The sequence below is a fragment of the Schistocerca gregaria genome, chromosome 3 (genome assembly GCF_023897955.1).
Source record: "Schistocerca gregaria isolate iqSchGreg1 chromosome 3, iqSchGreg1.2, whole genome shotgun sequence".
NCBI lineage: Eukaryota > Metazoa > Arthropoda > Insecta > Orthoptera > Acrididae > Schistocerca > Schistocerca gregaria.
Window position 1 is genome coordinate 695530451 of NC_064922.1, and position 144179 is coordinate 695674629.

General features: G+C 43.0%; 1 protein-coding gene and 1 pseudogene across 2 annotated transcripts; one reads left to right on the plus strand and one right to left on the minus strand.

Moving 5' to 3' along the window:
* Positions 1-16786: 16786 nt before the first annotated feature.
* On the plus strand, positions 16787-102008 carry LOC126355939 (proton-coupled amino acid transporter-like protein pathetic). 2 transcript variants are annotated; one of them, XM_050006515.1, is made up of 10 exons: positions 16787-16990; positions 61508-61572; positions 61726-61815; positions 65536-65686; positions 76370-76494; positions 79364-79448; positions 81173-81454; positions 90781-90959; positions 96081-96250; positions 101198-102008. In XM_050006515.1, the coding sequence occupies exons 2-10, from the start codon at positions 61508-61510 to the stop codon at positions 101440-101442; spliced, it is 1392 nt and encodes a 463-aa protein (XP_049862472.1). In that variant the 5' UTR covers positions 16787-16990; the 3' UTR covers positions 101443-102008. The 2 variants fall into 2 exon arrangements, with proteins under 2 accessions (XP_049862472.1, XP_049862471.1); XM_050006514.1 differs by lacking the exon at positions 16787-16990 and adding an exon at positions 50677-50802.
* LOC126356522 (5S ribosomal RNA) lies at positions 22761-22878 on the minus strand (annotated as a pseudogene).
* Positions 102009-144179: the final 42171 nt, after the last annotated feature.

Here is a 144179-nt window from a genome sequence, read left to right on the forward strand (position 1 = left end):
ATTACCATAATTTATGGGCAAGATGGGTGCCGATTAGGACACTTGCGCTAATGTTTACCCAAGTGTCAGTGAATTGCCAAATGATTTTAGTTTAAAGTGATAACTGCCATGAGAAGTGTGGTAGTCTATGACCAAAAAAATGCTTTCTCTAGACCTTGTTGGTGTCCTTGCCTCCACTGTGCTCCTACTGATTCTATTGGTCACACAGAGTAGTTTTTCCCGAGCGCACCGAAAGTGCTCTGCCTTGAGAACTTCTTGTAGTTTCTCCCAAGCAGCTGGATAGTCCAACAACGCTCGCGATTGTCCTACAGACTATTCACTCAGAAGTATTCCGATACTTAGTAGCAAACATTAATTCGAGAGCCATCTACTGGTAAAATCGCTTATCGTCATGATTAAAAAATGAATAACGATGGTTCTACTACTTTCTTTCCCGTAAGTATTCGAGCAGATCGTATGCGCTAATTTGCATCCCTCCAGGAAGCTTGTATACGCTTAGAGACGTATGTGATACCATTTGTTTTATGGAACTTCACGTTCCGTTAGTTTGTCAACACGTAAGTAGAGTCACATTAACCACATTTAATTTCATAGACGCCTGATCTGTAATATTGAACAGTTTATTCATCAAAAGAAATCTACAATTTCACTTCCCTAAATAAGAGATGGAAGCATAAAGTGTTTTTTCTGAGGCTACAGTACAGTGAAGATCTTTTGTCCCGAAGACTCATTTCTGAATGACACTCATGAAGGAATCTGAATAACCTTACTTAAGGTGCAGAGACATGGCTTGGTTAATCTATTATACACTGAATGAAAATATTCGCACTTGTGTGCCAATGGATGAATAGTCAAAAAAATGGTTCAAATGGCTCTGAGCACTATGGGACTCAACATCTTAGGTCATCAGTCCCCTAGAACGTAGAACCACTTAAACCTAACTAACCTAAGGACATCACACACATCCATGCCCGAGGCAGGATTCGAACCTGCGACCGTAGCAGTCCCGCGGTTCCGGACTGCAGTGCCAGAACCTCACGGCTACCGGGGCCGGCGATGAGTAGTCATTACTGATAACAGTGTCAGTGGCCGTTCATTTACAACGGATATCCAGCGTCACTGAGGCATCTCCTGTCGAATCGTTACTGATAATAGTGTCAGTGGCCGTACATTTACAACGGATATCCAGCGTCAGTGAGGCATCTTCTGTCGTTATCATAAGATCTATAAAACTGAGACTTTTATTATTCTCTAATTCTATGGTGCATATCTTCTTCCTTATGTGCGTAGTGATTGTTATTTTAAAAACATTTTTCTCTCAAGATGGAAGCGAATTATTGTTCAGTAACATGAGGAGTGGAGTTGTCTGGCACACACACACACACACACACACACACACACACACACACACACCACACGTATTTACAGACTGAACATCCACATTTTCGATTAGGGTCTTCAGTTACACGAAATATTAAATCTTTTTTCTAGCGATATAATACGATTCCAGCATTGTTGTAGAGCTGTCCAGCAGATCAGAGCCTTACTTTTCTTTTAAATTTGTCCAATAGGGTTTCACGAGAAATACACTCCTGGAAATGGAAAAAAGAACACATTGACACCGGTGTGTCAGACCCACCATACTTGCTCCGGACACTGCGAGAGGGCTGTACAAGCAATGATCACACGCACGGCACAGCGGACACACCAGGAACCGCGGTGTTGGCCGTCGAATGGCGCTAGCTGCGCAGCATTTGTGCACCGCCGCCGTCAGTGTCAGCCAGTTTGCCGTGGCATACGGAGCTCCATCGCAGTCTTTAACACTGGTAGCATGCCGCGACAGCGTGGACGTGAACCGTATGTGCAGTTGACGGACTTTGAGCGAGGGCGTATAGTGGGCATGCGGGAGGCCGGGTGGACGTACCGCCGAATTGCTCAACACGTGGGGCGTGAGGTCTCCACAGTACATCGATGTTGTCGCCAGTGGTCGGCGGAAGGTGCACGTGCCCGTCGACCTGGGACCGGACCGCAGCGACGCACGGATGCACTCCAAGACCGTAGGATCCTATGCAGTGCCGTAGGGGACCGCACCACCACTTCCCAGCAAATTAGGGACACTGTTGCTCCTGGGGTATCGGCGAGGACCATTTGCAACCGTCTCCATGAAGCTGGGCTACGGTCCCGCACACCGTTAGGCCGTCTTCCGCTCACGCTCCAACATCGTGCAGCCCGCCTCCAGTGGTGTCGCGACAGGCGTGAATGGAGGGACGAATGGAGACGTGTCGTCTTCAGCGATGGGAGTCGCTTCTGCCTTGGTGCCAATGATGGTCGTATGCGTGTTTGGCGCCGTGCAGGTGAGCGCCACAATCAGGACTGCATACGACCGAGGCACACAGGGCCAACACCCGGCATCATGGTGTGGGGAGCGATCTCCTACACTGGCCGTACACCTGGTGATCGTCGAGGGGACACTGAATAGTGCACGGTACATCCAAACCGTCATCGAACCCATCGTTCTACCATTCCTAGACCGGCAAGGGAACTTGCTGTTCCAACAGGACAATGCACGTCCGCATGTATCCCGTGCCACCCAATGTGGTCTATAAGGTGTAAGTCAACTACCCTGGCCAGCAAGATCGCCGGATCTCTCCCCCATTGAGCATGTTTGGGACTGGATGAAGCGTCGTCTCACGCGGTCTGCACGTCCAGCACGAACGCTGGTCCAACTGAGGCGCCAGGCGGAAGTGGCATGGCAAGCCGTTCCACAGGACTACATCCAGCATCTCTACGATCGTCTCCATGGGAGAATAGCAGCGTGCATTGCTGCGAAAGGTGGATATACACTGTACTAGTGCCGACACTGTGCATGCTCTGTTGCCTGTGTCTATGTGTCTGTTGTTCTGTCAGTGTGATCATGTGATGTATCTGACCCCAGGAATGTGTCAATAAAGTTTCCCCTTCCTGGGACAATGAATTCTCGGTGTTCTTATTTCAATTTCCAGGAGTGTATATCGCATTTTTTGTTCATGTAGGGTATGTCTACATAATACGATGCTGATTGTGTCAGAGATTCAGGCACTATACGTCAGATCACATTTACATTGATACAGATTCTTCGCAGGTAAGCCACGGTCACGCACAATTCAGAGATACTGCATGAGGAGGGAAATATTCACTGTTTTAATCAAAGCATTGTTCACAGCACCTCCTCCCCACCTCCACCCCCTCCTCTCACCGCCACCACCACCACCACCACCACCACCACCACCACCACCACCACCACCACCTGCCGTTCGAGAGTGGGCTCACAATGATATCGTATTCCATCTAGAGTGGCATATAACTTTTCCTCCCACATGGCCAGTATGCCTATGTGTAGTGCTATTATTTATTTAGAAACCAACCCAGTACTTACAAGGTGCAAAATATCTGATTAGGTGAACATTCGCAGCTGAGGAAAATATTTATAGGATAAAATCAGCTTTATCTGCTAGTAATTTTCTAAATTCGTTAAACGATGGGTTTCGAAGCTTTAAGCTTCACCTTCACGCGCTGCCAACTGTGAACAAGACGAGGGGCTTCTAACGCTAAAATACTAGGATGCTGGCCCGCCCGGCTAGCCGTGCGGTCTAACGCGCTGCTTCCCCAGCAGGAGGGTGTGCCGGTCCCCAGCACGAGTGCACCCGGCGGATTTGTGTCGAGGTCCGATGTGCCGGCCAGCTTGAGGATGGCTTTTAAGGCGGTTTTCCATCTGCCTCGGTGAATGCGCGTTGGCTCCCCTTACTCCGCCTCAGTTACGTATGCGTACACCATAATTACTCTACCCTGCATTTTTGAGGTTACACTCGTCTGGTATGAGACGTTCCCGGGCCGAGGGTGGTCCGGAGGGGGGGGGGGGGGGGGGTTCTCCACCCGGGGCCCAACCGCACAATAACCCTGGAATCGGTGTGGTGGGGCGGCGATCGGATGGGTGGACCGCTGTGGCCTATTGTGAACCACTGAGGGCTACGAAGCCTCTCCGTCGTTTCTAGGTCCCTTGTTAAATACACGCACAATACAAACATACTATGATGTTGATAAGCTAAAATTATTAGCGAATAGATTGTTTTATCATTGACACTCTCGTGTATGTAATATGAGCTTCGTTTACTTAAACTTATGAACTGACTTCTTTTGAGTTCATAAACATTTTGTTTTTATCTGTTTTACTTTTATATTGTAATTACGTGTACTGACAGGCGTTCCATGACCTTGAAGAGTTCCTCCTCATCTTGGTCCTACTGAACTTGACGTGTAAATAAATAAATGTTATTTTATTTTAATGACTGTCGTCACATTGGTGCTGCTGTACCCGAATTTCAATGTGCTTATCCCGTGTATGTAAACATAGCTTCTTTACTGGCATGCCGCCGGCCGTGATGGCCGAACGGTTCTAGGCGCTTCAGTCCGGAACTGCGCGACTGCTGCGGTCCCAGGTTCGAATCCTGCCTCATGCACGGATGTGTGTGACGCCCTTAGGTTAGTTAGGTTTACCTAATTCTAAGTTCTAGGGGGCTGATTACCTCAGATGTTTAGTCTCATAGTGCTCACATCCATTTGAACCATTATCGGCATGCCATGGTTCTAGCTCAGAGCTCTTTTACCTCTACCTTTTTAAACAGTTGGTGCTATGTGATGCACCGTTCTGTTTTATAGGTCTACGTTGACATTTCTGTTGAGTGTATGAATTGTATCTTGACCAAACGTTTTATACTAAGAACTTGTCTATGGGTTCTAAAGACGAGACCATACAAGATTATCGATCTCAGTGGTTGCAATCTTTTCCACCCTTCAACTATCGTCGTCTTATTGCTCCGTTTTTGGACATACGTTGTGTACACCATCAGTACCCCCGGTTCTTGCTACAGATTTATATTTTGGCTTTTGATTGTCATGCGTTCCATCACGTTGACTTTCATTAACTGCCCCGTGCACTTACGACTATGTATTATTACATTTTGTGTCTTATTGGTGACGTTCCATGTACCTAAAGTGGTTTATGTTATTTCATATCACCGACTCTGTCGTTGCTTTAATTCCATTATACACCAATCACAGGGATCCTATTTACTATATGTAGGCTTACTTTCTTTACTCACTTTTCCCAATCCTAGTGTACAGCCCTTTAGCAACTCGCTTATTTTTGTTACACTTGGTGCTGTGCAGATACGAAGTGCTGTCTTATACACTCCTGGAAATTGAAATAAGAACACCGTGAATTCATTGTCCCAGGAAGGGGAAACTTTATTGACACATTCCTGGGGTCAGATACATCACATGATCACACTAACAGAACCACAGACACATAGACACAGGCATCAGAGCATGCACAATGTCGGCACTAGTACAGTGTATATCCACCTTTCGCAGCAATGCAGGTTGCTATTCTCCCATGGAGACGATCGTAGAGATGCTGGATGTAGTCCTGTAGAATGGCTTGCCATGCCATTTCCACCTGGCGCCTCAGTTGGACCAGCGTTCGTGCTGGACGTGCAGACCGCGTGAGACGACGCTTCATCCAGTCCCAAACATGCTCAATGGGGGACAGATCCGGAGATCTTGCTGGCCAGGGTAGTTGACTTACACCTTCTAGAGCACGTTGGGTGGCACGGGATACATGCGGACGTGCATTGTCCTGTTTATAACAGCAAGTTCCCTTGCTGGTCTAGGAATGGTAGAACGATGGGTTCGATGACGGTTTGGATGTACCGTGCACTATTCAGTGTCCCCTCGTCGATCACCAGAGGTGTACGGCCAGTGTAGGAGATCGCTCCCCACACCATGATGCCGGGTGTTGGCCCTGTGTGCCTCGGTCGTATGCAGTCCTAATTGTGGCGCTCACCTGCACGGCGCCAAACACGCATACGACCATCATTGGCACCAAGGCAGAAGCGACTCTCATCGCTGAAGACGACACATTCGTCCCTCCATTCACGCCTGTCGCGACACCACTGGAGGCGGGCTGCACGATGTTGGGGCGTGAGCGGAAGACGGCCTAACGGTGTGCGGAACCGTAGCCCAGCTTCATGGAGATGGTTGCGAATGGTCTTCGCCGATACCCCAGGAGCAACAGTGTCCCTAATTTGCTGGGAAGTGGTGGTGCGGTCCCCTACGGCACTGCGTAGGATCCTACGGTCTTTGCGTGCATCCGTGCGTCACTGCGGTCCGATCCCAGGTCAACGGGCACGTGCACCTTCCGCCGACCACTGGCGACAACATCGATGTACTGTAGAGACCTCACGCCCCAAGTGTTGAGCAATTCGGCGGTACGTCCACTCGGCCTCCCGCATGCCCACTATTCGCCCTCGCTCAAAGTCTGTCAACTGCACATACGGTTCACGTCCACGCTGTCGCGACATGCTACCAGTGTTAAAGACTGCGATGGAGCTCCGTCTGCCACGGCAAACTGGCTGACACTGACGGCGGCTGTGCACAAATGCTGCGCAGCTAGCGCCATTCGACAGCCGACACCGCGGTTCCTGGTGTGTCCGCTGTGCCGTGCGTGTGATCATTGCTTGTACAGCCCTCTCGCAGTGTACAGAGCAAGTATGGTGGGTCTGACACACCGGTGTCAATGTGTTCTTTTTTCCATATCCGGGAGTGTATGTGTACATTGTTATTCCTGTTGCGTTTATCGTTTTAAACCTGCCTAAGTTTTTTACACTAGGACTTTTCGTTATGTAAGAACGACTCAGTTACAGGGGTACTAGTCTTAACAGTTTGCATCATTCTCCTACCACAACTCACCTCTTGTCGTGTTATTGCTCAGTATTTAGATGTATTTTTATATATCGCTTGTAACTATTTTTTAGTTGCATTTTTATCTTATATCGCTTAATTCTGATGCACTCTGCTACGTTGGCTTTTAGGCAATTTTGCCTATTCCCTATGTTTGTGTGTTATTATTCTTATATTTGTAGTACTAGTTTGTATCGATCTTGTGAACCACACTTGAGTAAGCGGACGGTCCAGTCAACCCCCGTTACCCACTCTTTTGCGGCTGTCTACTGCGATTCCTCACCTCATTGGTTCCTACGTCAGTCGCTACCGCCGCCGCGGTCAGCAGGCTTCTGGGCCGTCTGCACCTCTCACTTCCGTGTCGAGCTGTCCAGGTGGGCCCTGTGGTTATTTACAGTTTTATTGAATTTCGTTTCTGGCTGGAACCCTCCCCAAATTTTGTGAGTGCACCATTTTCCACTACCGTAGGTTTCGTTTTACTACGTCAATTCATTAGTACTTGAACATTAGAAGCTCTTCCTCTTGCTTGCAGTTGGTGAAACCTGAACATGAAGCTTTAAGCTGCGAAACGACTCGTGGAATCAATCTAGAAAATTACTAGTAACAGAAGCGTATTTTTATTGTAAATACTTACAAGTTGACCTCAGTTAATGTGTTGAAGTCCGAAAGTAACATGCGGGTGATATTTGCGACCGTTATATTGTTACACTATTAGTTCTTAGAATAACCACAGACGACGCTAGCGTGTATATCGAAATGCGTCACACTAACATACTACCCTTCTGCCTCGGCGAATGCGGGCTGGTCCCCATTATTCCGCCTCAGTTACACTATGTCGGCGATTGCTGCGCAAACAAGTTCTCCACGTACGCGTACACCACCATTACTCTACCACGCAAACATAGGGGTTACAGCCGTCTGGTGTGAGACGCTCTCTCTAGGGTCCACCGGGGGCAGAACCACACAGTAACCTTGGCTTCGTTGTGAGGCGGCGGAGGGGTGAAGTGGACTGCAGTAGTCGCGTGGGGTTGTGGACCACTGCGGCTGCAGCGGGGACGTAGCCTCTCCGCCATTTCTAGGTCCCCGGTTAACATACAGCATACTACCCTACAGCTGTTGGTGGAAGTACATTGGTCATTTAAACCACTTTCATATTCCATTCACATGGAAAGAATGATTGTCGGTAAAACACTCGTAACTTCGTGAGACTTGTGGGCGAGTAACTAATACATATATCGACCACGACACATTCCTCGGATATCCAGCAGTAAAACACTTTTGCAGTAACCAAGACAGAGCCGTCAGTTTATTATCCTGCTACGACTATAGTACTGCATGCGTGCCGTTCCTCGTTTGATTTGCTATTAATCCAACTTGATAAGGAACACAGGCTGACAACAAACACCTAAAAAGTCATTTCATCTTTTGTGGGTGAATTACCCTTCCACATACAGTCATTCCACGTTAGTTCGGTTTGAAAGACTACCCCGTAGTTATTATATAGTGTTTACTTCCCTACCAAAAGCATAATTGAACTGTAATGACGATTTTAAGCTGTTTATAAGCGACAGCTTCATTTACATGCACCTAGGTCCCTGCATCAAATGCTATTTTGTCAAACCCGTTAACGTACAAATATAGCACTCTGCTGAGGGATAATATGATGTTTTAATTCTGTCGAAGAATGCCTACGTTCAAAAACGGCGGTATAATACGCCAGTTCTATAGCTGACAATTAATGGTTCTTTAATGCAGGCCAGTATTTCTTTTTCCTTTTTCTTCTCCTTCGAATGAGCACTTTGCAATATGTGTTTAATTCCATCAGGTATATTATTGTTATTAAGCTCGTTTGGGAGTAGACGTGACTTAACAGAGCTTAATACATACTCTTTAGTCAGGAAGATGTGTATCAGATTACTAGAGTAGTTTTTTGCTTTGCGAGATATCTTAAATCCCTCCTCCCGTGTCCGATGTATCATCTAAACTACTATATGTATTGTCATGTCACAGTATCACCAGAACACGTAGAACAAGATGTAGGAAACCTGCTAAAGAGAGCCCCGAAACACCACTCTTGCCATTGCATGCATGCCGTCTAACAATCAAGTTGAGTTGATGGTTAGAGTGCTGACACCAAAGTTTTCAGATAGTGTGCATAACCAGTTACGCTGGCCACTGATGCGATATATATATAGGGATCGTGTCAACCCCTTCCGCATCAACTAGAGCCTGAAGAAAGCGCATTATATCGCCGAAACTGGATGCAACAAAATAAATATCAGAAGGACAGCTGTAGGCATTTCGTTTCCTTCGAACAAAATATTTTTGCGTGCGGAGGACAAAGTTGGAGACTGAAATTTCATGAGAAGGTCTTGTGGCACCGAAAAAGCCCTTGTTCTGATGAGTGTCACCCAAATTCCTCTATCTGTCCCTCCCCTGTTACCCGATAATAGAAACCGAGCTGCCCTTCTTCGAACTTTTTCGATCTCTTCCGTTAATCGTATGTGATACGGATTCCATACCACGCAGCAATACTCCAGAAGAGGATGGACAAGTGTAGTTAGTGTATGTAGTCTCTTTAGTTGAGCTGTTGCATGTTATAAGTGTTCTGCCGATAATTCGCACTCTTTGGTTCGCTTTCCAAAAATTTAATCCATGTGATCGTTCCAATTTAACTTACACGTAACTGTAATCACTACGTGTTCAGATCAATTCACAGCATTTAGATTTGTGTGATTTATCAAATGGCTCAAATGGCTCTGAGCACTATGGGACTCAACTGCTGTGGTCATCAGTCCCCTAGAACTTAGAACTACTTAAACCTAACTAACCTAAGGACATCACACACATCCATGCCCGAGGCAGGATTCGAACCTGCGACCGTAGCGGTCTCTCGGTTCCGGACTGCACGCCTAGAACAGTGAGACAACCGCGGCCGGCTGTGTGATTTATCGTATACCAGATATTTAGCTGATTCTTTTCGGTATTCAGTTGATGACTCCGCACTTTTCATTATTTACAGTCAATTGCTACATTTTGCACCATACTGATATCGTGTCTAAATTATTTTGCAGTTTGTTTTGATCACATGATGGTCTTACAAGAGGTTAAATGACAACAGCATCTGGAAACACTATATGAGGAGTGCTCAGATTAAGTCTTAAATGGTTTATGTACGTCAGAAACAGCAGAGCTCCTACAACACGCCTTCAGGGGAATGTCAGATATGACTTCTTACTCGACATGTTTCCTGTGACAGGAAATCACTAATCCAGTCGCACAACTCAGAAAATAGTCCATATGAACGGACTCCAATTAGAAGTCGCTTTTGAGTAAAGATGTCACAAACGTTCAAGAAATCTGAAAGTATGTAATCAATTTGATATTTCCTGTCTAAAAGACTCATTACTTAATGAGACTAAAGAGCTAGTTGTGTTTCACAGAAACGATATTTTTTTTAATCCTCTTTCGCTATCGGTCAATAAATCGTTTTCTTCGAGGTCATTCCTCGTGTTCAAACACACTGTATGACCACAAATCCTGCTGCGAATCAACGTTGGTGATATGGGTCTGTAATTCAGCGGATTATTGCTATTTTCTTTCTCAGGTATTTGTAGTCGTTAGGTACGGATCTTTCGACGAGAGAATGGTTATATATGATTGCTAAGTATGGAGCTATTTATCAGCATACTCGGAAATAAATCTAACTGGTATACCATTTGCACCGGTGGCCTTGGCTGTATAAATAATTTAAGCTTCACCACTACACCTATGACACTTACTTCTAAGTAAATTAAATGTGGCATTAAAGGCCGGGAGGCCCCATCCGGGAAATTTTGGCCTCCGAGTTGCAAGACTCATTTCAGGTGATGCCATTTGATGATGATAACACAACATTCAGTCCACGAACGGAAACAATCTTCAACCCGTCTGGGAATCGAACCCGGGCCCACTGCATGGTAGGAAACCACGTAACCAATCAGATAACTAGGTAGACATTCTAAGGTAGTAAATGTGGAAGGATAGGAACATGTTTTACATCACTGTGTACTGGGTATAGTTTGGCAACAGTTCGGATACGATGTTCGTTTGTATCAGCTTGACGGTGCATCCTGTTATGAAACAGAATGTGTGAAGCAACGATTCTTTTACAGTAATATCCTGAAATGAACTGTCCTCACCACAATGGAAGGACTTTAGGCTGAGTCAGAGCGTCGACTGCACTACTGATACCAGCATCGAACTTCACTACCTATCCTGATTTCGTTTTTTGAGGTAAAATGTCCTCCACTCATTCAGAAACATCACTGAAAATGTCCCCAGCATAGTTCAAGAACTCATAAACGCCAAGTCTGGGAGCACCCCATATTTCTGTCCACTAAGTTTTGGTCATCGTAAATGTGAGGCTCCTACCAGCAGAGCAGGACTATACCACTAGTAGTCTACGAGCGTCTCATGTATCGTGGTGCTCGATTTCTTAAGACGCACCATTAGGACAAAGTTCACTCCATGGGCTACTTTGGATTGTCAAATGGAAATCGTTAGACACAAAAAATAACATAATCGAGTGTTTACTGTAGAAAACTACACTGATAAGAATGCTCTCCAATCCTTAGCGCTTACAATGATCATAGCCAGTAAATCACTGTGGGTTTTCAAAGCAACACTTTTGTCGAGTGAGACTTACTGGTTAGGGCTGCCGCAGCCACAACTTCTCTCATACAGTGTTGTAAGCTCATGAAATTCTGCTTTCTCCCGAATGATAAACATGCTCGGTGAAGCACATAAGTAGCCAGCTCTCTATTCGTGGGCTTCTTTTTCTGGCAGTGTGGGCGCTGTATTGACACTTACATCACTGCAGTGCGTAAGACGCCGAGTGTTCCCCGCTTAACATTGTGGCTGGGCGCCAGCCGGGTAGGAGGAAAGGAACTGACCGGTCGCCGGCAGAGCGGGTTGTCCGGCGCCGTGAGTCAGCGGCCGCGTGGCTCTGTGCCAAAGCGCCGCTTTACAAGGGCAGGCAGCACCAGGCCGCACGTGCGCGCCGCAGTGGGCGGCCCACGGCGGGTCACGTGATGTGGCGGAAGACCGCTTCCGAGACAGTTCGCAACTGTCAGCGCGCTCTCGAGGAAACTGTCTCCTCGTGTAATTAGGGAGTAGCGGGAGAGCAGGCTGCGTACACGCTTGTGTGTCGTCGGGAACCGGACGTCTATTCTTAGAACTCTGGCCCTAATTAGTGTTCAGCAGCCCTCATTTCGACCAGCTGCGGGACCGAGGCCGTCCGAAAGTGACGTTGCTCGACTTGGCAGTAGCCGGCTCGAATCCTGGAATTTCAGGAACTGCTCACCGCCAGCATTAGTCTGCAATGTCTACTAATCACAGCATTTTGGTTCAACTTCCTAAAGGAACTCCGAATCTTTTTACGGTGGTCCATATGAGTGGCTGTCAAATGAAAACTAGACACCCACCACAGCGGGTCCATGGAATGGCTCTGAGCACTATGGGACCTAACATCTGAGGTCATCAGTTCCCTAGAACTTAGAACTACTTTAACTTAACTCCAGTAAGGACATCACACATATCCATGCCTGAGGCAGGATTAGAGCTTGCGACCGTAGCGGTCGCGCGGTTCCAGACTGTAGTGCCTAGAACCTCTTGGCCACCCCGGCCGGCGGTCCATGGGATGATTCCGCTCAAAAGTAATCACCCCACTGGGAGACGAGACGATAAATTCCTGTTTGTAGAACGCTATCGACCTCTGACGGATCGACAACCGCACTCACTCTTGTACTTCCTTGCCCGATTCGAAGTGACGTTCACGCATGTCTTTCTTTAGATCGCCAAAGACTTGGAAGTCACATGAAGTATACAAGCTGTACGGAGGATGCTGCAGTGTTTCCCATCCAAATCGCTGAAGCGTAGCCTTCGTCAGATTGGCAATGTGGAAGCGGGCGTTGTCGTGCAACAGGGCAATTCCTCGGGCTTGGACGTTTTTGATGTCCTTAGGTTAGTTAGGTTTAAGTAGTTCTAAGTTCTAGGGGACTGATTACCTCAGAAGTTACGTCCCATAGTGCTCAGAGCCGTTTGAACCATTTGAACCACATCTCCTCGCCAAGGAAATCCGAAGCTGTTCGCACGAGTCCCGGTAAGGTCGTGATAACCATCTTCTTTGACTGCAGGGACGCTCTGCACGTAGAGTTTCTCGAGCATGAAACCACAATCAACGCTCAGCACTATGAAGAAACGACGTAGAATTCACGACGCCAGGGAATGCAGTCGGATTGAATCATCATGTTGCACTTTACGCCCACCCCTACATTCCAGCGATTTGGTTGGATTATACAGCAACAACATCCGTACAGCTCTAGGCGCTACAGTTTGGAATCGCACGACCGCTACGGTCGCAGGTTCGAATCTGCCTCGGGCATGGATGTGTGTGATGTCCTTAGGTTAGTTAGGTTTAAGTAGTTCTATGTTCTAGGGGAATGATGACCACAGAAGTTAAGTCCAATAGTGCTCAGAGCCATTTGAATTTGACCATCCGTACAGCCGCGATAATTCAACGTGTGATTTTCACATGAAGAAATACATGCGTGGACGTCGGTTCCAGTCGGACGAGGAACTGCAAGAATAGGTGCAGGTGTGGATCCGTTAGCTGCCGACCGCATTCTACGAAACAGGAATTGATCACCTCGTCTCCCAGTCGGGTAAATGTCTGAACAGGTGTGATGATTACTTTTGAATGCAGCCATTCCATGGCCCCACTGAAGCGGATACTAGATTTTCATTTGACTGCCCCTACGTGATGCAGATGCACTATCGGATGATGTGATATTGTCTGAAGGAAGGAAGTTAAGGCTTAAATATTTAACGGACTGAAACGTAAATAAAAAAGAAGACATCTATGTTTGTGATGATCTCTCCCTACCTTCTAAAACAATGCACTACAAACAGGCTGGTATTTATGTTGCTAAGAGATGGGAAGGAGAGGTAAGACGAACTGAAAAGATTAGGCTGTATTGAGGGGATTAATCCTCCATTTGATTCACATGATGTCAGGAAAGCACGGAAAATAAAGACCTGGATGCGAATTTGAGCTCAGATAATACTTGACACGAGTCTAATGGCTCAGCCATTGCTTCAACATGTTTGGTGCCAATGTAAGTTAACGTACCGCTGGTTATAACTAAATTCAGATGTCTGTAGCTCAACCCAGGACTTCATCTCCTTTTTTGTTGTGGAATGCTTATCTAAGGGTGGGACACATTCCTCCCCTGTATTTCCTTTGATTTAGGGCATTCAAACGTAGCGGGCAGCAAAAATAGTCATCAAACAAGGGTACAGTCTACGAGGCGCCTGTTGATGGTGGAAGCGTTGAAAACAGACTGTGTTCGCAACACGCGAAGACGTGGTCCAAGCAATAATTGACCAGATCTGTATTCGCCCTGAGAGAGTGTATGCACTAGAAGTTTAACCACTGTCTGTTGATAACAGATCCAGTCTGTTATCGCTCTTCCCAGGATACAAAGTCCGAAAGCAGACATTGATCGTAGATGATAACGGGTGATACGTCACATCAGTAATTCAGCTGAGTTTACAAACACACACACACACACACACACACACACACACACACACACACACACACAGTTTTTCCTGCTGATCTTCCGTGAACAAGCAATCAAATTACCCAATATTTCTCCCACTCTTTTTCTTAAATACACGAATAACATCACTGAAACTTGGGTGAATTTGTCTGGCGCTCTTAGCTAACAAGATGTGTAATAATGAAGCCTCTTATTTACGTAATTTGTCTTAACATTAAATCATAATACACACGTGGACATCAAATATGCTATTCCTTGTATCAGGTATAAGGGACGTTCTTTCAACATTTTAGCCCTCACTGCTATTACACGCTCTATATTCAGTCAAAACGTTGTGTTTAAACGTAGTTCTTTTTAGTTCACGTAAGTGTACAGAACATGTTCGGTGCTTCCCCGATGCGACAATGTTTTATAAAGCAGTAAATTTTATTCGACGAAATACATGATCCAAAGCTCTTTGATGAAGAGGCCATGCCAATGAAAGCTGTTAGTGGGATATTAGCATAAATGTCTTTCTTAGTAAGTAATTAACTTAAATATGTGTCAAACTTTGCACAGTAACAACCACTCAGGGTGAAACCTTGGTCACGGTAAAGCAACGGTCACTATACTTTCAGACACTGTACGTAAAACTTCTGTACGCACGATCTGAAGCTGACGATCATAAGAAGATTCAAAACCACTGATGAAACTCACGAAATATTTTAAATTATTTTAATATTTGTAGTTATTATTCAGATTCAGACAATCATGAGCAATGGTATAGAGAAAAAAGAAAAAGTACTACAAATACAGTCAGATAGCATAACAAACAACTTGGAACAACGATAGCCGTAGTAAGTACAGTTTCGCCTACTGAATTCTAAAACTTACGAGAAATAGTGACAATCATATTTCATGGACAGATTTGGTAATTAACATTTTACGGTGCTGGTCTCGTAGATAGCTGTCATTAATTGTAAACTGCCTAATATTTATATTTTTTTCTTCTTTAAGCTATAAATCGTGTCTGCAAAGAGGTGGATGGCATTTGAAAACATTGTTGGGTTTATTATACTTTCTACTTTAAAAGCACATACTTTCGTATTGCTGGTGTTACATCTTGAATATGCAGATGAAACTTCAATTTAACAGAAATAATCACAAAAAATTATAAAGCAGTTCTAGCAAACAAATTATCTTTCAGTTCATATTTCTCTTACAGCCAGTCTAAATCTAAAGAAACACTTGAAACACAAGATTCACAATGGAATACAGTGTGATACAAATTGAAACTTGAGTGGTACACAGTTCAACTACACATTCACTAGACTTATGCTCTCGTTCATTTCCTGATATACCTGAAGAAGAATCCTCCATAAAAACGCAACCTGTAAATTAATTCGAAGAATCCTCCATAACAACACAACCTGAAAATTATTACGATAAATGTACACTGAAACTCATAGTCAAAAGAGTCTAGAATTACTATAACATTCAGACGACGTGTAATCTTAAACTTCATCAAATACTTAGTTTTATTCTCTGTACATTTGCCCAGGGCTTTGTAAATCATTTTGTCTAAACGTTTACCCTCTTCACATTTTGAACACGATATCAACCCAAAATCACACGAAACGAACGAAGCAAAGAGACCTCGAATGTCACATAATACCTACCAAGCGAGAGACAATAACAAGGGTTTCAAAACCGATGAAATGTTAATTTGATATCGCTACTTTAATCTATGACGCCTGCAGACTTCACAGATGATCCCGGGAGCCGTAAAAATAGTTTAAACACCTCGGAAAATCATCGTAAGTCGCGTGACGTACTAATATGTGTGCCGCAAATACCCATTTCCCGCAAGCACCCTAATATTACATCAGCATCATTTTTTCTAACAAAATCCAACGGTGAAGCATTTCGAACACAGGCAATGCTTGCAGAGAGAGGACCTTTCAGAAGAGGGAAACAATGAACCGACAGCTTTAATAACGAAAGTACGGTTCCACAATACCTTCCGGGCTACGCTTATCTTCCCGGGAGCGTATCACGCGACTCGCCAGAGACTTTGTTTACGGAAACTCCTGTAACGCAGCGTGAATGGGAGCGCAGCAGAGCGCTGAGCAGCTCCGGGGAATCACCGTGCCCCTGACACCATTGAACTGTCACCTGTCCCCGGCCAATGGCCTGCGAGCGTCGCCTGCTTTCGCTTGTAGCTGTGCGGCGTCACAGCCAGGCGACGCGCCGTGCGTAACCACTCTCCTCCCCGTCCCGCCCCACCCCCCCTTCCCCCACTACAAATTACTGTCCGAAGGCTCCCCACTCCTCCGTGACCTACGTCACAGTCTCGCCTGCAAACCTGCGTGCACGCCGGTGGTGGGAGGAAGTTTGCTATAAAGCGCGGGCTCTGTGAGGTTTTCGTTATTGTTACCACAGACTCAGCAGTGGGTAGGACTGGCGTACTGTGCGACTGGAATTGGTTGATGGGTGACTTGGGCCAACACAACAGAGAATCCGTGCCAATTTCAGCACGCTAAAGTAACACACAGTAGCCGCCGTGCTTCAAGGAGCTTCGCCTGTCCATCTGCTGCTGTAGTCTGTAGAAGAGACCAGCGAAAGCAAAGGTAGGACCTGCCAGCAATACTGCACGAATAGCGTTCGCATAACTTGTTCTTATGTGCTCCAAAATTATGTCTTTCACTGAACGTCCACACTGACTTCATTAACGCATCTTCTTGCCTGTTTCTTTGTAAAAACTTATCCATAGTGTGAGGACAGATTTTGTTGAGGCGTTTTCTATGATAATAATCGTTGGCTCGATAACATGAAATGGCCGAATATGTTAAAATCCTTAGTCTGGATATTACAGTTGAAAGTAAAATCTGAACCAACAAAGTAATAAAATTTCAAAGTTATTGGAATCGAAGAATTACGAAGAACGGATTGTTGCCTTTATGTACACTTCTCTCTATTGTAATGGACCTGGTCTGGCATCTGTTTATTTCATATTTTTTCTCAGTCGCTTGCCTCAGTCATTTTGAGAAAACGGTCTGCAGTAAATAATTTATAATTATGACTGCATAATTTTACATGTAAATTACGCATAAATACTTCGGGTGATAGGGCATCTTATCAGCAGCATAAATTACTTCTCTTGAGTTCAAAATAAAAGCCCATTGATATGAACTATATATCAGAATCTAATCTCCGTCCAGCCACAGGCAACAGGTGTTTTCACGCTGTAGATACCCATTATCAGTTCCCGTGGTGGAAGTATAAACACAATGTTTTCCTCTGTAAAAGCTTCTTTCCTGTCACTGTGCATATATATATATATATATATATATATATGATATCCAACGGCAGTGGCCTCAAAGTTGGGCATCTTACAGGACATTGAGAGCGGCACTTTGATTGTCAAGCCTAATAATCGAATCGGCTCTTGACACAGATGCGACCTTTCTGCTGGATTTTCCAGCAAAGGAAACGTAATATAAGTTCTGCTCTGTCCAATAACAGACAGTGCAGGAAACTGAGATTACTAAATGGTTTAAATGGCTCTGAGCACTATGGGACTTAACATCTGAGGTCATCAGTCCCCTAGACTTAGAACTACGTAAACCTAACTAACCTAAGGACGTCACACACAACCATTCCCGAGGCAGGATTCGAACCTGCGACCGTAGCAGCAGCGCGGTACCGGTCTTAAGCGCCTCTGACATAACTGAAGATATCAATAGCTAGACGTATCACAGTCCCAAAAAGGTATGAATAACTAAAGTGTACCGTAAACAAAAATTATTTTATCCCCTAAGTTGAACCCCGAAAATTTGGTATCAATCATAATATGAAAGCTATAAGAAAATATCCACTAAGTTGTAAGCCTGTGTTTCATTTACGGGACGTGAACGACTGTCAAAATAATAGAGTATTTACAGTCATTTGTCTTGTTTCAAATGAAAAGATCATTCATTAATATTGTCATGTGCCTTTAACGTTGCGCTTGCACTTTACTTACCCGAATTCCTGTAGACATACTTCCACTTAAAACACATTTGTTTGGTGATAGAGGTATCAATTTAAAGGCTACTGGAAATGTTAAAGCTTGATTTCAGGTTCGAGAGATTGGCAGGGATATGCTGTCTTCCAAAAACTGAAATCACCATGTGTTATTAGTTAAGCTTGTAAACTGGTCATATCATCGTTCTAGAAATGCAAAGACAAACTAGAAAAATGCTGAAAATTTCCCTACTGACTGCATTAATACGATATAAAAATGTGAGACGATGTGCAGACAGGCAAATGCCTCAAGTCTTGTCCTTGATGCAAACGTCCAAATTCAAGCATAAAATCTGAGTGGTGACGGCAATAGGGAAAATTTGCCAGATTAAAATTACTTATCCGTTACAGATTTATTGAACGATAAATTACTAGGGCTGCAATACTGCGATTAACTGAACAATATCCTGGTGTTAGCTGACTGTAGTATCGAAGATAAGCTGGCAAACATTCGCGATATTAGTGCAGAATTCCAGCGATAACAAAGCTCGGCAGCCGCTGACAGCCTCGCGATTCCCATGTCGTATCAGTTGGTGTAGTTACACTAATAAATCCAATAAGACTGTGTTGATTAGCAGGCAAAAAAAAAGCCGGCATGGTATTGCATTCATAATTTTGGCACACAGTACGTGGCTCTTGAACAACAGATATGACAGCAGGTGCCCTCCTTAAGAACGAGAGGTAGCACAGTGACGCATGTTCACTCACTCGGTTATTTTGCTTTGTGTTACCTATAGTTACTTTGGCTGCTGTTGAGATATTTTTTTCACATTCGGGGGAAATCAATTTAAACCTAATTCGTCGTTTTATGTTCATCGCAATTTCTTCGCCAAGTTTTGGCGAATGAGTACGTAAAGCCCCCAACAACCGTGTCCTTGCTTCGATCCGCGCAAAACGAGTCAGTAGTTCAGTCCTTAAAAATTAAAAACTAAGTATAAAATAACTAGGAAAATTTACCGGAACAATCTTGGAAGAGATTGGAGCAGGTAAATTAACAGAAAACGAAACAGCGGCTGACATAAACCAATCCACCGGACGCGGTAGTTGGTGCACCGGCTGCACTGTTCAAGGAAGTGGATTTTTAAATCCCTGTCTAGCCTCCACGCATTCGGCTTCCGATTTATCCCCAATTCTCCAAAGATGGTTACTAGGTTGGCTCTCTCCATAAAACCACGAACTTCTTCAACTAAGCTGGTGTTTGTTTCTAAAGATCTCCTTGTCAACGATACATTAAATTCTAACTTTTCTTCATTCCAGTTATATACGCGTGGAATAGTGTAAACTTCTTTTCCTTTTCTCTTATCTCGAATAAAGACACTAATACTTCGCTAAGCTTTGTATTACTCAAAGTCGTCGAAAACTGGGTATTCCGTGAACCTTGTTGCCAACGTAACTACACTGCTGGCCATTAAAATTGCTACACTATGAAGATGACGTGCTACATACGCGAAGTTTAACCTCCAGGAAGAAGATGCTGTGATACGAAAGTGAGTAGCTTTTCAGAACATTCACACAAGGTTGGCGCCGGTGGCGACACCTACTACGTGCTAACATGAGGAAAGTTTACATCCGATTTCTTATACACAAGCAGCAGTTGACCGGCGTTGCCTGGTGAAACATTGTTGTGATGCCTCGTGTAAGGAGGAGAAATGCGTACCTTCACATTTCCGACTTTGATAAAGATCGGATTGTAGCCTATCGCGATTGCGGTTTATCGTATCGCGACTTGCTGCTCGCGTTGGTCGAGATCCAGAATATGGAATCGGTGGGTTCAGGAGGGTAATACGGAACGCCTTGCTGGATCCCAACGACCTTGTATCACTAGCAGTCGAGATGATGGGCATCTTATCCGCATGGCTGTAACGGATCGTGCAGCTACCTCTCGATCCCTGAGTCAACAGATGGGGACGTTTTCAAGACAACAACCATCTGCACCAACAGTTCGATGACGTTTGCAGCAGCATGGACTATCAGCTCGGAGACCATGGCTGCGGTTACCTTTGACGCTGCGTCACAGACAGAAGCGCCTGCGATGGTGTACTCAATGACGAACCTGGGTGCACGAATTGCAATACGTTACTTTTTCGGATGAATCGAGGTTCTGTTTACAGCATCATGATGGTCGCATCCGTGTTTGGCGACAGCGCGGTGAACGCACATTGGAAGGGTGTATTCGTCATCGCCATACTGGCGTATCACCCGGCGTGATGGTATGGGATGCCATTAGTTATACGTCTCGGTCACCTCTTGTTCGCATCGACGGCACTTTGAACAGTGGACCCGTGGCTCTACCCTTCATTCGATCCCTGCGAAACCCTACATTTCAGCAGGATAATGCACGACTGCTTGTTGCAGGTCCTGTACAGGCCTTTCTGGATACAGAAAACATTCGTTTGCTGCCCTGGCCAGCACATTCATCAGATCTCTGACGAATTGAAAACGCCTGGTCAATGGTGGCAGAGCAACTGGCTCGTCACAATACACCGGTCACTACTCTTGATGTACTGTGGTATCGTGTTGAAGCTGCATGGGTAGGTGTACCTGTACGCGCCATTCAAGCTCTGTTTGACTCAAAGCCCAGGCGCATCAAGGCCGTTATTACGGCCAGAGCCTATCAGATACACTGATCGTTTTTAGTATCCTAGTTTCATTTTAATTTATTCATATTCTTATCTTATTCTGGTGCCACATACAAGTGTGCCCCAGTAGACGCCTTTCACCAGAAAGTGTCAGGTAGAAGGCTCTTTTAAGAATCCATGTTTTTGAAACACTTCTAATTCTAGAACAGGATACTTTCACTGGAGTTAGACTTTGCTGTTAATTATGATACATCCTGTAAAAAGTGGAATGAAATGAGCGTGTGGCACTGATGGCCAGGAGGCATCAACCAGGGAGGTTCGAACGGCAGGTCTTATTTCAGGTTACGTCATATTGTCGACTTGCGCGTCAGTGACGATGAGATGATAATGGGGACAACACAATACCTAGTCCACGAGCGGAGAATCGCAGCCGGGCCCGCTGTATGGCAGGCAAATCCGTTACCACTCAGCTAAGCAGACGGACATATAACCTGTGTACCTCGCCAAATGATCATGAGAGCCTAATTAGATTCGAGTTGTCAGATACCGATGTACGTCCAGAAATGCAATAGCAGGGAAAGAAAAAACCCTGGTTCACTGCAGAAACGCTGTCATTCATCGAAGTCTAGTTTGCGAAGTATGAGCGTAGGTGCAGTATACCTGAAGTCTCAGAAAAGATTTCCACTGTTTAAAATAAATCGGTAACAATTGTGGCCACGAGATGAAAGCTCGCCGCGCGTTGATGGACGCTGTCTTTCCACCGGTGCGCTCCCAGTAATTGTCTATCGCAGAACGCCTCCGCCTTCGCGCTGGTGTGCGCGCGCCCGGCGTCGGGTTACCTCGGCGCGCCGCTCTTAAAGATCGGCGCCGCGAATAGTTGGCAGCGGGCGGCGCGCCCAAGTGCCAAGGGCCTGTCCGGCCGGGCGCCGCCGCAGGCTGCCTGCCACGGGCGGCTCTTACGACACGGCGCCGCCGGGCTCAGCGGCCGAGCGCCGGAGTTGCATCAGCCGCGGGGAGGCGGCGGCGCTCGCCGCCACGCCTTGCACCGGTCGCCGGAACTGCTGCCCCCGGAAGCCAGCTTCAGTCGAAGCTTACGGGGGAGCAACGTCAGAATAACATTTGCTTGTCCAGCACATTTCTCCACTGCTATCGAGTTTCGCGACCGGATCGAGTGTTACCGGAGTAAGTTGCGTGAAGATCGGAACTAAAGTTGGCTGAGGGGTGGGGGCATCCCTCGCAGTTGACTCAATAATGACGAGGTAGATATTGTGATCGTGTCGATACAGCCCCAGCACGTAGCGAACTTTCTTCCAAAGTACGAAGGGCGCTTCAATAATTAATGCAACATTTTTTCTCTGCCTATTTCGGTTGAAAAATTCGAAACTTGTTGTGGAACATTGTGGAATATTTTGCGCTTTGGACTCTATACTTTCGTGAAGTGGCGACGCCGTACGTTGCCTACAAAGCGGTGTCTGAGTTGAGTTCCAAGCAGAGAGCGCTAAACCAGCGCATCACAGATATTCATAGGCACTAGCAGAATACCTACGGAGACCTAGCACTCCGTCATCAGGCCACAAGTGTCCCATCGGGACCATCCGACTGCCGTGTCATCCTCACTGAGGTTGCGGATAGGAGGGGCGTGTGGTCAGCACATCGCTCTCCCGGTCGTTATGATGGTTTTCTTTGACCGGAGCCACTACTATTCGGTCGAGTAGCTCCTCAATTGGCATCACGAGGCTGAGTGCACCCCGAAAAATGGCAGCAGCACATGTCGGCCCGGAAGGTCACCCATCCAAGTGCCAGCCATGCCCGACAGCGCTTAACTTCGGTGATCTGACGGGAACCGGTGTATCCACTGCGGCAAGGCCGTTGCCTACGGGGACCTAAGAGTGAACAAATATGGCTCTGAGCACTATCGGACTTAACATCTGAGGTCATCAGTCCCCTAGAACTTACAAGGGAACCTCGACATCGCCCCCCCCCCCCCCTCAGATTTAGTTATATGTTGGCACAGTGGATAGGCCTTGAGAAACTGAACACAGAGCAATCGAGAAAACAGGAAGAAGTTGTGCGGAACTATGAAAAAAAAGCAAAATACACAAACTGAGTAGTCCATGCGAAAGATATGCAACATCAAGGATAATATGAACTCAGGAGCGCCGTGGTCCCTTGGTTAGCGTGAGCAGTTGCGGAACTAGAGGTCCTTGGTTCAAGTCTTCCGTCGAGTGAAAAGTTTAATTGTTTATTTTCAGACAATTATTATCTGTCCGTCCGTCCGTCCGATGTGGGGTAGCTGCACCGTAGTATGGGGATGCTACACCTAAACTGAAAAATTTGAAAACGTCAAAAATATATGTTTTGTCAGAGCACAGGGAAAACTATCCGACTGTGAAACTGTTGCATTCATTTCTTGCAGTTTATGTGACAAACTCTTATGTTTTCATTACTTTTTTGGGAGTGATTATCACATCCACAAGAAAACCTAAATCGGGGTGGGTAGAAGAATCTTTTTACCCATTCGCCAAGTGTACAAGATAGGTGGTCGATAACAAATTCCTGTCAAGTGACGCACATGCCGTCAGCATTGGCGTACAGAATATATCAGACGTGTTTTCCTGTAGAGGAATCGGTTGACCTATGACCTTGCGATCAAATGTTTTCGGTTCCCCTTTGGAGAGGCAGGTCCTTTCGTCTACTAATCTTACGGTTTTGCGGTGCGGTCGCAAAACATAGACACTAAACTTATTGCAGTGAACACAGACGCCAATGAACGAACGGACAGATCATAACTTTGCGAAAATAAAAAAGTTAACATTTCACTCGACGGAAGACTTGAACCAAGGACCTCTCGTTCCGCAACTGGTCAAGCTAACCACGGGACCACGGCGCTCCTGAGCTCATAATATCCTGATGTTGCATGTCTTGCGCATGGACTACTTAGTTTGTATATTTTGCTCATTTTTTTCGTAGTTCCACACAACTTCTTTCTGTTTTCTCGATTGATCTGAGTTCAGTTTTTCAAGGCCTATCCACTGTGCCAACTTATAACTAAATCTGAGGGGGCTGCGATGGGGAGGTTCCCTTGTTAGAACTAATTAAACCTAAGGACATCACACACATCCACGCCTGAGGCAGGATTCGAACCTGCGACCGTTGTGGTCGCGCGGTTCCAGACTGAAGCGCCTAGAACCGCTTGGCCACACCGGCCGGCTGCAGTGAACAAAAAGCACGGTGAGCCGCAGGGCGTTTGTCATTATCACAACAAGCTCGCCCAGAGTTGCCCGATCTCCACTCTCCTGACCTGCGGTACACAGCTGTGACTCCTACAACTTTGGAACGTACACACACTTTCTTTCGAGGTGATCGACGGATCACAAACACCTCGCTGCTCAACTGCACGTCTCTGTTGGCGGTGCTGAGACATTCGTTTACCTGTTGTGGTACTCAAAAGTGTGGGCCTGCTGGACTCTTCGCCGCCTAACAGAAGACTACAACAACGAAGGACCGTCTGCGCGGAATCGCTCGCTCGTTACGAGACTGATTCTGACAATTTTTGTCTAATATCGTCAAAGGCGTTAAAACATGGGTTCATCACTAGAAACCGGAAACAAAACTGTAAGCCATGTAATGGCACCACACCACGTCTCCTCCTAAGAAAAAGTTCAAAGCCTCACCCACACCAAGCAAAGTCATGAGACGGTTTTTGGGATTCTGAAGGGGCTATTCTGTTTGATGTCCTCTCTCATGCTGCAGCGATCATCCCTGAAGTGTGCCGGCCGGTGTGGCTGAGCGGTTCTAGACGCTTCAGTCTGGAGCCGCGCGACCGCTACGCTCGCAGGTTCGAATCCTGCCTCGGGCATGGATATGTGTGATGTCCTTAGGTTTAAGTAGTTCTGAGGTCTAGGCGACTGATGGCGACAGATGTTAAGCCCCATAGTGCTCAGGGCCATTTGAACTATTTGAACCTGAAGTGCAGTGTGTTTCTCTCAGGAACCTGAAGAAACTAATTCAGCATGTTCATTACAGAATTGTAAACTTTTCCTTCTCCATGACAACGCATGGCCTCACACGAGTCTGCCACCGAGAGAGATGGCGCAGTGGTTAACACACCGGATTCGCATTCGGGAGGGCGACGGTTCAATCCCGCTTCCGGTCGTTTTGATTTAGGCTTTCCGTGATTTCCCTAAATCGCTCCAGGAAAATGCCGGGAAGATTCCTTTTAAAGGGCACGGCCGACTTCCTTTCCCATTCTTAACCCGAAGAGACCGATGACCTCGCCGTTTGGTCTCTTCCACCAACAAAGCCCAACAAGTCTGCGCGTCCGAGAGAAGCTCATAAGACTTCGTTACACTGTTTTTCTTCTTCCAACTTAGAACCCGCACACTTCGATTTCTGCCTGTTTAGACCAATGAAGGATGTACTCATTGGCAAGCAGTACGTGGATGATGGGGAGGTTACTGATGCAACAAGACGTTGGCTCCAGCGTAGACTTGTATAATGGTGCAATATGGGCATACAGATCCAGTAAGTTGATATAAGGCAGTCACATAGAACGGAGACAGTGCTGAAAGATAGGGTTTTGTAGCCAAAAGAGTGGGGAATAATATGGTGTACTGGAATCCTTAATAACACAAACCTGATTTCAGAAAAAAAGATGCATTGCATTATTTATGGGAAGCCCCTCGTAGCAGTTAGTCCGGCCTAAAGCTTACAATTAATTGTCAGTAAATGACACACTGGCTGCAAAATCTGTCACGAGATCTTAAGACGAATGACAACAGTCAAGAGTTGTATGAATACACATGCTTCACTTTTAAGTCTAATCGGAAAGAAAAAGGTCTAGTTAATACGTGGATGGAAAATTTTCTCTTGTCGTATCCGTATTAATTACACTTTCTCTGATCATTAATGGTACAAAATCAATTTTATGAATGTCTTCACAGAACATTATGAGCTCTCCGTACCCGAGAACTGAAATGTACCATTAGTACACGTATTCTAGATAAGGTGCATACAGAATCAAAAAGATCGTGTAATTGCTGTGGTAGATAAAGAAACAATGCAATAAGGATACTCTTCAATCTGATTAAAAACCCTAAGCTGTTACACATTTCTAGTAGGTAAACGGGCCCGACCAACCACATAACTCTAGTATTTTTATATGCACTCTGAGAAAAACGACGCACCATGAAGGGATTACCCGAATGTAACGGAAATTGGGAGATGAGTTGTAGATGTACAGTCAAACGAATCATTACAGTTCCAGAAAAATTGGATGCTTCCATCAGGTGAAAGCGCTCCACAACCTGAGGAATCCAGTAATGCGTTGGCCCACCTCTGGTGACTTGGGCTTGGCGTAGCTTGATAGAGTTGCTGGGTGTCTGCCTTAGGGTTACTGTGTCAGATTCTGTACAATCGCCGCGATAAATCGTAAAAACCCCGAACTGGTGGGCGGATCCTGGCCGTAGGACCACAAACTTTCTCAACTGGGGAGAATCTGGAGGCCTTGCTGGCTGCGATAGGGTTCGGCTAACACAAAGTCAAGTAGTTAAAAGTCTGGCAGCGTGTGGGCGGACATTATCTTTGAAACGAAAGCCCGGAATGGCTGGCCACGAAGGGCAATAAAACTGGACCAAGAAAACGACGTACCACTGTGCCGCAAAGGTGTAGCGGATGATAATTAAGAGGGTCCTGCTACGAAATGAAATGACACCCCAGACCATCACTCCAGGTCGTCGGGCTCAATGTTGGACTAGCGCCGTGTCCCAGCTGCCAGACACGTCTTCAGCCTGGAGTCTCATTGACTGGTGTAGAATTGTCTTTAGTAACGAGTTCCGCTTCGAACTAAGTCCCGATGACCAACAAAGACATGTCTAGAGGCGCCCGAACAGCTAACGGATACAAACCTGACTGTACCCCGTCATACGAGTCGACGACCAGCAGTGATGGTCGTCGGTGCCATTTCTTTTCATAGCACCACCCACCCCTTTAGTAGTCATACGCGGCACCTTGCAAGACAATTGAACGTCAACGATATTCTACGCCCAGTTTTGTTGCCATTCGTGGAAAGCCACCCTGCGCTTACATTTCAACAAGGTAATGCCCCACCCGCACACGGAGAGAGTTTTTACTGCTTATCTTCGTGCTTGCCTATGCCATCGGCAACAAGGCTGCCCTATCTCTCGTCAATTAAGAACATAAGGAGCATTATATGCAAGGTCTCCCAGCCAGCTCTGGATTTTCACGCACCAATTGGGCAGAATTTGGCGTGATACCCCTCTGGAGGACACAAAACAACTGTTAGTCATCGCCAAGCCGAATTACTGTTTGCTTAAGGGCCAGAGGTGGACCAACGCAGTATTGACTTGTTCAGTTTGTGTAAACCTTTCTCTTGAATGAATCATCTAGTTTTTCGGAAATATACCGACTTCCGTCCCATTCGGATAATTCCCATGCCGTAAGTATTTTCTTTCGTAATATGAATATATACTTATATCAGCATGAGAAACTCATTCCTGGCAGCGCTCTTCACGTATATAGTATAGGCTATTACAGTACATAGTAATAAGAAAGTCGCAGCATCTTTAGCAAACGCGACGAGTTCTAAAGAATACAGCATGACACGAACATTCTCCTTCATAGTGGCCCAGATCTATCCAGTACATTACAGTGTTCTCGTGGAACTTTCGATTTTCTTCTTTGATCTTACACTCTAATCTTAGGATCTCCTAATACTTTTACCACCAATGTGTCATTAACTACCATTTAATTATAACAAATCGTGACAAGAGTAACGTTTTAGAGGCAGCACGTATTCATAGGACGTAAACGAAAATGATGAAATTGAATAAGACGTCTCCAAAGTTCTTCATTTATGGACTGGTATAGAGTTTCGCGGTCACGTCGAATGTTGCGGAGGACACGTCATTTTGACTGCGTCCTTCAGCGAAAATGCCTCTCACGATTTTTCTGCTGTCTGTGTATATGCTAGTAGCAGCGGAATCTGCAAACACCGTAATGGGATTTCCAGGGACAAGAAACCATTGCAGTTGCAAAATACTGGTTACCGACGTCATCACTGCGATTGATGGCACATGTGCAGATGTCCGGCTAAAGGCAGCACATTCTGTCTTCCTGTGAAGTTTTGCACTAGTTCCAGCTAAGTCTTGCTCTGATAACGTATTTACCGGCTGAGTCAGGAGGAAAGGGGAATGTTTTGAAGGGTGACAGTGTTGCTGAGCAAAAACTTTATATGAAAGTATGTCCAGTTCTTAACAATTTCCGATGAAACTAATGAAAACAATGGGGAACCGGACAAATGCAGTCGATAGTAAATAAAACCTTGCGACATTATGTTTTGTTTAATTGTATACACTTCATCAAAAAAGATTTTCTGGAAGTCTACCATCAACTTCAGTGCATTTTGCGCAGTTTGTGTGCATCTGCTGTTTTGCTGATCTGAGCTAATTCGTACGGTCTATTACCTGAGCACTCGCTTGTAAATTACGGGCGGGAAGTTGCTCCATTGTGTCCACCTTGCGCTTGTAGACTTCGCTCTTAAGCTAACTGCACGAACAGTAATCTAATGAAGTAAGATCAAGTTACTTCGGTGACAAAGAAATTACTGCACGGCGACCGATCCCACACCCAGGATACGTTTCAGTGAGGTAGTGTGTCACTGGCCATACTGAATGCGCTGGAGCTCCGTCGTGCTGAATGTACATAAGACATTCGTTGCCAAAGGAATATCCTCAAAGTATTCTAATAAAACATTTTGAAGGAAATCAAGATACCGTACTCCATTAAGACGGTTATGTAAAACAACTGAACCTATGAGTTGGTCATCAGTAATACCGAACCACACGTTCGCTGAGAAACGTCGTTGAAAATTTGTGTCCAAAGTAGCGCATAGTTTTTCGTGTCAACACACTTCAGAGCTGAGCGTGTTATTGATGCGGATGCGGGTAAATGTTGACTCATCAGTGAACAGAACACGTGGAATACAGTGTTCATTGGCAATGACTCAATGATAGAATTCCTTTCCTTTGCCATCATCTCCTATATGGAGATGTTGCACACCCTGCCGACGATAGGGGTGCAGACCCTGCTCTGTACCTGAGCATCACTCGTGTTTGTGGAATACCAAGCTGTGCTGCAGTTTTTCTAGAGATGTTTAATTGGGTTGCATTTTACTGTTTCAGGAATGTTCTCAACTTCACTAAGGTCTTTACTGGACGGAACATTCAGATACAACATATGCACTGTGAAGCGCATCGCCCCCACGCAATCTGTCAAACACTTTCTAGGTACCGCATTATCAGGAACTCTGCGATTAGGAAATCGTCGTTCTCGAATAGCGGCTCCGGTATTCCCACTGCAAAACCCGTAGACGAGGATCAGGTCAACCCCATTCCACCTATACGAAGGCCTCACTGTAGTAATGAGACGTGAGATAGACAAAGAGTACAGTTGCAGGTGCCGTCACCCCACCAAGCTCAAGTGTGCACTGAAATTGTCAGCTAAGACAACACTAGAAAGCCTAACGTCGCTTTGTTTTCGGATGTGAGTGCTGGTGAAGGAGGACATGAAGTCGCACTCAAGATTTTCAGATAGCTCTTTATTGAATACTGTTAAGAAAGGGACATGTGTTCATTTGGAGGTTTTTTCTTCAGAATCGCCAATGTTATCACCCCTCAAAGCATGTTCCTCTCTTCCTGAATTACCATGTACAGGACATTAACTAAGCTGCAAATCTTCATGTTATACAACCTTGGTACCCTTACCCGGTTGAATTAACGAAAGAAGATCCAATGGAAAAGCCTGTGGTTCGTTGTGAGCTCGTTCAGTAAGTGCGAGAGCATTACTGAGAGCCGGCCGCGATGGTCTCGCGGTTCTAGGCGCTCAGTCCGGAATCGCGCGACTGCTACGGTCGCAGGTTCGAATCCTGCCTCGGGCATGGATGTGTGTGATGTCCTTAGGTAGTTAGGTTTAAGTAGTTCTAAGTTCTAGGGGACTGATGACCACAGATGTTAAGTCCCATAGTGCTCAGAGCCATTTGAACCATTTGAACATTACGGAGACGCTGAACGAAACCGAACCGCAGACGCTGCAAGAGAGTCATTGCGCATCACGGAGAGGTGTACTGCTGAAATGAGAGAGCTCACGTTTCAAGAAGAGAGAAATAACATTTTACTTGCTCCCACATAAGTCAAGTAAAATTATTACGACGATGAGTTCAAATAGACTAGTACTGGCACGCAGGTATTGACATTCATTGTCCTAGTAGACCATTCGTGACTGCATCAGTGAAGGGGGTATTATCATAGTTATAGTCAGAAGTACCCTCTGCCACACACCTTGTGATCGCTAGCGAAATGAGGATTTTGGTGGAGGTTAGATCTATTTGTCGGACCAGGACTCTAACAAATATCTTTGTACTCCGCGCCGATCGCTTTTGTTATTAAGAGCTAATCGAGCACGCATCATTGTCCGAGTCGATCATACAGCCTGTACGTACCTCTCTCCCACTTTTACGACACTAAACAAAACCTACCTTGTGCATGTTTGTGGACTAGCCCTTTTGGAAGACAAAGTGTGACAGATAAATGCTTACCTACAGCGTAGATTTTAGCTTATATCCTCTGTCTGAGTCAGTTAATAATGCTTGTGACTGTATCATTTGCTCCTCTGGGAGAGGGAATGCAGAGGAGAGCGCGTTAGCCCTTCCCTGTTCTCGGAACGTGACAGTCTGCAGCCCTATGGGCTACAATGTACAATGCTCTCATTGTACTTTTTTTGTACATAGCTTCCGAAGAAGGATGACACAGTAAAATGAAATATGCCGCTGCTTCCAGTGTATTCTTGTAGTTGTTCTCCACAACAGAAGAACCGAAGAAACGTGATTTCTTTTGTTCTTTCCTTTCTTGAATTAAACAATGAAGATTTTTTTCTGAGAAACTCATTCAGAGTTTCCAGACTCGTGTCAGAAGTGACGACCAGGAAAGCCATAGCAACCAACCACATGTAAGAATGAAATGTATCAATTTAATCATTTAATTTTAATTTTAATTATCAAGTACTGTTAGTATTAAATTGGCTACTTGCATTGTGCTGTTTGAGGCTTTCCCGGCGCTGCATCTGCTTGATAGGTTCACGGGAATTACGCCGGATAATATTGTAGAAACCGCACAATATTTAAGCGAGACAACTGCCCGCCATCTTCAGGTGCTACTGTCGCGTCGCTGAGAAGCTCGCCAATTTATATGCTGGCTTTCTACTTGCATTTGTTGTCATTATCATCATTATTGCGCTTAAAAGCCACACCGATTACATTATGACAATAAATCTGCACCAGACGACCAGTATCAAGTCATTCTTTCACTAGTATACTTCCCCGCTATAAAACCAACTGAAAACGAACACAGTGTGAAGATACATTAGGAAATCAACGAAGCGATTCCCAAGTAATTTCCACGTTTGAAGTCGCATACGTTGTATTGAAATCAGCTAAATGCCTCATCGGATGGTTCGAATAAGACGTGCAATCATATTATCGCTACTTTGGCATCTCTAATGCATAATTGCCATTTAATTGTGAACCTTGTGCATTACCTCCGTTGGAAAACCACAAAATCCCCATAAGATTGTAGGCAACTGGTCATCATAGTGAACTACAAAAGCGTGGGAGAAACGGGTTTCTGAAGTGTTGCTATCGCACGCGGTATCTTACGAGCGTAACAGACGTCAACTCGTCGTAGCAAACGGTATTAATATGTCAATCCGACAGTTCCGACGTAAACTTATCGAAGTCGGTTTAGAGTATTAAAACGCACAACAAAGAGAGATATTTTCCTCTAATCACGGTGTTCATTAGTAAGGCAGCAAATTGTTAGTAATGAGGAATTTCAATCACAAGTGGATTTTCCGAGGTTCTGAAGGATCTAATGACTCCAAGACGGTTGACCAGTTGTCATTAGTTTTGTTGTGACCCCAGATGAATAGTGCTATTGACAGCGACTGGTCTGTTCACTGCTTCTCGAGAAGCATCGACTTTCAGAATACTGGAGTTTTTCTTTATTGACTGAGTCTGATGCGAGACTTTACTGCATTAGACGTTTCGAACTATGCAAGGTATAATTAATAGTAAACCAACTTTACTGTTCATACCACAGTTTGAAACTGAGGTGACAATCAAGAAAACTTCTTGTTAGCTACGATCATAAATTTGTATTGATGTTCCTGTATACAGATGCGACGGGCAGAGTGAAACTTTATAGGATTAACTGAAAATCACTCTTTGAATTCTGTAAACTGCGTTAGTGTTAGAAACGCTAAACCATGTTTAGGCACAGAAGAGAACTCGGGCTATTTCTCCATTACGTATGTATGTTGACACTCTAACGTCACTGCACTAATTTCTCAATTTATCGGTTTAACTCTAGTGGTGTGTTCACGTCTAGAAGGATTCATTTTGTATTAAAATCTTAGAACACGGATTGGAGTCTCCATTCGTTTACATGGGTTTACGGAATGTTATTTTATTTGTTCGTAGTATTTTTCACATTCCCTCGCGATCCACTGAGTGATGTTCTACCGATGTCGGTCTCCGCCTTACAGAAATGAGCTTTCTTGTTTCCCCCTGAGTTCTTTGCTGATTGACAGTACTCAGACTGCAGTTCTTCCATTCTTCTCGTTTTGACGATATCAATACCTGCTCTGAGCTAGAAATCCTTTCCAAACCACTGAATTTTTTAAACGTAACTGCTCACCAAGTGTCTCTGTGCATTTTAAGCTGACCCTAGCAACAGTGTCGTCTTTAAAGTCCTGCAAAAACATATTTTTTCCTTAGAGTATTGTACAAGCATTTATATAAGGAACGGAGGCTAATGCTCGTTGAAAAAAAAGGAAGAAGAAGAAAAAAATAACCTGGGAATTTCAGAATTCAGACAGAGAGAGAGAAGTCATCTGATGGTAACCATAATACTTCTCCATTCACATTCAGACACCTGTTTGCTATGCGAGCCGGCGCACAGCCCTCACGGGCCGTGTGCCAGCCTTCTTTCGTAAGGTGTATCGACGATAAGTAAGGTTACTTCACATGCGAAACCCGTATTTCGCGGAGCGGCCTTGTCACAGTGACCGCCTCAAAACTACTGCTGCAGTCTCGTTCACCTTAGCTAAATGGCCGTAAACTGCAGAATGACAAATAAATAAATATAATTAACTCGTTTTCTACCAACGTGTAAACAGACTTAAGCCAAAAGAGGTTGCGCTTCTCCTTGTCGATGACTTTCAGACTGTTCAGAGATACTGAAGACCGAAGAAGTCGGAGATAACTGATAACCTCAACTCTTTGATTTCCCTTTTTTGAACAAAATATTCACTTTCAGAAATTTATGTAGGACAAGAGCCGCTCGGCGCCAGCTATCGTAATGAACTAACAGGTGATGTAACGAGGGCCACTCCTTCTGAAGAAGATGTTTTTAGAAATATCAACACCTAGGTCAAGCGCTAGAAAACCTGTGTTTTGCAACTGTTTTTTCAACCCTCTTTCAGAAACGAATTATCTTGTGTATAAATTACAAAGCAGGCTAGGGTCATAGCTAAGCGACCAGAAACAGCGTGTTGTCCTTAAATTATGATCGCAGGTAGCATTGGAAAACGTCGTTTCCCATCAACGTAACATAACTGTACCTACCTTCCTGTTTGTAAGACTCTAGTAGCTATTCGCCTGGATATATTGCACAACCTTTAACAATCTGGTTAGTAAGATATGCTTTAGTAGATTATTGAAGACTAAAAGCTTCTGTATTTCAGCAATCATTACAACAAATGCCATTAATGATTTGAAGAGGTAAACAATCTTGGCTGAAAAGCTGACTTAATTATTTTATATTTTGCCAATAACGCTTTTCGTATCTTCAGATCGACTTCTACAACAGATGTTAAACGCATAGGCTGCCGTACAAGTGAATGCCTTAGCAGGCAGGGGCAGACATGTACAACGACACTTCTTGCATGTTTACATTTTACATTTTGTGATGCACTTGTGCAGGGCTGATTCCGTTTTTGGTGTCTTTTCGACTACGCTATATACTCTACAAGGGCACTGCTCGAAGTCTCTTAAGACTTGCTAAGGGCAGCTATCTACTGAGGTCTTTTGTGTATTCGATACGTGACTTCCGGTGTACTCAACACCATTTTACACCAGGGCACCACGGAATGTACTTAAAGTATTGATAGCGGTGTTTGCGTGCTAAGACATTTGCATAGACTGTAGCCTATGTGTTGAATAACTGTTGTGCGAGCCAATCTGAAGATACTTTAAACAAGGTGAAAAGTGATATTGATATGTAATTAAGGTTTACAACAGGATGTTAAACCTGGTGAGTCACAGACAACATTCTCCGTATGACCTGTGGCTATCGCACAAATTCTGAAAATTGTTACGCTTTTAAAACGGTGAAAGAACTCTGTGTAGTTCCTTGGGTCACTGGGTAAGTGATGGACTACCAAGTTCAACGTCCAGATTCGAGCCCCAGTCAATCCTAGGACTTTGTCATTTGGTGCCTATTTCACTTCTAGTAATTATCCGTAAACATGGAAACATCAAGTTCAGGCGTGGTTCGGAGTGCACGTTAATTTGTAGGTCCCCATACAATTGGCTGCAAAAACTTGGAGGAAGCCAATGGCCTAATTCCGCCTCAAGATAATACTAACTAATCCTGTGGTATTCTAATCAAGCGTCAGATTGATGACGGCTTTTTCGTTACTAACAGAATACAAACTAGAGCCCTACTTGCGTCTAGCTGTCAGAAACAGTATGCCACACAAAAAAATACTCGATTCTCTGAAATGACATGGGAGAAAACCGGATGATTTCTTCATTAAGATAATAGATGTTTTCTTTCCCTACCTCTTCCAAGACTGGATTAATTCTAAATAGCTAACGAAGTCGCTGTTGATTATCTCTACATGTAACGAAAATTCGCTGAGTCAGTTTAGACATTATGTAGGCGAAGATAAATGGATTTTTCTTCGTAACAACGAAGATAGGATTGTTCCGCTCAAGAAGTGAATGTGTTATTGACATTGTTTGAAAAAGGAAACTGACCTGCTCGAATCAGTGCAGTAATGAAAGCGTTTCGCAGTGCTGGAGAATACTCGCCCTAACACTGAAACCGAAAGGATGCAGTGTGTGTGAGTGCGTCACGCGTGATTACCGCACAAGACCACTTAGCCAATACACACGAAGTGACAAAGGTATTTCGGGCCGGCTTCTGGCATAACGGAAGCTGCCAAGCGTTCCAAACTAACACGCCGCGGGGCAAATTCCTGAGAGCCACGTGCAACAGCTCCACAGTTCACGCGCAGCGAACTGTTGCCGTACCGGTTGTGCGCGCTGCTGACTCATTCGTGGAAGTGCAGTGGTGACGCTGCTATGTGTACTTTAAGGCGATAGGGGGAGCTTGTTGTTACCTGAGCGCAGAGCGCAGAACTTCGTTGTGAAATATAGGTAAAAGTCACTACAGTCACATCATTTTAAATGTCTCTTGCGGGAAGAATCAATATCATTACAATTTCTCTTGAGTAAGGAAACAAGAGTAATTCTGTGATAAAGTCATTCACTTTTCTTAAAATGGTTATTCCAACAGTAGATGTCAGGTCGTGACTCGTTGAAAACTTCAAACAGCCCTTCAGATCCCCTAAGATGGATCACTTATTAAAATGTGGCTAGCGTAATGCACTATGGCAGTCCTGTGAGTGACAGAAGTCTTGTCCAACAAGAAAATTGAATTTGACAAGTAAGGAATTTTTGCTAGTTCATGTGGTCTTAGTAGAAATTTATTTCGAACTCAAATTAGTAATGTAACTGAATATTTGTGGCAAGTAACTGAATAATGGGTCAAGCAAAAAAATACGGATTTAGAGATAATAAACAAAATGTGTATAGCACTTCAACAAAAGCAGTATAAAATTTGGGGATCACTATGCAAACATAAAAACTACCCAGGTTTATTGTCACATACATGTTTGTATTGTATGTTAATGGATTTAAGAACAAAATGATAAAAAATTAGAAAAAACTAAATGTTCTTATTGCAATGGGTTTACAATAAATAACGATACAAGTGCCATCATGTCCATTTCCACTCATTTCACAAGTTTCTCGTAAAGTCACTTATTCTTCTCTTTTACAAATGGTATCACTTAGAGAAATCCCGTCTCTTTTCTTCAGACAGCCTATATTCACGGTGTAGTGTTTCCAGCTGCTCGTGTTGAAGATCAGAAGGCTTCACGTTTCTCTTCAAGATGTAATATTCCTTAAACTCTTCAATTTCACTAAGAGTTGACCGAACTTGCAGTACCCCAGGGTATTCAGTAGTCAGTCTGATCCACTGTGCTTTTGAAATATGCATACTGGTGAGATTTGTGTATTTTTCAGCAGCTGAGTTAAAATCGTAAAAATCTGTTTCTTGCAAAATAGTGACTACGAATGGCGGTCGCAGGTCCGAATCCTGCCTCGGGCATGGATGTGTGTGATGTCCTTAGCTTAGTTAGGTTTAAGTAGTTCTAAGTTCAAGGCGACTGATGACCTCTGAAGTTAAGTCGCATAGTGCTCAGAGCCATTTGAACCATTTGACTACGAATGGTGTAGCTTAAGTGATGCGGCGAATTAAATCTTTTGGAACTTCACACACAGCTAGCCTCTTTCGTTTCTCAGTGTGAGGAAAATCACGATCGTACGACATAAAAGGGTGTCCTTTCACCCAAAACTTGTGTTCTGTTTCGGTAAAGTAACCCTTTGCTGTAAGGTTAACCCACAGAAACATCATCATCTTGTTTTAGTTCTGCCCGCAGCAGTTGTCACACCAGATGCTGTAAGGCTAACCCACAGAAACATCATCATCTTGTTTTAGTTCTGCCCACAGCAGTTGTCACACCAGATGCTCTAAGGTGAACCCACAGAAACATCATCATCTTGTTTTAGTTCTGCCCACAGCAGTTGTCACACCAGATGGTGTAAGGTGAACCCACAGAAACATCATCATTTTGTTTTAGTTCTGCCCACAGCAGTTGTCACACCAGATGCTCTAAGGTGAACCCACAGAAACATCATCATCTTGTTTTAGTTCTGCCCACAGCAGTTGTCACACCAGATGCTCTATGGTGAACCCACAGAAACATCATCATCTTGTTTTAGTTCTGCCCGCAGCAGTTGTCACACCAGATGCTGTAAGGCTAACCCACAGAAACATCATCATCTTGTTTTAGTTCTGCCCACAGCAGTTGTCACACCAGAGGGTGTAAGGTGAACCCACAGAAACATCATCATCTTGTTTTAGTTCTGCCCACAGCAGTTGTCACACCAGATGCTCTAAGGTGAACCCACAGAAACATCATCATCTTGTTTTAGTTCTGCCCACAGCAGTTGTCACACCAGATGGTGTAAGGTGAACCCACAGAAACATCATCATTTTGTTTTAGTTCTGCCCACAGCAGTTGTCACACCAGATGCTCTAAGGTGAACCCACAGAAACATCATCATCTTGTTTTAGTTCTGCCCACAGCAGTTGTCACACCAGATGCTCTATGGTGAACCCACAGAAACATCATCATCTTGTTTTAGTTCTGCCCGCAGCAGTTGTCACACCAGATGCTGTAAGGCTAACCCACAGAAACATCATCATCTTGTTTTAGTTCTGCCCACAGCAGTTGTCACACCAGAGGGTGTAAGGTGAACCCACAGAAACATCATCATCTTGTTTTAGTTCTGCCCACAGCAGTTCTCGCACCAGATCATTAGTTTCTTTTTACAAGTGTGGTAGTAAAAGCTTTGTGCACACAGGACGCAGTTTCATTGCCACCCCTGCCACATACGCTCTCATGCCAGAGAAGCATGTGACCGGTTTGATTATCACAAACATGAATGCAAAAGTTGTAATTTGAGAGCTGTCCTAAGTAATAACGTTCACTGTGCCTTAATGGACGAGGAGTAATCACTTTTTGCAAATCCATTGCAGCTGTACATAGTTACGAGCTCGGCCCTTGACTCTTGATCGTGTCAGCTTTCATGGAATCCATATCGTTCTTTGCTTTTCGGTGATGTCTTTCTAGCTGCAATTTAATGCCTTTATTATTGGGATCACACGTCAATTTGGCTTTAAGCAGGTGACGTGTAGAACGAGTGTCACTTGACAAACGATGAAATTTCAGCTTGGAGAATTTGTCTGTAAAGACTTTTGCATAGAAGCCGTATGTAATGTTAGTGTCTTCCTGTTGCCTTAGAAATTCCTTAAATAAACGATAAACAGTCATGTATTGACTTAAGTATTGTTTGTCACCCGATTTTCCAACCCTTGAATAGTGGCTTTCTTGTCTTAGTATGGCGTTAATATGAGCAACAAACCGCTTTTCATCTCCTTCTATATGTTTCAGGTGTTTTGTCATTTTTCCTCGCTTTTCTTCATGTAAATCTCATCACTCTGCTAATGCTTGAACTCTTCTTTTGGTCAAGGCGAGATAAAATGTTCCTTTACATATCTCCGCCTTATCATCAGGAAATGTGTAAAATATAGTTACGTTTTTCGTCTTCGGTATGACCAGTTGTCCTCCACCTTCCTCAGTAGACAGATAAACAATTTAACAATTTCGTTACTATAGTCATATACTTTTGACCTTCGCCTCTTCACTTTGCAAACGTGAGAGACACTGCAAAGTTATTTTGCTTCGCTGTATCGTTTAGTGAGTAGAATTCCTTAAACAACTCAAGTTTGTGGTCACATGACCGGTGCCTGCATTTAAACTGACATTCACAGGATACCTGAAAGAGTGAAGCAGTATATATATGAAACTTCCTGGCAGATTAAAACTGTGTGCCCGACCGAGACTCGAACTCGGGACCTATGCCTTTCGCGGGCAAGTGCTCTACCATCTGAGCTACCGAAGCACGATTCACGCCCGGTACTCACAGCTTTACTTCTGCCAGTATCTCGTCTCCTACCTTCCAAACTTTACAGAAGCTCTCCTGCGAACCTTGCAGAACTAGCACTCCTGAAAGAAAGGAAGGTAGGAGACGAGATACTGGCAGAAGTAAAGCTGTGAGTACCAGGCTTGAGTCGTGCTTCGGTAGCTCAGATGTTAGAGCACTTGCCCGCGAAAGGCAAAGGTCCCGAGTTCGAGTTTCGGTCGGGCACACAGTTTTAATCTGCCAGGAAGTTTCATATCAGCGCACACTCCGCTGCAGAGTGAAAATCTCAATCTGGCAGTAAATCAACATGCCTAGGTATTTGCAGGTAAGTAAATGATTACATTCAAGTAGTTAACTAGAACCTCATAATCAGAACAATGATTTTTGTCGACAAGAAATTCGTTTGAATGACAAATTTAACGCATTAAACTATTAAAACATAACTTATGCAGATTCTAGCCCTTTTAATAAAAATTAAAACTGCAATCAAGGCCTACCTGGTGAGTGGGAGCCTCTTTAGCTGGAACCATAGTGCTGTCTTTTCGGGTATATTCCTATCCTTCGCTGTGTAATTTCTTTCTTTCACTTTGAGCGCTACCTTAACCTCTTCCTCCATTTTGGTGCATTTTTCCTTTCCATTTTTCAATATCCTGTATTATGTATCTGTAATAATTACTTCAGTAGTGTCGTATTGTTGCAAACAAACCATAGAGCTACTTAACTGTCAACAATTCAGACAAGTGCGCGCCAAGACAATAAGAAAAAACAGAGCGGCATGGCTCGTTTTTGAACATCGATGTCGTAATTTGAGAGTGACAGCTGCAAATACTGTTTCGCGCTGTTTTGGCACTAGTGTAGTTATATATGTTAGCGTTGGCCGTTACAGCGGAATTTCACCTGTAACTCATATTCTCATTTTTTGGTGCTTGGCCAGTTATGTACTTACGTGCCTCATTTATTATATCGCACTACTGAAAATGTATTCTCCCAGACATGTAGCCAATAGTTCAACATCAACTTGAGGCGCTTCATGCTTCAAGGAGCGATCAAAAAGTTTCCGTCTGAGGGCGTTGCTGCGGCGTGTATGCAACGTAGCGCGATTCCGATTCACCACATGTAGGCAAAAAATTAGTGTAGTGTCCATGTGCTTGTCTCCCATTTAGTGGGCTCGGGTTCGATTCCCGGCCGGTTCGGAGGTTCTCTCCGCTCGTGGACTGGGTGTTGTGTTGTCCTTATCATCATTTCGTCCTGATCACCGGCACGCAGGTCGCTGAATGTGGCGTCGACTGAAATAATTCTTGCACTCGGCGGCCGAACTTCCTCAGATGGGGCCTCCCGGCCAACAATGCTACACGCTAAATTCATTGTCATTCGTGTCTTTCCGACGCGCGTGCGGTAAATACGGAAATGTCAGTATCGCAACGTTATACCAAAAACGTCCAGACAGGACCACTGCGCTTCAATTCGTTTGTTGGCTGCCGAAGGACAAACACCGGACAATGAAGAATGTGTATGGGGCTCCCTGTCCGTCGAAAACCATGATTGTGGAATGGTGCGCACAGGGGTTGCTGCTGCTTCATGATAGCACACGTACCCATATCGCAAACATCCTTAACGCAGAAGTTACCCCAACTCGAGTGAGATGCACTCACCCTTTAGTCCTGATCGCTCCCCGTCCGTTTATTACGCCTACGGTCCCTTAAAAAAGGCTTGTCGGACGAGAAAGCGCAGGGCAGTTACGGAATTCTTCACGCAGCAGAACACGGTGCCTTACCAAGCGGGTATCTTGAACGTGATGTGCCAGTGGGATGACTGCCTCAATGCTCTTGGCCATTTTGCCTGATTGGCATACTAATTCTCGACTGCACGCGCCTCGAACGGAAACTTTTTGATCGCTCACTATACAAGAAATTTTACCCAACCATTACTTCTTACTACAGCACCTCGTTAATTATATAAAAATTAAATCTTCAGTCTCATTCCGTGGGTTTAGAAGAAGCATAACATGGTACACCGAACAGTAGGATCAAAAATACGAGTAAACTCACGGTAGAATATCGTTAAATGACGTTTTGGGCTCAGAAACCAGTAGCTGGAAATGAATGTTTCATCGATGCGAGACACTGATTGCTCGTGTTCGTTGACATATAACTGACTGCTGCATCGAAAACAGTGGCGCTATTTTGAATAGAAGTACACAGTCGTCTATGGTGTCTCAGGGTGGAGTTTTTAATTATTCCTGGTTCGTCCCTGGATATCGAAAATGGAGTACTGTTTGTTACAGGAACTTCCAGACACTCATTCAATGTATGTAGTAGGGTGTAGTGGCCAGAACACCGAAGTAATGTCCAGAACACAGTTTCACGTTAGGAGTCACTACATTTACAAGAATTTCATTACTTTGGAAATAAATAGGATCATTCTAAGGCAAAGAGCTGGCCGAGGTTCTAAACAAAGTATAGATCGCACAAAAGAATTTCACAAGATGGTGTCCAAGCGAGTGGACGAAATTCACCTTAAAAAAGTGGAGATGAGTGTAAAATTTTTCGATGCCAGGTAACTGAAAGATTAAAACCAGAACAAGATCTTGATTAGACGTTAGTGCTTGGCAAATTATATGTTTACGTGAAGTTAAATGTTACGCAACAGAGGACTAGAATATCTTTCTTGTCTCGAAGAGTAAACGATATCGTATTAATCCCATTTATCCATCAGAGATGGATATGAAGAAGGTGATTGTGCACTTGCCGAGTGATAGTGACGTTAGAAGACGTATACAGGCGGATACACGACAGTAAGTGGGGAGACGTATCTTCCACAGTGAAAGAGGATCGGTGCGTGAGAAGCAACAGTGTTTTCACAGCGAACAGCTGGCATCGAGTAACAGAGTGTAGAGCGGGGAAGGGGCAGCGGCAGGATCGGCGCGTAACTCGTGAAGTAGGCCGCTTTCACTCCGTGTGGGACACAGCACTGTCACCGTGGCTGCTCACACAATCGCGAAAGGACCTAACAGGACGGGTCGTAACCATCTAATGTTTGCTAGTTCCCTACCAATAACAGGCCGAGTGATAGAACTATTTTCTTTATGGTAGCCCGAGTCCCCGTGGATCTGTCGACTTTCAGATATCTTACTGCTTGCTATTCATCTGGCAGAGGGTCTTTCTACCCGCGTTGAACTTCTTTCCGATACGTGTGATAGCTTATTTGCTTTTACTTTCCATTTATATTTTATTGTAATTGATTTCTTAATTGTAACAATGCGGTGTCTGGCAGCGGTAACAATAAATAAAACATTCTTGGTTTTCGAGCTTCGTCATCTGATCACAATTACTCGAGCTTTCTGTCAGGCACTCCTCGGCCTTTGTCAAATTGCATGGCTTCCTGTGGACTGCCGGTACGCCCTTATATATGCTAGCTGCCGACTGTGACATCACTAGTGCTCGCCTCCTATTGTGATTCTCTATTGAAATCACTTCATTAATTTGATGAACGTTATACCTGTTTTTCCAGAAAAGACAATGCATTGCCCTTCCTCGACGTCTTCATCCGCGGCAAACGAAGTTGATGTCTTAGCCACAGCGTCTATAGAAAACGTACCCACACCAATCTGTACTTGCACGTAATCGGCCATCATCAGCGCCATAATAGCGTACTGTGTTAAACACACTGGTGGATCGTGCAAGAATGATATCAGACGCTGCAATCTGGTCCTTGAGACAAGCTACCGAAGCAAGGTCTTCAGGAACAACGGCAATAACGTTCATCAAAAAAGTGAAGAGATTTCAAGCAAGAACCACAGCAAGACCATCGACGAGCAGCAGTAAAAGAAAATCGCCTTCTTGTCGCTCTGTGGCTCCGTGTCGGGCAAGATAGCCGCCTGCTGAAAAGGCAGAAGATCATATTGGTCTTCAGGCCTTCGACAAAAATCCGTCAACTGCTGAGACCAGCTAACGACGCAGCAGGGCCTCAGGACACCTGCGATCTACAAAGCACTTTGAGAAATGTGGCAGGTGTTAACGCTGGACGAACAGTTCTCACTGTGGAACCACGCAAGAATGAGCATGAGAGGTTGTGTCGCATATTCCACCCTGAGAATCCGCTTTGGCTTGGTGTGCTTTAGAAAACAGTAGCCAGTTAAATTTTGACGAAACGTGAGTCGGGGTTCGCAGTAACGACTTCTGGGACTGTGTAACATAAAAAAAAGCCATTGAAATGAAAACAACAGATAACACTGTTAATGGAGACGGCGGCTTGCATCTCAGTTCGGAATGGGATCTAGCGATCGCTAACTTAAAGCAGGTATTTCGTACGCAAGGTCATCATATACGGCGACGCCACGGGCATCAGTGAAGCCACAGCCGGCAGCTAGTTTGCATAAGGGGCGTATCAGCAGCCCACTGACAGTCATACCACTTCATAATGTCCAAGGTGTGTTTAGCCGAAACATCGTGTAATTATAGTCATTTGATGCGGCTGAAAACCCGACGACATTTTATTCACTCATTTCTTAATTGATTTTAAAAATATGAGCCTCTTTGACGTCTTCAAGGAAGGAAAGTACCGCGAATGAGATTAACGGACATACGGACAGTATATTAATTTGTTAGTAAAATAGGGATACAAAAAAGTTGGAAACATAGCGGGATTTTTCACAATACCACATGAAAACAGTAGATAGGCCGACCAGAAGTAAAATACGTTCAGCGATTCTAAATGCATGATTTTACAGATCCGCCTAGGTCATGTTCTACAACAATAATTTATCCATAACATTAGCCGCAAGCACAACTTGTGAAGAGGATACTCTACTTGTATCTGTTTACTTTCATAAATTACCGTGAAAATTCTCAGGCTGAATGGCAGTTACATTTTTAATATGATGCAGCTAATGCTCTGGTTTGCTACCTACACCAAGCTGCAGTCGTACTCTGATGTTCGTTCACTTCCGAAAATCAGCTACTAAGTATATAAATCATTTAAGAAAAACTGGGATTTAGCTTGGGAAGTCATAGCAGTACCTTTTGACTGCATGATTGCTATTGAATTCAACAACAACTTAGAAATTTCTAGAAAAAAACCATGCACCCAAATCAAATTAATAGTAAAAGATATTGAAATTTATGCATATGCCGATGAAGGTAGTTTTGGATCCTGGTTTACCTGTCAGAAACATGAAAACACTTCTTCCTCTGTGACGGAAGTATTTAAAGAACGCTTCTGGGGCGCTTGCTGAACTCTTTCGTCCTACACTAACGACTTAGCCTAAAATATTTAACTGGCCCAGAAAAGGATGCTTCTACTGCCCCTCTTGTCTTCCGTGCGCCTCACAAGTCTAGTCGCCATTTTACCTCACGACTCTATCACACTAGGTAGCACTGTGTATTTACCATGAGACAAATGAGGAATAGAAAACAAATTATCTTACTATGACTTCCGAGCCACACAATATTTGAACTTAAGCTTCGTAATTTAGTCAAGAAAATGTGCCGCACCTTTAAATAGTCAGTGCCCACAGAGAGTGAGGAGCGCGGTGATCGTAGAATAATTAGTGGAAAGCTCCTAGGTGTCATGAAAAACTTTAGATTACGAATTTCAACGAGGTAAATAAGCTCGCTCATAAAGCTAGATGAGCCAGTACTGTAACATAGTGGAATATTCTTGAGAGATTTGGTCATATTACAGTAATATATTAGCATTTTGTGCCGGAGGAACTCTCTTGTCCAAAGTTACCTATTTACTGTAGGATGACGAATTACGATTAGAATTTACTTTTGAAGAAGTCATACAGCCACGTAGCTTTCAGGACTTCATTTGACTAAGCAGATAACAGGAATGTGGAGCATGTAGGTATTCCTTTACCGAGGATGCTAGAGCTTTAATTTAAGTGACGGATGTGTATTCTTCCTGATTTATTTCTGTGGTGCTACACCCATATTCATGAACGATGTCAAGCCAGCCGTTTTATGGAAAACAAATTAAAACTCTAGTAGTTTCCAAGAGTTCACAATAGTATCTAAAGAAATCCTGCAGTATGCCTCTGCATTAAATCATGACGGATAACCCCACAGCTCCTGGTGCCTGACTGTACGACGGTGAGCTTCGTATCAGAGCCTATTGTCTGCAGACTAGCCTCTGATGCACATGTAAACATTCTCACATTATTATCCCTGCAGGTCTCGCATTTTTCGTCGGCTTTCGGCAGAAAAAAAGCGCGTGTGCACAGACGTCTGACAATGGCTTTGTGTCATAAATTTTCTACACGATAATGAATGTTTGCAAGAGAGTGCACTGTTTTCAGTGACGTAGAGCGTGTGTACCTTTAATACAGGATAATTTGTCTACCACCTATTCAGCTGTTTATCAGAGGTTAACGGGAACACTTCTCCATATTTGGAAGAATTATTTTCTCTTTTAATAAGCATCTGAAATTAAAATAACCCTGATTAACCGTAGTTAATGCTAATAACATACTTTTATTTTGCTCTGTGACTCTTTTTGAACAGTCTACATACACTTTAGTAACTGTCTTTAAACAAAAACCGAAGGTTTGTAAGACAGGTTGATACATCCTTGTTTTTATCACACTTTGTTCCCTTACTTTGAAGACTTGCCATATTATGTAACATTTCTCACCTTTCTTCAGCTTTTGATCCTGTTACTGTTATTTCTGCAAGTATTCGATAAATTGTCAGCTGCAATCACTTCTATTTAGCAAACTGAAATAACAGCTTATTGTTATTGCCGCTCATTTCTACCTCAGTTATTTTGACCTTTGCTATAATGAGCAAATCATATTAAGATTTATGAAACCACAGCACTTCATTTTACAACCCTTATACATCTCCATTGTTTTTGACCAGAAGACAAATGCATTGCTATGTCACAACAATTACATTTTTATGTGGCTCTATGCCTAACAGACTAGTAACACTTAAGCTTGTGGCTTTGGAAGAATGAGATGTATAATGTTTTTATTGTGGTGCTAACGGACACTAGCAACTCAAATGTTCCTCCGTTTTATAAGTACATTAATAACACAGTAAAGAGTCTTAAGATGAAACTCATTCGCACCAATGGCTGTCGTCTATGAATATCTTTTGTAAAATTATTGTAATCAAATATTCATATCAAAGCATATTAATCCTCTTGAAATTATTACGATGACAACTGCTGGGTACTTCAAAAGCAGAGGTAACGTAAAACATACTATCGGTGTAAAATACAACAAAAATCTTCCCGAGGATTTATTATAAAGTGCGTTCTGTAAGACAACATAGACTGCACTGACTGATTGCACTTGAAAAATAATATTACCGCTCACAACTATGTGTATAATATAATACTTACTGTCACGAGACTCCTGGTGTTTTTTTGTAGTATACTGCGATAACAACGCTCCAAGCGGATATAAAGCTACTTTTCTGAATACGACATTAATAACACAGTAAAAAGTCTTAAGATGAAACTCATTTGCACCAATGGCTGTCGTCTATGAATATCTTTTGTAAAATTATTGTAATCAAATATTCATATCAAAGCATATTAATCCTCTTGAAATTATTACGATGACAACTGCTGGGTACTTCAAAAGCAGAGGTAACGTAAAACATACTATCGGTGTAAAATACAACAAAAATCTTCCCGAGGATTTATTATAAAGTGCGTTCTGTAAGACAACATAGACTGCACTGACTGATTGCACTTGAAAAATAATATTACCGCTCACAACTATGTGTATAATATAATACTTACTGTCACGAGACTCCTGGTGTTTTTTTGTAGTATACTGCGATAACAACGCTCCAAGCGGATATAAAGCTACTTTTCTGAATACGACATCGGATGGGCGCGAGTAGTATCGTCTATGTTGATTTTTATCACACCGACCAAAATAATGACACCACATTTCTCTCTCTTTAGTTTCCTAGGAATTTATTTACGATTCTCTTGTAACCTACAGAAATTTGCTGAAGAATGTCGTTTCCTTTTAAGAACAAAAAAAGCTAGTAAACAGCAGAAAACCTGACCAGTTGCAGGAAGATCTCGTATAGCTGCTCAACAACGTGAAGTGAATGTGGTGCGTAGGAAACTTTTGTGGGACGCAGAACCTACATCTTTAAAGTAACAAACAAGCCACTACAAGTGCAGCTTAAGGGAAAACCACATCGAGGTCAGCAAAACTATTTTCCAACACAGAAGAAATCAGTTACACAATTGCCCCTACATTGGAGCCGGAAACGGTAAGACTCTTAACACACTCGCTTTTGTAGCAAAGTCATTACATTTACAAAAATAGTAGTGTATTGGGAAGTCGAATGAAGCGTAAGAATGAGGGAACCATTAGACTCCACACAATTCGTTACATGTCAAGGAAACTGCATATCGCAATAAGAACAGACAACAATGGAACTAAATGCTTCTCTTGCATGAAATATGTGTTTACATGCTCTTGCCATCAGCGAAATACTCTGCAGTTATACACTTATTCGGAAGTATATCCTAATGAATAAGCTGTAGCTTATGTCACTGAATCAGGGAGACATGGCTGTTTTTATACACATATCAAAAGAAGTTTTCGATCACCTCGGTTCCGAGAGTTCCGGAACTCGTACAGAAAACTGGAATAGGTATCAATATAAACATCATTTACGCAATTTTTATTGCTCTTGAAAACCACGCATTGCCTGTGGTCCACACTGATATAGACACTGGTACCTCTAAAACTCAGTAGCAGTCCTCTTGAATGCATACTATCCACAAGTTCATCAGGGCACTGTTGATCCAGTTTGTTCCACTCCTCAATGGCGATTCAGCGTAGATCCCTCAGAGTGGCTTGTGGGTCACGTCGTCCGTAGATAGCCCTTTTAAATCTTTCCCAGGCATGTGGTTCTCCAGTTTCTCCTGGCGTATTTCTTGTTCGAACAGTCCACTGATGTACTGCCGATCCATAGTGTCCAATGGGCACAATATTTCGGCGATCAGACATGTCGCCATCGTCAGATGCGCTGACGAACCGAGCTCCTGAGGGCGGGCTGCCATCTTAAATCCCGCCTGCGGTCGCGCGCCGACTGTCGCTGAGACGCTTCTCACTTGGCACTATCATACCCGCTTGTTCAGAGAAGCTGTAGAAATACAAGAACACGCGAACATCTTCAACAAGAAAGAGGAAAGCATTAAGGAAAACGGATCCTGGCTTCCCGTACTGCAGAGAACGACCGTCGCAGGTAGCAACAGGAGAACCGCACCGTAAATGACCGCGGAGAAGCCCTCGGACGTTGGCGCGCCAGGTACATACCGTCTGCCTTCCGCAAGCTCGGCTCCAGTTCACCACCGGCAATGGAGGGTGAAGCTTTGACAATGCCAGCTGGCGAAACGTCAGTAAAATCATCAGATGAACGTCGGCGAAAGAACCCGAGACAGAAGCCATTAGGCAGATTGTCAACAAGTGGCCACGAAAACCTTAACTTTTTTGAACTGCTTGTTTTTACGAGTGTAGTAAATGGAATGAAAAGACAAAGGAAACGAGATACAAACAAAATGCCTTTATTCACCCCCCAAAGTACTCTACATTTCTGACTATATACTTTTGGAAAACCTATAAATTCGCTGTAAACTGTCAGCAGTGACTTATTTTACTACTCATAGTGTCACTGATACCGCACGTCCATGAACACACATTTGATACATCTTTTCACTTCTTCTTTATTTTGGTTTCTTTGTCCTACTGGGGATCGACATGGAAGCACCAGCCGTCATTCCCTAACGTCACGGTTTGCAGGAAAGGTGGATTTCGGTGCCATATACCAATTAACTTATTTCCAGCGTCATTAATTATCATCTGCTATCTATCGCTGTGTGACACAAATCGAGAACTGAACTATATTATATCAAATTAGGTCTACGTTTAAATGATTGCGTCAGCAATATCCTTCACAGTCATCAATCCCTTCTATAACAAAAACAGGGACACACTCCGATTTTAAATCAATGTCTGTTGCACTTATCTCGATATCGCTGATCTTTATAAATCATTTCCTTGAGGAAATCTCTTGGACTCATCATAAACATATTTTTACACTCATGTGCTGTGTTCCATGCGCTTACACTTAAAACCCGTACGTCTGTCACCGTTAACAGTACGACAGAAACCTTCACACCTAGTACGTACCAAATGTGGTTCAGTGCTACGTGTTTGAAGTTTCTCTACCATTTCTACATCTACATCTACATCCACACTCCGCAAGCCACCTGACGGTGTGTGGCGGAGGGTACCCTGAGTACCTCTATCGGTTCTCCCTTCTATTCCAGTCTCGTATTGTTCGTGGAAAGAAGGATTGTCGGTATGATTCTGTGTGGGCTCTAATCTCTCTGATTTTATCCTCATGGTCTCTTCGCGAGATGTACGTAGGAGGGAGCAATATACTGACTCTTCTGTGAAGGTATGTACTTGAAACTTTAACAAAAGCCCGTACCGAGCCACTGAGCGTCTCTCCTGCAGAGTCTTCCACTGGAGTTTATCTATCATCTCCGTAACGCTTTCGCGATTACTAAATGATCCTGTAACGAAGCGCGCTGCTCTCCATTGGATCTTCTCTATCTCTTCTATCAACCCTATCTGGTACGGATCCCACACTGCTGAGCAGTATTCAAGCAGTGGGCGAACAAGCGTACTGTAACCTACTTCCTTTGTTTTCGGATTGCATTTCCTTAGGATTCTTCCAATGAATCTGTCTGGCATCTGCTTTACCGACGATCAACTTTATATGATCATTCGATTTTAAATCACTCCTAATGCCTACTCCCAGATAATTTATGGAATTAACTGCTTCCAGTTGCTGACCAGCTATTTTGTAGCTAAATGATAAGGGATCTATCTTTCTATGTATTCGTAGCACATTACACTTGTCTACATTGAGATTCAATTGCCATTCCCTGCACCATGCGTCAATTCACTGCAGATCCTCCAGCATTTCAGTAAAATTTTCCATTGTTACAAACTCTCCATATACCACAGCATCATCTGCAAAAAGCTTCAGTGAACTTCCGATGTCAACCACCAGATCATTTATGTATATTGTGAGTAGCAACGGTCCTATGACACTCCCCTGCGGCACACCCGAAATCACTCTTACTTCGGAAGACTTCTCTCCATTGAGAATGACATGCTGCGTTCTGTTATCTAGGAACTCCTCAATCCAATCACACAACTGGTCTGATAGTCCATATGCTCTTACTTTGTTCATTAGACGACTGTGGGGAACTGTATCGAACGCCTTGCGGAAGTCGAGAAACACGGCATCTACCTGTGAACCCGTGTCTAAGGCCCTCTGAGTCTCGTGGACGAATAGCGTGAGCTGGGTTTCACACGACCGTCTTTTTCGAAACCCATGCTGATTCCTACAGAGTAGATTTCGAGTCTCCAGAAAAGTCATTATACTCGGACATGTGATTTACGATCGAACCATTCATAGAATCTCTTAGAGGCACCTTGCAGGTCGGAAATGTGTTCACTTTGGGGTTTTTCCATCCGAGAACAGATGCTTCGCTAAGCAATCCACTGAATTCCGTAGAATTAATAATAACGGACGGAGTGCGTCAGCGATGACGCGGCGGGGAGAGGGAGGAGGATGCGCGCAGAACCGGCTGTGGGACTGGTCGTCCTCCGGTAATAACCCGCCAGTGACTTTCACCGCCCGGCAGTCAGTCCCCAGGCATCGCGAGCGACGGTTCTTCTGCACACCTGCTGGCGCCTGCAAGAGACAACGTCCGCATGTCGCCCTCCACTCACTCGCCGTCCCGGCACGCCGATAGTCCCTTACCTCTGGAGGTAGGAACGGCTCAGCAGAGCTAAACGTCACTGTCGAAAGAGAATTTAGAGCCACTCTCTCTCATTTGTCTTTAATACACAGCCGAAGTGGATTTAAGAGTCGTAGAACTCTAGCAGTACCTAAATCCAGCACTGCAATAGAAATTTCAGTTAAAGTACTGGGTGTTTCATAAAGAGTATTTCGAACACATACATTTAATAAACTCTAGGACATAAAACTACGCAACTTGGAGAACATATTTAGAAATATCTCAAGTTTAGATTACAGATATTCAATATATCCTCCACCAGCGAGATGAGCCATTCGATAATCGAATTCCTACCACACTCGGGTACGCATGTCCACCGTTACTGGCGTTATGACAGTAGATCCGCTATTTCATATCTTGTAGTTTCCATGGTTGTGTTGGTGAATAAATGTTATCCTTAATAACACCTCACAAGAAGAGATCACATACGTCAGGGGTGGCCGAGCGGTTCTAGGTGCTACAGTCTGGAACTGCTGGACTGCTACGGTCGCAGGTTCGAATCCTGCCTCGTGCATGGATGTGTGTCATGTCCTTAGGTTAGTTAGGTTTAAGTAGTTCTAATTGCCAGGGGACTGATGACTTGAGAGGTTAAGTCCCATAGTGCTCAGAGCCATTTGAACCATCACAGACGTCAAATCCGAGGACCTTGACGACCAGCTGAGAAGTGCCAAATCGCTGGCTGTTTGGCGACCAGCCCAACGGTTGGGTAGAGTTTCAATCATATATTCAAGCACTCGGCGACTCTGGCGAGGGAGTGCCCCATATTGTTGAAAAATGAAGTCGTCCCCGTTTAGCCTCGTGAACAACCACTTTTCTAACACAGCAAAATGCTACTGGCGGTTAACTGTGTTTCCATCAAAGAAGAGCCGTCCCTAAATATATGAGTGGGATATTACAAAAAAATTGACCTTTGGGTTTATCTCGTGCACCTTCAGTGTGTGCATGTGGGTTCCCTACGCCCCAAAATCCGAACTTTGTGTTTGTTTACTTACCCACTCATGTTGAAAGTCGCTTCATCACTGAACACGATGTGTTGTGCGAAAGGGTTGTCAATAATTTTCTGAAGCACGTCAAAAAATGCCACACATTTGCGTTTGTCGTCATGCCGTAGAGTCTGTAGCAGCTCTGACTTGTACGGCTTCATAACCGACCAATGTTCCAAAACAAGCCAAACCGTTGTTGCAGACAGTTGTAACTCCAGATTGGCACGACGAGTTGATTACGTGGGAGTACCCGGAAAGTGGTTAGAATTCTGCTACATTTTCGTCGGAAACATGAGTGAGGTCAGGACTCCTTGTTTCACATACATATAGTATATTTACAAGCTGTCGATACCATCTGCGAATGTTCCAACCATTCGGAGACTCAGTTTGGACCTCAGTCTGAAACGTCTTTGCACTGTCATCAGGAAATTACACTTCACAAACTCGAGAACACAAAATGATTTTGGCTGTGGAGTAGCCACTTTGCGATATGTGATGCTAACCAAGCAAACAGAAGGCAACCACCATCCAGCGGTAGTGAGTATAAACTACAGTATGTATCCATTCCTTTAATAATCGAGCCGGTAGCTAGGCAACGTAATACTTTATAATACGCACCTTCTTTCTGAAACACTGTGTGCTTCTACTATTGTTGTATAATTGTAATCATTTAACAATAAGGAAACATGTAAGTACCTCTTCATTTGTGACATGTTACTAGACAGCATACATTCAGTACTTAAGTGTTTACTTTAAACGAAGATATTGTGCTTTTAGGGCCAAAGAGCTTATCCACAAATGGCTGTGTGTGAATAGTGTTACTGCACCGATTTTGTTGCAGTCATCGAAAATAAGGAAATTAATTATTTAACAACCCATCGACGACGAGATCAGTAGAGCGAAATGAATTAATCCAGCACACGGTCACTGATGAAATTGTAATATGAATGCCAGTTGTTTTGAATAAATGTACATTTTAAAGCATGACGTAATACATGTGTTACATTGCCAAACGACTATGAGCCTTCCAGCGTCACTACAGACAGCCACGATGCTCCTCTGACAATCAACGGATATGTTGAGTAACGCAGTATGAAGCAGCATGAGGATAGGGTAATATCAACAGCAGCAGAAAATGGTATAATGGCAATAGGATTCGTTAGTAATAAGAAGGTAGGGCAGAGAGTGTGTTACTGTGAACAGTTGAGTAACAGGCTGCTCTTATCAGAGTCGGCAGTAAACCAACACCGACGACGATAGTTCAGGTATACATGCCGACGTCGCAAGCAGAACATGAAAAGATAGGGAAAGTGTGTGTGGATACTGAAAGGGTAATTCAGTATGTAACGGAAAATGAAAATCTAAATCATGGGGGACTGCGATGTGGTTGTAGGGCAAGGAGCGGAAGAAACGATCACAGGAGAATATCACCTTGGTACTAGTAATGAGTTCTGGAATAAACTTCAGCTAGTAACAGAGAATACTCTTTTTATGATTCATAAAAGGAGGGGTTGTATTTGGAGTAGGCCGGGAGATACGACAAGATTTCAGTTAGATTACACCGTAGGCAGAGATACCAAAATCAGATGTTTGATTGTAAGGCGTACCCAGGAGCAGATATAGACTCAGATCACAATGTGGAAGTGACAAAGAGTAGGTTGAAGTTTAAGAGACTAGTCAGGAAGAATGAATACGCAAAAAGTGGAATGCGGAAGTACTACGGAATGAAGAAATATGCTTAAAGTTCTGCAAAACTATGGAGTCTGCGATAATGAGTTGCTCACTAGGGAGTTCAGTTGAAGAGGAATTGACATCTCAAAACAGAGAAATCACGAATCTTGGAAAGAAATAAATAGGTACAAAGAAGGTACTCCAAAGAAGACATGGGTAACGGAAGAAATAGTTCAGCTGATCGATGAAAGAAAGAAGTACAGAAATGTTCATAGAAATTCAGGAATTCACAAATAGAAGTCGCTCAGGAACGAAATAAATATGAAGTGCGGAGAAGGTAAGGAGAAATGGCTGCAATGAAAATATGAAGAAATCGAAAAGGAAATTACTGTCGGAAGGTCTGACTCAGCATATAGAAAAGTCAAAACAACCTTCGCTGAAATTAGAAACAAGGTTGGTAACATTAACAGTGCAACGGGAATTCCGCTATTAAATGCAGAGGAGAGAGCGGATAGGTAGAAAGAGTACACTGAAGGTCTCTGTGAGGGGGAAGATTCGTCTGTTTCGTGCGATAGAAGAAGAAACAGGAGTCGATATAAAAGAGATAGGGGATCCAGTATTAGAACCAGAAATTAAGAGAGCTTTGGAGGACTTAACGCAGAAGGGACAGATAACATTCCATCAGAATTTCTAAAATCATTAGGGGGAACTGGCAACATCACAACTGTTCACGATGGTGTGTAGAATGTATGAGTATGGCGGTATACCATCTGATTTTCGGAAAAATATCATCACGATTTCGAAGACTGCAAGAGCTGATAAGTGCGACAATTATCGTACAATCAGCTTAACAGCTCATGCATCTAATTTGCTGGCAAGAATAATGTACAGGAGAATGGAAAGGAAAATTGAAGATGTGTTAGATGCGATCAGTTTGGCTTTAGGATAGGTAAAGACAACAGAGAGGCAGTTCTGACGCTGATAATGGAGGCAAGACTAAAGAAAAATCCCAATGAACGGTAGCCACGCGGTCTAGGGCGCCTTGCCACCGTTCGCACGGCTGCCTCCGTCGGAGGTGGGCGTCGGCGTGTGTGTTGTCCTTAACTTAAATTAGTTTATGCTAGATTAAGTAGTGTGTAAGCCTAGCGACCGATGACTTCAGCAATTTGGTCCCCTAGAAACGTACGACGAATTTACAAATTTTGCCGCTAAAGAAAAATCAAAACGCCTTGATAGGATTTGCCGACCTGGGAAAAGCATTCGACAATGTCAAATGGGGCAAGTTGTTCGAAATTCTGAGAAAAATATTGGTAAGCTGTAGGGAGAGACGGGTGATATAGAACTTGTACAAGAAACAGGAAAGAATAGTAAGATTGGGAGACAAAGACCGAAGTGCTCGGATTAAAAAAGGTGTAAGGCACTATTGTTCAATTTACACAGCGAAGAAGTAATGACGGAAATAAAAGAAAGGTTAAAGTGGGGAATTAAAATACGCGGTGAAAGGATATCAGTGATAAGATTAGCTAATGACATTGCTATTCTCAGAGAAAGAAGAAGAATTACAAAATCTGGTGAATGGAGTGAACAGTCTAATGAGTACAGAATATGGCTTGAGACTAAACAGAAGAAGAGGCAACTATTGAGAAGTAGAAGAAATAAAAACTATGAGAAATTTGACATCAAGATTGATGGTCACGAAGTAGATGAAGTTCAGGAATTCTGCTACTTAGGCCGCAAAATAACGCATGACTGGTGGAGCAAAGAAACTTCAAAAGGAAAATATCACTGGCAAGAATGGCATTCCAGGCCAAGAGATGTCTGCTGTTATCTGACATTTGTCTTAATTTAAGAAAGAAATTTTTGAGAATATGAATTTGGAGCACACAATTATATGATAATAAAACACGGACTGTGGGAAAACTGGAGCAGAAGATAATCGAAACAACTGAGATGTGATGCTACTGATGAATGTTCAAAATTAGGTGAACTGATGAAGCACGGAATGAGGAGGTTCTGCGCAGAATCGTCGAGGAAAGGAATACACGGAAAACAAAACTGGCAAGAAGAAGATACTGGATTATGTTACTTTGTTAAAACATGAGGGAATAACTTCCGAGGTACTAGTATAAACTGTAGAGGAAGACATATTGGATTGCATCCAGCGAATAATTGAGGACGTCTGCTGTAATTGCTACTCTGAGATGAAAAAGTTGGCACGGGAGAGGAATTCGTGGCGGGCGTATGGAACCAGTCAGAAGACTGGTGACTCAGTTAATAATAAAAGAAACAGTGTTTGGTACTGCAATATAATTTATTGATGTTTAATCTCCGGCTATAATGAACAGAGTACCACCACGACTCAGAGATGATGAGATTTACTGGTGATCTCGCCTGAGGGACCACCCCGTTTGCATACAGAGAACCTGTGATAATGAAGATAAACGAAACAAAATATGAAGCTCCCTCCTTAACAATGGGTATCTGGAATGTTAGTCATTAGTCGAATAGGCTGTCGTTAAAGAAGTACTCTATTAACAACTAGAAAACGATGTGCTGTCTGAATGAAAGCACTGACGAAACATTACAAAGGGTGAAACAGCTGCCAACTTTGTTTCACTGAAATCTAATATGCACTGTCATTAAGTGCTTACAAACCAACTTACCAGAGATCTGTGCTAATCCGAATAGTTGCCTACAGAGCAGACACTTACCAGAAATGCCCATCTAGAAACTACAATTCTAGTTTTCTGTGGGTTCCCTACATCACGCCAACCAGATGGGTGGATGGTTTCTTAAAAATTTCACGTTCAGTTTTTTGTCCCTTTCTCGTTCAGTTAAGTTGTAACTACGTCCTTAACTAAGTGACGCAGTGGCAGGAGGCGGTTTGTAAGAACCTGGACTCGCATTCGGGAAAAGGCCAGTTCAGATCCCCGTCCAGCCATTCAGATTTAGCTCTCTCCTCGTTTCTCTGAATCACTCGAGGCAAATGCAGAGATTCCTCTGAAAGCGACACGGTCAATTTCCTCCCCGACTCTGAGCGCCTTCTCCTTTTTAATACATAATCTTCCTGCCCTCCTCATAGAGAAAGCCAGCGTTGATGAAAAACAGCTCCAATCGGCTTCCTACATAAATTTATGGAGTCTGGGGATGCGACCAGGTTCTGTTTCATAGAACGATCATTCGGTTCATAGGTCTCGTACTTTTAGCAAGTAGTATGTTTTCCGGTTAAAAGGAAGGACTGTGGAAGTGGCAGATTTTGCCTACCTCTCTTTCCTATTGCAGTAACTACTACTTGATACAGCACATATCCAGTAGTATAAACAATGCAAAGTTACACTATCACTGAAATGCACAAACGAGAGAGAGAGAGAGAATAAGAGAGAGAGTTGTAATACTTTGATAGTACCATAAACTTTCCTCTTACCATTCTAACAGCAGCTACTGCCTCCACGCTGTAGGTACGTTGTAATATTGTCTCCACATAATTTGGTACACGTGGGCAACACGTTCCCGCTTTGCAAAATTCACCAGTCACCTGAAAGGATCTCTCCTCTTACCCAGTTATCAGCATCCTGCTTCATTTCTTGTGTCTATAATTTTATCTGCTCCTATTTTGCTACTGATCCTTACAGGTCTCGAAAAAAAGAAAACCAAGTGCAGGTCTTATAAATCAAAAATAAATTTCAGACAGATGTCGTGTTTCTTCATGCACTGGCATTAGTGTTTTGTCTTCAGTATTACAACAGAGCGCTGAGATCATTAACAACAAGAAACTGGTGCCGATATGTAGCGTATGTCGATCATGTGTCGACTGTTATGAAGCGAGCACCGCATTGAGCGTCGGACAAGTTCAGTGGCATCCGGCTGTCGGAACAGGTTTTCGCAGTGACGCAACGCGGAAGAGCTGATGACTTCTTGTAGCTGTACGCGGTTAGAAGTGTTCTGATGAGTTTCCTCTACAATTGTGGTCGCACACTAATCTCTTTCAAGCACAGTGTCTTTATGTCCATTTAGGCAGTGTGCGCAACGGAGTCGTAAGCTGGTGTGACAGTTACGTCTCTACGCGAAGCAAATAAATAGGCATATAGATCCTTGAGTGGAAATACGCAAAATTTCTTCGGCGAAAATGGTAAACGTAAATTTCTTCTGTTAATGCTAGGATACGCCATTCCGTCCTTGCTTTCCATGAATTGTAGGTGGCCCACTACCAGCTGCTTAATCGCTGGCGACAGAGTAAGTACGTCACAACTATATAGCTATTTGTTTATGCCATCGACGTGCCTTCCGTTGCGACAGTTTGAGCTAGATCTAATAGCCCTGAACCCATATAAGCGCGATCTTGGAAGTTCAAGTACGGAAAAATTGGACATCAATGTTCCGTCAATACCGAGGTTATTACAGACGGGGCGTGAGTTTAGGAATGTAGAGATTTGGAATGGGAACGGTTATGGGGTTGCTGGCGTACCAATATTTGAAGTATTTTGAAGAAACAACAGAACAGAATGCGTCATTAGCTGTTACCTTAAACACTTATTGTACAGAAGTAAATACCCCGGAAGACGATGCAAACGTGTACAGATGGGGAAGTTGGTCATGTTAACGAAACTTGACGATCATGTACAGGAGAGAGCACCTGCAAATGATAAGGGAAAAAAACAAAGAGAAAAAATATTTTACTCATGTTCCTAAGAAGCTGTCTGTTATGGTGAAAGATACGAACAATTATACCAAACTAAGATGGAGTGCGATGCGATAATACCCTCATTGTATCAGCAAAATCATGGTACATTGAATATCTGATAATTAAATCAACACTGACAGTAGATACTTTATTATGCATTCCACAATATTAGAGAATGTTGCCTCCACTGCTCGAATTCCATAATTAACAAGTCATTTCCTTAGAAGCTCTACGCAAACCAAATGAGAAGGTGATGTCACTTCCATATTCGACTTCTGTCTGATTTCGTTATTTACTTTTCTCTACACCTCATTGAAAGCCAGTGCTTTATATGTTTTCCAAAATACATCGTTCATAGATAGGCAGCTAACACGCATTACCTAGATTTCCAACCACCGTCGCACGCTCTGGCCTGTTTTTCTGGTTTTCACAAGACCACCCCCAGGTAATTATCATTATATTCGCTTACAAAGTTCTCGCACGATATAGCTTCCTCCATTCTAATCAGTGTTTACCTCTGGTCTTATAAAGGTCGGAAAACAATGGTATTATAGGCTAGAGGCGCTCATGACTTAACACGTTAAACGTGTCAGAAGAAATAAATGGTTTGATTTTTCAGTGCAATCTGCTTGTAATTTTCATTTCTTGTTCGATGGGTACCACGAGACTGTTAAACAATGTATACCTAGTCACGCTAAATGACAATGTGTATGGATAGAGAACTTATTTTTGTGCCTGCAGCCAGAAGAAAGTAAATTGCTGGAAATGATCAGCGGATGCAGACGTATTGTCACAAAATGTTCATGACTTAGTGCAACGAAACTATATTCATTTAACGTATTTTTGTTACTAAAGAAGGTTTCTTGTGGTTTCATTAAAACATGGGAGTTAACCTCCGAAAAATAGCTCATCGCGTGTGTGGTCTGGTTAAAATTTTATCATGAATTTTCTTCCAGCAACTCTTAAACGTCGTCTCCGTCGAGAATATTCGGAAATAGTTAAAAATCTGGCTGTATAGTTCCCTCAATCTCTGTCAGTTCATATTTACTACTGTGTGGAAAGGACTGCTGTCAAAGAACCCAACAGAACTCGTAGAATGCTGCTGATAAAGTCCAGAGTGTTGACCAAACAAGGCAGATAACGTACACTTCGACAATTGTGCACACAGCTGTGATCGACGCGTGAAATGTGGGGGGCAATGGAGGGAGACGAACAACATCGGGACGTTGATAATGCAATTAAAGTATGAATGCTGAGTAACGTAGAGAGTTTGTCACCAGATTTCCTTGTAGCTAATACACACTCCACTGACAGCAAAGTAAGTATCCTACTTCTACAACCTGAGCCGATTGTCACACAGTTGCGGTTACGCAACAAATCAAAAATTTTGCAATTGTTTTTTATTTCTGCAGATCACATTACACCTTTGACGGAACTACACTTTCACAAGACCATCGAGAAAAGAAGCAGGACGAAATGGTCAAAGCCAAAACTTGCGAGACCCGGAAGTGAGCTCTAGCTATGTAATTCGTTCTCTCGATTAGCAGACGCATTCTGGCATTCTGGACAGGCTGTCAGTGATTGCGAGATTCTCTCCCTTACCTCCCTGAGTGGATGAAAAGGAACAAGGGGAAGCAATATGTTATGTATAGGAAAAATTCGTAGAAAAAATACAGACGTATTTGTTTTCCTACAGTTCTAGAAGCTCAAACTAAATGCTTTCGTCTCAAATCACAGGAATTTCTAACAAATGGATGTAGATACGTATTCTGTTATTTCAAGGTAAATTAAACTTCCCTTTTCAGTTTACTTTCTTTCTCCCTTCTTTATTGCACGTTGCCAGCCAGGAAACGTATGAAGCGAGGGAGGTTGAAGAGTGTGTGTCATTCTACGGATGATCTCCATTCAGTGTCCCACTTATTGACTCCAAGCACAACGAAAATTTCGGATTAATAATTACACTGTTTGGGAAACAACTTCTATAACAGGGCACTCCCCCATTCATCTGGCAATGGATTGACACAGAGTTTCTACAAAACTTCCTGACAGTTTCTGTAACTAACGAAGTTACAAATTGAGAGTCACTAGTAGGGTGAATCCAGAAAGATGAAGAAATTTCCATCATCTGAGGTTCTCCGACAGAGAGAGACACTACTAACATACAAGTCCAGATTACTACATTGTTAGTGTGTACCAATGGAAAAAATGGAATGAGGCTAATGACATTGCTGATAATGATTCTTACTCTTGATGACATTGTAAAACTCGGATGGCGTTTTGGCGCTATTATAGGGGAGTCAACTGTCTGTGTGAACAGGGTGCTAACCCTTACCAATCTTTCGTTCGGCAGTACGTCAGTAATAATGACGGCAACACAACACAGGACAGGCACTCATTGTGCTATTACTCAAGGCAGACTATTGTTCAGGAGAGAAGAAGGATACCAGCCTCACAATGTCAAATATTAAGAACACCCATAAAAGTCGGCCCAAAAGAAATATGTTCTCGGATATGACGCTGTCCTGTCTTAGTGGGAAGGTGTGAACTCCTTTCTAAGACGTAGCAAGGCGTTGGTATGCCCTTTTACCGTGGGAAATATGCTGTTTACTATAAGCCAGAAAAGTATCTCCAAACTTAAGACCTTACTTTTTTTGTTATTTTACTTGTTCTGTGCGTTGCAGGATTCGTCCATGATGGACATTCAGTCATTCTCGATTTGGACATTTATGCACAAGGCGCGCTCATATACTTTGCGATTCAGGATCTTAACCGGAAATATCTTAAATGTCTATTCTCAGTTTACATGTTCGGGAAATAAGGTAAACCACAGAACGAATCCATTTATTGCTAGTCTGGCCAGAGAACCAACAAGACGGGTGTCAGTCCAACTCGCAGACTGGAATGGTACCTAATTTTGTTCCATTCGTCAGAAGCAAACGGCGTATGTGCTGTGCTGCATTATCTGATAAAGATAGTCAAGCTGTACCGAAACGTTAACAATCTAATTATTGTAACATATGACTAGACCAAGATAATTCGGTGATGCCGAGAGATGGTGACACAAAAACCCCACACTCTACACGATTATGCGATCAAAGAGGTACCGTTTTGGCATTTTCAGGTGTACTTGGACCAGAAGACCGCGTTAGAGATGGTGTGAATATGTAACCTTCCGTTATGGATTTTGCACGATTTACTGTAATCATGTTTTGGATTGCTGCAATATTGCGCGAGGCTCAGATTTTAATGACTAATGAAATAAGCCTTTCGGTCGCTACATTTGTTCTACTTTCACAATTATCCTTTAGAATTACTTACCAAATTATGTTTTATTTTTGCAGATGACAGTGGAAAGGAAAATACCCCTGGGTGATTCCATTATCACAATCAGCACCGTTTCTTCTACGTAAGCTACAATCTTTTTCGTTTCCACTGCGGTCTAATAATTTAGATTAAGCATAGCTGTTCTAGGAAGTGAAATATATGTATTCACTGAATGTAGTTACTTGCCATTTCAAGCGTTGAACCAAATTACTCAAGTAGCATTTCCATTTTTCAGAGCCAAACTCGCAGAAGACAAGAAGAAGGAAAAGAGCACCGGCGACGAGTACGATCCTTTCGCCGAAAGAAATCTCGACAATGCCTACTCGTAAGTAGACAGTCTTTTCATCTGTTTGTAAGACGTTAGGCCGTTCGAGGATATACAACACAAACTACTTTTTGAACAAAAAATTGCCAGGTCTACATATTACCTATAATAAATGGATAGAACCCTAACTGGGACAGGCAGAGCAGTTATAATAACAAAATTGATTTCGGCAAATCGCTTTCAGGTTTGCTGCTCATGTTCATTACCTTACATTTTTAGTTTTATAGGGGACTATCAAAGAGTTCCGACGCCACCACAGACGCCTACCCCAGCCTCTCAGAGACCGCCGACGCGCGGCCGCGGGTGCGGACCGCAGAGAGAACGCCTCGCGGGAGAAGGAGATTTAGGACGGCCGCCCGCCCTCAGGAGTTCAGTACGTCAGCGCACCTGACGGTGGCAACATGTTTGGTCGCTGAAATATTGTGCCCGTTAGACACTATGGACCGGCAGTACACCCGTGGACTGTTCGAGAAAGAGTTCCTGTTCGAGGGTGTTTCTGCAGCGTACATGGAACACAGCGCGGCTCCGCTGCGCGTATACAAGTACCGACGTCTAGGCAAGGGATTAGTATGGCATTAGTGTCTTTTCGAGGCGCGTGTTATAAATGCGGGAACGTGAACCATGCCGAAGTTATTGCCAACGAGCTGATATTCTTTTCTTGGCTGCCGAAAGATAGACACTGGTAGACATCCATCGGAGAATGAAGCATGTGTGTTGGGCAGCATATCTGTAAGAATCAGCCGTTGCGGAATGGTGTGCCAAGGGGTGCTGTTGCTTCTTGATGGCGTACGCTCCCTTATCGCAAATGTCGTAATGCAGAGGTTATGCCAACTAAACTGGGAGACACTCTTAGCAAGCGCTCTATAATCCTCTCCCCATGCGACTATCACGCCATCTGTCCCTTAACGAAGGCCTTGAAGGGCTGTTGGACGAGGATGTGCAGCAGCACACGGTTTTTTACCAAACGGGTATTGGTGCGTCGGTGGCATGATTGCCTCAATGCTTACGGCGATTTTGCCTGATTGGCCTACCAATTCTGGACTGTACGGCCTTCGAACGGAAATATTTTGATCGCACCCTTTATACTAGACATGTCAGACCCTTGTCGTACGTTTAACATTTTTCACAAATGTAAAAATGGGAAAAAGGGAAAGGAAAACTTTGTAAGTGCATGAAGATCGGCTGCAAAGGTTTGGCGACATCAAATCGCTAATAATAATTTTGTATGGCTCAAGGTCCTTGTGTAAATCTCTCAGCTGGACTCCGGTGACTCGCATTCCCTGAGCCAAACGGCGCCCAATGTTCGCAGGCGGTCCCCTTTCCTTGTCGACTAATTACTGGTTTCTGTCACCATAAAATGACAAACATAGGCCTCTTTAAAATACCAGTTAATATCCTCATCAATTTTTAAGACTGATGGAAAGCTCTCCGGTCTCCAATCGAGTGGAAGTGCTTAACGGTCTCGAAATTTCAGTGATAACCGTACTCGTCGTATCATGGCGAAGTCACTAGAAGATAATAGTATGACCATCGTTGAATCGTCGCTACTTGCCACACGGCAGGAGACACGAGAATTTTTCACGCCGGGAAGATGCACTAACAAAAATTCTAGTTGCTAATACCGAGCAAGGTGGTGCAGTGGTTAGCACAAGGAATTCGATTCGGGTGGACGATGGTTTGCATCCGACCATCCTGATCTAGATTTTCTGCAATTACCGCAAATCTCTCCGGGAAAATGCTTGGATGGCCGTTTTCCTTCCCCATCCTTGAAACAATTAAAGTTTATTCTCCGTCTATAAGGACCTCTATGTGGACGTGACGTTAACCTCTCATTCTCCTCCTTTTCCATGTTGCGGTATCGCATTACTTCACCGCATGACATCCTCGTTTTCCTTAAAACTTATCTCATCATCCCATAACCTTTCAACATATACGTAAGATACTTGATCACGTACCTCACAACTAAATTGCTGAAATAGTACTGTAGATTCTAAAGGACGTTAAATATGGAGACTTGGTAAATAAACTCCCAGGGCTTCTTTTGCGGGATGTTATTCTGTTCCCCGAGAAGTCTGAATGGTCATTCTGAGTATATTTAAGGGGAGCCGGAGGTGGTCAAATCCAAAAAATACGATTTTTTTGCTACCGAAAATTAATTGGAACATTCCTCTTTAATGTAAACTTTGAATTATTGTGCTACTCGCCCTAGAAGTGGAGTTATTACCATATGTCCCCACGCCTGCAGAGGAAATGGGCGGCCGCATCTAACACGCTCTCGTGACTTCCTGGTGAACTGCTTGGAATTTTCTCGGCCTGTTACGCATACAGCGCCTTATGTTACGCATACAGCGAGTGTGCAAGGGTTGTAGTTGAAAAGTTGGAATGCATTGGGCATGTGTAAAAGCGTATGGGTGCACGGCTTCGATGGCTCAAACAAACTTTGGGTTCAAGTAAGCTCAGTGATGGAAAGACAATAGGAGGTGATTGAACGTCTACAGAGATTCTGTAGGTATGCTATAAGGCAAAATACTAGTAATGTTAGTGACATGCGAAAAGCAGTGTGGGCATTGTTCTTTAATACTGCCTCTTCCAATGAATGCCCTAAACACAGCCTGTTCCCAAAAGATTCCTGGTGCAAATATATACAAAAAAGGACTATGATCACAAACATGGTTTGCCAGCAGCTGTCATAAATGCAATAAAACCAATTTTTCATGACTTAGCATAGCCAGAATTGTTACACAAATGTCAACACGGAAAGACGCAGATTCCTAATGAGAGCGTGAACAATTTGATTTGGAAAGTGATTCCTAAATGGGTGTTTGTAAGCATAAAAACATTGCACTTTGGCATTTATGATGCAATAGCAACCTACAACCAAGGGAACAGTGTGAAGTGTGAAGTTCTGAAGGCATTAGGATTTACAGCTGGGGTGAACACTGTACGAGCACTAAGAAATATTGACAGAGAAAGGATAAGAGGAGCAGGAAAAACTGAAAGGCATATGAAGTATGATGGAACAACAGGCCAGAAAAGAAGACAGAAGAGGAAGCTTTTGGAGGTTGAAGAAGAATACCCTGATAATCCATCCTGTAGTGCAGGAATGTATTGAGAAACTTTGATAGCCATTTCCCGTAAATTAGAATTTTTCGAATATAAGGAATATTTTCTCAAAATCCACTCAAGCTAGAAAGATGAAATTTTTATACAGCACTCCTAGTGGTCAAACTTACATTGTAACACAGCCATTTGGCAATATGTTCAGTAGTTTCATTTCAGTTTAATTATAAAGCAATTATTTGTAAAAAAATGGGGTCATTAATGAAAAAATTTGGAAGGAAACTAGAAAAGATACTCCAAAATCCCTCTGTCATAACTGTAATTCTAAACCAGTCTATATGTAAAAAAAATTCAAATTTTTCTATTTGGTAGTTTATTCATAAGTGTTCCTCAAACTTAATGATTTTTAACATGGGCAGCATAAGCACCTCCGGCTCCCCTTAACTAACTCAGCAATGTTTGCGCAAAAGCTTCTCTTACAGCACGGAATAAGAGCGCTACAGAGGTGAAGTAGTAATGAAACGTCAAAGCGGTGAATTTTTGCCAGAGCCGTCATAAAACCGGTTCTAAGGGATTCTCCGAAGCAGCTCTCGCGCGGGGCACATGACGAAACGCGAGTTGTCCAGCTGACGCCATCGTCCTTGTCTTCCTGTGTTGCAGCGACGTGGGCGCGCTGGCGCACCTGCTCAAGAGCAGCCTGGGCAGCGGCATCCTGGCCATGCCGAACGCCTTCCGCAACGCGGGGCTCGCCTTCGGGATGGTCGCGACCCTCTTCGTCGGGCTCATCTGCACGCACACCGTCCAGATACTGGTAAGCCTTTCAGACGCGGCGTCACAGCAGACGTCCATGCGTCGTCTGGATGTCGGTGGCACCAAATGTGGAGTTATTGCGCTTTTCTGATAGGTCTAGTCTCTGGAACACTTGTTTTGGCAAATTTTTAGGCTACGTTACTTCTCGTTAATGCTGGACTGGCTCCCTACGCAAGACCACTGCAACTGGTTCCTGAGCTTTGCCTTCGCTGCACTGAGTACACGCGCCGTTTTGCCTTTTGGTCATTTGTTCATCGGGAGCTGGGTCCGCCCATCGTGTGATGCTCCTGAATTGTTCAGGCGAAGGCTGGGGAGCTCCTTCAATTAGGCCACAGCCGGTACATACCGCAGCCTTCTTCACTGTGGCCGCTCGGTTCTAAAGTTCCTTTCGAAGTGATGCTCAGTCACTATTCATCCCTCCATCCAACTGCTGCTTAGCAGCCTAAAATTTATGAATTAAGGGAATAACTGAAAACATTGAGCTCTGCTTGTTGGAACTGCTTGTTGGAATAGTAGCGAGACAAATGGCCATAGTAACGTAACATTACACGGTATGTGCATGATCATCCTTTTCAAGCCGTATAAGCGTAGTTTAAACTTCCTTCCAACGAAAATCACTTCCAAAATACGTACGACCATTACGTAATTGCCAACAGTCCTTTGATGCTCTTCTCTGCTCTCAGGCTTAGTATGCGCCTCCATTTCAGTGTCTGGCAAACAGCTCGAATCCATCAAATTCTTGCACCCTCCATATAATAGTTCGTCTTTTGGCTATGCTGTCTTTGATTTACTACGTACGACTTTTCTGCTACTATATCAAACTATCTTACCATTCCTAAGTGGCGGCCTTGAATTCTTTACAAGATTTTTCTCAGCCATTTTAGTTGGCAGTACACGCATTTTACCTTTATTCCTATTTCTTTTCTGCCATACAATGCGAAGTTCAAAAATGGTTCAAATGGCTCTGAGGACTATGGGACTTAACTACTCTGGTCATCAGTCCCCTAGAACTTAGAACTACTTAAACCTAACTAACCTAAGGACATCACACACGTCCATGCCCGAGGCAGGATTCGAACCTGCGACCGTAGCAGTCGCGCGGTTCCGGACTGCGCGCCTAGAACCGCTAGACCACCGAGGCCGGCTACAATGCGAAGTGGCGGGATTTTTAAGAGGAAACATTTGAGAAGAGTGTGATTCAGATCTACGTCCAACATTTTGGTTGGTTTTCATGGTTTTTCTAACTGAGTAAGGCTAATCCTGGAATTATCCTAGGCCACAGCCGATTTCCTTCTGCACCGAAGTCCATCTGACCTCCACACTCTGGAATGTTAAACTCGAACTTTTCTTTCTCTTATTACCTACTTTATTGATAAAGATTTTGTTGAGTTGTTTACGACAGCTCAGTCGCGATTAGCTTTCATTTGGAGTCTCGTTCGTATATTAGCTTTTAACACATCACATAAATAAAACAGTGCTGTCTGTCATAAAGTCATATTGATGAGTTTGGCTTAAACATTACAGTGCATTCTTAAGGAGTTACAAGACAAACAACTCCTCCAGTAAGGAAACATCTGCAACAAGTTATGATTCTGAATTAAGGTGTGACTAACTATTTTTTTGGTACATTATTGTTGCCTTAAGTTCCGTAAAATACGAGAGGACCAACAAAGGTCGATCACTTGCTTGAAGCTGCTGATCTGGTGTTACTAATCTTAGCATTTTGCATAGTCTTATTATCATTTATGAAGTCATAACGCTCTTATTTAGTTACACACACTTCCACAACCGTAATAGTTTTTTAACGGAATGAAGAGGGCATTCTTTCCATTACACCTGCGTTCATATTGACTGCCGAATGTAGAACAGGTTCTTACACTGAGCGCAACAGAGGATTCCTGTTAAGTCATGCAGCGAAATACCATCTGTACAACCTTGTGCTCATAGCCAGGTGATGTTGCCCTAAAATTAGAGCTACCTGCAGAAATTTGGACTATAACGAATACAAGGCTGCACACGTAATTTTCTTCAAAACTGTACTTAATTAGAGTATAAAAGAACACTTAACAGTCTGCATTTATCACTCAAAACATTAAACATTATGCATTCCCAAGGAAATAGTCCTGTAAGGAATATTTCACACAATACATCCAAATCATTTCAGCACACAACGAAATCGATCATTAACAAAGAGAAGCCCAAGAAACAGTCAAAGAGTTGAAAATGACTGTTCGAACTCTATGAGAAATAATGCTGCTAGTGAAACAAACCTTCGTAATTATGAAATTTTTCTTAAATTCGACATTAATTAACGATTATTGTTCTAGCTTCATTACTCTGAAAATTCGGAAGTTTGCTTTTAAACGCCCCATAACTGACATTTTGGAGAATGATGATAAGAAAAGAAAAAAATCTGTACTGTCAAAATAACCGACGAAGCAGTAAACTTCGGTGCCAGGCAAATGGAGTATTGGTAGATACTTACCAGTTCTTTTTGTGTTTTTTTTTTACCCAGACGATATAGACAGCTGCATTTCTTCAGACACAGGTCTGAATATAAACGCTAACTGCAAGATTTCAGAGATTATCAGGTGATTTATGTTTAGTGCTTTGGTATGAGACGACTCTGTAGCACTCGCGTTAAGTAACCAGGGGATTTGTGGGGCATGTTATGTCTCTAGGAGTGTGGTAAACATATTTCGATATACCACATGAAATCAACCAAACCTCTTTAAGTTTTAACGATACAATGGGCACAAGTGTGTGTGTGTGTGTGTGTGTGTGTGTGTGTGTGTGTGTGTGTGTGTGTGTGTGTGTGGTGGGTAGGGGGATGCCGGGGAGCGTGTTTTGCAGTGAGCAGGGTTGGCGAGGAAGTGGACTGGGTGGTGGTGGTAGAAGGGGGCGGTGTTAGGGACGCTCGACAACTAATAGCGCCATTACTAAGGTTAGTAAAGACGAATGAGGTAACAGAAATCAAAAGCGATCTGAGGTAAAATCGCACTCTCTCCCAACCTCACTAGTTCACATCGTGTAAGATAGCGTTAAAAATGGTCAAATGTTCTAAAACTGTCAATTAAAAGCAAATAAGACAAGAGGGAAATAAAATGGATTCAGGAGATTATATGGCTGGCTGTTCACTTAAAAAGAAACGGTTGAGCCAGCCATCCTGATAACACATTAAGAGTGTAGCCCTAAGTTTTAGGAAGCAAGTCGGATATTGCACAAAAATTCGAAATACGTACCACATTTATGTCAGTGTCATTTAAATAGAGGACAAAGTGGTGGACAAAAGAGCTGATGCCCTCTTGCCTGAAAACAAAGTACAGTCTACTAGAATGCGGCGTACCGTGTTACAAGTAAGACGGAGCAAGAAGACATGTTATGCGAAGGAGAGTGAGGACATCTCCCCCCTTGCGTGGCTGGAAAAAGGTAAGCGACAGCCACGTTCTGGACTTCACTAAACGCAGCTTATTGTCTGACACTTCCCGCCACTCCTCTTTCAACATACGCATTAATCTGAACCTCAATAGCAATAGATTGCAGCGGGATGGCACACTCTAGTATCAGAGTATCCCTGCATGCCTCCTAGGCTGCTACATCCGCACTTTGTTCACCTTAATGCCCACGCACTCTGGCTTCCAGCGAAAGGACAACTCCTTCCCCTACGTTTGTAGGTAGAGGAAGGCGTCCTGGATCTTATGGATTTATCTGCTCGGTACAAGCGTTGGAGAGAATGATGGGCACTCAGCGAATCGGAAAAGACGAGGAATTTAGCACTCGCAACACTTCCGTTCTAGTGCTCGCACGACTGCGCTTAATTCTGCGTCTAAAATAGTTACGTCTTGAGATAGTTGGATCTTGACGACACGATAAGGGAAAACAACAGAGAAATTCCTGTTTAGATCGAGCTGTAAACACAGCGCCTGAAAACAGATTAAGAAGTGCAGCATCTCCCGTACTACGCTACACGTGAAGTCTCTCGGCGCCTCTGCAGTATCCAGTGTCGTTCTGTGTTAAAACCCTGGATTTGGGCTTGTACTCGCTCCACACAACAGGAGATTAGACGAATACTGCAACAGTTCTTAGGCGTAAAGGTGCAAACTCGTGAGCAGTTGGATCAGAGATCACAGCTGTTATGGGAAAAGAGGGATCCTTTCGATACGACATGAGCAATAGTTCGTTGAGCCACGTAACAAACAATGTACTGGCTGTCAGTGTGACAGTTGACCACAAAATGGACAGTATACATGGTATATTCCCATTTAATCGTAGTCAGATTGTGGATGCCCGGTGCATGGTACAGTTCATCTCCAAAACAGTGCAGGTACTGGTTTCCTCACTAGCACACTGTCAAGTGTGCAGAGCGATTATATCGGTTCGTGAAACACCGCCAAACGCTTTAGCTACTTCTATAACTGTACAAGATCCACTGCCCCACACGTGAACCTATACTCACTACACTTCAGTCTGTACAGATTTTAGCACGGGCAAAGCAACACCAGTACATGCCCGAAACATGAACAGAAGAACCGTCGATAGAGATGCGTCGCAATACTGCACACCAATGGCTGGGCACGAACACCTGAAAAACGGAGTAGTGCTATATGTTCCGCCAAATAAAGTAGCAACTTTCCGGCAGATGGCTAAACTACTTTCATTTGGAGGATGTTTACATCGGACAGAAATCGGACTTCTAGTACATCTAGTAATGCCCAACATCGGTGAATGACATATGAATCTACCGCTTGTTCGCTGTGGTCCTGCTTGCCAACGGAACATCTTTCATACAACAGATAGAGGTATTCTAGTGTGTGGAGTATTTATATGGGATGAAGCCCACAAGCATCTTGTACCTTCGGTAAGATAACACACTTCGTTTTGTTTCCCAGTTGTGTCAGGACGGCTTGGGGAAAATGATATTTGTGTGGCCCCCAGGTCCCCTTACACCATCAATCACACACAGTACGTCTGAGTCGCCACCGCCATATGGGGATACATGCGCACTACGTACGCGATTCAGGCATCCGAGTTCCGGGCAAGAGCCATGACATCATGGCTCATACCCAGTCTGTTTAGTGCGTAATGGGGTTCGTGGCATGACGCGGCTCTACCATCGTCATGCGAAAACGCTGTGCTACTCGCTACTAGGAAAGAATTCAGTTTGTTTCAGTACCGATACCGTTGTGTATCCTCTTATCAATGTAAAAAGCTGATTCATTAGCTTTCATGTTAAAACTGTTGCTATTATAGTCATCGACAACAGCACACTCTCTCATACTATAGTCAGCGTCGGTCGCAGTGATCAAAGACGATATCGAAGTAGAACCACCATTGCCGAATATCTAGATCCAGGTGGAATGTAACAAGCTTAACAGTGACGTTTATATTTCAAGCAGAATCACGCTCCACATAAAAATAAAGACAGGTCGGCAACAAAGTTAAGGATATAATTAGGGAAAGGCGGGGCAAGATGGGGAAGCTAACTTTAAACACTTACAAAAGGGACATAATTAAACAAATTCAACTAGGTTCGATTATCATTTGTTTACTTAACTATCGAATTACAATAGCATGCAAAGAAACCTGCGTGATGACTGCGTGTTGTGTGACGTCCTTAGGTTAGTTAGGTTTAAGTAGTTCTAAGTTCAAGGGGACTGATGGCCATAGATGTTAAGTCCCATAGTGCTCAGAGCCCAAAGAAACCTGCACACTTGCTACATTTAGTTAGAAATTTCTCGATTTGAAACATAAACTACCAATTCCCTGTCTTGCCCCATATGCGGGGTAAGATGGGGAACTAGCATAAATTCATCTCTAAAGCTTGAATAAGGACTGAAATAATGAAATCATGTGACGATACGGTTTTGAAACATGGTTCTGCGAATTTTAGAATCAGGTATTACGTTTTATTTAGGCCTCTTACTTTCACATAGTACACAAGTGTGGACAGCCTCGTCATCATCACTTTCTATCCCGGCACAAGTGTCGTGGGTCCAGCGTCTGCAGCTAATACACCGTATCCAGCCTTCTTCAGCGGCTATTTACAATTATATTCAACGTATAATGTACGTTATGAAAACCCGCAGCGAGGTATACACATGGGACGATAAGAACGTAAAGGTTGGTCAAATAGTAGGGGCAAGACGTGGAAGCTCCCCATCTTGCCCCACCTCGTCTTGTCCCCTAATATGCTGTCAGGTTATGTTACGCCTACATGAACACTATTTAGTGAACATTGACTATTGACACAGTAGTTTACTGTTAATAAGACGTACTATTCAGTGCTATATATACAGTCTGGACAAATGTTCACGAAGCACATGTTTTAGGTGTAAAAGATTGCAAATCAGTCTAACAGTTGTACGTACCTTGCAAAGCTCACAGAAACCGCTCGAAACTAAGGGACCTGTGTATTGATGAGGTTGACGTAGCTACCCACAGATGGCAGCACCCTAACTGTAGCTTATAGCTCTTCCTGCTCTTGCCCCGCCTTCCCCTACTGGTTGAGGCACCGCTGGACACGACGTGTTCTTTTCGCTACACTGCAAACATTCAAGAACAGGCGATGGAAATTTCGTGGTATTGTTAGTGCCCGTCAGATATTAGTGGCTACTGTATGTGGCGTTTTAGTTTCGGTTGGCATATTTTTGGTGACGACGTTAGGAAGGTGAGGATGACGTCTGCAAAAGAATTCCAATCCAATCGTTTAAAGTTTCGAAATTGCCTCATCCATTTTTAATGCCACTTTCATGTAACAGCTGTCAAAGAATCTCCTGTCACGATTCAGTTGTCGTAGTCCAATGACACGTGTACAGGTAGTAGTAGGTAATCTTAAGAGACTTTTAGATGAGTGCGCGGAGAAAGTTCATAGAGAAAAAGAAATAGTTCCCGAAGGAAATGGACAGACGGTTTGCTATGAATGTTTTAAAATGATTTGTAGATCGTGAAGTGCCTTTTGCCAGAAGGAGGAACTGACGTTGCTGCGGATATCCTCCACATTTCCTGGAAAAGAACGCGGTTGGAGGCCCGCGGCCGAGGTGTGTGACGGCGTTCTGCGCTCTGCGCGCTGAGCACAGACAAAGGACGCACCTCGGCGTCTTCTCGCGGGCGGCAGCCTTGGCATTCAGTCCTCGCCTGCGCCGTCTTCGCTTAACGTTCTCTTACCTGCCATGACGTCATAAGTCACGGCTCATTAAAAAAGGATGACCAGCAGCGGTATAATGGTGGGGCAGTATGCATAGGTCATGTAAGGTACAGTGCATTGCCAAAAGAACTGATACGTGTTTCCCTTATGAACGTACCGTCGGTGGACGATAGTAAATAAATGCAGAAACGCTTGGATAAAATTTCCGCTTTGTGTAATGAATGGCAGCTCTCTATAAAAGAGGATACACTTAAGATAATACGGTGGTGGTTGTTGTGGTCTTCAGTCCGAAGACTGATCTCATGCAGCTCTCCACGCCTTCTAAACCGTTTCATCTCTGCATTAGCATTGCTCCTTACATTCATTTAATCTTGCTTACTGTAGTCAGTTTTTGGTCAGCCTGTGCAGTTGCTCTGTTATCAAATTGGCGATTTCTTGACTGCTAGCTTTGTTTTACTACAGTGCTGAATAAGCTTGTTCGGCATGCCAGAGACGTACATAGGCCTATGGTGCTTAATGAGACCTGTCGCATTATCATGGGTTGTTCAAGACCTACATCCGTAGATAAATTGCATTGTTTTGCTTGTATAGCCCTTCCTGAAATCCACCCTTTATATGGCCGTCCGCCAGCACATCCTTGGCTGAAATCAAGGAAAAGCTCCTTGCCAGTTACTGAAGTTCTTACAGGAAGACCACAGCGAACAAGGATCTCAAAGTGGCCGGGGAAATGACACCATTTGGTGAACTGCATGCTTCCGGAGGAAGAGCTCCTTCCTGGTCATTCAGAGAAGTGGAGCGACATGGTAGGCCCTCAACGGACCACTCTCAAAAATAGTAACACGAGATCGGCCTACAGAAAAGGCGTCTTCCTTGTTTTTTGCAAGTGTGGTGCTGTGCACACTAACAACCATCTAGTGCAGTGTTCTTCATCTACAGCCGTATGCACCATGAGAGACCAGATGAATGTGATAACGAATACACTCGACGTGGCCAGTTTTTCATCAACAAATGTATAAAATGATGCCAGCGATCGATTTCCTTTAGTTGATTATGTTTTTGTGCTTATGACACAGAAATAAAATAAATGTATCTTACAATGCCTGCAAGGAAGAGAAAGAATCGCAGTTACGAACTTAGTAGTGAACATCTTAAGCTTGACACATCGTATTTAGGTGTAATACTGAAAAGCGATGAGAAGTTAGTATTAAGGAAAGTCGAAACGTAGATTATTTGGAAGGTTTCTGTAAACCAAAATGCATACAAGATGCCAGTGTGACCAATTCTCGAATGCAGTTTCAGTGTTTGGAGTCCTTATCGAGCGAGCATAATAACACATCAAATTTAGGTGCGCAATGGTAGGACCGTAAGAGATCGATATGACCCATTCGAAAGTAAAAAAATATTACTCCGACGAATTTAAAAGGGCCTCCTCGGAAGAAAAGGTGACGTGTTCTAGTGAATCCCGTTAGATAAATTTAGAACACAATTGCCTGGGAAGTATGTTTGTAGATGTACATGTAGGTAAAACATTCTAAGCTTGTCTGCAAAAGACTGTATCATTTCCAGGTAAATACATCTAATTTTTGATATAGATCTCAGTTGTCCTTTCTCCAGTCGTAAGTTTGTATCCCTCGGATACGATTCTAGAAGATCCGCCGTATTGGTCGTTCGGTGGAAGTTAAAAAATACGAAATCTGTTGAAAGAGGTGGATTTGCCAACAATTCGTTCTTAAAATACGTTTACTTTCCCATGTGAAAGCACTTTTAATTGTATAAGATTATAGTTTTCGTTTAGCTATCCAGGTCTCTTCTTGCGCATTATTTAGTACTGTTGTTCCAGAAGACTTGCATATTATGCTCCAGTTATTGTTGTAAAGTTTGCAAGGTGATAATTAAGGGCATTACCTTTGGTGGAAAACAGCGGAAGTCGCGATATGCCTCTTAAGCGACTTCACACCAGCAGCAAAATACGACAGAAGTGTGTACATAAATCATTTTCTGTATCAGGAACCCGACTTTGTAACACTCTTCCTCAAAATATCAAAGAAATTAAATTCGTCCAAACTGAAAAAGGCGGCTAATGGTCCACCTTCCGTCGCAACAGCCATCTCTCCCACATTCTGTGGAGCTCGCTTCCGTCTGTCTCCCTCCCAAACCTTTTCCCTACTCGTTGCGTATTTATAGTCTGTTCTAACAGCCACTGTCATTGTAATTTCAATACTTTCCTTTATCCATTTTGCTTCAAAAGAGCTAAGCTAATCTATATCATTATAAATTCCCTTTACTGTCACTATTATTATGATCGTTATTAAAGCCAGTTACTATTATTATTATTATTATTATTATTATTATTATTATTATTATTATTATTATTATTATCGTTATTATTATTTCCATCGGTATTATTATTACTAGGAAGATGTTACAAATGGTTCAAATGGCTCTGAGCACTATGGAACTCAGCATCTGACGTCATAAGTCCCCTACAACTTAGAACTACTTAAACCTAACTAACCTAAGGACATTACACACATCCATGCCCGAGGCAGGATTCGAACCTGCGACCGTAGCGGTTCCGCGGTTCCAAACTGAAGCGCCTAGAACCGCTCGGCCACACATGCCGGCCGAAAGTGTTACAATACCTTGGCATATCTTGGTCAGGTATAAGAGAGGGCCTTAAGGTAGTAATAAGTAAATTAGGCAGACGTCTGTCATAGTTTTGCCAACATCAGCAGAGCATAGTCAATATATAGGTGCCGGTGTAAACCAGCGGGTATTTAAGTAATCCAAATGACATACATTGATATACCGAAATTTAAAAAAAATGAAACATAATAAACCATTGTTAAGAGGTAGATCACTCTTATTTTTATGTATGTTTGTGCTTCTTATAATCATTAACGATTATAGGTAAGAGTACGTGTTTTTAAATATTTATTTTATGTATTTATTGTGTGACAAATTAATTATTACGTTAATCTGAGCTGTATATTTGCAACTCTGGGCACTTCCTATCACATTTTCCATGCATTAAATATCAGAGAAGATACCATCATCTCGGTCAAATATGATCAGTACCAGATGACTCATAATTAATGTACAATAAGATTGAGAATTGGCGTAGTGTCGAACCAAATAGCATGGTGGTAATTCTTCCTCCACAGCTGGACACTGATTCCTTACTCGAACTGATTACTAGGTTAATACTATTTCAGTTTCGAGAGACTCAGAATAGCCGGCCGCGGAGGCCGAGCGGTTCTAGGCGCTGCAGTCTGGAACCGCGCGACTGCTACGGTCGCAGGTTCTAATCCTGCCTCGGGCATGGATATGTGTGATGTCCTTAGGTTAGTTAGGTTTAAGTAGTTCTAAGTTCTGGGACTTAGCATCTAAGTCCCATAGTGCTCAGAGCTATTTGAATCATTTAGACTCACAATATCGCCCCCTATATAGAATCTAGAAGTCATTAACGTCTCCTATTTTTTACCTACAGTATTTACCTAGCACAGTGTATGGAGGCTTACGTCATCACTCTGCTTGCAGGTGAAGTGCTCGCAGGAGTTGTGCCGGAGGACCAAAGTGCCCTTCTTAGGCTTTGGGGAGACTGCCGAGGCTGCGTTCAAGACGTCCTGCTTCGAGCGGCTTCGCTCTTACTCCAAGTTCGCCAGGTGAGTTTCCATAACACATATGGTACCTGCTAATTGGTGTTAGATTTTTGATGCAGGAAGAAAATTCCAACACAACAGTTTTATTTGCAAGGCTATTGGCGGTAACTATAACGAAACAGGTCTTGTATAGGATACTAAACTACTATTATGTACACTTAAATGTCGTTTATAATAGCCGTAGATATTACTGTCCTTGATATTTTAATCTCCTAGGATTACATTATGTTCATTTTATACTATCGCGTATTAATAAAGGAAAATAATCCATAAGTAAAAATTACGTTGATTCTGGAATGGTGTCTCATGTTTGGTACGGAAAAATTCAGAAGGGAGTATCTTGTCAGGTGTCTTATGCAAGAGATTTGTTTGCAGTTTCAAACCGCACCAAATAAAAAATAAATATTACGGAAACTGACGGCCTTTCTCAGTTTGTTTCTAGTGATTTCACAAAATCTCTTTTATTAAACTACTGCTTCGAATCTGGAGATATTACCTGCAGATTTTAGACTTCAATGACATCAACGAGAACAATGCTAAATTTATTATGCTCTCTACTTTTCTTGGGCGTAAAGGAATCTTGTTGTGGTGAACGCACAGCAGGCGTGAAAATTTCACCGACGTTTCGAGGAGAGGTCACATAACTCACAATTAACATTCGCCTGGCTGTGAACGCATGCCCTGGGCAATTTCCAAGCCGCTATGCACGGAGCTACGTGATACCATTGATGATGATCACGGATTTTGAAGTTAAATTCGACGATTATTACACACCACACTACATAAACACTCACAGTGGTACATGTGGTGTAGATATAGGAATGATATTTCACCAGTGGTCGGAGTAAGACAATGGAAAATCGCCTTCACTAGATGCTTGTCAACGACAGCAGTGCTCATTTCCTAATATTTAACGTAGATTGTAGGATTGACCTTCGGTTTCGTACCCAGAACCACCCATGCGTTCCTCATTTCTAACTTCTCAGGGTTTTGTTTCCAGCTGAGACCTGACTTTGCTGAAATATATTGCGCAATACTCTGTCGCTAACCCGTTAGACAAAGTAAAACAGAAACTAATAAACCATTTTATTGGCCTCATCGTTCCTCCTCCATCTTCGTTTACTCACATTGACCAATAGTTGTGCTGATCTCACACTTCCGTTTCCACTACCGTGAGTCAGGTCACAACATCACAATGTGCCATTTCTGAAGAACAGATTTCCGCTCATAGTTCCCAGAAGAGACCTACGCCCTGCCGTCCTTCACTCTCCCGTAAGTGACTCATGCGTCGTGTTTTCCCGTTGTGGTAAACATCACAAGATTTACATTCCGAGATTGACGTCATCAGTTAACCGCAAGCGTCGAACGGTTTCAGATCAGTCAAATGCTTTAAACAAACACATCTTGTACAATCTCTCTGCCTATTTTCATTGTGTCAGACAGCCTTCTTTTTCTTTTTAAAAATAATTGATTATATAGACAACTGCCGTTAAAAGATTGAATCTAGGGCACGTACTATGTCCAACATTGGTGTATTTCCTATAGCTCATCAGATTATCACATCAATACACCAACATATGTCGGGGTAAAAGCCGTGTGCACCACGAATTTGCGGATTACATAAGCACTATTATTCTATTTAATCAATTGGTTTGTTGCCTATATGAGACGTAAAAGGAATCCAGCTTAGAATTTGCACATGTGTACAGAACGCACAACAACCATCAGTAGCTTTATTGGCGTGTATGCTAGTGTATTGATATTAATCTATGCCTGGTACATCTTGAAATATCGAAATAGAAAGGAGGACTTCAATAGAAAAAAAAAAAAAAAACATCACACGTATAGATGTCGATATCATTACAGATGGAGTTGCAGCTCGAATTGAACAAAGATGGCGGGAAGATATCGGTTACGTCCTCGTTGAAGAATAGATGCATTTTTTCACGAAATGAGCAAGAGATCCAACTGGAAACGGTACTCGCTCGGAGCTGCCGCATGGCTTTTTGTAATGTACTATTAGACTGTCTACCTGTGCAATATCTCATAGACTGAAAACTTGTACAAAAGGAACCACACACCTCCACATCTCCTGAATGGGAGAATAGTCACCTATCTGCCGTCTGTATGCAAAAGCTACTTTTTCTTCACTTATTGAGCTAGACACCTAATTGTAAAAGGACTTGTTAGTTTGAAAATAATTTCTAGTTTACCTGTAGAGTAAAAAACATTTTCGTTTTCCCATACATGTTTCGATACTTTTGTGCCCATGTCATCGGTTTCTTTTAGTCTTATAACACGTGCATTAATACATGTACATACAGGCTTGAAAACAGAATATTTACAATTTTTTGCCTTACTTCACCATTTCGTTGTATGATTTTATCTTTTTCTGACGCATTCTAAAATGTCGTAGAAAAGCATTTTTTATGCGATCGGACCTTAATAAGTCATAGAAAACAGATTTTCTAGTTTCTAACGTAGACTGCCATAACACGTCAACATGCATTCAGAGACTGATAGAAGGATTTACCTTTCGTCTACTTGGGTTCTCAAATTTCATATAAAGTTTCATACGTGTTCCAAAAAGGGAGACCAGTATTTGAGTTCGTAAGGGCTACAATTAACAGCTGACAATGCATCTTCAGTTCTTGTTGGATTGTTTTCCTGGTTTCTTTACCGTTTCGCAGATTTTTTTATCAGAGTATATAAATGCCATAAATATTATGAGTCAAAGTTTTAGAACATCACGTTCACTTTCATACGTTCTTCAGCCAGAGGACGCTCAATGATAACTGTACTGAATAATAATCGTATTACGAAATTTCTTTTATAGTCCAAAGACTTACGATATTCTTGCCCTCTATTACAGGAATTTTGTCGTGCTAGCCATCCTGTCCACCTACTATGGATCATGCTGTGTCTACGTCGTATTCATTGGGGAATCTCTTCACAAGGTAAGAACATTTAATCTGGTACGTAGAAGCGATTCTTTGATGTTTTGATCCAGTGCACAGTCACGTATCGAAAGACAGATCTTGGTTACATTAACTGCGAGTTGTACAAAGATTACAGGAAACATTTTAGCCCCGAACTGCAGTTTATTAATAGCCCTAACGTCCGTGTTTATTATTCCTTCCTGAAAGTCATAGAGTTCTGGACTTGGCGTATGAGATTCGTTCTTTGCAATACGATTGAATGGTACAACATCAGTACTTTCAGGATTCCATGCAGGCAACTAAGTGTAGGTAGCCTCGAGGATGTGGGTAACAAAAAGGGGACGTAAATTACTTAAACGTGATGAAACACAGAAACCCTGCTTGAGGAAAAATTGAGCCTCTTCCGCTGTGTGTGTGTGTGTGTGTGTGTGTGTGTGTGTGTGTGTGTGTGTCTTTCTCACCTGTGATCTGATTGGTCAGTTACCCTCTATGTATATCTCTTATAAATAAATGCTATGTTTTGCAATTGAATATTGTACAATTAATGTGCGCAAACGTTGTCGCTTGGTAATACCCCGCGCATTCAGTGACTGCCTCTGTTCATTGCAATACACCCATTCCACTAGAAACGTTCCACATCTGCGTGTAGTTGAGAGTCTGTCATAACCTTTTCTGGTGCTGTGGAATCAGTATCGAAAACTGAAGCTATCTTTAACCCAAATTTGGTTTGAACACCACATAAGCATTTTAACATGGTTATGTTAAACGTCGTTACGTTCTTGCCCTTCACTGATCAGTAACTGGCATAGCTAACTAGCTATATGGGGATGTAAAGTTTAACGTGGACTCCAAACCTGCACGGGCAGTACCTTCCCAATTATTGGTGGATAAAGAGGCAGCAGGGCTCAGTATTTCTGCAGGTGACATCCTAGGACTTGTTGAGTCTATGCCACGTCGAGGCGCTGCATTACGCTGGGGAAAAGGAGGTCCGACATGATGGTAGGAGGTACACCATGACCTTTGTCACCTCAGGTTAAGGTTTAATGTGAACTGCGAACCATACTGAGAATTTTCTTTTCTCACATATAGAAAACATTCACAGTGACACAAAAAGAGTTATTGGTCCTACTGAGAATTGAACCGCAAACTTTTTCAGTGCTACACTATTCGTCTTAGTCCCTGAGACACACAAGAGTTATGTACAGAAGTTACCAGTTTATTTATCTACGGTTGCTGATAAGAAGTAACATTTCACGTAACGCGTTGCAGATCTCATACATAATTGAAGAAGTAACAGAACAGCCAAAAAATTGGAGGAAGTGAAATGTGCTTGATTCGAAACAAGATAGTTTCCACAGGCTGCAGTTTCATCTTTTGGCTGCAGTGAGTCACACCTTTCTATATTTTTGCCTTCATAGATCGTCACAGATTACTGGAGCAACTCAGTCACTGGACGAAACATCAGTCACGTAACTATTACACACGGGACCCACTGGTGGAGCCGGCCGGTGTGGCCGGGCGGTTCTGGGCGCTTCAGTCTGGAGCTGCGCGAATGCTACGGTCGCAGGTTCGAGTCCTGCCTCGGGCGTGAATGTGTGTGATGTCATTAGGTTGGTTAGGTTTAAGTAGTTGTAAGTTCTAGGGGACTGATGACCTCAGATGTTAAGTCCCATAGTGATCAGAGCCATTTGAACCATTTTTGAACCATTGGTAGAGAGTGAGTTTGTACACGTGGTTGCCAGGTGTGCGGCTACTACGTGCCGTGGATGAACGACCTGGACGTGCGAGTGTACATGGTGGTGATGCTGCCGGTGTTCCTGGGCCTGGTGCTGGTGCGCCAGCTGAAGCACATGGTGCCGGTGTCGGTGGCGGCCGACGTGGCGCTGCTGGTGAGCCTGGTGATCACGCTCTACTACACGCTGTCCGGCGTGCCCAGCGCCAGCGAGCGAGACCTCATCGCGCCCGTCTCGCAGCTGCCGCTCTTCTTCAGCACCGTCATCTTCGCCATGGAGGGCATCGGCGTGGTGAGTCTCGATATTACGTAGCAGTTGACTGATACTTGGACCGTGATATACTTTTAACATCTCCGCCACCTTCCACATAGTCATTGTAACTATAAGTTCAACAGATAAAATACGCTCCGCCCCACCACAAAAAAGACACACTATGAAGGAATTGTCAGAATGGGAAATAAAGCAGTAGCTGTGATGTCCATGTACAAACAAATAACTTATAATAATTTCAGAAAGAATTGGGTGATTTGTTCAAGAGAAAGTGTTTCACAAAGTGGGCAAGCAATAACGGTAGGTCCACCTCTGGCCCTTATGCAAGCAGTTATTCGGCTTGGCATTTATTGATGGAACTGTTGGATGTCCTCCTGAAGGAAGTGCCAAATTCTGTCCAATTGGCGCGGTAGATCATCCACATCCCAAGCTAGTTGGAGGGCCCTGCCCCTAACGCTCCAAACGTTCTCGGTTGGGGAGAGATTGAGTGACCTTGCTGGTCAAGGCAGGGTTTGGCAAGCGCTAAGACGAACAGTAGAAACTTTTGCCATGCCGTGAATAGCAACAAAACGGGACGTAAAACGTCGTTAACGTAACGTCGTGTTGTAAACGTGCCGCAGGGACAACCAAACTTGTCTGGCTATGAAAAGAAATGGTACTCAAACCATCACTCATGATTGAAGGGCCATATGATGGGTGAATGTCCGGATGGTACGCTATTGCTGACCGGGGTGTATTCAGATACGTCTTCACTAGTCATTGGGGCTCAGTTCGAAAGCAGACTCGTCATTGAAGACAATTCCACTCCAGTCAATGAGATTCCATTCCGTATAATTCCTTCGTGGTGCCCTTTTTTGTCTTAGTGTATTAGACACCCATTAAAAGGGCATAGTTGTGCTTTGAAGTGCTCTACATGGTGCAGAACTAGTGTCAGGAGGTCACATCCACCCAAATGTGATTTAAGTCATGGCAGTGAAGTGGTGTATATACGCCAGCCTGTTGTTTGGAAATGGCGCCGTAGGATGGGTCGATGTGAAAAAGTGACACGATGGCAGAAGGAGCTATTGGCTCTATTATCAAATTGCATATGAATTTGCTCGATTTTTTGGTGTATCAACGAGGACTCGCTCGCCTACGAAGCCTGGCGCACCACTCACAGCCATGCAACAGGGCGGAAGGTTTCGAATAAAGTAATTTTGGGTATTGGGCCGTATCAGTATAAACTAAGCAACTAAATTCCCAACCTTTCGACAGTCTTACTGCGGTTCTCTTCAGGGCGGTTCACTGCTGGATACTGATGAATGCCTTCCCTTATAGAAGGCCATGAGCGAACTGCCACGCAGCTTCAACGTTTCGCTGCAGGAAAACACTACCGCCTGGAAATAGCTGCCGATTTACTACCGCTTCCCATTCACAATGAGGCAACACATATCATCTGCCAGGGCTGCTCTCCAGTTAGCCAATAGGGTTGCACACGTAATAGAGTCTCACACTGCCACCCCCTCCATAACAACCTCTCTTCATATTGTCCAGTGACATCTCAGATACATGATGTCGGTAGCCACCAGACAACCGAAACAGATAGTACCTTTAGACAAGACATTCACCAGTATCCAGCTGTGAACCACCCTGAAGATAACCGCAGAGAGTTGGTCGAAACGCCGGCAATTTAATTCTTTCAGTTGTTTCTATTATCGAAAATTACTTTGTTTAAAATGACACCGGCTCTGCAAGCCTATGAACCTGTAATAGTTAAAAGTGTTTACTCTATGTGAAACGTCCCCTTAGAAAAATTGTACAGGGCTGTGCTTAAACTGACACACAATATTTTTAGCGCAACGCAATCTGACTTTAAAAAATCCGTACAAAAGAATGGCCCTGAATAACATTAACCTATACGTTTCACAAATCACTTACCTCACAAAAATCTTGGTTACTCGAACTACTGCAATACAGCGAGCACCACCACTGCCAGCTAAATAAAAGATTCAAACTACGGAAGGCACTAACTACTGGTAGGTATAGTTAGCAAATGAAAGATTTTAATAGAGAACAAACAATGTATTTACCATAATAGTCATATATATATATATATATATATATATATATATATATATATATATATATATATATATATATCAGTTCATGACATCCATTCTTACAAATTTCAAAACTCCGCCATCTCTCTCCCCACTGCTGGCGGCTCACCTCCAACTGCGCAACGCCACGCGCTGTTAACGTCCAGCTGCCCAACACTACAATGGCGAGTATTACAACAATGCCAACCAGCCACTGACTGCACACAGCACAGCCAGTGATTTTCATGCGGAGCGCTACGTGGCGTTACCAATAAGAAAACCGAAACAGCCTACTTACATATGACCCTTAGTATCTTGTGTGCTTGAGTCTGACTTTCCTTCGGAAATGTCACCAGCAGTTTCCATGGGTCACCTTTGTGTCCTTTTTCATTTGCTGTTTCAGTATTCCTTATTAACAGCATATGTCTTTATTCATCAATGGATCCCTTCTTGCGCAACCATTCACTCTTCTCAATACTCTCATATCTCCTATTTATATTTTGCTGCCGTCTTTGCATCCCTTCGTCGAGCTCTTACAGCCACAATAGAAACGGTGCCGCCACAGCCTTATAAAATATTTTTTTTTAAAGTTAAGTGTGCTGATTAGGTCACATTACTCGAAATATGTGCAGCTTTTAGTTTGTATCATGACAGCAATTATAGCTTTTGCCATAATCGAAATACGAGGGTTATTCCGAAAGTAGGGAACGATCGGTAGAGAAATGGAAAATACAGTGAAACTCTGATGAAGCTTTGCACAGATGCGTTGGGCGCTGTGTCTAGTACGCCCGTAGATCGCATAATGTCTGTCTTTTCAGTTCTGAGCTCACAGTGAGAACGTAAAGATGGCTAGAAATTAGCGTCTCCCGCCAATTGTGAGGGCCTGGAGAAATATTTCGCTTGAAGCTATGCATTCCACATAACATAACTGTCAAGCGTTTCGTTCTACACGACAATTCCCGGCCGCATTCAGCAGGGGCAATGAAGATTCTCCTGCACCTCTGCTCAAATGAACCGCTGGCTATGAAGACAATATTTTGTCACAGACAACGAGCTGCAATCCAGAGTAGAAAATTGCCGAAAAGCGCTGGCGGCTGTCTTCTGCAACGAGGGAATTGAAAAGTTGGTACAACGCTACGACAGATGTCTACTGAGAGCGGTGACTGTGTACAAAAGTAGCTGGAAGGTGTAGCTAGCTGTTGCAAATAAAACAGTTTTGATTTTCACTGTGGTTTCCATTTCGCGACCTATAGTTCGTTACTTTCCGAGTAGCACTCGTATGTAAACTGACACCTTTTTGACTAATTTGTCATTAATTACAATCTCGACCGAACCTCAGTTTCTTCATCGAAATATTCATCTTTCCCAATATCATTTCGTTAGCACGCCTAATCCACTGATCCTTCGAAATACTTGTAGTTATGTGCACAGTACTGCAACTGTTTCTTCTTAGGCATAATTTGTGCTAAATATCGCTTCACAACTCCTACCCAGAGCGGTACAACTGGGTCTACAGATTCAACGGCAGTTGCTTGCCGCAGACACATCGTACATCGTAGTGAATACCAGGTTCACCGATTTCATAGTGAAACAAATTGCAATGCCAATTTCTGTTCGGACGACGTGTAAATGCTTAGTCATTCACATTGTCCTTTGCTCCCAGACATGAAAGAAAAAGCGGTACATCTCAAAAATAAGCGGTGGGTGTGTGATGTGAAGAAAATTTCTTTGTACTGTCGAACTTTTATCACAGTTTTACAGCGACAGGCTGCAAATAGCTGACACAAGCTAATAAAGTGCGTTGCTCATTCAAGTGAAATGAAACTAAAAGTGGAACTTTTGACCAGAAGCAGACATGTGGTGCCAAAATATTGGTGTGGTATCCTTTGCTAGGGCGATATTGGACGTCAAGATGAAGAGGTACGTGGTTAATACAGAATTGTTCAGCCATTAACTTCGGCTCTAACTGGTGCCGCAACTTACCCAAGTGCCCCTTCTTAGTTCTCTACACTAGGCTGTTATACCTGCTTCAGTCACCGCAGCAAGAAAAACCCGAAGCAGTTCTGCAAAGTACTCTGCATCAGTCAGAAAAGCTGACCGCTTTGCTACGAAGTTGAACACAAAAATTCTAAAAACCATCATGTAACACCCAACATCCTCCAATCATTTGGATCTCACGATGTCTCTGACACTAACCATTTAGTGGTGCTGCCTATATTTACTGATGCACATTCTCATCTGATCTCACGAGTGGACCTTCGTGTTGGAGATGGACGTTGGAAGACGAATCTGGGGTACTTTATCCTTTTGTTTTAGCATTGATCTCGCTTAAACAGATATACCGTTATATAGCTCAGAATCTGTGGAGAAAGAAAACGAAATTACTTTTCGTTACACACAGGTACACACATTCAGTTTTTCTAACTGCTACGGTATTGGATCACAACGTATGTATCATGGGCATTAGATCTTCTTTCCCAGTCAGAAACATTTGGTAAGTTTGAAGAGAGAATATTTTCCTACTTATCCCCAACTGGGACTACCACTGACCTAATGTTGGCCCTCTTAGAGGACCGTGGGTGAATCAGACACGAACTTCATCAACTGCTCGTTCTGCTTAGCTGAAGTATGGAGTGCAACGTGCCAAAAACAAATTCATTCTTTCCCCTATTCATAACTGGGAGCTGTAAGTTAATTGCCTTAGGTAGCTTCACCAAACCGAAAGACACCGGCCAGTCTGTCTGTACTGTTGGAGTAACGTACAACGTAGCATAGCATTTCCTTTTGCACATCTGTTGTCATATACAGGGTATCCCTGGAGGAATTATTAATATTCACGAGTATAGCATGAACGAACCTCCGAAGCAAAAATGTCTAGTAAATATTGGATCTGAAATCCATACCTGATGAGTTATGAGCGCTTCTTCATCTTCGATATTGTGAAATAAATCTCGTCTACTGCAAGCTCCTTGCCTTCTGTATTTTGGGAGGAGGTAGTAAGTACCAAAATAAGAAAAATTGTCCAGTAAATATGGCATCTAAAATGCACATCTCACTGGCTACGAGCAGTTGTTCAGTAGAAGAGATGTTTTTCGCAGTAGCTGAGATGAAAAAGTACTCCTAGTTTCTAAGGTACGCACTTTAGAGCCCATATTTACCGGACTTTTTCGACTCGAAAGATAGTTTCTGTGAGATCCCTGAATATTGACCATTTCTCCTGGTGCATTCTGTATACAGTGACAACCCTATAATCAATGGTAGAGTATTTGTCACTCTCACCTGAGAACTGATTAGAAAATATACTGGGGTAGTACAGTGTATTAAAGGAAACACTGAAGCAAGAGTAACTAGACATATTTTGGGGACTATTCTGAAGGCACTTCTACATCTACATCTACATCCATACTCCGCAAGCCACCTGACGGTGTGTGGCGGAGGATACCCTGAGTACCTCTATCGGTTCTCCCTTCTATTCCAGTCTCGTATTGTACGTGGAAAGAAGGATTGTCGGTATGCTTCTGTGTGGGCTCTAATCTCTCTGATTTTATCCTCATGGTCTCTTCGCGAGATATACGTAGCAGGGAGCAATATACTGCTTGACTCTTTGGTGAAGGTATGTTCTCGAAACTTTAACAAAAGCACGTACCGAGCCACTGAGCGTCTCTCCTGCAGAGTCTTCCACTGGAGTTTATCTATCATCTCCGTAACGCATTCGCGATTACTAAATGATCCTGTAACGAAGCGCGCTGCTCTCCATTGGATCTTCTCTATCTCTTCTATCAACCCTATCTGGTACGGATCCCACACTGCTGAGCAGTATTCAAGCATTGGCCGAACAAGCGTACTGTAACCTACTTCCTTTGTTGTAGGATTGCATTTCCTTAGGATTCTTCCAATGAATCTCAGTCTAGCATCTGCTTTACCGACGATCAACTTTATATGATCATTCCATTTTAAATCACTCCTAATGCCTACTCCCAGATAATTTATGGAATTAACTGCTTCCAGTTGCTGACCTGCTATTTTGTAGCTAAATGATAAGGGACCTATCTTTCTATGTATTCGCATCACATTACACTTGTCTACATTGAGATTCAATTGCCATTCCGTGCACCATGCGTCAATTCGCTGCAGATCCTCCTGCATTTCAGTACAATTTTCCATTGTTGCAACCTCTCGATACACCACAGCATCATCTGCAAAAAACCTCAGTGAACTTCCGATGTCATCCACCAGGTCATTTATGTATAATGTGAATAGCAACGGTCCTATGACACTCCCCTGCGGCACACCTGAAATCACTCTTACTTCGGAAGACTTCTCTCCATTGAGAATGACATGCTGCGTTCTGTTATCTAGGAACTCCTCAATCCAATCACACAATTGATCTGATAGTCCGTATGCTCTTACTTTGTTCATTAAACGACTGTGGGGAACTGTGTCAAACGCCTTGCGGAAGTCAAGAAACACGGCATCTACCTGTGAACCCGTGTCTAAGGCCCTCTGAGTCTCGTGGACGAATAGCGCGAGCTGGGTTTCACACAACCGTCTTTTTCGAAACCCATGCTGATTCCTACAGAGTAGATTTCTAGTCTCCAGAAAAGACATTATACTCGAACATAATACGTGTTCCAAAATTCTACAACTTATCGACGTTAGAGATATAGGTCTATAGTTCTGCACATCTGTTCGACGTCCCTTCTTGAAAACGGAGATGACCTGTGCCCTTTTCCAATCCTTTGGAACGCTTCGCTCTTCTAGAGACCTACGGTGCACCGCTGCAAGAAGGGGGGCAAGTTCCTTCGCGTACTCTGTGTAAAATCGAACTGGTATTCCACCAGGACCAGCGGCCTTTCCTCTTTTGAGCGATTTTAATTGTTTCTCTATCGCTCTGTCGTCTACTTCGATATCTACCATTTTGTCAACTGTGCGACAATCTAGAGAAGGAAGCACAGTGCAGTCTTCCTCTGTGAAACAGCTTTGGAAGAAGACATTTAGTAATTCGGCCTTTAGTCTGTCATCCTCTGTTTCAGTACCATTTTGGTCACAGAGTGTCTGGACATTTTGTTTTGATCCACCTACCGCTTTGACATAGGACCAAAATTTCTTAGGATTTTCTGCCAAGTCAGTACATAGAACTTGAAAGCCTCTCGCATAGCCCTCCTCACACTGCATTTCGCTTCGCGTAATTTTTGTTTGTCTGCAAGGCTTTGGCTATGTTTATGTTTGCTGTGAAGTTCCCTTTGCTTCCGCAGCAGTTTTCTAACTCGGTTGTTGTACCACGGTGGCTCTTTCCCATCTCTTATGATCTTGCTTGGCACATACTCATCTAACGCATATTGTACCATGGTTTTGAACTTTGTCCACTGATCCTCAACACTATCTGCACTTGAGACAAAACTTTTGTGTTGAGCCGTCAGGTACTCTGTAATCTGCTTTTTGTCACTTTTGCTAAACAAAAAAATCTTCCTATCTTTTTTAATATTTCTATTTACGGCTGAAATCATCGATGCAGTAACCGCTTTATGATCGCTGATTCCCTGTTCTGCATTAACTGATTCAAATAGTTCGGGTCTGTTTGTCACCAGAAGGTCTAATATGTTATCGCCACTAGTCGGTTTTCTGTTTAACTGCTCAAGGTAGTTTTCAGATAAAGCACTTAAAAATATTTCACTGGATTCTTTGTCCCTGCCACCCGTTATGAACATTTGAGTCTCCCAGTCTATATCCGTCAAATTAAAATCTCCACCCAGAACTATAACATGGTGGGGAAATCTACTCGAAATATTTTCCAAATTATTCTTCAGGTGCTGAGCCACAACAGCTGCTGAGCCCGGGGGCCTATAGAGACATCCAGTTACCATGTCTGAGCCTGCTTTAACCGTGACCTTCACCCAAATCATTTCACAGTTCGAATCTCCGTCAATTTCCTTCGATACTATTGCACTTCTTATCGCTATAAACACGCCTCCCCCTTCACTGTCCAGCCTATCTCTGCGGTATACATTCCAATCCGAGTTTAGGATTTCATTACTGTTTACGTCTGGTTTCAGCCAACTTTCTGTTCCTAGTACTATATGGGCGTTGTGACCGTTTATTAATGAGAGAAGTTCTGGGACCTTTCTATAGACGCTCCTGCAGTTTACTATTAGCACATTAATATTGTTATTCCTTGTTGCATTTTGCCTACTCCTGCCTTGCCGCGTCTCAGGAGGCGTCTTGTCGGGTCTAGGGAGGGAATTCTCTAACCTAAAAGAACCCCATGTGCACTCCACACGTACTCCGCTACCCTCGTAGCCGCTTCCGGCGTGTAGTGCACGCCTGACCTATTCACGGGGACCCTACATTTCTCCACCCGATAGCGGAGGTCGAGAAATTTGCACCCCAGCTCTCCGCAGAATCGTCTGAGCCTCTGGTTTAAGCCTTCCAGTCGGCTCCAAACCAGAGGACCGCGATCGGTTCTGGGAACGATACTACAAATAGTTAGCTCTGATTCCACCCCACGAGCGAGGCTTTCCGCCTTCACCAATTCCGCCAACCGCCTGTACGAACTGAGGTTGACCTCTGAACCCAGACGGCAGGAGTCATTGGTGCCGACATGAGCAACAATTTGCAGTCGGGTGCACCCAGTGCTCTCTATCGCCGCCGGTAGGGCCTCCTCCACTTCTCGGATGAGACCCCCCGGCAAGCAGACAGAGTGAACACTGGCCTTATTCCCCGACCTTTCAACTATATTCAACTATATTTCAACCTGCTCGGACCTTGCTGAAGGAGCAGCCACATGTCCACTCACAGGCAGAGCGGGCGATGCCACTCGGCCAGCCTCCACATTGACCCTCCGCCTCGTGCGCCGCGAACGCCGCTGAACCCGCCACTCCCCTTGGGGAGAGGGTGGCCCAACCGCGCCCGGTACCCGCGAAGATGTCTCGACAACAGGGACAGTGGGTGAAGCATGTAACACCTGGGGTGTACCTTGCGACGCACCAGACTCCCCACTGCCGCTACACTCCGAGGCAGCAGCCTGAAGACGGCTGACCGCGGCCATCAACACGCTCAGCTGTTCGCGAAGAGTGGCCAGCTCCTCCTGCGTCCGTACACAGTAGCCACACATCCTATCCATCCTAAGAAATCAATTTACTATAGAGTGTTAATCAACTTCAGAAGAAAGTTCTACTATCTCGCTCTTACTCGTATGTGCGATCATCGTTTTTACTTTGTGTTAGGGAAGGCCTGAGTTGATCGTTATTATGACAACGGTTTTATTTACAGGTGATGCCTGTGGAGAACAGCATGAAGAACCCGCAGCGCTTTCTGGGCTGCCCAGGTGTGCTCAACATCACCATGTCCATTGTCGTGGGCCTGTACGCCATCATTGGATTTTGTGGTTACTTGAAGTACGGACCAGACACCGAAGGCAGCGTGACACTCAACCTGCCAAGCGACGAGCCGTAAGTTGACATTTAATGTTCTTTTATTAGGTTGTAAGAATAAATATCACGAACATAAACTATGTTTTTCTTCGTAAAAGTGACGGTAGACGTATGAATAAATCATACATCCAAACCAGATTCCTCATTGTGATAGTGAATATCTGTATTTCGTTTCCTAACAGTGTTTCTTAACCCCACATTTAAGAGCGACTCTTGCTTCTACCCTTCACTTCTTTTTTTCTGTTATCTTCAGCGATTGGGCGAATAAACAAAACCAGAAGTGTGTTTAAGAACAATATTCTCCTTGAATCGAACATTGACACTAGCAGCTGGGGCGCGTGTTACATCGGCAACCCAAGAGGAACGCAGAAAAGGAATTCCTGTTGTAGTTGAATGGTGTGTGAAACTGAGACCAGATATGCACCTGAGCACCTATTGTGAACACAGTCTTCCTCTAATGAAACCATGCCAGCATTCGCCTTGTTCTGTATAGGGAACCCACGTTGAACACTAATCTCTATGACAGAACGGAAGACTTGTCCTTCCTGCCACGAGTGACATTCAAGACCAATGACTAACAGTGTCAGTCCTGTGCATCTGGAAGGGGACGGCCGAATTTCGATGAGATGTTGCTCAGATGTTCTTCATTCAGAAAAAAGTCTACACCTATATCGGTTTGTCGTTGAATAATCCGTAGTTTCCGATAAATTGGACGTCGACTAAGTCTGAGCATTTCAAGTGACTCGTAAGACAGCGTGCGAGATGAATGATGAGGTTCCTCTTAATCGGAATGCCGACAAGAACATGAGTCCGCAAATCCGTCTTTTATCACATATCGACCACACTGGGTAGACACATAAGCGCTAGTCCCTAGGAGTAATGCTACGAAGAGAACATTTATGGAATTTTTCAAAAATTGTGACCGTCGGACTAGCGAAAGAAGTAGGTCACTTTGTTTTTTTTGTAGACTCTATGTGATGATTTACACCAAACTGTCGATCTCCCCTAGCGAGACCGAGAGTAAAATGTTTGCCGCCACACTAGCTCTTCAGATTACGTTTAGCTTCTGGTCCTACTTAGAATAATTGGAATGGATTAGGTCTGTGTCCTGTGACACAAAGGTGGTTTAAAAGCTGTTATAAGGCTTACATTTGTGCTTTGGCTTATCCGAGTTTAATAAACCGCGCCACTGATGGCATTGCCAGAAAACCACTGAGTACTGCAACTGCTACAGCATTTAGCTGTTGCATCAAGAGCAAAATTTCGGACTGTAGCTCTTACTGAAAATGTAATGAACTGCAATTTCCTGTGTGTGAAGGAACGTATCTCCAACAGCAGCTGTCTCAGTTTGGGATAAATATATGAGATTTTTGTTTGGGTGTAGACTTCACACTGATTTTAGTAAGTTAAAAGCAAGTAGCTTTTTAATGCGTCATGTGGCAAAAGGCCTAAGAAGTACAAGCGGAAGCGGGTGTGTCGTGTAGATGTACGACTACCTCTTCCATCTGGTCGGTCCTCACAGAGGACTGCGAGAACCAAGTCTGGGTTGTAAATCGTTCCCACTCCCACAAACAAATAATTAACTAAATAAAATAAAACAACAAAAAATTAAGAACTCCGTTTCCCCGTCGTTGACAGGCACCCAACGAGGTGAAAGCCAAACGCGATTCCTTTCCCAACCACTAACAGATAACTATCTAATCCTTAACAAAGTCCAGCTCACCATCCGCCTCGTTCCGCTTCCATTTCTGGCCCCGAAGGACCACTTACGAGAGTCTTCGTCCCAACTGCATATTTTATAAACTAAAAGGATTTCCATTTTAGTCTCTTCTTATTAAAAAAAAGCTAACACGAAGCCATTCAGTAGCACATGTCCACCACACAGAATCATTAGAAGAGATGTGGAAGATCCAACGAAGAATCGCGTGTTTCGTTAGGATCGTTTACTCGGATAATGTTTTACAATCTACAGTGCCAGACGCTACAGGAGAGGCGTTGTGCATCCCGTAGAGTTTTACTACTGAAAATCCGACAGCTTAAGTACCAAAAAGAGTGGGACAACATATTGTGTCCTGCCACGCATGCCTGGCAAAAGGACGCTACGAGAAAATTAGAGAAATTATATGCACAGGGAGCTTTACCGATACTCATTTTTTCCAGGCGCCATTCGTGAATGGAATAGGGAATGGGGTAACGATAGTGATTCCAGAAGTACTCTCCCCCAAACACGGCAAGATTCCTCACGTAGTATAGATGTAGATGTAAGGACCTATTTCTTTTGTACGTTATGCTATGTGGTATGCACTATGCAGTGCTACTTTTTTCCTCGGTGTTATAGATTTCATAATGAAATACGGTCGCCTCTGATAGTAACAATTTAACATGACTGCGACACCGAGCAAAATATTACCTGTCTGAAAGAAGTCTGTACCACACAGGCTACTGTATGAAAAACCTGAAGATGGTAGGGCGCAGTTGTTGCCGTTTTCGACATAGTCAAGTTACCATCAGACAATTTGTTTAGAAAGGAAGAAGAATGGGGATTACTAACTACTAGGAAATTAAATTACAAATCAAAATAACTCCCCTACGAAACTCTTGAATAGATCATCTGATGACGTCTTCGTAATAAGTCGAATAATGATACTTGGTGGTTATAATTAATGTACAGCTACTCAAAGAGGTTCAGAGTGGGCTATAGTTTTCGTATGGCAGCGAAACGTGACAGATTTTCTAATGCGTTGATGTGGAACCGATTTAGGCAGGAAAACGTTTTTTCCTGTTTTCACAATCAGGTGTAAATCTGGCGCTGTGAATGTAAGAAAGATGTATAGAAATGTTTCCACTTGTAATGGATTAGGAATGAGACGTTGGCAAAAGAGATGAAACCAGCGAAATCGGCATAATTTTGTTTTTATTAGCAAACGTCACTTACACAATTTGTTCAATATGAGTATTAGAGACGCCGACGAAATGTTGTACAGCGCCAGATTTACACCTGGTGGCCATAACTGGAACTAACTTTTTCCCAGCGTGAATCAGTTCCACATTAGCGCATTAGCATATCTATCAAGTTTCGCTGCCACATGATAATTACAACCCATGCTAGATCTCCGTGAGCAGCTGCTCTTTGACTATAACCAGCTGCTACTTAGACATGAACCTAAAATATGCAGGGTGTAACGCGTATACAGGAGGCGACACTTAAATCTGGACAAATAAAACCTTTTTTAAAAGCAAATTTATTAAAACGAAATACACATGAAAATGAAAATCTCGTTACGTATAAATGGTTCAAATGGCTCTGAGCACTATGGGACTTAACATCTGTGGTCATCAGTCCCTTAGAACTTAGAACTACTTAAACCTAACTAACCTAAGGATGTCACACACATCCATGCCCGAGGCAGGATTCGCGCGGTTCCGGACTGAGCGCCTGAACCGCTAGACCACCACGGCCGGCCGTTACACATAAATACTGATATCTTACAAGAGTAACATTACTCGATGTAACCTCTTCAGCCGCAATGAGTGCCTCCAATCTTCTCTTGAAGCGATCGCACGCACTCTTTAAAACAGCACTGTCCATATTCACGAAAGCGTCTTCGATAGAGGTATGCATAGATGCAACATTAGGGTGTCTCGTCTTATTGGTAACACTTTCGACTACGCTCCAAATATAATGGCCGAGGTGGTTCAAGTCCGTGGGCCAGAACTCCTTTGACCAGAACATGTTAACATTATCTGAAAGCCAGGTTTGGACTAAATGGCTCGTATGAGGTCCTCCTCAGCCATCCGACGCATTGTTCGCTCTCTGACATTCAATATTGACGCCAATTTCCTCGGGGATTGCCCCGGGTTCTCCGAAATTAGCGCTAAGCCTGTCGCAGTTCGTGACACGCGCTTCCATGAATGACATTTCCTCGCCCGTTTAGCGGAATCTTCCCCAGACTTCTCCGAAGCATTATACTTCTTCGAAGCCTCAACATTGTAAACAGTTGATATCGTGTATCCGAAGAATCGAACTATTTCAGTGGACGAACGCCCAGAGCGAAGACCTCTGATAATTGCGACACTTCGGTTGTGCTCCGCACTAATTCGGAACATTTCGGCCGTTTTGAGGTTCTGACGGTTACGAGATGCCTGTGGCTTTCAAGAACGCCAGTTGCGACCTCTGGCGGAAGTACGATATGTCGGGAAATTCTAATTGAAATTTGTCCGGATTTAAGTGCCGCTCACTGTAAGCACAGATGGATTTGTGACCAGTACCTTAATATGAATGCACATCACAGCGTTCATTATTTTTTCTCTGTGTCTGACAATTTTCCCGCAAACATATCACATAATTTATGGTGATGTTTTCTGCACGCTCGTAATCCACCGCTAAATGGACTACACGTGCTGGTACAGAAAAGCCGTGCTGTGTCCACAATTCACATTTCAATACCTGACCTGCTGCCCATGAGAAATTAAGCATTAATGGCTTGTTATTGCACTTAGCTGCAGAGCTGCATCAAACCAGTCTCAGGACTGAAGACCACAACAACAACAACAACAACAACAACAACATTGCACTTAGAGGTACTAGCCAATCTAAAAACATTATAATCCCAATAGCTATAATTATTAATCTGAAAATGACTTAAACGGTGATGTAATGTTGTTCACTACACCGTCCTCAATCACCAGTAGAAATACCTGCACTTACAGCCATTACACCTTACATTTTTTTTAATACGGTCATTGTGTTTCCCATAAGGCACTATGTATAGTCTGTGTATTAAAGTGTGTTACGATTACTGAATTTTATAATAACATAAAGCTATCCTGATGAAAGAAGTGATTATTTAATGATAATTGACATCACAGAGACAGTTTCCTGCGAAGTACCAGCAAGGTAGATTAGAAAAGAAATGAAAGGACTCCTTGATCACTGGCAACCGGTTTTACACAGGAAAATTAGCAGTCGGCGCCGTCGTATGTCTACAGCATATTTTGTCTCTCTGTGGAATATTCGTTTTATTCTTTTTTAAATAAGGTCTGTTCGGCCTTCATAACTTGCTAGAGTGCTGCTATTGACCACCCGTGTATTTCACAATATTTTCCTGTAGTCCTGAGGATCGCGACGTTTTCTTGTAGACTGGCGCAGTCCGTGAATATCCTGATCGCCTTGGCCATAGTGCTGACTTACGGACTGCAGATGTTCGTGCCTAACGACATCAGCCTGGCGCTGGTCATGGAGAAGGTGCCGCCACACCGCGCAGAGCTGGTCCAGTACTGCTACCGCATCGGGACCTGCCTCGCTACCGGTGAGTTGACGCTTTCTGCGCCTAGCTGCAGCTCCTGGGCTCTCAGTGACTGGTTCCATTGTGGAATTATATGTTTCAGAATACTGTGGATTCCAATTCACTTAGGCTGTAACCTTTCGATTCATCTCGGTTTTTAAGCTCTAATAATAGTAGTAGTAGTAGTAGTAGCTGTCGTGTTCGCAGACCAAATCAGAAGTCCACCTATTATCAGGACCAATGCTCTTGCAGCATAGGTAACAACGGTTCCTTTCAGATCACAAAATTTAAGCGCTGTCGCGATGGCTTGCACTTGGACGGGTGACAGCCCAGTCTGCCGAACGCTGTTGGCGAGCGGGGGGCACTCAGCCCTTGTGAGGGCAATTAAGGAGCTCCTTGACTGTGAAGTAACGCCTCCTGTCGCAAAAACTGACAACGGTCGGGAGAGCCGTGTGCTGGCCACATGCCCCTCCATATCTTTCTTTTTGCTGATGATACAAGTGTAGTAATAACATCCAAAAACCAAGAACTAAGTGATGTAATTGTAAATGATGTTTTTCACAAAATTATTAAGTGGTTCTCAGCAAACGGACTCTCTTTAAATTTTGATAAAACACAGTATATACAGTTCCGTACAGTAAATGGCACAACTTCAGTAATAAATATAGACTTTGAACAGAAGTCTGTAGCTAAGGCAGAATTTTCAAAATTTTTAAGTGTGTCCATTGATGAGAGGTTAAACTGGAAGCAACACATTGATGGTCTGCTGAAACGTCTGAGTTCGGCTACGTATGCTATTAGGGTTATCGCAAATTTTGGTGATAAGAATCTCAGTAAATTAGCTTACTATGCCTACTTTCATTCACTGCTTTCGTATGGTATCATATTCTGGGGTAATTCATCGTTGAGTAGAAAAGTATTCATTGCTCAAAAACGTGTAATCAGAATAATTGCTGGAGTCCACCCACGGTCATCCTGCAGACATCTATTTAAGGATCTAGGGATCCTCACAGTAACCTCACAGTATATATATTCACTTATGAAATTTGTTGTTAATAATCCAGCCCAGTTCAAGAGTAATAGCAGTGTGCACAGCTATAACACCAGGAGAAAGGAGGATCTTCACTATGCAGGGTTAAATCTGACTTTGGCACACAAGGGGGTAAATTTTTCTGCCACAAAAGTCTTTGGTCACCTACCGAACAGCATCAAAAGCCTGACAGATAATCAACCAACATTTAAAAATAAATTAAAAGATTTTCTAGATGACAACTCCTTCTACTCATTGGCTGAATTTTTAGATATAAATTAAGGGAGGGAAAAAAAACTAACTTAAGCATTAGTGTCATGCAATATTTTGTGTAATGTAATAACTTGTACAGACATCTTTCTGTAACCTGACACGTTCCACATCATTACGAAGTGTCGTATTCATGATCTATGGAACAAGTATTAATCTAATCTAATCTAATCTAATCTAATCTAATCTAATCTATCCGCATCCAACGACGCTTACCAGCTGAGGATGAGATGGCGGTCGGTCGGACCTACAGAGGCCTGTTCGGACGGCGTTTCTATTACACATACGATTGTTATTCATAAACGTCGAGACATGTTTCAGCATTTTTGTGCCGCCATCAGGTGTTTCTCTTATTCAGTAACGTAGAAAATAAGAACTGCATAGAAGTAACCACTGACAATGGCACAAAGGTGCTAAAATATGTCCGAACGTTTATAAACAAAAGTTTTTCGCGTAATACGTGGGCCTGAATTCCTGGATGTAATACAATTCAACAGTATTTTAGCGTAACAGTAATATGCTGGACATTGCAGCCCAGTAGGAACAAAGGACAGTCAGCCAGTTGCAAAAATGGTTTTCAAATAACTTTGACCCCGGTTTCGAGGGATTTAAACCCCTCTTCGGTAGGAGAGACTAAACATCACATTATATATTCACTTGGTAAAAGCTGTCTCCACACGATATTAATCCTCAACGGCGTGTATGTCCACATACCGGCATGTAGCTATTAGCAAGGTCCGTCATTCTAAGTGATTGTTTTTACTGATGCGACAGGCCCTTGATTCTAGGGTCCTTAATTTTTACTTATTTGTTAGTTATTTGAAAATCACCATTTTGGCAACTGGTTGGCTATTCCTGCTGTTCTTTAACAACTGCTGTAGTGCAACCAAGCTCAAAATATTGCAGCCCATCTTGATATCCATGCTTGATAAAGAAAATTAGACAGAATTCCTGCCTTACGCTATTTCTTCATTTTTATTTCATTAGGACATCAATAAGCATTTTGTGCCAGTTTCATTGTCATTTTTCTTACCATTCTGCTTATGAACAAACATGACTGTATCGAAGAACTGAACATAACGAAGCGAACAGCACTGAAATATGGACGTGATACTTACGAAATTCATAAAATAAACAACAGACCACCCATAAATATTAAAAAATGTGCGTGCGCGCGCGCGCATGTGTGTGTGTATGTGTGTGTGTTTGATATCTCCCCCTAAACCAAACGCTCTAAACACAAAAGAAACCAGATCAACACTTGGTAAGCAACAGGTGGCGCACAGTCACATACAAAAGCAAAACTATACGCAGACACTCAACTTACTGGACTTATAAGGCAGAAGATAAACAACTAGCACTGCTAAATATAGCCAGTTCCGTTTCTACCAATTTATTTCCAGCTGCCATGAAACAGTATATTGGACCGAGACTGTAAGAGCTTTTAGAACCTTATATGCAGAAACTCTTAGAGAACTGAAGGGTAATAGCTCCAACTCATCATTTCCTGAACACCCAACAGCTCAGTTAGCAATAGCTCTAGCCAGTAATTAGAAATACAAGCGTATTACTACACACAAAAATTGAACGGCGCCGGATGAAACACATTATTTTACGACACATCACTCTGTAATAAAACACTATAGTGAGAACAAAAGCACAGTACAAATAAACTTAAGCGCAAAAATTAACTCATCGATCTGTTTCTGTACTCTCAATCAACTCCAGTCTCCGTTCCCAAATATCGCACGCACACAGCATTAACAGTCGAAATGTAAAAAAAAAAAAACTTTCGGAAGTCGAGCGCTACTGTCAAATAAAAATGCAAGCAAACATCTAAACATCAAATAGCTAAAATAACACATGATATGACAGGAAAAACTTCATATTTTCGTGGCGAAATAAAAATAAAATGAAATGCATGTATAATGGTTAAAACAGTAAAAGTGAACATAATAAGGGTCTTAACCAGTCCGATCCATACAGGAACAAAATACTTCCAATCTTCTGTAGGCATAGCGTTTTCTGTACTTAACATTAATTAATATATTTTTCACTTCACCCCCTGCCCTTTCTGTTTTTTCAGCTCATTTCTTCACTCAGGTTTTTTGTTATTTTTAGTTTCTTCTGGCTTCTACTCACATGGATCTGAGATATCACAGAAAACGTATATAATAATGCAAGCATGCACAGCGCCCCAGCTCACGAAAACAAAAGAACTACGTGATGTACTGGGACCCTCACATGTTTACATAATTATATATCATCTTATTACTAAATTTCGTTCAAAATGGTGGTATAACTATAGTTTAAGTTATATTCCTCATACAGAAACTTCGAATAAAATTAGAAATGAAGTGGAATGCACAGTCGGTAATTTCACATTGAACCTCCCCTCAGAAACTCTCCATAAGAGGAGCAAGGGAAAAATTAACATAATGTTTTTGCTGCACTATATCTTTTACTTACGGTAAGTGGATTACTTATTTGTGGAAATAGGATGCCGATTACACTTGTGGAACGATAATATGTTCACGCTAAGGTGCTGAGGTGAATTGACGCTCGTATAATCAGCTGCTGGACTGCTTGGCTAGTCAAAGTATGTCATAGCTCCCTAAATTACATTCCTTGCCAGTTTCCCAGCACAGTGCTATCGCAATGGAACGTGTACAAACGATGGCGTGGGTTTTTGTTTTACGTCCTTACGAAAAGTAGAAAACACTATAGAATTTATTTACGTAACTTAAAAAGAAGCAAATGCGTGGCGCGTTATTCCTGTTTCAAGGGTTTTGAGTTTTTCCTAGAAAACTCGCAAATCTTCTACTAAAGAAGTGAGTGGCTCAATGTGAAATTCCTAAGCTATGTGCAGAACAATGGCAAGAAATTAAAATCACCAAGAGAAATACAATATTAAATGGATCAGACGGAACTACACTCTGTGTTTGTCTCGAGAACTGTCACCAAATGAGGTGGGGGGCTAGTGAGACATTGGACTCGCATTCGCAGTCCCCACCTTACTGCCCAGATTTAGCTTGTCCATTGTTACTCTAAATCGGTTATAGAAAGTGGTGGAAATTTGTGGTAAGTTCCCACGGAAACAAACTGCTGAAGTCATCGGTCCCTAGGCTTACACACTACGTTAAAGATAACACACACAGCCACGCCCGAGGAAGGACTCGAACGTCAGACTGTTGATGGGGGGAGGGGGGGGGGGAGCTGCGCGAACCGTGGCAAGGCGCCCTACACCGCGCGGCTACACGGCGCTCCTGAAAGAAAAAGTGACAGGTCAGTTTAAGTACATGACTTACCCCAATATGTGCTTGTACCTTCTCTAATGACGTCGTCGTCGACGTTAAGCCACAATCTTTTATTTTTGTTAAAAACTGCTTTTCCGTACCTCAAAAATGAAATGACGCCAGTATTTACTAAGCTCGTACTATCACACACTGCACTGTGTCAACGACTCGGCAGCCGTCCATGGCAGCTTCACGGCTCCCATGGGCAATTTGGACGGTGTCGATCCATGGTGGGCAGAAGTTTAAGCCGCCGTATTGCTTTTCGTACTCCGGTTATGTACACGTAGCTTAGCAATGAAGTGTAAAGTGAGTGTAATGTCACAGTTTATCTCACTGTTTTTCTGAAGCTGATATCCAAATTGTTTGATGTTGCAGTTGCGGTGGCAGTAGCGATCCCCAAACTGGAGCCGATTATTTCGCTTGTGGGCTCGGTGTTCGTATCGACCCTGGGCCTCTTCTGCCCGGCTGTGCTGGAGACGGTCGTCTTCTGGGAAGATGGCATGGGGCGCCTGAACTGGCGGCTCTGGAAGAACATCTTCATCGCTGCCTTCTCTATCTTCGGACTCGTCACCGGCTCCTACGTCGCGGTACTGGAGATAATCCGTACCTACTCAGGGTAGATCGTCGGTTGGTCAGTGAAAGGCACTACGTGAAAGCTGAGACTACATCGGTGATGTGCGTTCTGACGGGAGACTGTCGGTGATATCGGGGTCTCCGGAACACTGTGTGCTTAGCAAGTGCGTCGGAACGTCAGTACCGTGTGATTAGCAAGTGTGAAATTGATGTTCACACTTTTATTTATTTCGGCACGTTGATCTTAGCGTGTTGGACACTATGCCCGTTCTATGGGCTCTCTAAAGAACTTTTGTCTTTCTGTATACTTTGTTGTTATCTAAAATAAGATTGACACAGGGCACAAATGTTCGTAGCTTCTTGTTTATTATGAAGGTAATTCCGTGTGATGAAACTTTCTTGTCTAGTCAGATACCTATGTAATAAGCGTAATAAGCACGTACAAAACGGAGAGAATCTCGCATTACTCCGTCATCAGATTAACTGACATTACACTATTTGCTCCACTGGTGTATGTCTGTTCAGTGCCACATTGCCATTTTAAGAACTTGTAAAAAGTGATGATAAGTATTTAATTATTTTTCATATTCTCAAATAAATTTTGTTTCGTTAACATATATGTTATTATTTACAAAACAGAAAGCTCATCTTTTGGGATAAAGATTTATCCTCATATCACACATGTGAAAGACACTACGATGTTTGCAGAATTGTAAGTACAAAAAACCTTTTTGCTAGGAATGGAACGAAAATTAATTTATATTTATTTGTAATTGTGGATACCTAAAATACGCCATAATATCCACATTTTAATGTACAGCCATGCTCAAAAATATCCGAACGACCTGAATTGCATTTTGCCTACTTCCCATGCAACCCACATAACGCAGCTCTTTAGCAGGTCCTCTAATCGCTCCTCGGTACAGTCGTTTGACTATTGAAAATGGTTCCAACAAGTCACTACTAGAAAACACTGCTCTCTGTTGCAATATCTCAAGATGTAAAGTAATACCACGATACTACTAATATCAATGAACATCTTACCACAGGTAAGACTGTCCTTAAGGCTTCTAAGCTCACATTTATTACGAAAAATGACTTACCTGAAATGCTACCACTCTCATTATTACGTCAGATGGGTAATGCACGTAGTAAGTTCGTCGTTTTCATGATTTCTTCTTCAAAGTAACGTATCGTACTTATTATTTAACACAAAATGAGATTAAAAATTTGAGTTATTCACTAGCAGCTAGTTGAAAATTTGTATGAACTTCAAATGACACGACAAACCGTTTCGTTCTGCATATGGATTCAAGCCCAGGTCATGCAGACTAAGCAAAGATTTCGTGACTGACGGAAACTAATAGTCATTCCCGACTAGGCTTAGAGAGAGTGATATACTTCGATTTTAGATAGTATCAGTTAGCAAATATCAACTTTAAATTACATAACGTAAACATTTTTAACGGACGCGAATTCCTTCCCAGCATCATTGTCCCTGTTAACGAATTACGAGAGATGTTAAATATTGGTTCTTCACAAGTAACTTACTTGAAATGCCATGAGGTGAAGCTATGCGTTGGACAGGGATTCGAACCCAGAACCTAATCGAATTGCTATCGAAGCACAATCATCTGTGACATATCGGATGTTCTCTCCAGTAGCTAGATGTTTTAACTGAAATGACAAGGCGAAACATTAATTTTTTCCTTTCCAGGACTCCTACCCGGCACCTATCGCTGTTATATTCTATAAAAAACGAACGATAATTTGGGTTTTTTACACATGTGAGCATGTTTGAACTAGAAATAATATGACGAGGATTTCAGTGCTGACTGGGATTCGAACCCCCACAAATATCGTTGTAGACTACACACAAAGAGGCATCAGCTACCGAAATTTTCTCCACCAACAGCTCGGAACAACATCCTTGAACTTAAAGTAATCTCGCAAATAGTTCTGTGTCCCATTGGGAGTCAAAAACGTCAGATATCGTTAGTCTTGACAACGAAAGAAAATACATTAAAAATCAAAATTAATATCCACCAGCAGATAGGTGTTCTCATGTTAGAGCCTGATAATAGATAATGAAAACTTTAGTGCCGGGCCAGGAATCGAGCCTAGCCACGGTCGATATGTGCAGATGTTGAGGAATCTGCAGTTTTGAACGAACAACAAATTGTAGTTGAGCTGTGTTGTCACGAAGAGATCAAATTCCGCTTTAATGACGGTCTGAGTCGCATTCCCAGTTGAGAACCAATTTTCTCGACATACAGAAGCTCAAATAACAGATGTAATAAGTGTTCTGTGACCCTACATAGCGTTTGTTTCGTCACTAGAAATAAGTAGGTAGTATAAGAAAGGTTAGTAGTGATAGAGTTTCTACATGTCGCCACTCCTGACTATATTGTGGTTCAATATAACGTCTACTTGGTAGAGAAGAAATATCATGTTTAATGTGAATATCAGACCACAATGTCATTATACCTTCTTCACTTGGCGTAGCCAGAAGAGAATAGAATCTGTCTCACCCTATCAAAAAATCAATGGCGGAAGCTAAAATCGAAACCAGACCATATGCATATGAACCTATCATCAATCCAACATTTTTTTTTTATTTTTTGTCAGAAAGGGAAAATAAATATTTGCTCCAAATTGTCATGAGAATAGAATGAACAAAGTATATATCATTTCTAGGCTGCCGTTGCGCAAAATAAGAAATGAAATGTTTTCTTGAGGTTTTTATGGTGCACAAAAGACTATCACTTCATTGTTGAAGCAAAGTTGCTCCGCTGCTCTGCGAGAGCAGGAAAACGTTAAAACGGAAATGGGAAAGAAAAAATGCCTTCTGCATTGGTGAGCGTCTGGATAGTATTTTAAAATTCCGACAAGAACTAAAATCCCAGGAAGCAAATAGGATTCATACATACAGATCACTGCCAACCTCTGCTATCTGGAATATTGTATTTGAAGCAGTTAACCGTTAATTATGATTTTCAGCATATTTCCAAATATCCTCCTGTAGTCACAATGTTGGCTCATTTTAAAGTGTTCAGTTTCTATGTAAGAATAATAGTCTTGGAAAGTAAAATGCCTATTCTGCATAATAAACGATGCTGTGTGTCCCATGATCCACGTTGCAGTTTTTTACTCGTGGATATCTCAGTTTTTGTGGCTGAATGATCTCTAAAAGGGCTACACCACTAAGCGTCGTACGGTCTGTCAACGACAATCGTTGACGAAGAAATGTTGTAATTTCTTCTGCACGTCCGCACGTGAGCCTATGAATAAGCGTATCGACTCTTCCGCACGATTCACAGTTGGGCGTTGGATGAAGGCCTATTTTATATAGCTTTTAATTCGTTGCTACTTTATCATTGACTGTCAGATACCAGTCGGTTATGGCGCGTGATGGTAACATGTCGCTGTGCACACTCCGCCATACTATACTCCAATGTGTATGTGGATGTTTTCCTTCGAGACGATTCCTGTGGTTTGTTGTCATAAGAAGGTCATAAAGCTTCCTGTTCGTCAGGCTTCCAGTATCTACGATGTTGTGACGAATGTAGCTCATTTCCATGTTGTACAGTCGCACATGTCGGTAGGAAAGTGGAATGCCGGCGATATTAACGGGTGGGTCAAAGCTATGAGGCTTCCACCGCTGAATGAGGTTTCTGATGATACTGGTCCTCCGGGTACAAAACTCCTTCCTCGTGCGTTTTTGAGCAGGGTGACACATTTTTTGTGTACCTTAATGAGGTTAAGGCCACCTTTGGACGAAGGTAAGGTAAGGTATCGAACTGAACTTTGAAAATATGCTCCCTAAAAAGAAACCAACATAACCCTTTTGTATACTCTTGGCTAGGTGGTCGGAGATTGGAAGAGTTTCCGCCAAATAATTTATCTTGCTCGTAATGGTGATCTCGATGGTCTTTCTGTAGTATGTTCAAGTCACGGTCGGAGTGAAGTATCAAAGTAGCACGTAATTTATTAAGCATGTGTGACCAGTTCATCGTCAGGAATTTATCTGGTTTGGCCTCAATGGTAACACCAAGGGTTGTGTGATAATCCTTGACCTTGCACCAGGTAACATGGGATATGTCTCCGATACCGCCTCCAATCTCCAAATCTGTGGTTTTAGTTCTGTTTAGTATTGCTCCTGAAAGAAACGTGAATGTTTATAAAAGAGTTTCCGCTGACAGAAGTTGTTGCGATGATGAAACAGTTACGCATATATCGTCAGCATGCGCAATGCATGGGATAGTGACAGATTCGACGCTAAGACCGATCCCGCTGTGCGCTAAGTTGTTCAGTAGCTGCTCTACTGCAATAGCGTACAAAATCATTGACAGAGTACATCCTTGGCAGATGGATTGCCCAATGGAAACTTCTTTTGTAAAATGGCCATTAATGAGAATCCGTGAAGAGGCGTTTGTAGTAAGTTTGCGAATTAATTCTAAGAGATGAGATCCAAATCATAGTTTCTTCATGCTTTTAAAGAGGAAGTCATGACGTACACGGTCATGAACCTTCTCAAAATCTAAAAAGATCAGAGCGCCCTGTCTTTTGGTTTCAGCATATGAACAGATGATGCCCCTCAAATCGCAGGCAGCTCAGATTGCACTTCGGCCTTGCACTGCACTGTACTGGTAACTGCGTAAAACCTTGTACATGACGGTTTGCATCTGTACCTTCATCGATCTGGTGATGATTTTGAAATCGGCATTCAGGAGTGTGATGGGTCACATGTTTTCGACCTTCCTGCTGTTCCCCTTTTTTCGGTAAGGGAGAGATGATACCTTCCGTAAATGCCTTGGGTATTACTTCCAGGTGCCAGAGTTCATTCGCTGTCTCGAGGAGTGTCGGACCGAGGAGGTTCCAGTATCGCTGGTAAAACTCAGCGCTGACACCGTCGGGTCCTGGTGATTTCCCTTTCTTTGCACTGTGGACCGCCAGTTGGATTTTGTCCCCTGTGAAAACAGATTCCAGATTTGCATTATCGTGTTGGGACAAGCGACAGCTCAAGGTCCCAAGAAAATCGTCGCACGAGTGTTCATCAACGGATTGCTTCTTGTAAGGTTGACTATAATAGTCGTAGACGTGCGAGATGATGTCACGTTGCTTCGTTATGACATTCTCAGCGTCATTAATGACGGCTTCAATCAACATGGCTTTACACCGTTTCGTCGTTCTCAGGATGTGGTACAGAGAGGTCCGTTCTTCGGCGGCAGCGTCCTTGGGGTGGGCTCGCACGATGATGCCTTGCATTCGTTGGCGTTGTATCGCCGTGATTTTCGCTTTATATCGTTTCATCTTTACGTCGATGCCGCGAGAAGGATTGTTAGTGCGACTGTACAGTTCTCTCAAACAGCGATAATAAAATTCAATAGCCTGTTTCTGCCAAAAGCTCTTTGTCGGGCGTAGCTCATGAACGTGAGGCGTAATCTAGGCTTGCCACTCTGAATCCACCACTGTAGAACGCTAGCGTAGCGAGGTCGGTGCCGCTGGAGCTGTTGCCAAGTTATGTTCACCTCCTCTTCAAGTTGCGCATCCTGCAGAAGGCTAACATTCAATTTCCAGTAGCCTTTCCCGCGGTAGATTTGCTGGCGTTGTAGGTTCAGGTAACACTGATATGCACAATGGTCGGATATGTTGACAGGAGCTATGTCACAGTTCACAGTGTGTCGCTGGAGGGCATCGGACACATAGATCCTATCCAGCCGACTGGCAGAATGACTAGTTACGAAGGAGTACGCTACCCGTTGACTGTGCAGTTGTTCCCATGTATCGTGAAGACGGATGCCATGAATTAAATGTTCAAGTTCGATACATCTGTTAGTGTTAGGAGTTTGGTCTCTGTCGTTGAGCACACAATTGAAGTCACCACCGAGGATGAGATGTTCACGATAAGCGCTAAGAAGAATGGGAACCTCGTTTTTATAAAAAATTGAACGATCTCTCTTATGAGTGCTACCTGAGTGGACGTACACGTTAACAATCTGCACACCATTCACTCGAAGAGAAATGCCACGACCACTAGGCAGCCGCTGCACGTCCGTAAAGGGTATACCGTCGCGCAGAAGGATGGCAGTGCTTACAGCATCCTGGAGATTGATGTTATCAATGAGAACGTAACCGAGCACTTCTAAGGCTGTGACTACCTCCTGTATGAGGGCAATGTCAACGTTGGTACCATACAAGAAATCAGTTAGCGAACGGAGTTTCACCGCACTTTGAATCCTATTCACGTTAAGTGTGGTAATGTTGTAGGTTTGGCTGTCGCACATGATGGCTCAGAGGACAATGAGCTCTGAGTGTGGGATCGTCCTTCTGGACGGATTTGAACCAAGCTCGTTGGTAACGTCTGCAGTACGAGGTGAAATGCCAAAACCAATAACGGGTCAGGGAATGGAAATGTCGCAGCGCGATGGTAATGCGCGAGAGCAGCTACTGCTGCATCTCCTCGTTCTGCTGCCACCACGGCTCATTGCTGTCGGGGTGCTGCGCGGTGCGCGCGCCGCCCTGCCCGCCACCGCCGGCTGAGTCTGTCAACGTGGTCGCATCCGCCTGGCCACCACGCGGGGCTGCGACTGACGTCATCGAGTTCCTGCGGGAGCGCTGCTGCAGCTGCTCGCTACTCTGTTCGCTCTTCCTCTTAGCCGTTACGGTGCACTGTTCCTTCTCAGCGCTCAGTAGTGCCTTCCGGTGTTTGGTTTGTTCACGAATGCGTTCTTGCCTCGCAGTGTACTCGCAGCGCACGGAGCAAGAAGATTGAGGTTCAGTCTCGCTGCCACTTTCTGACATGTGTACGGGTTTCAAATCATCCGACTTTTCCTCTTTGCTACTATTCCCTTTGCTTCTCCTTCGGCGGCCTTCCTTCGTTTCTGCTGCAGTCTCTACGGGTGGTTTAGGCAAACTGATCTGCACCCGCTCCTGTATCTCACACGGCTTCGTTTCATAGGTGGCTGGCGCATCGTTGTTTTCCAGCGGTAAATGTCCCGGCGAGGATGACGTGGCCGAATCGACGTCCGTCCTACCGCGAATGTCTTTGGCACTGCATCCCACCTAAACTGTCATCTCCGCCTCGCTAACATGTTTCGGCTAACATGTTCCGGGTGGTACAGTCCCCGCGACTACGCCGGCCGCGGTGCTCTCGCGGTTCTAGGCGCGCAGTCCGGAACCGTGCGAGTGCTACGGTCGCAGGTTCGAATCCTGCCTCGGGCATGGATGTGTGTGATGTCCTTAGGTTAGTTAGGTTTAAGTAGTTCTAAGTTCTAGGGGACTAATGACCACAGCAGTTGGGTCCCATAGTGCTCAGAGCCATTTGAACCATTTGAACCCGCGACTACCTCCCTCAATAGCGGAACAAACCATTCACTACCGTCTGCAGGACGTTCCCGTGGAAGTTGAAATGGGCGTCGACGTGTGCAGTTCATCTGCAGATGTTCTGTTGAATTTCAGATCGAACAGGTAGGCGGTTGTCCAATGTAAGTTACCTGTGCACGACAGCCGCCAATGACAAGATATGAAGGTATATGCTTTTTTAAGTCTACATGTAAACTTCGCACCCCGCTGTTAACTTGGTAGCGATATGCACTCGACCATTTCTCATTTGTAACTGGCAGAACAGCGCCGTACAGTGACAGAACGTGCAATCAGATCATTAGGGCACTCAGGTGGCACATTAAATATCCTGATGGTTCTCACTCCGTATCCCGAAGGCACGATTTGGACATTACTAATACTGCCATCATTATGACGGAATGGTCTCACACCAACATGCTCCTCAACGAATTTCTCATAAGTGTCACTCTAAATAAATTTGACAAATAACGAGTACTGCACAAAGTTTAACTGGAACGTGTCGACTATATCTTCAGGCAATTTCAAATCCTCAAGATCCACTCACGAATTTCAAACGCCGTCGGTCGCAAGGCAGCGCGATCGAAAACACACTGAATGCTGTTCGCTCTGATAATTGTCTACATCGTAATTAACAACAGTTACACAGAAATAAACGTTAACAGCGCTCGCACACGCTGCTCAGCCCGCATCTCGTGGTCGTGCGGTAGCGTTCTCGCTTCCCACGCCCGGGTTCCCGGGTTCGATTCCCGGCGGGGTCAGGGATTTTATCTGCCTCGTGATGGCTGGGTGTTGCGTGATGTCCTTAGGTTAGTTAGGTTTAAGTAGTTCTAAGTTCTAGGGGACTGATGACCATAGATGTTGAGTCCCATAGTGCTCAGAGCCACGCGCTGCTCAGCTCTCCACCGTAGCACTGCTCGCGACGTAAACATTGGCCCGCGCTACCGCTCGTCCCCGCGCCGTGTGCACTGGCCGAGAGTTCTGACACACCGTCTCCCTGTAGTTGTTTTCATCATGTACCGTACGTTCATTTACTTGGTTGACCGAATCGCCATGAACTCGCTGCCTCGGCTATCCAGTGCACACATTCGACTGTATTTTGAAATCACTGAAATAAAATTATGTAAATCCCAACCACACAGAACTGCCAACAGTGTAGGATGCAGAAATTTAAATAGGAAGTGTTCCTTTCCACTTGAGCTACTCTGTTGCGCTATCTGTCTGTTTAAAAGGTCGTGCAGTGCAAAAGAAAAGCTGGAACTGCCTGTCTCTCAGAAATCTAGACCCGGCCATATGCATCATCTGACAGCACTGTGGAATGCGGAAGTTCTGGAAAAATTGTTCTTGACTTCTGCAGGTGTTGTAGCTACGTGGCAGCTAGTAGCCTAACAGCAAGCATTCTGCACCTAAGATAAGATGTCCCGATTTCGAGTGCATTCACTGCTACATTTTTTAAAAAGCAATTCTGCTGCCTGCTGAAGTTACCTATCTAATGGGACTTTGAACATAATTCCCTTCACTTCTCAACCCAAAATAGCCACATGTGGAGAAAGGGCTAATTCTAGCGACATTTGGTTCTTTTCAGGTTTAATAGACGGCCAGGCAGTAGATGCATCTCGAAACTTTTCTATTATGTATGGGGAGAGCGGATCGTGACAAAATACGTCAGAAAAGTATTTTCTATATTAGCTGTCGTGTGGTAGTAGCATTTTATTCTTCTTCAAACCTTGTTTGACAGCTTTAACGTAGAACAAGTTTTCTACATACATGTAATCAATAAACTGCATGTGTATTGTCAGACTGTTACAGATAATCTCAGAGAAATCGCATATATCGTTGATGATTAATTTCTCTCTCATGTTTACTATAGCTTTAAGAACACTAAAAGAAATCTTACGAAAATTGTGTCCCGTATTATAAGAAGTGAAATGGCTCAAATGGTTCAAATGGCTCAAATGGCTCTGAGCACTATGGGACTCAACTGCTGTGGTCATTAGACCCCTAGAACTTAGAACTACTTAAACCTAACTAACGTAAGGACATCACACACATCCATGCCCGAGGCAGGTTTCGAACCTGCGACCGTAGCAGTCGCACGGTTCCGGGCTGCGCGCCTAGAACCACGAGACCACCGCGGCTGGCAAGAAGTGAAATAAAACTACACATGATAACCTTACGATGAAAGTCATTATTAATAAAACTGAGTATCTCTACACAAGCGAGCCTCTACCGGCACGAATTAGGAAAATACTACTCACTTAGATTTCGAAAGGGTCTGTGTTTAATTGGTATGCTGTGTTATACTCAAGAGGTATGCAAATGTGGCATTTCATAAATAAAGTCATGTATTCTTAGAAACCCAAAATTTGCTTGTCAGCAACGGAAAGAGAGGTTACCTGTTGTGCAGCCTTGTAAGTTTTTCACCATTGCACTATGACCCGAAAATATTTTCTAGTGACTTCCTTATCGATCTTTGATCTGACTGCTTGTAACTCTTTCACAGGATGGATCAAAATGTTGCACTCGGCGTGAGTGGAACCACGAACCGTAACAAACAGTTTTTCGCTGGTCTGTACGCTATCGCACAGCTGGAGAAGACCCATGTCTCTACGTTTCCTTTTACGATCTCAAGAGTAGATAGAACTCTTTAAATGCTATTTAAAGGACGAGATTAGTTCCGATTTCCACGTGCGACGACTTTCTTAGGCTTAAAACCGTAAATTTATAATCTTTTTTGACACCTCAAGCGGTAATAACTCAGATTATTCAATGAAAATGGCTGGAAAAGTAAAGTGAATTTTCAGGCTAAATTCCGTGCACACCAGGAAGTAATTCATTGAACACAGAGTTACCATACCTTGCCTTGTTGCCAAATCCCAGTTACAGTACCAGTAGGAAGAAGAAGGAACCGATGTGATCCTACATGAGGCTATGAAGTAACCATAGTTGGCGTCTCAAAGACGCGGCTGCACCGCCTGGAATACGCAATGCATCTCATTCGCATTTCTGTAACTAGGTTTAGGCACTGGAGAGTAGTTACTAATAATACTTAGTACTGACTGCAAACTAAGTATCGTAACTCAGTAACTCTCATAGTTGTTTTTATATTTCTTTAGTAAGTGTAATCGAAACTATGAAACTCATTCACGGACGTTTTCGTGCCTCACCGTAGTCCAGCAGAACCAACAAATAAAAAAAAAAGAATGTGTGTGTGAGTGAGTGAGAGAGAGAGACAGATAGAGAGAGAAATAAAAATAAAAATGAATGAGACAGGGAGTACATAATTTTTGTAAAGAAACTAAATCATGTTATGTAAAGAAATGTTTCATTATAATGACTCGTTCCACATCATTACGAAATGTCGTATTCATGATCTATGGAACAAGTAATAATCTAATCAAATCTAATCAGACCTAATCAAATCATGTTGCTGACTAGCCACAAAGAGTAATGAATTACCGAAATTTTCGCCAGTATCAGAAACAGAATCTAAGCTTGAAAATAAAAAAATGGTTCAAATGGCTCTGAGCACTATGGGACTCAACTGCTGTGGTCATTAGTCCCCTAGAACTTAGAACTACTTAAACCTAACTAACCTAAGGACATCACACACAGCCATGCCCGAGGCAGGATTCGAACCTGCGACCGTAGCAGTCGCACGGTTCCGGACTGCGCGCCTAGAACCGCGAGACCACCGCGGCCGGCGCTTGAAAATAAAATACGACAGTTTTGTAATAAACCGGGACTCCTATCAAGACATTTTCGTCCCCGTTAACTAACCACGAAAGATGTCTGATGTACCTCCATTCAGAAGTAACAAAGTGTGCATTCATTTAAAGATGAAGCGCATGATGTGAAGTTCTGTGACGGAGATACGAATCCAACACTTAATCGGACTGTTAACTAAGTAAAGTCGATTGTTACGTATTGTTTTTTTCCATCTGATAGGGGTTTGAATCTAATATAAGGATACAAATTTTTGTGCCTGACCGACAATCGAACCCACACCTACCGTCCTTCTTTATTATCCACAAATACACACTCCTGGAAATGGAAAAAAGAACACATTGACACCGGTGTGTCAGACCCACCATACTTGCTCCGGACACTGCGAGAGGGCTGTACAAGCAATGATCACACGCACGGCACAGCGGACACACCAGGAATCGCGGTGTTGGCCGTCGAATGGCACTAGCTGCGCAGCATTTGTGCACCGCCGCCGTCAGTGTCAGCCAGTTTGCCGTGGAATACGGAGCTCCATCGCAGTCTTTAACACTGGTAGCATGCCGCGACAGCGTGGACGTGAACCGTATGTGCAGTTGACGGACTTTGAGCGAGAGCGTATAGTGGGCATGCGGGAGGCCGGGTGGACGTACCGCCGAATTGCTCAACACGTGGGGCGTGAGGTCTCCACAGTACATCGATGTTGTCGCCAGTGGTCGGCGGAAGGCGCACGTGCCCGTCGACCTGGGACCGGACCGCAGCGACGCACGGATGCACGCCAAGACTGTAGGATCCTACGAAGTGCTGTAGGGGACCGCACCGCCACTTCCCAGCAAATTAGGGACACTGTTGCTCCTGGGGTATCGGCGAGGACCATTCGCAACCGTCTCCATGAAGCTGGGCTACGGTCCCGCACATCGTTAGGCTGTCTTCCGCTCACGCCCCAACATCGTGCAGCCCGCCTCCAGTGGTGTCGCGAAAGGCGTGAATGGAGGGACGAATGGAGACGTGTCGTCTTCAGCGATGGGAGTCGCTTCTGCCTTGGTGCCAATGATGGTCGTATGCGTGTTTGGCGCCGTGCAGGTGGGCGCCACAATCAGGACTGCATTCGTCCGAGGCACACAGGGCCAACACCCGGCATCATGGTGTTGGGAGCGATCTCCTACACTGGCCGTACACCTCTGGTGATCGTCGAGGGGACACTGAATAGTGCACGGTACATCCAAACCGTCATCGAACCCATCGTTCTACCATTCCTAGACTGGCAAGGGAACTTGCTGTTCCAACAGGACAATGCACGTCCGCATGTATCCCGTGCCACCCAACGTGCTCTAGAAGGTGTAAGTCAACTACCCTGGCCAGCAAGTTCTCCGGATCTATCCCCCATTGAGCATGTTTGGGACTGGATGAAGCGTCGTCTCACGCGTTCTGCACGTCCAGCACGAACGCTGGTCCAACTGAGGCGCCAGGTGGAAATGGCATGGCAAGCCGTTCCACAGGACTACATCCAGCATCTCTACAATCGTCTCCATGGGAGAATAGCAGCCTGCATTGCTGCCAAAGGTGGATATACACTGTACTAGTGCCGACATTGTGCATGCTCTGTTGCCTGTGTCTATGTGCCTGTGGTTCTGTCAGTGTGATCATGTGATGTATCTGACCCCAGGAATGTGTCAATAAAGTTTCCCCTTCCTGGGACAATGAATTCACGGTGTTCTTATTTCAATTTCCAGGAGTGTAGCTTAAATATCAGTTGCTTACTCACCAACAGTAAGATGTGTGCGTGTTTGACCAGAAATAACACCTACTGCGATTGTTGGCAACTCGTGAACAGACATTAAAAATGCACGTTAATTTTCGCTTGCAGGCTGATGCCCACGTGATTGAGCTTAGAAATATAATTTTGAATATATTTGTAATGGATCAGCATTCGGACCCACGTAGTTACCTTTGGAGCAGAGCTATAAGACCTAGAGAAGATTGCAGTCTTGGGAAAAGGACGAAGTGATTGAACTATACTATTCCGAGAGATTCAGATCGTCGAAAGAGGAGGTACGAATTCGAATCACAGTCCAGCACCAAATTTTTCTGCATCTCTAGTTCAGTCAGGTACAAGTAAAATAAGAGCCCTGTTCCTTTAAATTGCTATCGGTTCATCAAATAAAATAATATTTTCTAATGTAAATAATTTTATTGGTGACAGTATTTCTGTTTATCATGACTTCCTCCTACGTCATTTCCCAACGTAAACCGGCTCTGCCCAGTTGGTAACGATGGAACATGATGTTTAATGCTGGAGCTGGATATAACGTCTTTCTCTTGAGGTTACCAGAGGTAAAGTAAATATGTTTGTGCCTCTTAAAAGTTAATGCCTGAACCCAAACATTGCTCCTGTTATAGTTCGTTCCACTAGCCCATTGTGGCCACATTTCCTCCAGAAGTGTGCTGTAACGATGATGTGCTTAGCTTACAAAATTAGTCAAGGTGAAAAAATGCGAGTCTATTAAATGGGAAAGTAGAAGCAAGCTTCTGACGCGGAGATTATGCTGTTCTCATGTCAGCAGGATTTAAAGACTCTTCCTGGCATCATGGCCTCGATATGAAGCCATTTTGAAATTTCACTAATTAAGCAAGTTTCTTGTTTCGAGAAAATCCACTGTGAAGTGTGAAGTTACCGGATAATTCGATTATAACCGACATTATTACTATCATTTTCTTCATACCGCTGCTGGAACACATGTGTTTGAAGTTCGTTTAATGGTTTTAGGTCATTATGGAAGTAGCTGCCCAAGAACAGGCTCTTTTCCCGTCTACGGATCCTTTTCATGTTAATATCAGACATCAGAAATTACTCGTACATTACATCAAAACTAAAGTAATTGATGAAGGGTTACTTGATAACAAAAACGAGCTGCCTTTCTTCATTTACGCCAAACCAAAAGCCAAGCGATGTTACTGCCTTCCATTATCCGTCACTGTTGGTTCTTCCATATGATTTGGTTGACGGGACTTGTTTCAAGTTGTATCTGACAGAGAACATTTTAGAAATTCTAGTGTGTGACCGAGCGGTTCTAGGCGCTACAGTCTGGAACCGCGCAACCGCTACGGTCGCAGGTTCGAATCCAGCCTCGGGCAAGGATGTGTATGATGTTCTTAGGTTAGTTAGGTTTAAGTAGTTCTAAGTTCTAGGGGACCGATGACCACAGCAGCTACGTCCCATAGTGCTCAGAGCCATTTGAAGCATTTGAACCATTTAGCCAACCAAATTCAATTGTTGTCTTTTGCAGATTTTCAATCTAAGCTATCCAAGTTCAAAATTTTAGCAGTATTAGTCAAAATTTAATCTTCACTTCTATAACGTAGGAACGTATTTCACAGTTGCAAAAGCCGCACCGGCTCATTGACCTTACACTTAGTTGCTGACCATAAATTCTAGCTCAGAGTGACACCATTTTAAGTAACCTAATGTAGCGAAGACTCTTTGCCTGTACTACTTCTCACCGAAAATATGCAATTCAATCCTTGGGCTCCATAAGTGCCTGTAACAGTAATTTCTGTGTGTATGCAATGCATACGGATTGTAGGATAATGCTCTCTCTTCCACTTCTGTATACAATATACCTAACCTAAACGGGCCCTTTATCATTACAGGCCCTGGACAGTGCAACATTATACTGACAACAGTAATGTGCTTATACTGACAACCTCATTGTTCGTTTTACCTGATTTTGTAATCATTTAAATAAAACAACATGACCTACCAGTGGGAGACATTTCGACCCCCTTTCCCTTCTGTGAAATTTGTCAGTAAGTTTTTTGCCATCCAACCAGCGAAATACTGTAGAGTACCGCCGGTTAACGATTCACAAACCACGATTTAGTGCCGTTAAGACGATTTGTTTAAACACTGTCGTAACTGAAGGAATTTTGTCTTATGCAGCAACGTTCACAGATATCTCAAATAGTAAAAGCTCTTTATCCAGATACGAAGGTTGTAAAACAAACTTCCCACAGTTTGTGTCAGGTTGATTTTTTTCGTCTGATAGCACTGCGCAAGTATTTTGTCTAAGAGGTATCACAAGTAGTGTTCCTATAGCTGTTGGAATCATTGGGTGAGAACGAGTTTAACACCAATGGGTACAGTACTGCTAAATATGTGTTCATCCACAAACTGAGGCTTATTTATAATATTGAAGCTAGACTGTGTATCCTTGTCTTCCCTGAGTGGGCGTTGGAAGGCGTTTACACACACGTATACATTACTATGAATACTTTGAACGCTATATTTAACGTTGTTCTCATAAACTAATTTTGCTTTTTTTTATTTTTATGGGTGTTCAGCGATTAGTATGTGTTGTAGAGACAGTCTCAAATTAAAGAAAATGACCGCTGAGTCGTTCGCCTAAGGTGGAAAATACAGTCGTGCTCCCCTCAGAATTCTATGTCCGACTATATGCTCTATCTGGCCATGTTGTAGACTGCAGAACTTCCAGGAGGAAGTCTTGACTGCAGTCTGAGTTCATCATTCTTGACTATGACCGTAGTCTTGAGGTAAAACGCGATACTGGCTAATACGACGTCGGGCAACCGAAAGCACACGTGAACAAATTTTTTGTCGCCCCTGTCCTCTCGGTGCTGACGCTATGATTGTAATTCAAGAAAATCTACTTCATATTTCGCTTTCTGTCACATTGGTAATAACAGTTTGGTTCAACAATTTTTATTGGGAGATTTGTTGGCCGACCATCTGCCTCTGAACACCGTATGCGTCTCTGGGACCCGTTTGCTGCCTATCGGCTGGGACTGAGGCACTGCGCTGAATCCCCTTCTGCCGAAAGCGCCTGCTTCACTCCTCTCTCTCGACGGTGTAAAATGCTTTAATGTTGTCGTGTGGTGACCCGTAAAATCTGACTACGATTTGTGTTTTACACTCGATAGCAACGGAGGCACAAAACCGTTTTTATTTGATGAATAATTTATTACACTAGCATGCAGTACATCGACGTGGCGCAGAATTAAGTTCCTTGTTTCTGATCCAGTGTGCTATAATTAAAGCGTCACATCCTGTTCTTTTTCCTTTCGCAGTAGATTTTTCGAATAATTTATTTTTGTCATGGATTCATATGAGTTAGTCAAGGCACAGAGAGTAGATGCAGTGTAATGTGTTTGGTTTCTTTCTTTGATTCCCTATGGAAAATCGATGCGAAACATTGTGTCAATACCTTTCAGATCCAGCTCTATAGCTACTCAAGCAAATTGCTTGTTTTGAGGTCCATAAATTAATTAAAGGAGTAGTGAACGCTGTTCAAAAGGGATATTTAAAATATTAAATTGGATTTAAGGCGACAAAATTGGCCATATTTGTAGCTACCCAGAGAAAAAGCAAGTTGCTAGAGCCACTGTTAGCAAATGTCTGCAGAGAGTTCCTAATTGCTACTTTGGAAATTTAGCAAAGAGGCCCTATAGTAATCATGAGGTTCTTTTCCTTCATACATATCACCTTGGCATGTGAGTCATAAGTTCAAATGGTCCAAATGGCTCTGAGCACTATGGGACTTAACATCTATGGTCACCATTCCCCTAGAATTTAGAACTACTTAAACCTAACTAACCTAAGGACTGCACACAACACCCAGCCATTACTAGGCAGAGAAAATCCCTGACCCTGCCGGAAATCGAACCCGGGAACCCGGGAGTGGGAAGTGAGAACGCTACCGCACGAGAGTCTTAAGTGAAGAACAAAATTGAAATTCGTATCGTTAACCGTCGATTCGAATCACTTCAGAGTGGCTTGTACTGTAAAACAGCTTGTCAATCAGAAGGCCGAGATCTGTGACCATTAACACAACTTACTGAGTCAAGCTACCAAGAGGACTTGATGTGTAAAGGTTTTCTTCTGATTTTGTTACCGAACTTTTACTGGAAATTATGAGCTCCGTAAAATAAATCAGAAAAAAAACTCGCACACGCTGGACCCTACCACGGTTAGTACTGATGTCTCATTCAGCTGTTGCGACACGAGAGGTACCACGGAGCTACGAATATGTTTATGCCAGCACGCCGCTGTGAACGTGGTTCGTCGCTCAGCCTCATATCGATCGTTAAAGATAGTAAAAGTTCTCACTTATATGAAGAATATCATTTCTTTAGCCAAAAAGTGGAATTTTCTGTTTCGGTGTCTTAGTTCACATGAGGATTATATAGGACGAGTCATTCAAATGGAAAGGGAATATCAAGTGAATAGCGAGTCAATTCAGTACCATACGCGGAAGTGATTGCACTGTCACAGTGTTGCCAAATGTTTGTGACGATGTTGCCAGTACTCAGCTGTGCTAGGAACAGCTCTGTAGCGGTATGCGAGGAGAATTGCGTGCTTGTGTCATAGGAGGATACGGAGAGGAGACACAGGGTTTGGTTAATATGCAGCGTTTTCTCCTACCAGTTGTCTCAAACATTCAGGTGTATATCTTCCATCGCGATTACAATTTTCCACAAAATATATACGAATAAAACACTTAACTTGTTACTTTGTGACAAAAGATTATTTCAGTACAATAAAAAGTCTTTGAAAATCAACTTCCCCCCCCCCCCCCTCCTCCTCTCACGAAACGTAAGATATCAAACACCTTGCACCCCGACATCGATTGCATCTATGTGCAGTCTTGTGATCATACAAGTAGAATTTCATGAATTGCACGAGAATGTAGAAAAATGTTGATGTGAATGGAAGCTATAAGAAACACAGCTAACTAATTATTCTGTGCCACATAATAATCAATTAATTGAAAATTCAGGAGAGAAGAAACTAAAAACTATGCCCATTAAGGCAGAAACTAAAGTGCAGATGCGGGCACTGTGCAGATCTGCGCTTTTTCATCTTCAGATCTATACAAATAATGTATACTAACCAGCATATTCATTGCTTTCGTAATGTTTCCCTCTTGCTTAGTCTTCTAATGATAAACGGATCCACACCCATGAGTCTGATTATTTCTTTGTATCCTTCCATCTACTATCTTTGTGTGTTATTGCTTGGTGTTCAAAAAGCAAAATATTATGCCTGCTCTCGCGAGATATTAGATCGAGGTCGCAAGAAGGCTAACGAATTATAATCAAAATACACTGAGACCCTAATTTGTCTGTCGTCATGGTGTTACGTCTACAGAATTTTTAAAGGTTCAAATGGCTCGGAGCACTATGGGACTCAACGTCTGAGGTCATCAGTCCCCTAGAACTTAGAACTACTTAAACATAACTAACCTACGGACATCACACACATCTATGCCCGAGGCAGGATTCGAATCTGCGACCGTAGCGGTAGCGCGGTTCCAGACTGTGGCGCCTAGAACCGTTCGGCCACCCCGGCCGGCACGTCGACAGAAATAGTTGGGTATTATTGCCTGCATCACCGGTATCCTGTTGTCGTCTTCTCTTACTGAGATTTTCATATTACCCTGAACACAATGAGCCGAGATAAATGTGTATATTCTCCGTGACGAAACATCCCACTTTCCAATCATCCTGATCCTTTCACTACATGCTTAGGCAGCAATGAGTTCAAATGTTTAAATGTCTGTGAAATCTTATGGGGCTTAACTGCTAAGGTCATCAGTCCCTAAGCTTACACACTCGTTAACCTAAATTATCCTAAGGACAAACACACACACCCATGCCCGAGGGAGGACTCGAACCTCAGCCGGGACCAGCAGTACAGCCGCTGACTGCAGCGCCCCATACCGCTCGGCTAATCCCGCGCGGTAGCAGCAATGAGTGATAGGAAAGCTGTTGTGAGGTGACGAATAACAACAACAATGGTAGTAACAACAAATCAGTAATCATGGACGTTTACTGCATTACAGACACTTGTTCACGATTAACAAAATAATCAAGAAAGGCTGAATGTTTAATTGGCGCACTGCATAGGTGTTCTTACCACTTTGTTACTAAATTATGTTCTAGTTGTTTGTAGAGAGAAAAGAAAGAACCCCGTAGCCATACATATCGATAGTACAACTAGCCTTGCTTTACATCACGAGACGAACAAGGTGTCACCGAGCTGATATTTGAAATACATTTCTTTTTTCTATCTCTGTATCTCTCTCTCTCTATTTTTCTTTTTATTTGTTGAGGAAAGCATCGAAAAGCGCGGGTAATAAGCAAGTAGGCATTTAGTCTATTTATAGTTACTTTCATCTGGATACATAATGCAAAAATACACCTTTAAAGTGTATTATTGCGTAATTCCAATTATTGACAGTCTATTCGTGAGGTTGCTCGCATTCAGTGGCGTAAAACCTATCACAGAAGCAATAAAAACACAAATCTTTCTTGCACCATGCGCAACACACAAACGATGTCTCGCTGCACTGACGTGTTGCCCGATATATTGCTCGGAAAACAAATCTGTTTCATGTCGCTAAATACAGCTCTTTCATATATCAATTTGGATGCGTACCAAGTGTATAAAAGTATATCTTGAAATACACAGAAAGGCAACTGGTTCAAATGGCTCTGAGCAATATGGGACTAAACTGCTGAGGTCCTCAGTCCCCTAGAACTAAGAACTACTTAAACCTAACTAACCTAAGGACATCAGACACATCCATGCCCGAGGCAGGATTCGAACCTGCGACCGTAGCGGTCGCGCGGTTCCAGATGTAGCGCCTAGAACCGCTCGGCCACCCCGGCCGGCGATTGTAACTGGAGTCGATAGCATCGTCGTCTACCACCTTGACAACTACAACGGTAACAGTACTCGGTTGGTTACTTACGTTTACTGGTATCAAAGCTACGGCATCAAAACACAAAAATGTTAATAACCCGAAGATCATTAACTTTGGAACCCAAAGTAAAATAAAGCAGTCATCAGTCGGAAGATTGGTTTGAATACTGCAGTGCTTTAATAGGCACGGTGTTGTTGGAGGTGGCATGCCGTTGCTTTCCCCCGACCTTTGAGTTAACTTACCCAGCCAGTTAATAGAGGAATCTACAGCTTAACGTGGCTTTCGGACCACAGTGTACCTCGGCATTTTTCACATGAACAAACACCGCCCGAGGGGAAATAAGTAGTGGGACTAAACAGGGATCGAACCCGAGACATTCGTTTTCGCAGTTTTGCTCTTTACAACTTTGCTATCATATAGCCACCATGGCATTAAAATTAAGGATCTCTCGTTTGTGCCTGCATTGGCACTTGCGTGTCTTTGCGCCAAAGTAAAGAGATCTGAATTGAATGTAATGCATTCAAGTTGACGTAAACAGAAAAGGAGAAAATTAAACGACATGAATGGCCTCTCTTTGATGCCTCAGTCTTCACTGCCATTATGCGTTTTATGAGAAAATGCGTACTCTTCATTAAAATAAACGTCTTCATCTTGTTAAGCAAATACTTGCGATGTATTTTACATTAAAATTTTACTAACAAAATTAAAATAGGAGAATTTTTCTTTTGTTCGCAGCATCTTAATCGCTGAAGAGTAGTTAAGCTGAAATTAAACAATATGCGCTTCAAACAAAGTCTTCTTCCTATTAACACCGTCGACTCAGTACCGCTTGCAGTTCCCGTCCTCTTCTACAACTGCATTTAATCGCCGTGGAACAGAGGCAACAAGCTTTCTGAGAATCTCTCACTCTATTACATCTCTTCCTACGTAGCGTGAACTGCTTCCGACGATTCCTTGGATGTTCGTGCAGGTCTTTTGCTCCTAATAATTTTTTCCATCTCTTGCCACACGTGCTCTATGGGATTGAGGTCAGCAGCATTTGGAGGCCAGTCCAACAGCTCAGTGCCTTCTTTCATCTGAGACCAGTGTCTTACACGATTGGCTGTATGGGCTGGGGAACGGTCATGATGGAAGATGACCTCCAGGAAATCGCTGACGAACACAAGGAAACATGATTTCTTCCAGTATTTCGCATTAATAAGCACTAAAAAGCGGACGCTCAAGTTCCCACAGCAACCATTTGCTGATATTCAGCCCCAAACTGTGACAGACGTCTGGCCACACCTTTGCCTCTGCTGTACATTTTTACGGTCGTATGTCGTACCACTTGGTCGATACACGTGGATAGAGTTATTTCGAGGGGTTGAAAATACCTTCTCGTCGGTTAACACAACTCGATCCCAGTGAGAAAGCGGCTTCCTTCGGTACGCCAGTGCGAAATTTAATCTGGCAGCCTCATGTTGCTCTTTCAGCATTTCGGTAACAGCCGACTTCCGTCCAAACCTTCCTTCCTCGTTGAGCCGACGACGTATGTTCGACCTACTCCTGTTACCTGCATGATGTTTTTAGTTTCTCTGCTGCTCCTGAAAGGGTCCTCAACACTGCAGCGGAGTATACTCTTGTCTTCAACTCGCTCAAGAAAGACAAGGATACACATGTTGTATACTATAAATACGCCTCAGTTTGTGAATGAACTCAGGTTGATAATCATTTTGAATATTTATCAGTACTGCACCGATTGGTGTTAAAGTCGTTTTCAACCAATGATTCCCACAGCTACAGGGGCACTACTTGTGATAGCTCTTAGACAAAATACTTACGCAGTGCTATTAGACGAAAATATCAACCTGACACAAACTGAGGGAAATTTGTTTCAAAACCTTCGTATCTGGATAAAGAGCTTTTCCTATTTGAGATATCTGTGAACGTTGCTGCATAAGACGATTTGAGAAGAATCGAAATTCCTTCAGTTACGATAGTGTTTAAAGAAATCGTCTTAACGGCACTAAATCGTGATTTGTGAATCGTCTACCGTCCGTACTCTGCCGAATTTCGCTGTTTGAACGGCAAACAGCTTACTGACAAATTTCACAGAACGAAAAGGATGACGAAATGTCTCCCACTGAAAAGTTATGTTGTTTTATTTAAATGATTACAAAATCAGGTAAAATGAACAGTGAGGATGTCAGTATTAGCACATTACTGTTGTCAGTATGATGTGGCACTGCCCAGGGCTTGTAATGATGAAGGGCCCCTTTAGGTTAGGTATATTGTATACAGATTCGGCGTGCATTGCATACACACATAAATTACTGTTACAGTGTACTTAAGGAGCCCAATGAGTGAAATGCGTATTTTCCGATGAGAAATAGCACAGGCAAACAGTCTTCGCTACATTAGGTTACTTAAACTGGCGTCACTCTGAGCTAGAATTTATGGTCAGCGACTAAGTGTAAGGTCAACGAGTTGGATGCGGATTTTGCAACTGTGAAATACGTTCCTACATTATAGAAGCGAATATTAAATTTTAACTAATATTGCAAAAATTTTGAACTTGGATAGCTTAGATTGAAAATCTATGTGTTTATTGCAGAGGAAAACAATTGATTTTCTAAATCATTCTCTGTCATACACAACTTGAAACAGTCACGTCTGCCAAATCATATGGAACAACTGACAGCGACGTATATCGGAAGGCAGTAACATCGCTTGGCTTTTGGTTTGGTAGCGCGTTTCTGTTATCAAGTAACGTCTTCATCAGTTACTTTAGTTTTAATGTAATCTACGAGTAATTGCTGATGTTTGATATTAACATGAAAAGGATTCCGTAGACAGGGAAAGAACCTGTTCTTGGGCAACTACTTCTATAATGACCTAAAGCCATTAAATGAACATCAAGCACATGTGGTCCAGCAGCGCTATGAAGAAAATGATACTAATAATTACGGTTATAATCGAATTATCCGGTATCTTCACACTTCACAGTGGATTTTTTCGAACTAAGAAATATGTTGAATTAGTGAAAATTTCAAAATGGCTTCACGTCGGGGCCACGATGCTTCGAAGAGACTTTACATCCTGCTGACATGACAACATCATAATCTCCGTGTCAGAAGCTTGCTTTTACTTAACCATTTAATAGACTGGCATTTTTTCCACCGTGACGAATTTTGTAAGCTAAGCACATCATCCGTTAGAGCACACTCCTGGTGCTGGGAAATGTGGCCACAATGGTCTGGTGGAACGAACTATTGCAGGAGCAATGCGTGGGTTCAGGCATTTACTTTTAAGGTGCACAAACTGATTTACTTTACCTCTGGCAACCTCAAGAGAAAGACGTTATAATCCAGAATTCGCATTAAGCATCACGTTCCTTCATTACCAACTGGGCAGAGTCGGTTTACGTAGGGAAATGACATATACGAAAGTGGTTCAAATGGCTCTGAGCAATATGGGACTTAACATCTGTGGTCATCAGTCCCATAGAACTTAGAACTACTTAAACCTAACTAACCTAAGGACATCACACACATCCATTCCCGAGGCAGGATTCGAATCTGCGATCCTAGCGGTCACGCGGTTACAAACTGAAGCGCCTAGAAACGCAAGGCCACACCGGCCTCCGGAAGTCATGGTAGAACGAAATACTGTCGCCAGTACACTTACTTACATTAGAAATTTTATTTTATTTCATGAATCGATAGCCATTTAAAGGAACAGGGCCCTTATTTTATTTGTACTTGACTGAACTAGAGACGTTAAAAATTTGGTGCAGCAATGTGATTTGAATTCGTATCTCCTCTTTCGGGGGTCTGAATCTCCCGGATTGCAATCTTCTCTAGGTCTCCTCCAAAGGTGGGTCCGAATCCCGATCCAGTACAAAATATTCATAATTTCATTTCTAGCCCTATCGCTTGGACACCAGCCTGATAGAAAAGATTAACGTGCATTTTTAACGTCTTTTCTTGTGTTGCTAACAATCGCAATAGGTGTCGTTACTGTTGGTGAGTGAGCGATTGATATTTAAACTACACTCCTGGAAATTGAAATAAGAACACCGTGAGTTCATTGTCCCAGGAAGGGGAAACTTTATTGACACATTCCTGGGGTCAGATACATCACATGATCACACTGACAGAACCACAGGCACATAGACACAGGCAACAGAGCATGCACAATGTCGGCACTAGTACAGTGTATATCCACTTTTCGCAGCAATGTAGGCTGCTATTCTCCCATGGAGACGATCGTAGAGATGCTGGATGTAGTCCTGTGGAACGGCTTGCCATGCCATTTCCACCTGGCGCCTCAGTTGGACCAGCGTTCGTGCTGGACGGGCAGACCGCGTGAGGCGACGCTTCATCCAGTCCCAAACATGCTCAGTGGGGGACAGATCCGGAGATCTTGCTGGCCAGGGTAGCTGACTTACACCTTCTAGAGCACGTTGGGTGGCACGGGATACATGCGGACGTGCATTGTCCTGTTGGAACAGCAAGTTCCCTTGCCGGTCTAGGAATGGTAGAACGATGGGTTCGATGACGGTTAGGTTGTACCGTGCAATATTCAGTGTCCCCTCGACGATCACCAGAGGTGTACGGCCAGTGTAGGAGATCGCTTCCCACACCATGATGCCGGGTGTTGGTCCTGTGTGCCTCGGTCATATGCAGTCCTGATTGTGGCGCTCACCTGCATGGCGCCAAACACGCATACGACCATCATTGGCACCAAGGCAGAAGCGACTCTCATCGCTGAAGACGACACGTCTCCATTCGTCCCTCCATTCACGCCTGTCGCGACACCACTGGAGGCGGGCTGCACGATGTTGGGGCGTGAGCGGAAGACGGCCTAACGGTGTGCGGGACCGTAGCCCAGCTTCATGGAGACGGTTGCGAATGGTCCTCGCCGATACCCCAGGAGCAACAGTGTCCCAAATTTGCTGGGAAGTGGCGGTGCGGTCCCCTACGGCAGTGCGTAGGATCCTACGGTCTTGGCGTGCATCCATGCGTCGCTGCGGTCCGGTCCCAGGTCGAAGGGCACGTGCACCTTCCGCCGACCACTGGCGACAACATCGATGTACTGTGGAGACCTCACGCCCCACGTGTTGAGCAATTCGGCGGTACGTCCACCCGGCCTCCCGCATGCCCACTATACGCCCTCGCTCAAAGTCCGTCAACTGCACATACGGTTCACGTCCACGCTGTCGCGGCATGCTACCAGTGTTAAAGACTGCGATGGAGCTCCGTATGCCACGGTAAACTGGTTGACACTGACGGCGGCGGTGCACAAATGCTGCGCAGCTAGCGCCATTCGACGGCCAACACCGCTGTTCCTGGTGTGTCCGCTGTGCCGTGCGTGTGATCATTGCTTGTACAGCCCTCTCGCAGTGTCCGGAGCAAGAATGGTGGGTCTGACACACCGGTGTCACTGTGTTCTTTTTTCCATTTCCAGGAGTGTATATTCGTGGATGATAAAGAAGGACGGTAGGTGTGCTGTTCGATTGCCGGTCAGGCACAAAAATTTGTATCCTTACTTTAGATTCAAGCAACTATCAACTGGTAAGATAAAGCAGTTCGTAACTTTGATTTTATTTAGTTAACAATCCGATTACGTGTTCGGTTCGTATCTCCGTCACAGAACTTCACATCCTGCGCTTCTTTCAATGCATTCACACTTTGTTACTACCGAATGGAGGTACACGAGATTAGTTTCGTGATTAGTTAACAGGAACGAAAGGGTCTTGATAGGATTCCCCATTTATTACAAAACCGTCGTATTTTATTTCAGGTTTAGATTTGGTTACTGATATTGGAGAAAATTTCCGTAATTCATGTCTCTTCATCACCAGTCAGCAGATTAGATTTGACTAGATTAATACTTGTTTCATACATCATGAATATGACATTTTGTAATGATGTGGAATGTGTCATTCTAATGAAAGATTTCTTTACATAGCATGATTCAGTTTTATTTTCAATTTTAGATTTGGTTACTGATATGGCGAAGATTTTGGCAATTCATGATTCTTCATGGCTATTCAGCAATATGATATGATTAGATTAGATTAATACTTGAGCCGGCCGAAGTGGCCGATCGGTTCTTGGCGCTTCAGTCAGGAAGCGCGCTACCGCTACGGTCGCAGGTTCGAATCCTGCCTCGGGCATGGATGTGTGTGATGTCCTTAGGTTACTTAGGTTTAAGTAGTTCTAAGTTTTATGGGACTGATGACCTCAGATGTTAAGTTCCATAGTGCTCAGAGCCATTTGAACCATTTAGATTAATACTTGCCCCATAGAACATGAATACGACATTTCGTAATGATGTGGACTGCGTCATTATAATGAAATATTTCATTACATACCGGGATTCAGTTTCTTTACAACTTTTTGGTCACTCTCTCATTCTTTTTCTCTCTCTATCTCTCTCTTCTCTCTCACACACAAACGTACACACACATCTTTTTTTAAATTTTTGTTTATTGGTTCTACTCGACTATCGGTGAGGCAAGAAAACATCCTTGAATGAGTCTCTTAGTTTTGAGTACACGTACGAAAGAAATATAAAAACAACTACGAGAGTTACTGAGTTATGATGCTTAGTTTGCAGTCAGTTCTGAGTATTATTAGCAACTACGCTACTGTCCTGTAACCTAGTTACAGAAATGCGAATTAGATGCATTACGTATTCCAGGCCGTAGCAGCCGTCTCTGTGAGACGCCAGCTATGGTCACTTCCCAGCCCACTGTAGGATCACATCGGTTCGTCTTCTTCCTGCTGGTATTTAACTAAGATTTGGCAACAAGGCAAGGTATGTTTATCAACTGTGTGATTGGCGAGTTACTTCCTGGTGTGCTCGGAATTAAGCCTCAAAGTTCACTTGATTTTTCCTGTCTTTTCCATTCAATAATCTGAGTTATTATCGCTTGAAGAGTCACAAAAGTTTAAAAATTTACTGTTTTCAGGCCAGGAAAGTCAGTGCATGTCGTCCTTTAAACAGCGGTTTACGAGTTCTAGCTATTATTGACCTCGTTAGAGCAAGTGCAGTCCCACACCTCTTCGCATACTTTGTGTTAACGTGCTGACCTATCAAAAAGCGTCTGTTATGGTTCGCGTCTCCAGTCTCACAAACTGTAAAGTTTTTATCCCTTCCGTGAAAGAGGTACAAGAAGTCAGTTCAAACATCGGTAAGAAAATCGCAAGAAAATATTTTCGGCTCATAGTGCTATGGTGAAAAACTTACAATGCTGCACAACAGGTAACGCCTCTTTCCGCTACTGACAGGAAAATTTTGGGTTTCTAGGAATACGTAACTTTATTTATGAAATGACACATTTGAATACCTCTTGAGTATGATTTCTTTTAATGTCCTTAAAGCAATAGTAAACATGAGAAAGAAATTAACCATTAACCATATATGCGAATTCTCTGATGTTATCTATAAGAGTCTGACAGTGCGCATGCAGTTTATTGATTACATGCATGTAGAAAACTTGTTCTGGGTTAAAGCTGTCAAACAAGGTTTGAAGAAGAATAAAATGCAACTACCACACGACAGCTAATTTAGAAAACACATTTCAGACGTATTTTGGCACGATGCGCTCTCCCCATACATAACACAAAAGTTTTGAGATGGACCTGCTGCTGCCCTTCTATTAAACCTGAAAAGAACAAATAGGCACAGAAGTTAGCCATTTTTCCACATGCGACTATTTTGGGTTGGGAAGTGAAGGGAATTGTGTTCAAAGTTCCATTAGATTGATAACTTCAGCAGACAGCAGAACTGCGTTTTAAAAATGTAGCAGCGAACGTACTCAAACTCTCGACGTCTCTTCTACAATGCGCGACACATGCCATTATACTACAAGCTAACGCCTAGCTACAACACCGCCAAAAGACAAGAACAATTCCTCCAGAACTTCCGCAACAACAGTGCTGTCAGATAATGCATATGGCCGGATCTACACTTCTGACAGACACACAGTTACAGCTTTTCTTTGGCACTAAACGACCTTTAAAACAAACAGAATGCGCAATAGAATGGCTCAAGTGGAAAGGAAGACTTCCTATTTAAATTTCTGCATCTTACACTGTTGGCAGTTCTGTGTAGGTGGCAGTTACATGATTTTATTTCGGTGATTTCAAAATACAGTCGAATGTGTGCACTGGGTAGCCGAGACAGCTAGTTCATGGCGAGACGGTTAACAAAGCAACTGAATGTACTGAACATGATGCAAACAACTATACGGAGCATGTGTGTCAGATTTCTCATCCAGTGTTGCGTAACAGCGTTACAATGGAAAAATGAGCCACAGAGAAGAATATTTTGTGGTCTGTTGGATTGATGATAGGTTCATATACCCATGGTCTGTGTTCGATTCCAACTTCCGCCAATGATTTTTTTAATACCGCGAGACCGATTGTATTCTCTTCTGGCTACGCCAAGTGAAGAAGGTATAATGGCATTGTGGCCTGAAATTCACATTAAACATCATATTCCTTCTCTGCCAAGTACAATTTAGGTTGAACCACAATAAAGTCAAGAGTGGCGACATGTAGAAACCCCATCACCAGCAACCTTTCTTATACTACTTATTCATTTCTAGTGACGAAACAAACGTTGTGTAGGGTCACAGAACACTTATTACATCTGTTATCTGAGCTTCTGAATGTGGATAAAATTAGTTCTGGACTGAGAATGCAACTCAGACCGCCCTTACCGCGGAGTTTGATCCCTTCGTGACAATACAGCTGGACTACAATTAGTTGTTTGTTCAAAACTGCAGATTCCTCAACATCTGCACATATCGCGCGTGAATGGACTCGAATCCTGACACGGTACTAAGCTTTCCTTTATGTATTATCAGGCTCTAAAATGAGAACACCTATCTGCTGGTGGATAATAATTTTGATTTTTCATTGTATTTTCTTTCGTTGTCAACACTAACGATATCTGACGTTTTTGCCTCCCAGTGAGACAAAGTACTATTTGCGAGATCACAGTTAGTTGAAGAATGTTATTCCTAGCTGCTAGTGGAAAAAATTTCGGTAGCTGACGTCTCTTTGTGTGCAGTCAACAGCGATATGTGTGGGGCTCGATTCCCAGTCTGCACTGAACTCTTCGTCATATTATTTCTAGTTCAAACATGCTCACATGTCGCTGCAGGTGTAACAAACACATATTTAACGTTCGTTTTCTCTAGAATATAACAGCGATAGGTACCCGGTTGGAGTCCTGGAAGGGAAAAAATTAATGTTTCGTCTTGTCATTTCAGTTAAAACATCTATTGCCCAGAAAATCCGATTTGTCACAGTTGATTGGTCTTCGGTATCTATCCTGTTCGGTTCTGGCTTCGAATCCCTGTCCAACACAACGCTTTATCTCACGGCATTTCAAGTACGTTCCTTGTGAAGAAGCAATATTTTACATCGCTTGTAGTTCATTAACAAGGACAATAGATGCTGGGAAGGTATTCGCGTCCGTTAAAAATGTTTTCGTTATCTAATTTAAAGTTGATATTTGCTAACTGATACAGTCTAATATCGAGGTATATCACTCTCTGTAAGCTTAGTCGGGGGTGACAGTTTCCGTCAGTCACGAAATCCTTGCTTAGTCTGCATGGCCTGGGTTTGAATCCATATGCAGAACGGGACAGTTTGTCGTGTCATTTGAAGTTCATACATATTCTCAACTTGCTGCTCGTGAATAACTTAAATTTCTAATAACATTTTCTGTTAAATAATAAGTACGGTATGTTACTTTGAAGAGGAAATCATGAATACGACGATCTTACTACGTGCATTACCTATCTGACGTAATAATGAGAGTGGTAGCATTTCAGGTATGTCATTTATTGTAATAAAGCCTCAAGGACAGTCTTATCTGTGATAAGGTGTTCACTGTTATTTGTAATATCGTGGCATTACTTTACATCTTGTGTTATTGCGATATAGAGCAGTGTTTTCTAGTGGTGACTTGTTGGAACCATTTTCGATAGTCAAAAGACTGAACTCATGAGCGGTTAGAGGACCTGCTAGACAGCTTCTTTATGTAGGTTGGATGCCAATCAGGCGAAATGCAATTCGGGCCGTTCGGATACTTTTGAGCATGACTGTACATATGTTGGAACTTAAATAGTGACAGCACTGTTGTGGAGAAACTATGCAATGGAAATCTACCATTGACATACCTACCTTACCTCCGAGCAACTGGACGCACCCGTTCCACGTCACCGGAGTGTGCACAATCGAGAGAAACACAGTCACTCGTGAAAGCGGGCTAACGTAACGATGTTGTATCAAGATTTAACGTGCCAGAGGTCGTACAGCGCGACAGTGTCATCAAGGTCTTCAAGAGGCGTGCGGGGAATTGGCATTGCTGAACAGAACAGTGGCACGTTGGGTAATTGCCTTCAACGAAGGTCGGCAAACTGTGGCAGACATGCATAGGGGCGGTCGTCCTAGGGTGCATGGTGTTGCCGCGTTAGGGGACAGCGATCGACGGCACACGATTCGTGAGTTCGCCCACGAAACCGGATTAGCACATACGACTGTGCTTCGCATCCTGACCGAACGCCTGCGCATGCGAAAAGTTGCATCACGATGATTTCCTCATGACTTGACGGAAATGCAGAAATGGATGCATCACGACGCTGGCCAGACCCACTTGGAACGCTATGAGTGCAAAGGAGAGGCTTTCTTACGCCATATCGTAACACCGGATGAGACATGGGTCACATCGTAAGAGCCAAAACTGGAACGCCAAATGGCGTCATTATGGGTCGCCGCGAAAGTCGAAAGTGCGTCAGAGTCCCACTATGGTGAAAGTTATGGTGATTCATGTCTACGACTGTGATGATGTTATCCTAACGCATTAGTTGCTCCAAGGCACACCGTCAATGCACAGTATTACTCTACGTTTCTGGAGCGTAACCTGCGACCAGCTTTGGGAAAGAAGCGGCGACACTTTCTGCGCAGTCCACCCATCATTTTGCACGACGTTGCGTGGGAGCTTACAGCGCAAGCTATGGCAGCTCCCGTTCGGTCTATGGGACTGGGAAGTACTGTACCATCCACCACACTCCCTGGACTTAAGTAATTGTGACTTTGACTTCATTCCGAAGATGAAGGAATCACTTCGTGGCATTCGCTTCAGAAATGTTCCAGTGATTCGACGGGCAGTAGACCGCTCCCTTCGCACTATCAACAGAACAGGCTCTGCTAACGGTGTACTACGCCTCCCACACCGCTGGCAACTGGTTCAACTCAACGCAGGTGACTACTTCGAAAGCCGCGCGGGATTAGCCGAGCAGTCTAAGGCGCTGCAGTCATGGACTGTGCAGCTGGTCCCGGCGGAGATTCGAGTCCTCCCTCGGGCATGGATGTATGTGTTTGTCCTTAGGATAATTTAAGTTAATTAGTGTGTAAGCTTAGGGACTGATGACCTTAGCAGTTAAGTCCCATGAGATTTCACACACATCAAAACAGACTACTTTGAAGACATTAACAGGTGTAAACATGTAACTCATTTGTATCGGTTGCGAATAAACCCTGATATATATAATCTCCGATGTAGATAAGTCTTAGTACACACTATATACCCATACTAGGAGAAAATACTATAGTGAAGAATGAAATTACAATCGCAAAAAGAAAAAAAAAAACAGTGAAAGAACTAGGAAAGGAAAAAGTACTTACCATCGCCACAAAACTACTAATGTCTCATTAACCAATTAACGAGTCACTACTGCTACTGATATACTTAGGCCTCCATTGAGCAAATACTACTGCTGTCTGCGCTACTGCACTATTACCGTGATCATGAAAATTCTCTAATTTTTTGGTTCATCACAATCGCTACTCTTTCGTAAGCTAATACATCTGAAACCGCTGAAAGATTTTTCCCCATATGGATCCGTTCTGAGACTATCCTGGTCAATAAACATCATCCGCTGGGAAGCATTTGACACTGGACGATGTGGCAACAGCATTCCGTTGAGGAAATCGGGTACACGATTCAGTGTACCATCTTCGAACACACATCTCTGTAATCGCTCTCGCTAGTGCGATGCAGACGATATAAAGCTTTCTTCTTCGGTGGTAGTCAAAGTCCTTTATCTTCTTTCCATCGATTGGAACCTTCCTTCCCAACAGTCAGAATCAACGCTTATAAAATAAAAATGACATTAAATGAAAATTTATAATCTTGAACCTTCCGGGCAGATTAAAACTCTTTGTGTGACCAAGACTCCAACTCGGGTAGTAAAGTTGTGGGGACGGATCGTGAATCGCGCTAGGGGTAACTCAGTCGGTAGCGCATTTGCCCGTGACAGGCATAGATCGCGAGTTGGAGTCAAGGTTCAGCACACAGTTTTACTCTGCCAGGAAGTTTCCTTCAGCACACACCCCTCTGGCCTTCTGGTATATACATCTTGACTGAATCGTCCACCCTCATACATCGAATAGTGGAATTTCTCTATCAAGTAAATTGCAAACGAGCAAAGGAATTCGTCTTTTGTTTCAAATAAATATATTCCACAGATCACAATATAGTAGTGATGAAGAGTAGGCTCAAGTTCAAGACAGTCAGGAAGAATCAATACGCAAAGAAGTGGGATACGGAAGTTCTAAGGAATGACGAGATACGTTTGAAGTTCTCTAACTCTATAGTTACAGCAATAAGGAATAGCGCACTAGGCAACACAGTTGAAGAGGAATGGACGTCTCTAAAAAGGGCCAACACAGAAGTTGGGAAGGAAAACATAGGTACAAAGAAGGTAGCTGCGAAGAAACCATGGGTAACAGAAGAAATACCTCAGTTGATTGATGAAAGGAGGAAGTACAAACAGGTTCCGGGAAAATCAGGAATACAGAAATACAAGTCGCTGAGGAATGAAATAAATAGGAAGTGCACGGAAGCTAAGACGAAATGGCTGCAGGAAAAATGTGAAGACATCGAAAAAGATATGATTGTCGGAACAACCTTTGGTGATATTAAAAGCAATGGTGGTAACATTAAGAGTGCAACGCGAATTCCACTGTTAAGTGCAGAGGAGAGAGCAGATAGGTGGAAAGAATACATTGAAAGCCTCTATGAGGGCGAAGATTTGTCTGATGTGATACAAGAAGAAACAGGAGTCGATTTAGAAGAGATAGGGGATCCAGTATTAGAATCGGAATTTAAAAGAGCTTTGGACGACTTACGGTCAAATAAGGCAGAAGGGATAGATAACATTCCATCAGAATTTCGAAAATCATTAGGGGAAGTGGCAACAAAACGACTATTCACGTTGGTGTGTAGAATATATGAGTCTAGCGACATACCATCTGACTTTCGGAAAAGCATCATCCACACAATTCCGAAGACGGCAAGAGCTGACAAGTGCGAGAATTATCGCACAATCAGCTTAACAGCTCATGCATCGAAGCTGCTTACGAGAATAATATACAGAAGAATGGGAAATAAAACTGAGAATGCGCTAAGTGAATATCAGTTTGGCTTTAGGAAAAGTAAAGGCACGAGAGAGGCAATTCTGACTTTACGGGTAATAATGGAAGCAAGGCTCAAGAAAAATCAAGACACGTTCATAGGATTTGTCGACCTGGAAAAAGCGTTCGACAATATAAAATGGTGCAAGCTGTTCAAGATTGTGAAAAAAGTAGGGGTAAGCTATAGGGAGAGACGGGTCACATACAATATGTACAACAACCAAGAGGGAATAATAAGAGTGGACGATCAAGAACGAAATGCTCGTATTAAAAAGGGTGTAAGACAAGGCTGTAGCCTTTCGCCCCTACTCTTCAGTCTGTACATCGAGGAAGCAATGATGGAAATAAAAGAAAGGTTCAGGAGTGGAATTAAAATACAACGTGAAAGGATAGCAATGATACGATTCGCTGATGACATTGCAGGGGATACAGGGTGAAAATGAAAGACAAAGCTTATAGGTGACAGTGTAGTAGGTGGTGGTGAGATCACTCATGGAAAAATTCCTGTAGTAGTTGGTGTTAGAGGTGCGGCTTTTCTAGACTGAAGTCATCTGATAGCTATACCTGCTTAAAGGAAGACCCTCTGGCTGAGGGCTCACCTTCATGTCATGTTTCCAAGAGAAGGAATTTGAATATTTCATCAACATATAAGAGGTATTGGAGATAGTGAACTGCTTACAGATGTTGACTCTGAAATTATTGGTATGTCAGAGCATCACTTAAATAATTTGACAATTGAGAGGCTTCCTTTACCAGGGTATATATTAGCTGGCTGTTTCTCAAGGAGTTCCTTGTGGGATGGGGAAGTGGCTAAGTACGTAAAAACCGTATTTCATTTGTGTCCATAGACGTATCACGACACTGCACTGAACAGATATTTGAATGTTGTGCAGGGGTGGTTGAAATTAGTGAAACTAAACTTCCAATTATTGTTGATTGTAGGTCCACTAACTCTGACTTCAGAGCATTTCTGCTCAAGCTAGAGAGGACTCTTGATTCACTTAGTAGGAAGTACCAGAAATTAGTTATATGTGGTGAAGTAAATATAATTTTTTTATGGTGCAACAAAAAGAATCTTGGTAGATCTCCTAAATTCATATGATCTGATGCAGAATGTGTTTTTTCCAGTTAGGGTAACAGCAGCACACCCATTGACAATATTTTTATTCATTCTGCATTACTAGATGAACATTGCATAAGTAAAAGGCTGAATGGCCTTTCAGACCATGATGCACCATTTTTAACCCTAAAAGGCTTTTGTACTCAAACTAATGTCACATCTAGTTACAAACTATGAAGGAAAGTTAATCCAACAGCAATAGAGAGTTTTTTAAACCCTGTCAAGGCACGAGAGCGGCAGGATATTAATAATGCCTATAACAAAGATAATAAATATAATGCTTTCCTTAACACATTTGTCATGCTCTTTGAGAGCTGCTTTCCATTAGAACGTTCTAAATGGGGTAATAGCAATTATAGGCAGCCCAAGTAGCTGACAAGTGGGAGAAGGATATCTTGTAGAACAAAGCAGAAATTATATAAAAATGTTAGTAGTCACAATCAAGCTATAGTAGCCCATCACAAACAGGTGCTTAAAATGTTATTAGGAAGGCAAAGAGTATGTGGTATGAAAATAGAATTGCTAATTCACCGGATAAAATTAAAATCATATGTTAAATTGTGAAGGAAGTGTCTGGTCAGCAGCACAAGGTCGACAATATAAAGTTAGTTCGCAGTAAAAACATTTCTATTACTGATAAATCAGTTACATGTACAGTATTTAAGAATCATTTGCTGAACATTGCTGGTGAATTAAATAAAAATTTAATTTCTACAGGGAATCATATAACTTTCATGGAAAACGCTTTTCCGAGATTGATGTCTGAAATACTCCTGTGCTATATATACCAGAGGGAGATTGAGTCAAATAATTAATCACTGAAGACAAAGGACTCTCATGGTTATGATATAGTGCCTATCAGAATATTAAAGCAGGATACTGCACATTTTAACACTGTATTTAGCCATATTTGTAATTTTTCCTTCAGGAATGTTCAGTTTCCTGGACGATTAAAGTTCTTAGTAGTAAAGCCACTTTATAAAAAGGGAGAAAGCTATAAAGCAGACAATTTTAGACCTATTTCTATGCAAAAGTTATTGAAAAGACAGTGTATGTAAGGATAAGTGATCATTTTAAATCACACGATTTGCTATCAAAAATACAGTTCGGCTTTAGAAGTCGTTCAACAACTGAAAATGCTACATTCTCTTTTCTCTGTAAGGAACTGGACTAGTTAAACAAAAGGTTGCGACCGTTGGCATATTTTTTGATTTAACTAGGGCATTTGATTGTCTTGATCACGAAATATTGCTCCAGAAGTTGGACCATTACGTAATACGTGCAGTAGCTCACAATTGGTTCACCTTTTACATTAGCATCAGTGCAGGAAAAGATCATTATTCACAATGTTGAGAATGGCTGTGATGTGGGGTCTGAGTGGCGTACGGTCAAGTGGGGGGTGCCCCAGGGATCAGTGTTAGAGCCACTCCTGTTCCTTATTTATATGAATGATATGGCCTCTAGTGTTACGGGTAATTCGAAAATATTTCTGTTTGCTGATGACACAAGCGTGGCAGTAATGGATGTTGTGTGCAACTTTGGCTCCGTTTCAAATAGTGCAGTTCATGACCTCAGATCATGGCTTGTAGAAAATAAACTAATGCTAAATCATAGCAAGACTCAGTTTTGACAGTTTCTAGCACACAATTAAACAAAATCTGACGTTTTAATTTCACAGAATGGGCATATGATTAATGAAACTGACCACTTCAAATTTCTAGGCGTTGAGATAGATAGTAAACTGTCATGGAAAGCCCATGTTAGGATCTTATTCACAGAATCAATGGTGCCATTTCTTCTATTTAAATGATATCTGAAGTGAGTGATCGTTCGAAAATCAGTCTACTTTGCTTATTTTCATTCGCTTATGTCTTATGGTATTATCTTCTGGGGTAACTCTTCCCATTCTAAAAGGATATTTTTGGCTCAGAAACAGGCGGTTTGGGCAATAAGTGGTGTAAGTTCACGAACATCTTGTCGACCTCTGTTCACGAGTCTGGGTATTTTGACATTGGCCCTTCTCTCTCTCTCTCTCTCTCTCTCTCTCTATATATATATATATATATATATATATATATATATATATATATATATATATATATATATTGTTAACAGTATTAGACTGTTCGAGGGAATAAGCAGCTTTCACTCAGTTAAATCTCGGCAAAACCTGCATTTGAATCGGAAATCCTTTTCTCTTGTGCATTTTCAATAAGCTACCACTCGAATTCAAAGATCTTAACAGTAATTCACGCTCTTTAAAATCAAAACTGAAGTGTTCCCTCATGGGTCACTCCTTCTATTCTGTCGAGGAGTTCGTTAAAAAAGTAAGTGTACCGTTGATTTCGTTTGTTTAAATGTATGGACTGACTTTTTCAGGTTCATAAACACTTTATTTCTATCTGTGATTTTTTTATGTTGTAATTTCGTGTACTGACACTTTCTACGACCTTGGAGATTTGCTCCTCAATAAGATCCTACAGGACATGAAGTGTAAATAAATAAATAATGCTTCAGTTACCTCTTACATGGTCGGCTGGGGTGGCCGAACGGTTCTAGCCACTACAGTCTGGGACGGCGCGACCGCCACTGTCGCAGGTTCGAATCCCACCTCTGGCATGGATGTGTGTGATGTCCTCAGGTTAGTTAGGTTCAAGTGGTTCTAAGTTCTAGGGGACGGATTACCTCAGAAGTTAAGTCCCTTAGTGCTCAGAGCCATTTGAACCATTTATGAACTTCTTACATGCTCAAAATATTGTAATTTCGTCTGCAGTACGCTGATTCTATTTTTAGCTTCCTTTTAGACGCCTTATTTGATATCTTTTCTGTCAATGTCGTCAATAGAGTCCCTCCTCAAATTCAAAATTGTAACAAACACAAATCTTCTTTTACCATGACGCATTAGTATAAGATGAAGGTATCTGCTCGTTACTTTTCGGTATGTAGAATAAATATTATACGTATTAGTTTTAAATAAATCAATGCGAGACATTACATTTCTTACTTTCATTCTTTTAAAATTCCAGAAAGTCATTGCCTGGGAAATAGCCTGTTTCCATTTCGTAGTTTTGGCAGTCCTGTTTGAGACATGGACGATATGGAAGTCACGTTCGCCATTGCTGTCATAAAATCACAATGCCAGCCAACAGCTCTGTCCTTCATGAAAAATAAAACAATATTTATGATTTCCTCATTTATGAAATAAACCGAAATGTTTAGGAACGAAATAAAGCAATTAGGGAACAGATCTATCAAGTCTTGTGAGTCACTAATAGCTTTGATGAAGGCAATTTTCATTCAACACATAACAAAAATATACTTGTATGGAATAAGATAATACCATTTTCTTAAAAAGTGACGTGGTAAAAAGGTTGATGTCTCACAATAGGGTCTAATTCTTTCAATATCGCAGAAAAAGCTAATAATCCTGTTTATAGAAAAGAAAAGCGCCGTTGACGATTTGGAATCGATGTTGTTGTTGTTGTGGTCATCAGTGCTGAGACTGGTTTGATGCAGCTCTCCATGCAACTGTATCCTGTGCAAGCTTCTTCATCTCCCAGTACTTACTGCAACCTACATCCTTCTGAATCTGCTTGGTGTATTCATCTCTTGGTCTCCCTCTACGATTTTGACCCAACACGCTGCCCTCCAATACTAAATTGGTGATCCCTTGACCCCTCAGAACATATCCTACCAACCGATCCCTTCTTCTAGTCACAGTGTGCCACAAATTTATCTTCTCCCTAATTCTATTCAATACCTCCTCATTAGTTATGTGATCTACCCATCCGAACCTCAGCATTCTTCTGTATCACCACATTTCGAAAGCTTCTATTCTCTTCTTCTCTAAATTATTTATCGTCCACATTTCCCATCCATACATGGCTACACTCCATACAAATACTTTCAGAAACGCCTTTCTGACACTTAAATGTATTCTCGATGTTAACGAATTTCTCTTCTTCAGGAACGCTTTCCTTGCCATTGCCAGTCTACATTTTATATCCTCTCTACTTCGACCATCATCAGTTATTTTGCTCCCCAAATAGCAAAACTCCTTTACTAATTTAAGTGTCTCATTTCCTAGTCTAATTCCCTCAGCATCACTCGACTTTATTCGACTACATTCCGTTATCCTCGTTTTGCTTCTGTTGAAGTTCATCTTATATCCTCCTTTGAAGACACTATCCATTCCGTTCAACTGCTCTTCCATCGATAGGAATCGATAGGTTCATGATAAGATTCAGCCTGTAAAATAAGATTCGTAACGTCACATCAAAGCAATTAAAGCTTTAGTTTACAGTATAAATATAATGCCTTACGCACTATACTTTGTGATGCTTGCTTCATAGACAGTTCAGTTATTATGACTGGCCGGCATTTCAATTGTTCAGCGCTCCTTTGAAATTCCTTAGAGACTAAGCAAATTTCAGAATTCCGTTTCCTGACTCAGGCTTTCGATCTCCTTGTGAATATTTCAGTTCATCCTCTAAGTCCATCTTTGGTCATTGCGACCTTTGGTCAAATGGCACTGGCTTTAGACATGACTTTCTATACGCGCAGATTACGAAGGAAGGGTGTCAACGCGAGCGGAGGAAGGAGATCTTTGCAGCTACCCGCCAGGAACTACTATCGAACAATTAAATTAGATACGACTCTACTTCACTTGGCTCAATCAGACAAAATGAGGCTATTGTACTGGTCAGAACTGAAACAGTGTACTAGCTATTTTGACCGTGGATGGCGATATTTACGACCCGTGCCAACCTACGTGAAACTCTTCATGAGCACGTAAAGTAGCAGAGGAAGTGGTCGTGTCACGCTAAAGTACAAAAGGCTCTTCACATATGTCAATCCACAGTGGGAACAATGGCGTGAAGTAAGGACAGATGTCAGCTTACTATCTATTTCATTCCATTAACATCTCAGCTATACTCTTTCGTTACTGTCTGAAAGTTGAGCGCCATAGAGAGTAGTTACCTCTCTCTCTCTTTTTTCACTTTGCTCTCGGTATGAGTCACTGTCTGATCAATGTTTAATATCACATACACACGCCAACTGCTATTTACTTTCGACTACGTGACGCCCAGTCGGTCATGGTGTCGCAGATTTTTTAAAAGATTTCTTATTTTTCAACTAAGTACCCCTCTTCCTCCATAATTTGTCAATATGTTGACTTATTGGTGAAGACAAGGATGCGTAGTTCTAATTCGAAAAATAATTGGCATCATTGGACGTTCTTGTGAATAAAATGGTACTGAACGTAAACTTTCTTAAAAAGCAATAGAGCGTGCCAACATCGTTCCTGTTCATGATGTGTACATAAGTGATCACGTAGATAGCGTGGCAAACTTTTTGAGGCTGTTCACAGATGGAACAGTTCTATATAATAATGTCACGAGACCAGAAAACTGTAGCAGAATGCAGGACGAACTGCAGAGAACCTACTCATAGTGCACACGTAAAACATCGAGAACAAATAGGCGGAAAAATCTATTGCCGTTCAATTACAAGATCGGAGTTCAGTCGCTGGAAACAAAAACAACAATAGTAACGTAGGAGTATAGATTCAAAGAAACCATGGAAGTATCACAAAAATAAATTACAGTAAAAGCTAATACTACACAGATTACGACAGTCATTGAAGAATCTTAAGAAAATATAATTCATCACCGAAATATCAGTTCTTGAGTATTGCTCATCAGTCTTGGGCCTACATCAGATGACAAAAAGAGAGACAGATAAGATCCTAAGAAGAGCGGCTCGTTTCGTCACGTGTGCTTTTACTAAGCGCGAGAGCATCGAAGACATAGTCAACTAATTACAGTGACAGACTCTACTGGAGAGACCTTGTGACTTACGGTGAACTTTGCTGCTAAATTTCAGAAAGCTTGCGTTCTAAGAAGGTGCAGTTAACCTCCTCCCACATACACCTAGTGAAATGACCTTGAGTGGAAAATGGGTGGAATTCAACTTCTTACAGGCATCCTCCCTTGGCACCATTCTCAACTGTAAGAGGAAATGACAGGAGCACCCAAAGTGCAATTTGCCCAGCATCGAAAGGTGACTTGCAGAGCCTTTATGTGGATGCAGAATAAACTGTAGTGAGGTCACTAAGTATATACATCTTCTCTATTCTTATTATTCCCCAGACTAGATGAGGAGTAAAAGTCATATAGAGTGTACAGAGTACATAAACGTAGTTAAAATCTTTCTCTTTCGTCGCTTTCCAAACAAATTTAGAAGACATTGCGACGAAGTACTCTCCGGCGTAAAGCAGATGCTGAAACTCTTGAAGGCACACAGTGTCGGGTGGAAGAAAACCAGGATGTGCCTCACTGCACAAGCAGGATAGAACACAAGAAAACGAAGTGGAAGGAGATAGAAAATCTAGAAATATTTCATTGCAACAGTGGGATACAGTCTACGAAAATATGCAGCTACTGTGTTGGACAATTGTCTGACCACGGTGTTGTACGTTAAATTGCAACACATACATTATACCTCTTGCACAGCCAGCACTCAATGTGGTCTTTTAGTCCCCTAGCGGGTTATCAGGGTTCTTCACGAAGAAGTGCAATATTGAAGGTGATGACAATCAAGATGAAACAGCTGTCTAAAGGCTTGCTGGATAAACAAAAATATTATGACAGAAAGCAGACAATCTAATTTCCTTGCATCCCTTATAAAATTTTATTCATTCTTACATGACCACGTCTTTAAATTCGATTCAGGGTGTGGGAAGGCAATCGCACCAGACGAAGCCATAGCTTATAGCCAAAAAATAAGTCCACATGATACGTAATGGTTCTTGAGCACCAGATACAACTGATCAGTTATACTGCTTCTTATCGTTCATTTTTCTATTTTCATAAAGAGATAACAAAAGTTACATGTGCTAAAGTAACTGAACACTTGGCGCTATATGTCAAGCAACTAAATGCAACGGTTTACTCAATCTTATCTAAAACACAAACAATTCATCAGACCTCTTAGTACTATACATTATGCAACTACTGGACAAAATCTTAACCATTAAAGAAATAAGAAATCATCAAGCGTCATCAGAAACCACCAAGGATAACACAATGGCTTACAATGGAATTATTTCGCCGTTCTTTTTTTTTAAAAAAAAAAAAGACCCATAGATGATGTCAGTAAATACGTGAAACTCTCTAACTACTTTTGCTCTAACAAGACCGTGAGTAGTCACATGTGACACTTGATCATGCCCATGTGCAAGAAGAGAACAATATTTCACTTGAACTATTGTTAGAAAGCGCCATCTTCTGAACCAGCAAAGAAAGAGAAACTGAGAGTGCGGTACTTTCTAGTACGTGGTCGCACCACAGGCAAGCTTCGTTCTGACCACATCTAGCAAACGCCGCAATAAGTCATTCAGGGGCAAAGGAATTCTCATAGAAGAAAGAAATTCCTGCCAGTACCTTCTGATGATGAGTCTACTTCGAAATTCTGTATAACATGAAAACCATAAAAACTGAACGATATTCAAAGGTAACTAAATCAAAATCACCATGAGTCATTAGTAATACTGAGTCATATGTCTCCATATCTTCTGCTCAACAGAAACACAATAACGGTGTGTTTGTAATAAGATTCATAATTACTGTACAAACATGTAATGGATACACAAGTATTTTAGGTATAAAACCGCCTATCCTAAATTCAGGTTCCGGTACACACGTGGGTGATGAACAGATTACGTTTCTCCACGATTAGTCTGTTAAATTATTCAGAGACTGACTTAAATTTAACGAGAAATCCGTATGTATTCTGAAGATGCATCCTTTTCAAGGTTCCGTGCCTCAATCGGTAAAAACGATAACCTTATAGGATCACTTTGCTTTCATTGTCTCTGTCTGTCCGACTGTTAAAAAACATTTTTTTTTCAGAAACAGATTGACCTATCAAGTGGAAATTTATGGGATGTAGTAAGGTAATCGGTCCCTTGGCGGTGTAAAAAGTTGGACCTTCTCAGTCATTACAAAGATATGGCCATTTATGTAACACGTTTTGATGTTCGCAAACTCACTCATCAAAAACTTTACTTTACTCACTGTTAACCTACAACTCTGAAATTTGGCAAGTAGCAAGCTTTCACAGTTAAAGAATAGTAAAAATTCCGAAAATTGGGTAATTTATAATTATGTCAGACGAAAATAAATAATTTCTTGTCATTTGCTATCCCACTTCGAACATAAAATAACATTGGAAATACCGGGACTTATGTCTTGCCAACATCAATGTCGATAACAGGCAAAAATAATCGAGATTCTTGATTCTCAGATTCGATGAACTCTCTACATACACAACTACGTTTGTACAGCACCCCCAGAAAGGTTCTTTTTTCTTTT

Coding starts and splice junctions, on each gene's coding strand:
- LOC126355939 (XM_050006514.1), top strand. CDS start 50,746: ATGTCGCCCTCCACTCACTCGCCGTCCCGGCACGCCGATAGTCCCTTA. Junction 61,573..61,725: donor ATCAGCACCGTTTCTTCTAC/GTAAGCTACAAT, acceptor TCCATTTTTCAG/AGCCAAACTCGCAGAAGACA. Junction 96,251..101,197: donor CGGGACCTGCCTCGCTACCG/GTGAGTTGACGC, acceptor TTGATGTTGCAG/TTGCGGTGGCAGTAGCGATC.